The sequence below is a fragment of the Mobula hypostoma genome, chromosome 2, assembly GCF_963921235.1.
Source record: "Mobula hypostoma chromosome 2, sMobHyp1.1, whole genome shotgun sequence".
In the NCBI taxonomy this organism is placed as follows: domain Eukaryota; kingdom Metazoa; phylum Chordata; class Chondrichthyes; order Myliobatiformes; family Myliobatidae; genus Mobula; species Mobula hypostoma.
The window spans coordinates 183,366,422-183,494,752 of record NC_086098.1 but is presented as its reverse complement, the minus strand read 5'-3'; the positions used below and the strand labels follow the sequence as shown (position 1 = coordinate 183,494,752).

At 41.9% G+C, this 128,331-nt stretch overlaps 2 protein-coding genes across 4 annotated transcripts; both read left to right on the top strand.

Annotated features, from left to right (window-relative positions):
• Nucleotides 1-31,314: 31,314 nt before the first annotated feature.
• Nucleotides 31,315-69,004, top strand: cables2b (Cdk5 and Abl enzyme substrate 2b). Its single transcript, XM_063041225.1, has 9 exons — nucleotides 31,315-31,826; nucleotides 51,566-51,658; nucleotides 53,856-53,933; nucleotides 57,524-57,632; nucleotides 58,804-58,960; nucleotides 60,500-60,603; nucleotides 62,305-62,411; nucleotides 64,462-64,666; nucleotides 66,745-69,004. Exons 1-9 carry the CDS (start codon nucleotides 31,333-31,335, stop codon nucleotides 66,883-66,885), a joined length of 1,488 nt encoding a protein of 495 aa, XP_062897295.1. The 5' UTR covers nucleotides 31,315-31,332; the 3' UTR covers nucleotides 66,886-69,004.
• An 11,813-nt stretch (nucleotides 69,005-80,817) lies between these two features.
• Nucleotides 80,818-99,129, top strand: rps21 (ribosomal protein S21). Of its 3 annotated transcripts, none has more exons than XM_063041221.1 (6): nucleotides 80,819-80,878; nucleotides 86,365-86,462; nucleotides 90,461-90,524; nucleotides 92,231-92,302; nucleotides 94,940-94,995; nucleotides 99,037-99,129. In XM_063041221.1, exons 2-6 carry the CDS (start codon nucleotides 86,413-86,415, stop codon nucleotides 99,044-99,046), a joined length of 252 nt encoding a protein of 83 aa, XP_062897291.1. In that variant the 5' UTR covers nucleotides 80,819-80,878; nucleotides 86,365-86,412; the 3' UTR covers nucleotides 99,047-99,129. The 3 variants fall into 3 exon arrangements, with proteins under 3 accessions (XP_062897294.1, XP_062897291.1, XP_062897293.1); XM_063041223.1 differs by lacking the exon at nucleotides 80,819-80,878 and adding an exon at nucleotides 83,667-83,781; XM_063041224.1 differs by lacking the exon at nucleotides 99,037-99,129 and having other exon boundaries at nucleotides 80,818-80,878; nucleotides 94,940-94,999.
• The last annotated feature ends 29,202 nt before the right edge of the window (nucleotides 99,130-128,331 follow it).

Below are 128,331 nucleotides of genomic sequence, written 5' to 3'. Positions count from 1 at the left end.
CCACCATTGTGAAGTCGTGATTGGTTGAAACAACTACAACTAGACTGGAGATCTATTCCACCCTGCAATAGAGTCAACTGAATATGAATGAAGAAAGGTTCTGGATGATGCCACAGCAGTGTTCAAGGATGGCATTCAATAAAAAATAAATTACAAAAAAATTGAGAGTAAAATAGTGTTAAACGAAAATGCCACACTCAAGTTTTAGAAACCCAGTCCAGTTCCTTATACCATCCATGATAAAGTAATCAGCAAGCTAGATAGCATGGAGGCTGAAGGAATTCTATCCAAGGTTGAGGGGAACCCATAGGCAACACCAGTGATCCCAGTAGCCAAAGGAATGGATCTGTCAAGATCGGTAGTGATTATAAGGTCACTGTCAACCCAGTACTGAAAGTACTGTAGATTAAAACTCTCTAACCAGGATAGATGTGTTCTTTGCAAACTTTTCTGGAGGAAAGCACTTCAGTAAAGTGGACTCAGCTGAGGCCTAATTACAGAAGGAAGTGGAAGAAGATTCCAACTTGTTTCTCAAGTTAACCACTCACAAAGGACTTTATCACTATAATAGGCTTATTATTCTGCACATGCACTTTGGCAGGAAGCTATGGAGCGGGTGCTGCAAGGCTGCCCAAGTGCTCAGTGTTACTTGGATGACATTTTTGATGCGAGTGAGGATGACAAGGAAGATCTCCAAAACCTCAAGACAACATTAAATTGATTAGAAAGTTATGGGCTCAGAGCATGATGTAACGAATGTGAATTCTTTAAACCAAGCGTCACTTACTGTGGTCGCACTATTGACGCACAAGGTTCACACAAGTGTGCTGAGAAAATTCAAGCAATGGTGGATGCCCCAAAACCAAAGGACATAACACATCCATGCTCCTTTTTAGAATTTGTCAATTACTATGACAGGTACCTGCCAAACCTGGCCAATATTCTCCCTTGATCTCATTACTACAGATCGGGAAGAAATGATAATGGACAAAGAAGTGTGAGGTGGCTTTCTAAAAGGTAAAGGAAATGGTGATATCAGGTACTGTATTAACACCCTATGATCCAGATGATCCATTGAAGTTTGCATGTGATGCTTTACCTTATGGTATAGGAGCAGTCATGTCACATTTTATGAGTGATGGAAGTGAACGCCCCATAGCCTTTGCCTCACATTCCCTTATCGCTGTAGAGAAAAATTACACAGATTGACAGAGAGGCCTTGAGTCTGGCTTGTGGTGTAAAACTTTTCAATCAGTACTTCTACAGAAGAGAGTTTACCCTTGTTACTGATCATCAACAACTAGTGTCCATTTTCAGTCAACAGAAAGATGTTCCACTAACAGCGGCAGCCCGACTGCAGAAATGGGCTCGTTTCTTGGAGGACACAATTACAAATTGAGTTCAAGAGGACAACTAATCATGGAAATGCTGATGGATTGCCCCATTTACCTTTGGAAAAGGAAATGTCTGGAAAAATTTACAAAATAGGACACTCCTCTTGATGTATTCCTAATTCATTTCAAGGTCTCCCTATTACACCATAGATAATCCAAGTGGAAACCGGAAAGGGGCCCACACAGTCTCAGGTCTACATGGCCACCCAAAATGTCAGGAATGTGCAACAAAACCCCCAGATTCCCCATTTTTGCCTATGCCCGATGAATTTGCCCTTCACGGGGGTTGCCTTACGTGGAGATTGAGAGTTCTACCATTCAAGCTGAGAGCTAAAGTGTTAGAGGAGCTACTGTACATGCCAGTCAACTAAGCATAGTCAAAATCGAAGCTTTCTCTGGTGGTCTGGGATAGATCGGAAGATGAAGCAGCTTGCCACGATCTGAAGAAAGTTGTCCAGAGCTGTCAAAACCACTTTCCTGCCGTCCCAGAGTCAATGCCTGCAACTACCATGAAGGAGGCTACAGAAGCTGAGATTGTGTCTAAGTCACAGGTATCAAGAGGCAAGCAGAGTGACACTCTCCCTTCCGCCCCCCCACCCCCTTGTCAGGAAAGACATTCCACAAGGGTAAGAAATCCTTCGCAGCAATTAAATTGCTACATGGAGCTTAGAAACAGAGGGCTATGCACTAGGGAAATTCTAGGCAGTTTCTAGAGTAGGTTACATGATCAGCACAACATTGTGGGCCAAAGGGCCTGTTGATTTCTATGTTCTATGTAAATCTTCAGGCCTGAATGGGACAATGTAAAATTTACTATGCAGTGGATGTCCATAGAGTAGTTGTATTGTATAGTATACTGTGTTATACAGTATATACTCCATATATATATTAGACAGCATTACTCTCTAGTCAACTGCATATACATATAATTTGAGATGCATTCTATAGTTAAGCAGGGACCAGTGTTGTGTATTTGATATTTATGTAATATTTGAGTAATAAGGTAAATATGTTGTTTGATTAAGCATTCTTTTCTGTTTACATAATGCATTACAGGTTATATGTAAAAGTATGTGAATAGCACACATCATTACACCACTAAGTCATAAGTGCGCACCTCACTAAAGTAAAAAGTAAGCAGACAAAATTTTTCCTGGCTCCGTGTTTTCTCTCAAGTAGTTTTATGTTTTGGAGTGATAAAACATAACACTAAGCCCCTTATAGCTGCTGCCATACTTACTACTGTTTCCCAGCAATGGCCATTCTTACTACCTCCACAAATGAAATTTTGCAGTTTCATATCAAAGTAATATCAAATTACCTCTGTACACAAAATATTAAGAACTGGATTCATTGCCTCCATTCAGTTTACTCTGAAAGTTAAAGGGAACAGAAGAAACATCAGAATTTCAGATGAATCTCTACGTCTTATTTTATCAGTCAGTTCTTCAGTAAAAACTCGCATGCCATCCATACAGATCATTTCATCACATCAGTGTATTGAGGCAGTACAAAGGAAAGCAATTACAGAATGCAGAATAAAGTGGTATAGAGATAGTACAGTGCAAGCAGACAATAAGATGCAAGGCCATAGGACTGTATGACTCCCAAACTGGACAGGGACCGATTGTTATTCTAACCAATGTTTTACAATGTGCGACGATTTCTGAGTATCAGAAGACATTATTGATAAATTATTCAATAGTGTTGTCTTTCCCTGGGCAGAAACATGACCTGTAGATATCCCTCTACAGATTTTTTTTTTTCAGAATCGTTTGTGATGATTAGTTCTACATATCATAGTGCAGTGATTCCGGGACCGGTACATTTTGGCCCAATTAAGCAGCTGTCCCAATTAGCTCAAGCTTCATGAAAATAGTTTAAAAGACAAACTACAATTTAAATGAGTAACAAATTATGTATCTGATTGAAATATAGAACAAATTAGAACACTATCTATACTACTAGAGTACTATAAACCCATGTAATAGTTCATCCAGTGTACGTTGCTGTATTCTTTTGAATGACTGTAGATGAACAAAATCAGTGCCGACACCCATTGTACATAATGAACTGCTTTCATACAATGCCATCGACGATTACGTCCTCCAAATCTTCATTTTCATTGCAATATTCAAAATAATTGTCAATATCTTCAAATTCTTCATAGTTCCTAACATGTTGAGGTAGAGAAATCATTTCATTTTCACTCCCAATGAAATGAATCATTTAATCTTCTGGCATCTTCAAGCCTGAATGCTTGAAACCACTGTGAGCAAAACGGTTCTGATTTGCTTATTGCTTATCAACTATCAGTGACAGAAATCACTGCTTTTTGAACACAATCACAAACAACTGATGCTATTTAAAAACTGTTTGCTCTAAGCACAGTGTAGTGTCTAACAGCCATACAAGTGCACACGTAAACGTTAGTTAGAAACCGTTCAGCAAAAACCTCCTGCCCTAATTAAGTCCCAAATAAACGAAGGGAATCCTGGGTATCTTCCCAATTAGTGTTTGTCCTTTGTGGATGCCCCCATTAACCGATGGCTCATTTGACAGGAATCCACTGTGTTTGTCATTAATATGTAGTTATTGTGAATAAGCTCTCGAAGACAATGTATTTCTTTAAAATAGCAGGTGTAAAGCCTATTTTCATACTGTTCTATTATTCTAATTCTTTTTTTAAAATCTCAAAGCAGCCTCATGTGGGGAAAGAGAATTAGAAGGCACAAATCTATAGCAACTTAATCAATGTCAGTTATAAAGCATACTAAGAATGAACAGATTTTAATCCTTGGAGTAAAGAGTAATTGAAAGCTTAATTATGTGAGACAAAAATAAAGTCTAATCGTATGTGAACAGTATCAGATTGTTTTATATACTGTATTTCACTCCTCTCTGGGAAAGCTTCTTATTATACTAAATCAACAATGGCTGTCAAATGTTCAGCCTGTAACTCCTGTTATTCTCAAACTTACTCCATTAATATTTTTGGAAAGGGCATCACAATTTGTCTCCGGATAACTCGTCAGTACATAATTGCAAATATCACTGTACTGTCTCAGACAATATAAATGCTGCCATGATTACTTTCAGGAGCATTTACATTATTGAAGACCCCATTTCATGGGTGAATTTGAATGTAGTTGGGGTGGCACAGTAGTCTAGCAGTTAGCGCATTGCTTTACAACCCAGCGATCACCAATCGGAGTTCAATTCCCACCACTGCCTGTAAAAAGTCACATGTTTTCCCCGTGAGTGCGTGGATTTGCTCTGGGTGACCATAAGACATAGGAGCAGAATTAGGCCTTTCAGCCCATCAAGTCTGCTCTGCCATTCCATCATGACTGATCCCAGAATCCACTTAACCCCATACACCTATCTTCTCACCATATCCTTTGATGCCCTGACCGATCAGGAAATGATCAACTTCTGCCTTAAGTATATGCACAGACTTGGCCTCCACCACAGTCTGTGGCAGATTATTCCACAGATTTACTACTCTCCAGCTAAAAACATTCCTCCTTACCTCCGTTCTAAAGGGTCACTCCCTCAATTTTGAGGCTGTGCCCTCTAGTTCTGGATACCCCCATCATAGGAAACATCCTCTCCTCATTCACCCTATCTAGGTCTTTCAACAGTAGGTTTCAATGAGATCTCCCGCGCCCCCGCCCCCCAGCATTCCTCTAAATTCCATTGAGTACAGGCACAAAGTTGACAAACACTCCTCATATCTTAACCCCTTCATTCCCAGAATCATCCTCATGAACCTCCTCTGGACTCTCTCCAATGACAACAAATCCTTTCTGAGATATGGGGCCTCAAACTGTTGACAACATTCCAAGTGCAGCTAACTAGAGTCTTATAAAGCATTATCTCCTTGCTTTTATATTCTAATCTCCTTGAAATAAATGCCAACATTGCATTTGCCTTCTTTACCACAGACTTGACCTGTAAATTAACCTTCTGGGAGTTTTGCACGGGGACTCCTAAGTCCCTCTTCACCTCTAATGTTTGAACCTTCTCCCCATTTAGGTAATAATCCGCACTATTGTTCCTTTTACCAAAATGCATTATCATACATTTCCCAAAACTATATTCTGTCTGCCACTTTTTTGCACATTCTTCCAATTTGTCTAAGTCCTGCCGCAATCGCATTGCTTCCTCAGCACTACCTACCCCTCCACTTACCTTCGTATCAACTGCAAACTTTTCCACAAAGCCATCAATTCCATTATCTAAATTATTGGTAAACAATGTGAAAAGCAGCAATCCCAATACCAACCCCTGAGGAAAACCACCAGTCACTAGCAGCCAACCAGAAAAGGCCCCTGTTATCCCACTCGCTGCCTCCTGCATGTCAGCCATTCCACTATCTCTGCCAGTATCTTTCCTGTAACAACATAGGATTTTATCTTCTTAAGCAGCCGCATGTGAGGCACCTTATCAAACGCCTTCTGAAAATCCAAGTAATTGACATCCACTGCCTCTCCTTGTCCACTCTACTTGTTAATTCCTCAAAGTACTCTAACAGATTTGTCAGGAAAGATTTCTTTTCCCAGAAACCATGCAGACTTTGACTTATTTCATCATTAGTCTCCAAGTATCTCGAAAACCTCATCCTTAATAATAGACTCCAACACTTTCCCAACCACTGAGGTTAGGCTAAATGGTCTATAATTTCCTTTCCTTTGCCTTCCTCCCTTCTTAAAGAGTGGTGTGACATTTGCAATCTTCCAGTCCTCTGGGACCATGCCAGAATCAAGTGATTCTTGAAAATTCATGACTAATGCATCCATTACCCCTTCAGCAACCTCTCTCAGGACTCTTAGATGTAGTCCATCTGGCCCAGCTGACTTATCCACCCCAAGACCTCACAGGTACTCTGGTGTCAAAGGTTTCAAATGTCAGAGAAATGTATACAATATACATCCTGAAATGCTTTTTCTTCATGACCATCCACAAAAACAGAGGAGTGCCCCTAAAAAATGAATGACAGCTAAATGTTAGAACCCCAAAGTCCACCCCAGCTCCCCATCCCTCCTGCGTGTAAGCAGCAGCAAGCAACCATTACCCCCTCCCCCCACGAGCAAAAAAAAGCATCGGCACCCACCACCGAGCACTGAAGCATGCAGCAAAGCATCAGCAAAGACACAGACTTGCAGTACCCCAAAGACTACTCATTCACCCAGTATCTGACATAGCACAGGCTCTCTCTCTCTCTCCCTAATAAGGGAGAAAGAGGTGTCTCTGTTTCACAGCGAGAGGGGAGACATAACAAACAACTCGCTGGTTTACAATGTTAAAAGTCCATTGCGTCACTCTTTCCGAGCTCTATTCCCGGAGATCTCCGGTCTCTGAGCACACAGCCAGAGATCTTCCGACTCCCATGACATACTGATCTCCTGCCAGGACATCGACCTTTAATCGAGATCCGCCAGTCTCTAGAGCCACGAGGCCCCTAAAGGCGAGCTAAGCTCTTAGTCCACGTCCTTGTCATGTTGAGTAACGGCCAGTCGTGAAACCCTGAGAGCGGGTTCCATTCCTGCAAAGAACTGAAATCAGCGTGTAACTCCAAGTCAGGATCTTCAAAAGAACCCTGAAAGGGAAAAATAGAGATATTAGAGATGGAAATAGAACTATTTCCGAAGATGTAAGCAATGTCACCGTTTAGTTCCATCATAACTTAAGCTCCATCCTCCCTCTTTTCACGAATGGTTTGGGTTAGTGAGTTGTTGGCATGCTATGTTGGCACCAGAAGCATGGCGACTCTTGCAGCTGCCCAGCACAATCCTTGCGGATTTGATACAAAATAACATATTTTGGTGTATGCTGTGATCTTTTGATGTACGTGCAGCAAATAAAGCTAACCTTTAAACAAAAGACACAGAAAATGGTTTTCTATCACTAAAGGTTGTAAGAGACCTTCAGAGAGCCATTTCATAGTCCTAGAACACTACAGCGCAGAAACAGGCCTTTCAGCCCATCTAGTCCATGTCAAACCTTTAATCTGTCTAGTCCTGTTGACCTGCATTCAGACCATAGTCCTCCATACCTCTCCCATCCATGAACCAATCCAAATTTCCCTTCAATGTCAGAATCAAACATTTCATTTGATGTGTTACTGTAATAATTACATTTTAGTGACATTTAAAATGTGAAGGTAAGATTCTGATTTTCAGACAAAGCAGCTCTTCACTGACCATCAGAATTCAGCTGTTTGCATGTAGAAAAGCAACAACTCCCTTCTAATCTATTCAGTTCACTAAATCTGATCACAAAGCGGGGCTGTGTTTTCAGTTGGACTGAGTTTATTCTGAGAATAATGATTGGTGTATTAATTCCTGTCTTCTGGAAGATCATTTGCTTTATTCTTCCATAACCCTATTTATAATATGTGAGATAGAAGAAGTACTATTATACTAAGAAGGTTTATTTAATTGCACAATCAAAATTAATGGTGATTTGTTGTATGAAGAGTAATAAAGCCGATAAAACTCTCAGAGTAGAGGTAGTGGTAGTATAACGTTTAAAAGACATTTAGACAGAAATATGTACAGGTGTTTCCAACTTTCCTTTATGCCATGGACCAATGCCATGAAGCAAGCAGTTCATGAACCCCAGGTTGGGCACCCCAGTTTAGAGTGATACAGGCCAAATGCAGAGACATGGAACTAGCTCATGCAGACAGTTTGGTCGGCGTGGAGCTTGAGCCAAAGTATAGTTTCCATGCTGTATGACTCCATGACTCTATAAATAGATGTGCTTTCATTGAAATTTGGATAATTAATATGCGACTTGACAGGATGAATAGGGCTATTGTTTACCCTGGTCGGAGTGGCTTGTGAAATGTATCAATCACCGTCTCCAAGTTCACTGGTCATCACTCAGACCAATGAAAAGATATTTCTTCATTCAGTACTGGTGAACTTTTGGAAAACACTTCCCAAAAGAAGCTCAGTTGCTGAGTGTATTCAAAACAGAGACTTTTTATACATTTAGAGAATTAGAATATTTAGGGTTACTGCAAGGAAGTGACATTTAGGGAAAAAATCAACCATAACCTCATTGAATGGTGGAGAGTCACAAATAGCTGGATTGTTTATTCAGTTTTCTCATTTCTATTCATTTATCATTGACTCCCTGATTTATGAGAAACAAATTATCTCTGAATCAAACATACTGAATGCCTAGTTTTTTTGTTACAGATCCAAGCTAAATGGTACCATTCAAAATGGTAAAATACCTCTCATTCTTTCCAGGAATCACTTCAATGAAAAGCTGACTTCACAGAGAAAGCCAAAATGGTAATTTTGTCTTTGGCAAATTCTACAGTTCGGAAGCTACAGATTACCACCTTCATAAACAGGAGGAAAAAATTGCTTTGCAACTTTCCTGTTATAGTTCTGCAACTGACACTCTTATTTGAAGAACTTTTTCACGTCAGGCCACAACTAGATTCTGGAAGAATAGAAGTCACTGTAAACAAACATTATTTAAGCAGATCTCTTGCTTTGTTTCTCTTGCTCGTTTGGGGGAATGAAAGCTTGTTTTTGTTTTAGCAACAAAAGGGTCTGAAGTTGAAATGGGAAGTAGCAATACAAAAACTTTGTACCTAAGAGAAGTTCACTTTGTCTCAATGGGCATTGATTATGTAAGATTGCCGCCCAATGACATATCACGCCACAACACATGAGGCAAATACCTCAAATCAATTTGTTTACTAATCAGAATCAAGTATTATCAGTATTTTTATAACATTAAATTTGTTGTTTTGCAGCAGCAATATGATGCAAAGACATAAAATTACTATAAATTGCAAAATAACTAAATAGTGCAAAAAAAAGGAATAATGCGGTAGTACTGTAGTTGTGGACTGTTCAGAAATGTGATGGTTCAAGGGAAGAAGCTGTTTCTGAATCACTGAGTACAGATCTTTAAATTCCTGTACCTCCGCCCTGATGATATATTCCAGATAGTCAAGAACCTATCAACCTCCTCTTTGAATAAACCCAATGACTTTGGCCTCCACATCAATCTGTGGTGTGACTGGGTGGCTATTGTAGGCTAAGAAACAATTGGAGCAAGGTCAATGTGAGGTTCGACAACTGCCAGAGCTACATGGCGGCAGTTATTTGGTAGGCTGAATGTATTTGCCATGCCTGAGGTGTGATCTGTCTCAATTTGACTAGTACTGGCAACAAAAGGGATTGAAGTTAAAATGGGAACTAACAATAAGAAAACTTTGTACCTAAGAGAAGTTCTCTTTGTCTCAATGGCCATTGATCATGTAAAGCTGTTGCCCAATAACAATAGAAAAGCAGACCTTCTCTCTTTTGATAGAAATCTGCTTCTGGACAAGTATCCTGCACCATATAGACCCACAGAAATCAATTTTGTGCAAGAAATATCAAAATATGTTTTATGTTTTTTGTAACATCACTGAATGCCCAATAACCTTAGTGGGATACGATTTTATACAATTGGAAATGTGGCCAAGTGGTTAAGGCATCAGTTTAGTGATCTGAAGGTCGTTAGTTCGAGTCTCAGCTGAGGCAACATGTTGAGTCCTTGAGCAAGGCACCTAACCACACACTGCCCTGTGACAACACCGGTGCCAAGCTGTATGGGTCCTAGGCCAACAAGGGTGGCATGGAGTGGGGAGACTTGCAGCATGGGCAACTGCCAGTCTTCCATACAACCTTGCCCAGGTCTCAGTCAACATCGAAATCGATGGACAGCCGAAGAAGGAGGAGAAGAAGAACTGGAAACTCCACAACAAAGGGTGAGAATTTCAGATTGTATGTTGTGTACTTTCTCTGCTATTAAATGGATCCATTGAACCATTGAAGCAGAAAATAGAGAAAAGATAAATAATGGCTAATGCCCAGGATTTGCTCCCGATGTTTATCACTAATCTGAAAATCAAGATCTGTTGCCATGAATGTGAGTTGTTACACAATGAATTTTCATTTGTAGATAATAGGGTCTGCTTTGTTCACCTTCCACCTGTCACCAAACATTGGTGAGCTAGTGTATTGGCAGAAAGATAATCATGGTCATTACCCTGTGTGGTTGATGTAGTCATGGAGTCATGGAGAGATACAAGTCTATCAGTCTGTCATCCACAGTGACCATCAATCACTCATTGAAACTGATCTTCCCTTCACTCCATTTGTTAGTCTGCCCACATTCCCACCAACTCCCCCCAGGTATACCCACCTGCACATTAGATGTAATTTATGATAGCCACTTACACTATCAGCCCTCACATCTTTTGGATATAACAGGAATTGAATTGATTTGAATTGACTTTATTACTTACATCCTTCATATACATGAGTAAAAATCTTTAGGTTACATCTCTGTCTAAATGTGCAATGTGCAATTTATAGTAATTTATAATAAATATTATGTACAACAGGATAGTCAATATAACATAGAAATACAGTTGTGTCAGCATGAATTAAGCAGTCTGATGGCCTGGTGGAAGGAGCTGTCCCAGAGTCTGTTGCTCCTTGCTTTTATGCTGTGGTACTGTTTCCTGGATGGTTGCAGCTGGAACAGTTTGTGGTTGGGGTGACTCGGGTCCCCAATGGTAGGAAACATCTAGAGGGAGTTAGAGGGAGAATTTGCAAACTTCACACAGACAGGGACTGAGCTCAGGATTGAACCTGAGTCTCTATCATTGCGAGGTAGCAGCTCTACAGCTGGGCCACTCTGCCACCACTATCCAGAACTCAGTCATCGTCTTTTTGATATACTGTATATCACGGGTGTCAAACTACCGGCCCGCGGACTGCATCTGGCTCACAAAGGGGTCCAATCCGGCCCGCGGGATGATTTGGTGGGAGAAAAAGTATATTCACGACCATTTATTATGTATCTGTACAGCACTCGCTCTCTCTCCCACCGCTGTCTATCCTGCCTGCTGTGCCGGCAGCTTGTTGTGTGTACTTAGAAAACAATAGGCAGCAGTTAACCACCCGCTGTGCATAAGCACCTACCACCCTGCACTGAAGACCACTAGGGCCCCACTTACGTCGTCAGACACAGTATAAACACACAGAGTACTCCGGTAAGTATCACCTATAGCAAGGCTGAGACTGTTTGCTGCTGTGGTTCAAAATGCTTTCCAAGAAAAAAAAAGTTGACATTGAAGGTCGGATATTCAACGATAATTGGAAAGATCGTTTTTGCTTCTGTGAGGTGTGACGAGAATACACATAAAATTAAGATGTTTGCTGGTCTGGGTTAGCATCAGTGACATCAGCAAGTGGTCTGCCACCTGCCCTCAGGGGAAGGAGAGATAAGGAACAATGGAGCAGCGTCTGGAGATGTGTAATGAAGGGACGGGGGAGAGAGAGCTGTCTGGAGCGGCTCCCCCCTTTGAACCTTGAACTGTTTGAAGTGATGGACAGGCGATACCCCAGCAGGGGGATAAAAAGGGACCGGTTCGCTAAGGCAACACACGCCACCCGAGGTAACGAGACCCTGGAAGCGGTACGCCTCTCACGAGTCGGTGGGAAGTACCATTCAATGGCCAGGGTGGAAAGGTACGATCAGCGGGAACCCGGTGTGTGTCCGCCCTTGCCTGGGTGCCGGGTTCACTGCAGAGGATCGACCGCATCTGGAGGAGGGGTCACAGTCGGTGACCTCAGGTGACATCACCAAGGACCTGCCCAAAAGCTGCTTGTGAGCCATATCGTCAGTCTGTGAGAGCTGTGTCTGAATGATCAGTTGTTCCTGTTCCCTCTCTCTCTCTCCCCCGACGTTGTCCATCGCCATGGCAACGATTACTGTGAACTGAACTACTAAACTGGACTGAACTTTGAGTCACTTTGAAATTTGGTCATTTACCCCTAGACAACGATAGAGTTTGATTGATGCTGTTATCTTAATTCTGTGCACATGTGTGTTTATCATTGCTGAACTGTTGCATTTATTATCCTTTCGATTACTGTGTTGCTTATTTCTTTAATAAAACTTTCTTAGTTCTAGTACTCCAGACTCCAACTGAGTGATCCATTTCTGCTGGTTTGGCAACCCAGTTACGGGGTACGTAACATAAGTGGGAGCTTGTCCGGGATTTTGAACGCTAAATTTGGGACGGAGTAAATTGATTGGGTTAAAATTCCCGAAAGAAAGAAAAGACAAACAGCAGAAATGGAGGCTGAGGAATTTATAAAGGTGCCGACCTTGGAGGCATTAGAGGATGCCAGGAAATCGGAATTGATAGCTGTGGCCAAACGGTTGAATCTTGCTAAGGTGAAGTCGACAATGAGGAGAGAGGAGATACACAGAGCTATTGTAGAGCACTATGTATCTAAAGGTTTGTTTCCCCAAGGTGAGCTGGGGGTGGTGTCTATTGAAAAACCTGCTGGAGACGCAGTACAGGTACAGCTTGAAAAACTGAGACTCGAGCACGAGTTCCGGGTACGGCAGTAAGAACACGAAGAGAAGCAGTTAGAAAGGGAGAGAGAAGAGAAAGAGAGAGAGAGACAGTTAGAGAGAGAGGAGAAAGAGAGGCAATGGGAGCGAGAAGAGAGAGGGAAACAGAGGGAAAGGGAATTTGAGCTGGAGAAGTTAAAGATAAGGGCCGAGAAGGGGCTCGTGCCGAACCAAGGTGGAGGGTTCCAGGCGACCCAGGAGGTTAGGCTGGTTCCCCCATTTGACGATACCGACGTGGATCGGTACTTTCTCCACTTCGAAAAAGTGGCTATAAGTCAGGAATGGCCGAGGGATAAGTGGGCTGTGTTACTTCAGAGTGTACTGAAAGGGAAAGCCCAACAAGCTTACTCAGCTTTGTCCGCGGAAGATGCCCAGAGGTATGAGGTGGTGAAAAAGGCCATCCTCAGGATTTATGAGTTGGTCCCGGAGGCATACCGGCAGAGGTTCCGGAATGCGAGGAAACAGTGGGACCGCACGTATTTGGAGTTTGCCCATGAGATGCAGACATATTGTGAGCGTTGGTGCGCCTCGAAGGGGGTAGAGGGGGATTATGACAGACTGCTACAACTGATCCTGATTGAGCAGTTTAAAGGTTGTGTCCCTGAGGGTATGAGACCCTACCTCGATGAGAAAGAGGCAGCCACGTTAGCCGCAACTGCTAAGTTAGCGGATGAGTATGCGTTGACGCATAAAATGAAGTTTGCCCCGAGTAAAGGCTAACAAAAGGGTCGTCAGGACGGCGGGGAGAGTCCGCCGGAAAAGTCAGAAAGTAAGCCGGGGACTAGTGGAAAGGATAAGGTAGACCGGGAGGAGTCTGGTAGGAAGTCTCCTGGGGTCGTCTGTTATAATTGTGGGAAAGTCGGACACTTTGCGTCCAGGTGCTTTGCCCCAAAGAAGGAGACGGGAAAAGGAAAAACGGCAATGTTGAATGGCTGTATCGAGCTGTTAAGCGAACCGCTAGGGAAGGACAGGTCTGAAAAAGTCCAGGAAGGGCGCGAGAGGTTTATCTCGGCCGGATTGGTGTCAGTGAAGGAGGGGTTAAAACCGGTTCCAGTGCAGATCTGGAGAAACACGGGAGCGTGTCAGTCACTGATACTGAAGAGTGTATTAGAGTTTAGCTCAGAGACCCAGACTGGGGAGGTAGAGGTCAAAGGTGTTGGGGAAGGGACAGAGTCAGTTCCTTTGCACCAGATACACTTACAAAGCAACCTGGTCTCTGGACTAGTCACGATCGGGGTGAGGTCCGAATTACCGATGAAAGGCGTGGAAGTCTTGCTCGGTAATGACATCGCCGGTGGAATCGTGTTCCCAGTCGTGAGATTGACAGGTCAGCCTGCCAGCATTGAGGCCCCGCCCATGGACTCACAGGTTCATCATGGGGCTGCGGTGGTAAATTTAGCTGAGACGTTTCTGCCAACCTTGTACGAGAAGGGGGTAGAAAATGAAAAGAAGGAGTGTAGTGAGACAAGAGGTAGTGAGGGAGCTGGGACGGACGTAGCAGTAGCCAGGAAAGAATTTGTGCAGACGCGGGAGCGAGACGAGGGGCTGATGGTTGTGGCAGAGACAGCTCTCTCTGACACAGCTTTAACAAGGGAACTAGTAGACTATTGTGTGGAGAAGGAAGTGCTAAGGAAAAAAGGGAAATCAAGTACAGTACCCGCAGATGAGGAATGGGGGGGTGGTGCAAAAGAGTTATGGGGATGAGGTTTTTAACATGGCCCACGAGGTACCCCCCGGTGGACATTTTGCGGTGCTGGAGGAAACAGTTGGTGGAATCATGAAAGAGATTTACCGGCTGCCCAGGGGGAAGAATGTTATTGATCATGACCGACGCGAATTGAGACAGTCACCGGCTTTTGATATGCTAACAAACCTAGTCGGTGTTAGCGTGGAAATCAATGAAGCTAGGGGCCCCCTGATAAGAGGAAAAAAACATTTTGAAAAGATTAGTATGGGATCGATCAGATGGGAGAAGGCTATTGTTTTGGCCAGGTCTACTGATAAGGTCTCTCCCTTAATCCCCGAACAAAGCGAATCTTTAGAAGAAGTAATTAAACGACTCGCACCCGTGTGTTTGATTGTCCCGAGAAAATGCAAAGAACTGGGACGTTGGGTGATGTCTGTTACAATAGGGCAGCCTAGTAAAGAACACCCATATATAATGAGTAATTCAGTGACTAAAGGGCTGAGGAACACAGAGGTGTGTATTGGCAATTTAATACGGCTGTCTGAAGCCAGCTTGATAGTGAACCTTGAAAAAAATGAATTCGGCCACACGAGGGTCACTTACCTGGGAATTGTGGTGACACAGGGGCAGCTGGCAGCGATGCAAGCTACAGTGCAGGCTATTGCTGACCTCCCAACCCCGACAGACAAGAGGGCCCTCAGAAGGCTCTTGGAGATGGTGGGGTACTGCAGGAAGTTTTGCAATAACTCTGCGGTCAATACCCGTCCCCCTCCTACTAAGCCCTTGCGAGAGAAAACTGAGTCGGAATGGGACGACCCTTGTTATTGTGGTCCGGGACAAAGCCAAATGAGAGGTTACATTGATCGCAATTCATGTGTTTTTGGCCACTATGAAGTTTGCTGAGTTGGAGCCTGGTCTAAGGGATTATTAATAACACGTGTAAAAGGAACAGAAAATGTGATGACTGTCTGTCAAGGTGTTGACAGCTTCAAACTCGCTGTGTTAGCCAAATAGCTGATAAAGATGTATATTTGTGTATGTATCAAATAATGTATTCATGTTTGTAATTTTTACCTCCCGGTAAAAATCCTTAAAGGGGGGAAGTGTGACGAGAATACACATAAAATTAAGATGTTTGCTGGTCTGGGTTAGCATCAGTGACATCAGCAAGTGGTCTGCCACCTGCCCTCAGGGGAAGGAGAGATAAGAAACAATGGAGCAGCGTCTGGAGATGTGTAATGAAGGGACAGGGGAGAGAGAGCTGTCTGGAGCGGCTCCCCCCTTTGAACCTTGAACTGTTTGAAGTGATGGACAGGCGATACCCCAGCAGGGGGATAAAAAGGGACTGGTTCGCTAAGGCAACATACGCCACCCGAGGTAACGAGACCCTGGAAGCGGTACGCCTCTCACGAGTCGGTGGGAAGTACCATTCAATGGCCAGGGTGGAAAGGTACGATCAGCGGGAACCCGGTGTGTGTCCGCCCTTGCCTGGGTGCCGGGTTCACTGCAGAGGATCGACCGCATCTGGAGGAGGGGTCACAGTCGGTGACCTCAGGTGACATCACCAAGGACCTGCCCAAAAGCTGCTTGTGAGCCATATCGTCGGTCTGTGAGTGAAGCCGTGTCTGAATGATCAGTTGTTCCTGTTCCCTCTCTCTCTCTCCCCCCACGTTGTCCATCGCCATGGCAACGATTACTGCGAACTGAACTACTAAACTGGACTGAACTTTGAGTCACTTTGAAATTTGGTCATTTACCCCTAGACAACGATAGAGCTTGATTGATGCTGTTATCTTAATTCTGTGCACATGTGTGTTTATCATTGCTGAACTGTTGCATTTATTATCCTTTCGATTACTGTGTTGCTTATTTCTTTAATAAAACTTTCTTAGTTCTAGTACTCCAGACTCCAACTGAGTGATCCATTTCTGCTGGTTTGGCAACCCAGTTACGGGGTACGTAACAGAGGTCAACGGCAAACCTGTGTGTCTGATATGCTCGCAACAAGTGGCTGTGGCAAATGAGTACAATATCAAACAACACTATGAGACATCACACAGAGAAAAATATGACAAGTACGCAGGATGACGCAGAACGCAAAAGGTAAAGGAGCTTGAAGCAGTTCTGAAAAAACAGTAATCAGTGTTCACCAAAAGTCGAGAGACTCATGATGGAGCTGCCAAGGTCAGCTATATTATTGCCAACAAAATAGCTGCTGCGTGGAAGCCATACTCAGAAAGGGAATTCATCAAAGCATACATGCTGACGGCGGCTGAGCTGGTGTGCCCTGAGAAGAGACAGGCTTTTGGTAATATCAATTTGTCAAGAAATACTGTGGCAGAGAGAATCGGGGATCTTGCTGGAGATTTGAACAGTCAACTAAAAGACAAAGTGAAGTCATTTATTGCCTTCTCTATTGCAATTGATGAGAGCACCTTCGTGACTGATGTAGCTCAACTGGGAATATTTATTCGTGGTGTTGATGCATCTTTGACCGTCACCAAGGAGATTGTGGAGATGGTACCCATGACAAACACCACAACGGCGAACCACATTTTCTCCAGCCTCATTGAGGCCTTGGACAGACTGGGGGTTGACTGGAGTCACGCTGTCAGCGTGGCAACAGATGGTGCACCATCCATGGTCGGGAAAAAGGCAGGAGTTGTTGCGAAACTCAGAGAGAAAGTTCTGACAGAGAATCCAGAGCAGGAATTCTGGAATTTTCATTGTATTATACACCAAGAAGCGTTATGTAGCAGGAGCCTGAAAATGGACAATGTCATGGATGTAGTAATCAAAACGGTTAATTTTATTAGAGCCAAGGGACTCAACCATCGGCAATTTGACACTCTTTTGTCCAAAAGTAATATTGGACACGGCCTACCCTACCACACTGAAGTCCGCTGGTTGAGCAGAGGGGTTAAGCTCAAACGTTTTTCAATTACGTGAGGAAATTGGACTATTCATGAATGAGAAAGGGAAGCCAGTGGCAGAGTTGGATGACCCAGACTAGCTTCATGATCTTGCATTTTTGGTGGATATAACAGTGCACTTAAATGTGTTTAATGTTAACATGCAAGGCCGCAACAAACTTGTTACAGAATACTACGACAGCGTTCGTGCCTTTCACATTAAATTAGGCCTGTGGGAGATGCAGCTACCCCGGAGCAACCCAGCTCATTTCCCCTCTTTGCAGTCTGTGAGTACCGCTCATGGGAATAATGACAACATGGACAGGTACAAGGACAAAATATCACGGCTGAAAAGTGGGTTTCAGAATCGTTTCCAAGTCTTCACTCACTATTTTGCTTGCCGTTTGCCATCAACGCAGCATCAGATGTGCCGGAGGAACTCCAAATGGAACTAATTGAAATTCAGTGTAACTCGGCTTTGAAATATAAATTTGAGGTATCTATCAATACCTGGGACCGATGTAGCCCAAGATGACAGACTTTGCCTCAAAGATCCTTTGCATGTTCGGGACAACATATCTCTGTGAGCAGGCGTGCTCCATAATGAACATTAACAACTCCAAACTACGCTCGCAGCTGACACACAGACATCTAAATGACATTATGAAAATCACAACTGCCCATAAATTGGTCCCTGATGTTGACAGGCTGGTTAAATCCAAGTGATGTCAGGTGTCTGGAAGCAGCAAGTGAAAAATGAGTGACACTGTTCGATGCACTGCCACATGTAAGCAAAATGCATTATGAAATATTGAGTGTCATAATATTGTGATTCATTCATTTTCTGACTATTGTAAATGTGATCACTTCAATAAAAATTAGAGGCTAACTGTGTTCATTGTCTGAGTTTGATTGCTGGAAGCAGGCTAATAAAAATTAGGTGCAGTTGTGTACAGTAGCCATTTGTCTGCTAATGTTCGATTTCAAATGGTTCATTAATGGAAAGGGTGTGGCTCCCAAAACAATCTTAGCCAAAATTGCATCTTTTGTTCTCTCTCTCATCACAACTTTCTTGTAGTCTATGACTGTAAGTTAATACTAATCATAAAAATAATGTTTGCTCGGCAATCTTCTTCGTAAGAGACGAAATTCGTAAAATGAAACACTTTGTAGTTATAGCAGAGACTGAGACACATGAGAGCAGGTTGAGAAAACGAAGGCAACAAAAGCTGTGGGAGCACGCACACGTGCGTTCATGCGTGCACAACTGATCCGGCCCGCATGAAGTCGCATTTTGCCCAATCCGGCCCGTGACCTAAAATGAGTTTGACACCCCTGCTGTATATTGAGGAACCAGAGTGCTGAATTTTAAAGCATACTTATGTTAGAAATAATAGAATTAAATGATATAAACAGGGACATGACCAAGAAATTGCTGGTAGTTCATTGGTGATTTGTTGTAATATGCCTCCTTTGCCATCATCTCCTTTAGATAGTGGTTTAGCATATAGTGCATTTTCGACCCTAATCATGGAAGTGTTGGATATAGTGTGGTCAGAACCCTTGGTAAACTGCTCGGAAATATTTGAAATATACCACAGGCTTTGCAGCATTGAAAGCCCAAATGTTGTGACTGTGAACAAAGTCACCAGAGAGACACTGAAGCTGGTGAATATATAAGTCTTTATTCAGCACAACAAGCAGGCATCATTGGAGACACTCTCAGTAGAGGCTTCCTGTCCCAACATTACTTCATTATTTTATATGTCAAAGAACAAAAGTAACAGGACAACTTCTATAGCTACAATGCATTCTTAATGCTTCTTTTGAGTCAAGATGTGTATTGATTGCCGCTGTCTCTGGGCTGCATTAATGCATATGCAGACATCTCAGATCAATGGGGTGTTTATTGCATTCAAGCATAAGCAGTCATCTCAGGTCAATTAGGTGTTTCCTGATCTGCAGTTAACCCCAAAGTGCAGTTCCAGGAAGATCACTGTTCTGAGTTGCATTTTAAAGTCAATCTACAATCCATATTCAGATCTGAAGGCTGGTTGCTATTGAAATTAATATTTGCTATATTCCATATCTGCAGAATACATCTGACAGAGTGCATGATGTATATAATCAGATATTTGGTCTGGATGTCCTTATTCATTGAAGTGAAGATCAAATGACCGTGAAAGAGAGCATTTGCCTCAGTAAGTTTAAACTGCCTCCTCAGAGACCAACATATTCAATCTCATTTCTCCTTCTTTCACTGTGACTCTGAAAACTATTTTCTTAATGGTAGTACAACACCATTTGGACCTTTATCTTGCATTCACAGAGTACCTTTAGCATGGTAAAATATTGCAAGTTGCTTTGCACAAATTTAACTCGGTCAAAAATTTTAAACTGTATACTGCATCTCAAGTAATTTCATTTAAAATAATTAAGTAGACATTCCTTCAGCTAAAAGAATGGCACAGTTTCAGGTATCACAGTTCTGCATCAGGGACAGTGAACAGTGAATCTTTTGTAAGGTAGGTTGTTTTTGGCATGTGCATATAGTACTTCAGATTTATGAGGATATTGTAGTTGTCAAAAAATTCAGCTCACGAATAAAGATAATGCATCTGAAGTTTTTTTTGCATAGTAGGGGAATTAAGGGTTATGGGGAAAATGCAGGTAGTAGGAGGTGAGTCCACGGCCAGATCAGCCATGATCTTATTGAATGTCAGAGCAAGCTCGACAGTCTAGATGCCCTTATATTCTTATGTCATGTAAAAAGTTTTGCAGACAATACAATCCATATAAAAAAAGACCCAAATGCATTCATCAGTTGAGTTTCATGTCGCACATTTAAGGCCATTTTTTTTTTAAATCTGGTGTTAGATGTTAGGAGTCTGGCTGAATCTTTCTTGAATCAAAAAGGAAGGCAGGAAATACAAAGGTTTCCTGGTCTCTTTTTGAAGTCTGGCTGAGTGTGCCTTTAGATGACAATAGACCATACCCCAGGTCACCTGCCATATGGTCTGTGGCCTCAGGCAATGAACCAGAAAGACTTGAGGAAAAAACAATAGAAAGAAATATATGCATTTTATAGAGCGCCATTTACAGCCTCGAATCTCTTAAAGTTCTTTAGAATCAATAACAATTATTAAGTCAACATCTACTACAATATAGAAGCTTGACAGTCAAATGCACACGGCAGGCTTCTACAGAACCAGTGATCCAAAACACAATGCACTTTTATTGTCTAATTAATAATTTAACTTCAGGTTAAAGATCATGACATACTTAGTGTTCAGGGAAGGTTGGATAAGCAAATGAGGGAGTGTTTTGTGGGTGTGGCTTGGATTTCCAACATCTGCAGATTTTCTATTGTTTGAGAATGGAATAATGATTAAATTAATAGATTAACTGAAGGGTAAAGACCATAAAACCATACGATAAAGGAGCAGAATTCTCATTTGGTCATAGAACATAGAATAGCCCAGCACATTACAGGCCCTTCAGCCCACAATGTTGTGCTGACCCTTAAACCCTGCCTCCCATATAATCCCCCACCTTAAATTCCTCCAAATACCTGTCTAGTAGTCTCTTAAATTTCACTAGTGTAACTGCCTCCACCACTGACTCAGGCAGTGCATTCCACGCACCAACCACTCTCTGAGTAAAAATCCTTCCTCTAATATTCCTCCTTGAACTTCCCACTTCTTACCTTAAAGCCATGTCCTCTTGTACTGAGCAGTGGTGCCCTGGGGAAGAGGCACTGGCTATCCACCCTATCTATTCCTCTTAATACCTTGTATACCTCTATCATGTCTCCTCTCATCCTCCTTCTCTCCAAAGAGTAAAGCCCTAGCTCCCTTAATCTCAGATCATAATCCATACTCTCTAAACCAGGCAGCATTCTGGTAAATCTCCTCTGTACCCTCTCCAATGCTTCCACATCCTTCCTATAGTGAGGTGACCAGAACTGGCCACAGTACTCCAAGTGTGGCCTAACCAGAGTTTTATAGAGCTGCATCATTACCTCGTGACTCTTAAACTATATCCCTCGACTTATGAAGGCTAACACCCCATAAGCTTTCTTAACTGCCCTATCTACCTGTGAGGCAACTTTCAGGGATGTGTGGACATGTACCCCCAGATCCTCCTGCTCCTCCACACTACCAAGTATCCTACCATTTACTTTGTACTCTGCCTTGGAGTTTATCCTTCCAAAGTGTACCACCTCACACTTCTCCGGGTTGAACTCCATCTGCCACTTCTCAGCACACTTCTGCATCCTATCAATGTCTCTCTGCAATCTTTGACAATCCTCTACAGTATCCACAACACCACCAACCTTTGTGTCGTTTGCAAACCTGCCAACCCACTCTTCTACCCCCACATCCAGGTCGTTAATAAAAATCACGAAAAGTAGAGGTCCCAGAACAGATCCTTGTGGGACACCACTAGTCACAACCCTCCAACCCGAATGTACTCCCTCTACCATGACCTTTTGCTTTCTGCAGGCAAGCCAATTCTGAATCCACCTGGCCAAACTTCCCTGGATCCCATGCCTTCTGACTTTCTGAATAAGCCTACCGTGTGGAACCTTGTCAAATGCCTTACTAAAATCCATGTAGATCACATCCACTGCACTACCTTCATCTATATGCCTGGTCACCTCCTCAAAGAACTCTGTCAGGCTTGTTAGACACGATCTGCCCTTTACAAAGCCTTGCTGACTGTCCCTGATCAGACCATGTTTCTCTAAATGCCCATAGAACCTATCTCTAAGAACCTTTTCCAGCAGTTTTCCCACCACAAACATAAGGCTCACTGGTCTATAATTGGACTATCCCTACTACCTTTTTTGAACAAGGGGACAACATTCGACTCCCTCCAATCCTCCGGTACCATTCCCGTGGACAACGAGGACATAAAGATCCTAGCCAGAGGCTCAACAATCTTTTCCCTCGCCTCGTGGAGCAGCCTGGGAATATTCCATCATGCCCCAGTGACTTATCCATCCTAATGTATTTTAACAACTTCAATACCTCCTCTCCCTTAATATCAACATGCTCCAGAACATCAAACTCATTCATCTTGTCCTCACCATCATCAAGTTTCCTCTCATTGGTGAATACCGAAGAAAAGTATTCATTGAGGGCCTCGCTCACTTCCACAGCCTCCAGGCACATCTTCCCATCTTTATTTCTAATCAGTCCTATCTTCACTCCTGTCATCCTTTTGTTCTTCACATAATTGAAGAATGCATTGGGGTTTTCCTTTACCCTACTCGCCAAGGCTTTCTCATGCCTTCTTCTTGCTCTCCTCAGCCCCTTCTTAAGCTCCTTTCTTGCTACCCTATATTCTTCAATAGACCCATCTGATCCTTGCTTCCTAAACCTCATGTATGCTGCCTTCTTCCACCTAACTAGATTTTCCACCTCACCTGTCACCCATGGTTCCTTCACTCTACCATTCTTTATCTTCCTCGCCAGGACAAATTTATTCCTAACATCCTGCAAGAGATCTCTAAACATCCACCACATGTCCATAGTACATTTCCCTGCAAAAGCATCATCCCAATTCACACCCGCAAGTTCTAGCCTTATAGCCTCATAATTTGCCCTTCCTCAATTAAAAATTTTCTTGTCCTGTCTGATTCTATCCTTTTCCATGATAATGCTAAAGGCCAGGGAGCGGTGGTCACTGTCCCCCAGATGCTTAACCACTGAGAGATCTGTGTCCTGACCCGGTAGCGAACCGGTAATTCCCCCGGTCAGCCTGTCAACATACTGTGACAGGAATCCGTCCTGGACACACTTAACAAACTCTGCCCCGTCTAAACCCTTGGAACTAATCAGGTGCCAATCAATATTAGGGAAGTTAAAGTCACCCAAGATAACAACCCTGTTATTTTTGCACCTTTCCAAAATCTGCCTCCCAATCTGCTCCTCAGTATCTCTGCTGCTGCCAGGGGGCCTATAGAGTACTCCCAATAGAGTAACTGCTCCTTTCCTGTTCCTGACTTCCACCCATACTGACTCAAAAGAGGATCCTGCTACATTACCACCCTTTCTGTAGCTGTAATACTATCCCTGACCAGTAATGCCACCCCTCCTCCCCTTTTCCCCCCTCTCTATCCCTTTTAAACCACTGAAATTCAGGAATATTGAGAATCCATTCCTGCCCTGGTGCTAGCCAAGTCTCTGTAATGGCCACTACATCATAATTCCACGTATGTATCCAAGCTCTCAGTTCATCACCTTTGTTCCTGATGCTTCTTGCATTGAAGTACATGCACTTTAGCCTTTCTACCTCACTATCTTTACACCCTTTATTTTGCTTCTCTTTCCTCAAAGCTTCTCTATATGTTATATCTGGCTTTACTCCATGCACTTCTTCCACTGCTCAATCCGGGTCCCATCCCCCTTGCAAATTAGTTTAAACCCTCCTGATCCATGCTAGCAAACCTACCTGCAAGGATATTGCTCCCCCTCGAGTTCAGGTGCAACCCATTCAACCTGTACCGGTCCTACCTTCCCCAGAAGAGATCCCAATGATCCAAAAATCTAAAACCCTGCCCCCTGCACCAACTCCTCAGCTACGCATTCAACTGCCATCTCCTCCAATTCTTACCGTCGCTATCACGTAGCACTGGCAGCAATCCTGAGAACGCCACCCTTGAGGTCCTGTTCTTTAGCCTTCTGCCTAGTTCCCGAAACTCACACTTCAGGACCTCATCCCTCTTCCTGCCTATGTCATTGGTGCCAACATGTATCATGACTTCTGGTTGCACCCGGTCAGAGACATCCTGGACCCTGGCACCCGGGAGGCAACAAACCATGCGGGTGTCCTTCTCACATCCACAAAATATCCTGTCAGCTCCCCTGACTATAGAGTCCCCAATGACGACAGCTCTCCTCTTCACCGTCCTACCCTTCTGTACCACAGGGTCAGACTCAGTGCTGGAGGCCCTGCCACCGTGGCTCACCCCTGGTCGGTCGTCCCTGCCAACTGTATCCAGGATGGTAAAATTATTACTCAGGGGAATGGCTACAGGGGTGCTCTGCACTACCTGTCTACTCACCTTCGCTTTCCCCCCTCTGCCTGTCACCCAACGACCTGCTTCCAGCAGCCTAGGTGTGACTACCTCCCTGTAGTGAGTCTGCTCTGCCATTTCATCATGACTGATCCATTTTACCTCTCAGCCCCAAACTCTTGCCTTCTTCCCATATCCCTTCATGCCCTGACTAGTCAAAAATCTATCACCCTATTTCTTAAATGTATCCAATGACTTGGCCTCCACAGCCATCTGTGGCAACAAATTCCACAGATTCACCACTCTCTGGCTAAAGAAGTTCATCCTTATCTCTGTTCTAAAAGGAGGCACCTCTTTTGATGCTGTGCTCTCTGGTCTTAGACTCCCCCACCATCGGAAACATCCTTTCCACATCCACTCTACTGAGGCCTTTCAGCATTCAATAGGTTTCAATGAGGTCACCCTCATCCTTCTGAATTCCAGTGAGTAGAGGCCCAGAGCCATCAAACGCTCCTCATATAACACACCTTTCAATCACACAATCATTTTCATAAACCTCTTTTGAACCCCTTCTCAATGTCAGCACATCCTTCCTTAAATAAGGGGCCCAAAACTGCTCACAATACTCCAAGTGAGGCCTCACCAGTGTTTTATGAAGCCTCAACATTACATCCCTGCTGTTATAAGATATTTGATTCTGCACTTCCCGCTCCCTGGATTACAAATTGATAGTAAATATTAAAAATTTAAATTATAAATCATAAATAGAAAAATAGAAAGTAAGGTAGTACAAAAAAACCGAGATGCAGGTCCGGATATTTGGAGGGTACGGCCCAGATCTGGGTCAGGATCCATTCAGCAGTCTTATCACAGTTGGAAGGAAGTTGGTCCCAAATCTGGCCGTACGAGTCTTCAAGCTCCTGAGCCTTCTCCCGGAAGGAAGACGGATAAAAAGTATGTTGGCTGGGTGGGTCGTGTCCTTGATTATCCTGACAGCACTGCTCCGACAGCGTGTGGAGTAAAGTGAGTCCAAGGACGGAAGATTGGTTTGTGTGATATGCTGTGCCGTGTTCATGATCTTCTGCAGCTTCTTCCGGTCTTGGACAGGTCAACTTCCGTACCAGGTTGTGATGCACCCTAGAAGAATGCTTTCTATGGTGCATCTATAAAGATTAGTGAGGGTTTTAGGGGACAGGCCACATTTCTTTAGTTTTCTCAGGAAGTAAATGCGCTGGTGGGCCTTCTTGGCAGTGAACTCTGCTTGGTTGGACCAAGTCAGGTCATTTGTGATATTGACCCCAAGGAATTTAAAGCTTTTGACCTGTCTATATTTGTCTATATCTGTCTATATCTGTTTTTATTTGTCTGTAATGCTCAACTATATTGGCTCGTATATGTTTAGGGGAAATCCCGCCCAGCACCGGCCTGAACGTTTCCCGCTGGGTCGGTTGCTGTACGACTGCCGCCCGAATCTATCCCAAACATCAGTCATCAGCCAGCACACCCAGTACGTTTTACCAAGTACACTTTATAGATATTACTAAGTCTATGAATTTAATATAAGTTCCAAACAGAAAAGGAAGTATTGAAAAAAAGGCGCCAGACTTATCAAAGTCCAAGTTCTTCGTGCGCAACCGTTGGAGCTCAATCAATTCCTGACGACCACCCAGATCCTGTCGACTCATGGCTCGGGACCACCTGGAGTGATCAACCGGAACCTTTCCGCACGTCCACCATCCTCCTCGTCTCTCCTCCGACTCCCCGCCAAAAACCCCGTTCCCACTCATATGATACAGCATTATCATCCGAAAAAAAACGATACATGAACACCCATTGGCTAATAGCACCCTGCTGTCTGTATTAACCCAAACAAATGTCCAGCTAGAGACTTTCTCAGCATTTAACATAACAAAGAAGCATTCCCAAGTATAACATAACAAAGAAGCTATTTTAAATTTAACATACAAAATAAAAGACCCTGTACATGTCTATAAACCTAGCTTACATAGTATCTGTGCACCGTACAGCAGCTTCAATATCAATGTGATCCTTGAGCTTGACAGTGTTCAACAAGAGTTGAAATATCTGGTTCAAGTTGTTACAACAAAAGCCATAAATTCCCACATGTAACAATGTCCAAGTGGTTTCTGTTTTTTTTTGAGTATGTGGTCCATTGCATTGAAGCTTCTTTCAACAAGGTAGGAGGATGGAAATGCAATGAAGAGCAGAGACTTATGGAGAAGAGGAGTTCGGTGGGTAATAAAATGGACGAGGTCACGGCGCTAGCCAGGCGTCAGAGAACATTTCGGAAGTGTAGTCCTATGTGTTTCACTGGAACGGGGCTGCACAAGGACATACCCGATCAAAGCTTCTCCATGGATGGCTTCCAGACCGTTCCGGCTGACTGGAAGTGCACTGAGAGCATTAAGCGTAAAGGAGTTGGGTGCTTACTGTCTGGTTAACAACAGATGGTGCAATCTGGGTCATATTACGATCGAGGAACGTGTTTGTAGACCGGATATTGAACTTCTTAACTGTTGGCTTCGGCCACATTCCACCAAGATTCAACACTGGGCGGCACGGGAGGTCGTTCCTGCCTGTGGCCATCGAACTTGCAGCTCCTCCCGTGGAGGGTTAGACACCCTGAACCAATAGACTGGTCCTGGACTTTTTTCCATCTGGCATAGTTTTCATTTTGTTGTTTGATTGTTTGTGGTTTTTGTATTGCTATACTTATGCTCTATTCTTGGTTGGTGCAGCTGTAATGAAACCCAATTTCCCTCGGGATCAATAAAGTATATCTATCTATCTATCTATCTTTGACTCTTCTGCAAAGACCAGGAAACTTGATATGACAGTGTAGCCACATACCATAAAAACAACATTTTTGAAAAGCAGTTTGCTTCTTCATCATTCTGAGTTTTGATAATTTCTTCTTGCAAGCATTCTTCCTGTTCTTCTACCTTGCGAGAAATGGGTTAGTCACCCAGTCCAGAATTTCCAGATCATTCAAATCCTTGAATTGATTCTGAAAATCCTTTTTCAGTGATGGCAGTTGTAAGAAGTACTCTTGCAAATCACCATCTGTGAAAGTGAGTGCCATACTTTCCATGCAGGGAAACTGTGAGAACATTCTTCTCCCAATTAGATATTTCCAATTTTTTGATAAAAGTGGACACTACGCTTACTGCTTGTATTAAACTGAAATTTGAAAATTGCAGTTTCATATTTAAAATGTTCATTTTGTCATACAGATTGGCTATGTATGCCACATCTCCACATAGAAGTTCAATCTTGTTTCCCAAGTTATCAACTTTGAGCAAAAATTCAACCACGGTGTCAAAAAGGTCAAATAAATGTTTTAAGCAGCAGCCTTTTGACAGCCAAAGCACTTCAGTGTGAAGAAGCAAGTGTTAAAACTCTTTATTATTCTCTTGGGATAATTGGCAAAATATTCTGCCATTGGATGAGCTTTAATTTTGTTGATAGCGGATACTACAAAAGCCATGCTTCAAAAGAGTCACTGGCTGAGGTTTTTGGCAGTGAGGTGTTGATGATGAGTTACACAATGAATTGCAAACAGACTTGGAATTTCTTTTTTCCTAAGTGCCACTAAACTCATTTCATCAATATGATGAGCCACAGAGTTATGACTCAGATGAATTGATTTTAAAATGCTGGTATCTATTTTGAGAACAGTGGTGAGTACTTCTGATACACCAGGCATTATTAATCTTTCACCAATTGTACGAGATATTTCCGCACTTTGCTATCATTTTAGAAATGTTATACGAAGCAATGTGACTACTATCAAGGTCATTTTTAGCTTTCTTGGCAAATAACTTGAATGCGCAATGCTTTTGAAATGCTTCTTTCATCTTCTGGAACTTAGTAATACCATAAGTAGCCTTTCCAGGGTGCCTTTTACAGAAGCGCTACTGCGATATTGATGGTTTCATGGCTTCATTAGATAGTACAGTATTACAAATAAGACACATGGGGCATCGCTGATCTGACAGGAATGGAATAAAACCATTGTAACATTGTATTGATGCTCTTTCTGTAGCTTCTGTTTCTTAGCAAGATTAGAGTTCAAGGTTTCACTACCTTTAGGCTCAGAGATTAAGCCACACATATTTATCCATCATTAACAAGGCTAAATTAATATAAAAATTAACACAAACTGGGAATGCCTATCAGATGTTGATGATGGCAGTGAGTTGACACGGTTGGTCAAGTCTCTTGCTTCAAGTTAGGTTGCCACTTACCACCACACACACACCCCGCCCCAAGAATCTCTAATCCCCCCCCCCCATGACTTATATTTCCCCTAATGCTCCCTTGGGACACGTAACTGACCCTTGGGGGGGGGGGCAGAACCACCCCTGTTTGGAATCATTGAGCTAATGTATGAAACAGATTGAACAGGCTTTACTTACACTGTTTGGAGTTTAGAAGAATGAAAAATGTAATTTTATTGAAACAAGTAGAAGTTTGAGGGGAGGAGACAGACTAAATGTTGAAAGGATGTTTCCTCAAGTGTGGTTGGGTGCCTGGTATCAGTATAAAGTGTTGTCAATTTAAACACAGATCTGAGAAAGAATTTCTTCTACCAAAGGTAATGACTCATTGGAACTCTCCACCTCAGAGTGCTGGGCAGATGGCAGAGTCATTGAACATATTCAACATGAACATTGACATATGTTCGAATTGTGAGGAGGTCGGGGAGAATGCAGAGAGAGCAGGAAAGTGCTATTGGTGCCAAGTTTGGATTAGGCAGAAGATTTTATAAATCAACCTTGATTCTTGTGTTCTTTATGGGGCAAAATAACTTAAGAACAAGGAATGATATTTGTGGAATATACAGTACAGCTGCCTGCTCCTTCTCCGTGGTCATCTGGACAAAAACTAGACAGATGAAGAGTGAAACACAGCCAGAATGATGAACACCACAGGATGCTTCAACGTAGCTTTGACCAGATGAACTGTAGCTGGAATCCATGTGGTGGCATCTGTCACTCTAAGCTTCAGGTTAACTAGCTTCACTTCTTTTATGTACTTCACACTGCAGATTTCAGGAGGGAACCCTTTGGTAATTGCCACTGTTATGTTTTGTAACTCCTGGAACTAATTGAAAGAAAAACACGGGAGCCCAAGATAACATGAGTACTTCATTTTAGGCACATATGAAGTGGTGACATAATTATGTATACCATTCTCGTACTTCTTACATATAACCTGTAATGAATTACATAAACAAACTAAGAATGCTTAATCAAATAATACATTTACAATATTACTCAAATATTACTGAAATATTAAATGGACAACATTCCTCCCTGTTTGGCTATAAATTCAAACCCAATACAGAATGCATCTCAACTTATATACATATATATTCAGACCTAAATATTTAATCACTGCAGAAGATTTCTTACCTCTTCTGGGGTAATCTCTTTCCTGACTGGGGGTGAGGGGGGGGTGTCACTCTGCTTGGCAGGAGAGACTTGTGGCTGTGAAGCAATCTCAGGTTCAGGGGTCTCCTCCATGGTGGTTGTAGCAGTTGACTCCGAAACTGCAGAAAGTGGTTTTGACAGCTCTAGACACAGTTCTTCTCTAAAAATTTACTCTGCTCTCCTCAAACAATAGACACTGCTGTTCTCAACTGATCGAAAATCAGGAGAGGCTTTAGACAAGGGTGTGTTTTCTCCCCTGATTTATTTAATGTGTACAGTGAAACAATATTACAAAAAATAACTTGGGAATCAAAGTTGGCGGTGAAAACATCAATAATTTCAGATATGCAGATGACGTTGTGTTAATTGCAAGAACGGAGGAAGAACTACAAAACTTAATTGATACAATTGTTGAAGGAAGTGCAAAAATTGGTCTATCTATCAATTGCAAAAAAAAAACAGAATGTATGGTGATGTCCAAAAAGGAGAATCCTATCTGCAGGCTGAGAATAAACGGGGAAGACATAAAGCAAGTACAGAACTTTTGCTACTGAGGAAGCTGGGTGACATCAGATGGCAGGGGCGACATGGACATCAAAAAGAAGAATAAGGATGGCAAAAGACACCTTTACGAGAATGAAGAGTATACTGACCAATACTAAACCAGGCATGACAACCCGCCTCAGAGTACTGAAATGTTACGTTTATCCAGTTATGTTATATGGCTCAGAATGTTGGACAATATCTAGTAACATGAGGAAACGAATTGAAGCAGCAGAGATGTGGTTTTTGCGGAGGATGCAAAGAATAGCATGGACGAAACGAATATCTAACAAGGATGTCATGAACAGAGCAAACACAAAAGGAGAAATAATGTATGAGATCATGAAATGGCAACGTAACTTCATTGGACATATGATTAGGAAAGAGGAGTTAGAATGCACGGTAATTATGGGAAAGATTGAAGGGAAGAAAGCAAGAGGAAGACAAAGACAAAGACAAATGATGATGGAGACAGCAGCCAGAGAACTGGAAATGAATACCAATGAATTGATCCACTTGACCCGAAACAGGAGTGTGTAGGCCATGGCACCTGATGATGATGATGATGATGACATAATTATTGCCTAACTCCCTGTGTTGCTCCATTTCATTCTGGTTATTTGCCGCCCATTGTGTTGACTTGGTCACTGAAGCATTACAGTCACTGTGGTCGCCCCTTCATGACGTAATCAGCGTCCTGTTGCCGGAGAACCCATCGCGTCACCAGCAATAGACGGAGCCGAGTGAGATGGCCCGCTGTGAACGGAGGGGGCGGGGCTATCACGCTGTCACCGGTTCAAGCCCCGCCCCCTCCCTCCCCTCCCCCTCTCAGCGCTGTTGCCGCCGTTGTTCATTCCGGATAATGGCGGCCGCTGCTTGCAGTGGTTCGCTCCGTTTCTCCAGTCTGAAGCACGGTGGCCCGAAGGAACATCACCATCATTACTACCATGCGAGGAGGCGTACCGACTCCCGGCGGAGACAGGCCGCCCTCAGCTTCCTCAACAACATTTCCCTGGACGGCCGGCGGCCCACTGACCTGTCCAATGGCTTCCCGCCGTACCGACCGGTACAGGAGGCTGCCGCCGGCTGCATCGGATGTCTGCCGGGGATGTCGAGCGGCCAAGCCTCCCGATTGGGGCCTGTGGCGGGCGCTGGCTACGCCGGACCTGTGGTCGCCCCAGTCAATGACTGCGGTCTCGGAGCGGGTGTCTGCGAGGGGGCCGCCGCCGCTGCTGCTGCTGCTGCTGGTGGTGGTGGGCAGCAGCTGGCTTCAGGCCCGGGGACTCCGCTGCCCAGGAGCGGGCTGGTGACAACGCAAGCGGCCGGATCCTTCGGATTGGACCTGCAGAGGCAGAGGTAGGTTGTCTGGGAGGCACCGGCTTTAGAGGGATGTTGAACGGCTTGCTTTTGCCTCAAGATCTTCTGTTAGCAAGGTGATAGCATACAGATTGATTGATGTTACTCTGCCATGCAAAAGAGAGACACACCTGATACACCTTCGCGGATAGTTGTCAGCCACACCACATACCTGCATCAGACAAGCCCTGGAAGGTGGGAATGTGTACATTTTCCTTTCAAAATGTTCCGATATGTAACCTGGTCAAATGTTGTTTTGAAGTCGGTAAAACAACTGCAACAGGCAGCCTTGTAGAGTACTTCAAGCTTAAAAGTTTTTATTTGGGGAAGTTGGTTACTACTAGTTACTGTGACTAATGATCGCCTGTTTGCGTAACAAATGAATCACTCGCTGATATAACCGTGTAACAAAGATGTGTTTTAGTTTTTAAATGCCTTAAGTCAAGTTTCTACTGATACGTTTTCATCCGATCACTTGTTATAGTCCCTCGTTCATCTTTTTGTAATTTTTTATTGAATTTCATCATCAAACAAACATTTCCATAAGATGTATTTCAGATACAGTACATATATCATATAATCATATTTGTCACAAATCTCCACAATATTTATCTGAGGTATACACTTATATGTATCTTATTTATCTCCAATAGATTAAAAAACGCGCATATACTGTTTTACGACCTTATACTAGCTGTTTGCGTTCAGATAGATGACAATGAGGGGAGGAGAGGTATTTGAGAGTTCGAGATATGACCGGTTATTTAACTTCCGGCAGATGATGTACAAACATTTATAGCATCAATTTTGAAGTGGGCGGTGAAGGGAAAGAAAAGATCTGTGCTGTTTATGTAACATAGGTTTGAACTTGTCCAAGAATAGCTCATGATTACAACTATATTGAATTTATTACTTATCTGTAGTCTAACACCCTAGAGGGTTTCTTGGCTTTGCACGAAGTTGGATTTACTTCGAATTCCAAATTTACAGTGCATTTTGCCATGCATTAGTTATTTTGTATCAGTACTGAACTTGCAGAGAGAATGCATCCTTAATGATAAGTCGTTTTGAGTCTATTTCTGTAATTAATTTTGAACTATTAGTGAGGGTAGACATTTGGTTTATCACTCTGTGCTTCAGCACTCAAGTTGATCTTGCATCTTTCTCATTTCCATTTCTAGTCTTTAAAATCCACTGCTGTGTACTGAATTCCAATTTGTACCAAGATTAAGCATGCATCTATCTATATGAGCCTGTATTTTGACAGTCGTTAAATATCAAGATACATATACAGTACAGCATAGTACAGATCCATTGACCCATGATTTTGTGCCAACCTTTTAATCTAGTGGAAGATCCATCTAACCCTTTCCTCTTGTATAGCCCATCATTTTTCGGTCAGGTTATTTAAGAGTTTCTTAAGTGTCCCTAGTGTATCTGCCTCTAAATCATCCCTGGCAGGACATTCCACACACCCACCACTATCTCTGTCTAAAAACCACTTATCTGACATATTTCCTATACTTTCCTCAAATTGCTTTAAAATTATGCCCCGTTGTGTTAGCCACTTCCACCCTGGGAAAGTCTCTGGCTATCTACTTGATCTATGCCTCATATCAAGTCACCTGTCATCCTCCTTTACTCCAAAGAGAAAAGCCCTAGCTCTTTCAACCTATCTTAATAAGATAAGCCCTCTAAGTCCAGAGAGTCCAGAGAAGCACCCTCTCTAAAGCTTCCACATCCATCCTATAATGAGGCAAACAGAACTGAAATAGATCCATAATTACCATATCTTGGGTTTTTTAATTTATTTTTCCCATTTTTGGACAAAGGAAGCTGCTGTTTTCCATGGATTAAATTTTGATTAGGTAATTAGAGTGGAATGTTTTGTTCCTAACCCTCTGAAACCTTGCAATGTTTGCATGCAGTAGCAGAGATTCAGAACGATATTCTGCCTTGTTTGTTTCTCATATATCCTCTAAAAGAGAATGTACTTAAAGTGACATATGAGTACAGGATTTCAGAAGTAAAGTAATTCCTATTATACTTCTAAAATGTCATGCATATTTTGGAGAAATTAATAAATGTCAATTTTCAAAAAATATGAGAGTTAGAGTACAATTGAGACATCTGGTTCTGTTTTGTTGTTTGTATTGGAAGGTGGTTTCCAGATGTTTTCCTTAAGGTTATGTGATACTCCAACACCTTGTTAGTCTCCAAAGTTGCCGAGTTGATGAGAGTTCCTCTGATGTTAGTTAAATCATAAGATAAATCGCAGCACTTTAAATTCATAGGCAAAAAAATAAAACATTTCTTAGTTTGAGTGAGTTAAGTGGAATGGGAATTAATTGGTACAGCATAGAATTAGTCCACAATAATCTGAATATAACTTCTGAGTAAATCCTTTTCTAACATTCAGTGAAAAATATATTGGAGTAAAGAACACTGGAGAAATTGTAATGGGAGATTAGGAGATGGCGGAGGAACTGAACGAGTATTTTGCATCAGTCTTCACTGAGGAAGACATCAGCAGTATACCGGACACTCAGTGATGGCAGGGAAGAGAAGTGTGTGCAGTCACAATTACGACGGAGAAAGTACTCAGGAAGCTGAATAGTCTAAAGGTAGATAAATCTCCCGGACCAGATGGAATGCACCCTCGTGTTCTGAGAGAAGTAGCTGTGGAGATTGTGGAGGCATTAGCGATGATCTTTCAAAAGTCGATAGATTCTGGCATGGTTCCGGAGGACTGGAAGATTGCAAATATCACTCTGCTATTTAAGAAGGGGGCAAGGAAGCAAAAAGGAAATTATAGACCTGTTAGCTTGACATTGGTGGTTGGGAAGTTGTTGGAGTCGATTGTCAAGGATGAGGTTACAGACTACCTGGAGGCATATGACAAGATAGGCAGAACTCAGCATGGATTCCTTAAAGGAAAATCCTGCCTGACAAACCTATTACAATTTTTTGAGGAAATTACCAGTAGGCTAGACAAGGGAGATGCAGTGGATGTTGTATATTTGGATTTTCAGAAGGCCTTTGACAAGGTGCCACACATGAGGCTACTTAACAAGATAAGAGCCCATGGAATTACGGGAAAGTTACATACGTGGATAGAGCATTGGCTGATTGGCAGGAAACAAAGAGTGGGAATAAAGGGATCCTATTCTGGTTGGCTGCCGGTCACCAGTGGTGTTCCACAGGGATCAGTGTGGGGGCCGCTTCTTTTTACATTGTACATCAACGATTTGGATTATGGAATAGATGGCTTTGTGGCTAAGTTTGCTGACGATACGAAGAAAGCAGACATCCCACTCTGCAAAAACTCATTTCAGGGAGGTAACACCATCAATTTGCGGGAGACTCCCGGAACTTCTGGGAGGGGTGGGATGTCTGCAATAGAGTAGCTCCTTAGCAGCTGGCCAGCTAGTTTAAATAACATTAGCTATGCTAATGAACGAATGACACCTGTTAAACTCACCTCAACATGTCTTTTACAGTCTTAACCCGCCATGGGCAGTAGAAAAGTCACTGTTGCAAACAGTGCAGCGAGCAACACTGTCATTATTTTGACTCCTATTAGGCAGGGGTACACTTTAGTGTAGTCTGGGGTGACGTACGTTTTATATTTTTTTGGAACACTCTGCCATGGCGCGCGCTCTCTCTCTCGCTTATTCTCGTTTTCCCTCTTGCTCTCTCGCTCGCTTTCTCTCGCGCGCTCTTGCTTGCTTTCTCTCTTGCGTTCTCGCTCTCAAAAAAATTGATTTCCGTGATATTGTATATAATTTGCAGGCATCAGGGAGCCACTATTCATATGCGGGAGACTCCCGGAACTTCCGGGAGAGATGGGATGTCTGAGAAAGGTGGAGGGGCCGGTAGTGCTGAGGAAACTGAGGGTCTACAGAGAGACTTGGATAGATTGGAAGAATGGGCAAAGAAGTGGCAAATGAAATACAAATGTACAATGTTGGAATGTGTATGGTTATGCACTTTGGCAGAAGAAATAAACGGGCAGACTATTATTTAAATGGGGAGAGAATTCAAAGTTCTGAGATGCAACAGGACTTGGGAGTCCTCGTACAGGATACCCTTAAGGTTAACCTCCAGGTTGAGTCGGTGGTGAAGAAGGCGAATGCAACGTTGGCATTCATTTCTAGAGGAATAGAGTATAGGAGCAAGGATGTGATGTTGAGGCTGTATAAGGCACCGGTGAGACCTAACTTGGAGTACTGTGGGCAGTTTTGATCTCCTTATTTAAGAAAGGATGTGCTGACATTGGAGAGGGTTCAGAGAAGATTCACTAGAATGGTTCCGGGAATGAGAGGGTTAACATGAGGAACGTTTGTCCGCTCTTGGACTGTATTCCTTGGAGTTTAGAAGAATGAGGGGAGACCTCACAGAAACATTTCAAATGTTGAAAGGCATAGACAGAGTGCATATGGCAAAGTTGTTTCCCATGATGGGGGAGTCTAGTACGAGAGGGCATGACTTAAGGATTGAAGGGCGCCCATTCAAAACAGAAATGCGAAGAAATTTTTTTAGCCAGAGGGTGGTGAATCTATGGAATTTGTTGCCACGGGCAGCAGTGGAGGCCAAGTCATTGGGTGTATTTAAGGCAGAGATTGATAGGTATCTGAGTAGCCAGGGCATCAAAGGTTATGGTGAGAAGGCGGGGGAGTGGGACTAAATGGGAGAATGGATCAGTTTATGATAAAATGGCGGAACAGACTCAATGGGCCAAATGGCCAACTTCTGCTCCTTTGTCTTATGGTCTTATGATTCTTAAACATCTTTGCTTACTATTTTAGTTAAAGAACTGTAGAGAAAATAAGCATTGAACTTGATGATTTTCTCTGCATTCAATAAACATGATCGATTCTCAGCTTCGACCAGTTCTTAATCCAATCTCCATGTCTCATAATTGTGCTTTAATCCTGATCTCACTGGCTCCCAGCTTTGAATGTATGTAGTGATTGAATACCTATAGTACTCTGAGTTCGAAAATTCTGAATGTGCACAACCTTCAAGAGTAATTAATATTTTCCCTTGTTTAGGTATTAAAACAATGACTTCCTTAATTTGAGTGTCAAATTCTAAATTTTTCAGCCTAGAGAAATGATCTCTCAATATCTAGACAGCCAAGCTATATTTCCGCCACCTCCAACGGGATCCCACCACTAAGCACTTCTTTCCCCCCCCCCCCCAGCTTTGCGCAGGGATCGCTCCCTACGAGACTCCCTTGTCCATTCGTTTCCCCCCCATCCCTTCCCACCGATCTCACTCCTGGCACTTATCCTTATAAGCAGAACAAGTGCTACACATGCCCTTACACTTCCTCCCTCACAGCCATTCAGGGCCCCAGACAGTCCTTCCAGGTGAGGCGACACTTCACCTGTGAGTCAGCTGGGGTGATATACTGCATCCGGTGCTCCTGATGCAGCCTTGTATATATTGGCGAGACCCGACGCAGGCTGGGAGACCATTTTGCTGAACACCTACCCTCTGTCCGCCAGAGAAAGCAGGATCTCCCAGTGGCCACGCATTTTAATTCCACGTCCCGTTCCCATTCTGATATGTCTAACCACGGCCTCCTCTACTGTCAAGATGAAGCCACACTCAGGTTGGAGGAACAACACCTTATATTCCGACTGGGTAGCCTCCAACCGGATGGCATGAACAGTGACTTCTCTAACTTACGTTAATGGCCCACCTCCCCTTCGTACCCCATCCCTTATTTATTTTGTTTTATTATTTTTTTCTCTCTCTCTTTCTCCCTCTGTCCCTCTCACTATACTCCTCTGCCCACCCTCTGGGCTTCCCCCTCCCCCTTTCTTCTCCCTGGGCCTCCTGTCCCATGATCCTCTCATATCCCTTTTGCCAATTAACTGTCCAGCTCTTGGCTCCATCCCTCCCCCTCCTGTCTTCTCCTATCATTTCGGATCTCCCCCCCCTCCCCTCCCCCTCCCATGTTCATATCTCTTACTATCTCTTCTTTCAGTTAGTCCTGACGAAGGGTCTCAGCCCGAAACGTCGACTATACCTCTTCCTATAGATGGTGCCTGACCTGCTGCGTTCACCAGCAATTTTTATGTGTGTTGCTTGAAATTCCAGCGTCTGCAGATTTCTTCGTGTGGGCCAAGCTATATAAACATCTTGCGTACAGTGGCATTGTACAGTATGAACGCTAGTGCAGATGGGATGATCGTACTCTATTTTATCTGAGAGCAAAACTTCTCATCCCAGAAATCAGTCTGATGAATCTTCATTGCTTTGTCTCAATCATTTTGAGTGTACCAAAACAATATGCAGTATCCCAGAAACTGCCTCATCTACAATGTAGACAATTGCACTGCTCTTGAGCTTGATTCCCTTCGCAATAAGGGCCAATTTACTATTTCCCTTCCACATTATTTTCTCTGCCTGCATGTTAATTTGGTTTACATGTAGGACACAGTGTACGTTTCTCACCACAAAACAAATTCCTTTATTTATTCCCTAACAAAATAAATGCCCTTGCATTTCTTTGGTTTATATTTTAGCTGTGCATTATATAGTTGTACTACCTGTATCCACTTGTGTACTCCTTGTATATTGTTTCCATCAAGCTTTGTAAGCAAACTTGATTATCTTGCACTATGTCTCTTGGTCTAAGTAAACAGCTGAAGACCTTGGCAGCCCAGTAGGAATAGGGTACTGATCCGAAAATGAACAGTTATCTCAAATGTGTTCTCTCAGGTTGCTAATTCTCAATCCAGGCAAATATTTCTTCCCAACCCCATGAGCCCTTACAACAATGCAAAATAACATAAATTGAATATTTGGAATGAAGAATTTGCCAAGTAGAAACAGATGAAAAGGGTCTGTATAGTAAACTTGCTAGTAATGACATACAACTTTTTATAGTGCACTTACAGATGTTGTTTACATTAATTCATCCAGTAACTGCAATATAATAGGGCTACAACCCATGCTGATGGTAACCTGTAATATATAGAATATTGGATTTAGTACTGGATAGCCATGGTCAAGATCTCCACCAGCACAGGTGCACCACAGAGCTGCGTGCTTATCCCCCACTGTACTCACTTTACACTTATGACTGTGTGGCTAAGCACAGTTCCAATGCCATATTCAAGTTTGCTTGTGACACCACTGTTGTTGGCAGAATCAAAGGTTTTGACGAATATGCATGTAGGAGAGAGATTGACAATCTGGCTGTGCTTCTACAACAACCTTCTCTTGCTTAATGTCAACAAAACCAAAGAAATGATTATCGGCTTCAGGAGGAGGAAACCAGAGGTCCTCATCGGGAGATGAGAGGTGGAGGGGAGCAATTTTAGATTCCTCAGTGCTATCATTTCAGAAGACACAGTTTTAAGGTGCTTGAAAGTAGGTACAGAGGAGATGCCGGGGTAAGTTTTTTTACGCAGAGAGTGGTGAGTGTGTGGAATGGGCTGCCAGCAACAGTGGTGGAGGTGGATACCATGGGGTCTTTTAAGAGACTCCTGGATAGGAACATGGAGTTCAGAAAAATAGAGGACGACAGTTAACCCTAGGTAATTTCTAAAGTAAGTACATGTTCGGTACAGCATTGTGGGCTGAAGGGCTTGTATTGTGCTGTAGGTTTTCTTTCTGTGTTCTAAGACCCATCCTAGGCCCAGCAAGTAAATGCAATTACAAAAGAAGTACAGCTTTGCCTCTACTTGTGTAGAAATTTGCGAAGATTCGGCATGACATAGATGGAGAGTATATTGACGGGCTGCATCACAACCTGATATGGGAATGGAAAATCCTACAAAAAGTAGTAAAGGCAGCCCAGCCCATCATGAGTAAAGCCCCTCCCTCCACTGAACACATACACCGAGTAATATTGCAGAAAAGCAGCATCCATTGCCAGCAGAAAGAAGGTGTAGGAGTCTTAGAACTCTCACCACCAGGTTCAGTAACAGTTATTACCCCCCAACCATCAGGCTTTTGAACCAAAGGGGATAATTTAACTTGCCCCGTTGCTGAAATGTTTCCACAATCTGTGGGCTCACTTTTAAGGACTCTTCATCGCATGTTCTCAATATCTATTGCTTATTTAAATTATTAATATTTATTCTTTCTTTTTGTATTTGCCCAGTTTGCTGCTTCATGCACACTGGTTAAACATCCAAGTTGGTGGGGTCTTTCATTGATTCTATGTTATGGTTATTGGAGTTATTACCCGCAAATAAAATGAATCTCAGGGTTGTATATAATAACATATGTACATTAATAAATTTACTTTGAAATGTGTGAAATTTGCTGTTGTTTGTATTAAGTATGAAATGAGAATTTCCAGACTACAATAAGTGTGAAAGCATAAGTTTTCAGCAGTAGTTTGAAATACAAATTAAAAATTATTTTCACTTAACATATGCTGTTTATTTTGTTGGTTGCCAATGAAAGAATTAAGTGCAACTGTGAAAAGAGCATCACAACCTGCTGTTGAATAGTCAATAGTATTATAATAAAGCTGGCAGCTTGTAGGCAAGTCCATGTAGGTTATAGAAACATTCAGCAATTGTTTTAACTTTGAAACATTAATGTGCGCCAGTTTAAAAGTAAATCATACACAGTCTCTTCTTTTGTAGTCATTAACTCAGTGCATTTATTAAAAATCTTCACAGCTTTCACTCCGTCTAGATTATTTTTTCCTTTTCTTTTTCCGTTGAACAGTGTTTATTCTCCAGAAATGTAATGCCAAAGTACTATATAGTGTGCACTTTGAAGCATTACATGGAAGAATGTTATGAAAGCAAACATGTAATAGTTTTATTGCATTTTGATGCATTAATAAATAAGCATCAGTCTTAAATTGAAATTTCATAAATTTAGTCACAATGTTTTTTAATGGCTCTTCAACTTCGCATTAATGACCTCCATTGTGTTAGCTGGGTAATGCTAATTTAAGTTCATTTTTTTTAATGTCCAAGATACAAATTTAATGACCCAGGGATGAATGAAGAATTCTTTCCTGTGCATATTTAGCTTAGATTTTCATTTTAACTTGTTACATCCTAAAGCACAGAGAAAACAAACTGTTCAGGGAATAGACAGATTTATTTTATAAGGCCAGATCTTTGCCTTAATTGCTTTTAAAAAGGAACAGCTATTCAAGAGTTAAATTGTGTGTTTGGTTGCAAAGTGAAGGATGTTAGCAATAAGTAGAGTTGGGAATTTAAGCAAGCTCCCTCCAAGTAGGTATTAGAAAGGCTAAAGCTTTTGCCTTATTTTCTGGAATGAATGTGTTTCCAGTCATTGATTTTTGGTTAATATAGCAGAGACTTGCTTCAGTCCACCAGCTGCTGGAATGCTCTAAGCTTCTGTTGCTTTAACATCAAACAATCTCAGTATTTCCACACCAGCTACTTCAATCCTTCACTGAGTTTACTCAAAACACTATTGTCAATGATATAAGTCCTGTTTATCCATTGTCATGGCCTATTATGATTCAAGCAGTATCTATTTCTGTTTGTAAATGTGCCAAGGATAGCCATGGAATTGGATCTGGATAAGTCTTTTGGCTTTCAAGGCCAAAAATATAAAGATAAATTGCTTATATACTGTGTCCTCTATCTCTTAGTGTGTGCACTGTCTTCAGAAATGTGAAGTGCAAAGTGATTAAGAGAAGTGAACCAAAACGAGATAGAGATATAAGATACTTTTTGAATTGCAATAGTGATTTTGATTCTCATTGTGTTTGGGAAACTTGTAATGTCTGTGTTTATTTTCCAAATTATTTTTGGAATTTGGCATTGTAAAAAATATTTTTGTACTATGAATATTTATTTGGGTCACTTCCAGATGTGGTCTGATGAAGCTAGTGTTTGGAGCATGCTTGGTAATTTCTAAATTTTAATCAATGGAATGATGCAACCCTGGTATGATTATTTTTACACCCACTCAACCATTGTGATCTGTTGTGAGGACATACAGTCTAAATAAAAGACCCTTCACCTAATTCAGTCATGACCATCAACCACTCAAACCTACTTTTATCATGTTTATTTCTCTTTCTTTCTCAAATCCTATCACATTAGGGGCAATTAACCTTCTAACCTACATCTCTAAGGGGCATGGGAGGAAATTTAATTCCCATGTAGTCATAAGAAATGCGGGCACAATCCACTAGGACAATACTCAAGGTCAGATTTAACCTTGTCAATGGTGCTATGAAATAGCAACTCCAGTCATTCTGAAAATGTGTTCGCAAGATCTCTCAGAGAAATTGTAAAAGTAGTATCAGGAGTTCAGACTGTAGTTGCAGATTGTGGCAGAAAGGAAAATTGTGCCTTGTGGCTGATAGATGTGAAATGTCACTGCTCAAGGTGAAAGCAAAGAAACTGGTTGAAAAGAACCAACTCGATGGAACTGTGCCAAAACTTGCATAGTATAAGAGGATGCATAAATGACATGCACAGAAAGTTTATGAATTTTCATAAAAATTTGAAATGTTATCCAAGAGACTTGGAGCAGAGTTTTACAAATAAACTGATTGAATTAGGGACGAGAGGTGGAGAGAAAATGTCTTTCATTGTGGCTAAGGCATTTAAGTTAAAAAGGGTCACACTAGGGGCAATAAATTGCCCATTATGCTTTTGGCTAATGAAAGATTTCATGAGAGAGGGGAAATTCGAGTCAGGACCAGGGCTACAAAAAGTAAAATTGCAGTACTTGCCTTAGAAGTTGGAGGAAGAGGTAATTAACTCTAGAAACTGTTTGTCCCAGCCTCATTTACCTTGATTACCACAGTGCAAAACATGGTAACATTACCAAACATCTGTGAATCTTGGTGAGTTTGATTAATGGATTGAAGTCACAACACCAGTTACACTGATATACATATCCAAGTTTACTGTTTGTGGACTTTATTGTGAGTTTACTAACAAAAGCTTTCCCAACCCAAAATATCAATGCCTGTATTGTGATTGGTTCTTGTGGTACATGAGTGGGCTAGTGGCAGCTTCATTCATAACATTAAACACATTCAAGCAATAAGAATCAAATAAATAAGTAGAAAGCCCTATTTGTTAAAGTACTTAAGTGATCTCTTTATGCATATTGTTTGATTACATCCATTCATTTCCATTCACTGGTCTCACTGTTCCTGTAGCAGGTATAACCTAGGGCTGATTTACAATGAAACTGCCAGAGAATAACAAATTTTCATGTTCCACTGAGACCTGATGTGGGAACAGCAACCAGGAAATTCTGGATTTTGGCTTTAACACAACATTTTCAAATTAATAGAAGTAAATGCTCTAAACTCGACACAGGTTCTAGCAATCTCAAAAGCACTTTTTTCATAAACAAGAACAGGAACTAAAAATGTGCATTGAATAGATAAGTGATCAAATGAAATGCAGCTACAGGGGGCTGTGAGCAATCGTTTAATGATTCAGTGATTGAATATCATTTAATCATGTCCAGGTAAATGGACAGGCCACAAAGAAACCTGATTTAGTTACAGCTTTCCTAATTTTAGCCAAAGGCAGTCATGTAACTGCTCAAATGTATCTCAGTGAATTTTCTAAATGGTTTGAATTTTTTCCAAGGCCAGTAAGCTTTGGGAAAAGGATGTTGTAATGTAGTCAGTGTTCAGTACTGCATGTGAGCATCACTTAGCTGACTGGTACTCTTCTGTTGGGATGTACTGAGTGAGTACTGGTCAGTGAAGTAATGTTTACATGCAGCAGTTTTTGAGCTTTCCACATCGTTTCCAGCAGCGAAGTACCATTGAGCTAAGATCCACTGGCACTTAGACCGGAGAAATGCTTCTTTGGTTCTACACTGTTAAATCAGGCCTGCTGAAGGGCCTCGGCTTGAGACGTTGACTGTACTCTTTTCCATAGATGCTACCTGGCCTGCTGAGTTCCTCCATTTGGTGTGAGATGCATATATCCAAGACCCCATTGTTTTTTTGTGTGGACTGTAGTTTTTGTTTTCGGGAGGAAAAAAGCAGAATTCTATTTCTGAGCTTATTCTGTCCCTTCTGTTGCTCTTAATTATTTGTGTATTCAGTTTTTTTATGTTTAATTAGTTAAACATTTTAAACATCTCTAATTGTCGGTGTCATTAACAAACAATTAAATAACCCTGCCAAACTGGCAATATTAGGGACAAGGCGTTGCTTGTTGTCAAAGCTTTAACGTATTTTTAGAGCTGAGTTTTTCTTGGTGGTTTTTGAGACCCAGCTTCCAACTCAGGCTGTGGTAGTCTAGTCCTGACGAAGGGTCTCGGCCTGAAACGTCGACTGCGCCTCTTCCTATAGATGCTGCCTGGCCTGCTGCGTTCACCAGCAACTTTGATGTATGTTGCTTGAATTTCCAGCATCTGCAGAATTCCTGTTGTCTGTGGTAGTCTGGATTACTTTGGGTCAGCAAGGACAGTCCTCTTCATCTCAACCAAGCAAACAGAACCATTGATGAGGCCATGTGTGATGATTCCAGGTAGCCTTTTAGGTTCAATGAGATTTGGATAAATACATGTATTTCAGTTCACTCAAGCTTGCATCTGTCCATAATACACAGCTTTATCCTCAATGTTCAGAATTTGCATTGTCTCAAATAAGTTAAAAACTTTGATTTTTTTTTAATGGAGAGATAGAGCTCTAGGCTGGTAACGTAACTGAAAGTATAAAATCTGGAATATTAATAATTTTAACTTGTATTGACATGTACTGTAAATTACACTTCATTGAGAAAGTTTTCTCAAAGAGATGAAACGGTAAAAAATAAAGTATAAAGGCAGGCTCAGAGAGGAAGTATTTCAAATCACTGTTTTTGCTGTTAATGTTATGGGAGAAGGATATGCACTCAAGTACGCAGAGGAAAGTTCGTGAAACTGGAGAACACTGCAACAAAAATACAGAGATTTAAGGAGGAATGTTTATAAAAATCAACAGTGAAAAGTCTGAGACCGTAAAAGGTAAGATTATTGGGAAAGCAGATTACTGCGGGCTGGATCTGTATTGCAGATTTTGAGAGAGGTGGAAGATATGCCCATATGCTGGTTGGAAGGCCAGCAAGAAGTACATTAGCTAGTCAAGTATGACAGTAACTAAAGCATTTATTACAATTTTTACTCCTTTTTATACTGCCTTTTTTGTACTTTTTTAATGGCAGGGGTTTGAAGAAGGCAAACTTGCAATTTGTGGATCCTGATACAATCATTACTGCACCAATGTAACATTTGGATACATAAATTATTCTATCCTTGACCTTTCAAGGATGAAATTGCAGATGTGACTTGTACAGTGATGGACGAAGTCTCTAGATCTGAAAATGGGCTGTGTCCAGTCATACTGGAAGGTACTGACTCAGACCAGCTTCACAGTGCACTAAGAATGCACTGTACAGGCCAGTTTTATTTTGGTCCCATTCTGAGCATGTCGCCGGCACTTGGAGTACCTTTGTGGTCTGTTCTTTTGTAGGCAAGCTTTTTTTGAAAAATGGATCAATTTGCCTGCTTCCTTAACTGTTAGGAGAGGGACATTAAATACAATGTTTATTTTGTTGTCTTAATAAGATTTAAGTTGAAAATGTTTTCAATACTTTAATGCTGTCAATACTTCAGTAAAAAGTGGAAGAATCTATGTGCTAGAATAAACACATAGGCATAAAGAAAGGAAATATACACATTGCAACTTACATCATAAGAAAGTCTTTGACTACAAGTACCTCTGGTCAAGAATGATGAGTTCGGAGAAGGACATAAAGATACGGAAGGAGCTGGCATGGAGGGCTATGAACGACATGAAGGAAATGTGGAAGTCGAACCTGACCAGAGGGCTTAAAAAGAGGATTTTCATAGCAGTCATAGAGTCCATTCTCACATACGAATGCGAGACGTGGACACTGACCAAGACGATGCGAAAGCCTCTAGATGGTTGCTATACACGAATGCTCCGGATGGCTCTTGACGTAAGTTGGCAACAGTACATGACGAATGTCGAGCTCTATAACAACCTACCAATGCTCACCACTAAAATCGAGGTGAGAAGACTGCAACTAGCGGGGCACTGTCTACGTCACCCTGAGCTACCTGCCAGCCTAGTCATGTAGGAGCCCAAGCACGGGAGGATGAACCCTGGGCGCCCTCCCAAGACTATGGTCAACACGCACCTAGAAGACAGCGGCGCAGCTAATGTAGATGAACTGAACACACTGATGAGGGGGAGGGAGAAGTGGAGAGTCCGTCATCGTGCCCGACACCGGCCCCCTAGGCCTGAGTGGACGTAGTAGAAGTAGACTTACATCAAAAATTAAAGTATTTTGAATATAAATTCTGATTCAGCATTATTTAATAATAGGTCAGTTTTTGAGTGGTGAAGAAATGTTTGTTGAATAATTAAATATTCAAAATTGATCTGAAAGATCTAATTCTCACTTATTTGGAAAGCTTTAGTAATAACCTTCAACTTTATTACTGAATGAAGCTTCAGCTTTAACGGAAAGGTGGTGGATTCTTTCTGCTGTATTAATTTTTACTATTATTGTATTTCCTTGTATTTGGAACAGCAAAATTTCTCAGCTACTTATCTAATTGTGAAGTATATATTTTTCAAAATTAATGCCTGACATATACACTCAGTAGCCACTTTATTAGGTGGTACTTGTATTAATAAAGTGGCCACTGAGTGTATATTCATGGTCTTCTGCTGCTGCAGCCCATCCACTTCAAGATTCAATGTGTTGTGCATCCAGAGATCCGCTTTGCACACAACTGGATTTCCAGCATCTTATTGGTGTAACAGGTGGTGATTTGAGTTGCTATTGACTTCCTGTCAGCTTGAATCAGTCTGGCCATTCTACTCTGACCTCTCATTAACAAGGCATTTTACTCCATAGAACTGCTGCTCACTAGATTTTTTTTTTGTTTTTACAGCATTCTCTGTAAACTCCAGAGACTGTTGTGACTGAAAATCCCAAGAGATCAGCAGTTTCTGAGATACTCAAACCACCCCATTTGGCACCAAGAATCATTCCACGGTCAAAGTCACTTAGATCACATTTTTTCCCCCATTCTGATGTTTGGTCTGCACAACAACTGAACCTCTTGACCATGTCTACATGCTTTTATGCATTGGCTGATTAGATATTTGCATTAACAAACAGATGTATAAGTGTACCAAAAGTGGCCACTGAATGTGCACTTACCCTTCTAACAGCTGGGAATTTTTAATTACTGCGCACACCCATGCTTGAATCATTCATTGCTAGACCATCTACAAGAAAAGTACCTCATGAAGCCTGGTTTCAACTCCACCATTCTGTCACTATTCTTCCCACAGTCAACACAGCATTTCCTGTGATCAGTCCTTAATTTGCCTATTACAGAAGTCTTTTATCTCTGTGGCCTTCTCAAACAATCTAAAGTCATTTTCTGCATATACATTTGCTGTGCCTTTGACCACATCTCTTAGATGTTTCCTTTCAATCCTTGAAAGCTGATGTAAAGTCAAAGTTTAGTCAACCAGCAACAGTTGTATGATTTTTTTTCCCTCTTTGTCTGCTTTGCCTAAAGATCAGGTCTGCATGCTTTTATGCATTACATTGGTGACATGATTGGCTGATTAGATAGCCACTTAAAAAGCAGGTGTACCTAATAAAGTGGCCAGAGTAATTAGTTACTTATAAGAAGGTAGTGCATAAATTTCCCATGCTAGCTGTCACAGTTGCTGTTCAAGTAAGACTCTTAATTGATATTTAGTATTCTTCATTGTGTCACTCTTAGAAAATTTTCTGCAAAGCGTCACTTCATATAGTAATTGACCTACAGGGATATGTAGGTTATATTGGGAATATTAAACTGTCACACATTTATCATTTTATAATTTGATTTGCACATGGTGCTCAGTTAGATATTTCACTGTTATAGCTTAATAGTAATTTTGTGACCAGTTACAAACTGAAGTTCAACTTGAATCATTCCATTTAATTTTTTAAGGTTAACATCTATTTTTTAATAGCCACATCCAGCAGATTGCGCACATAAAGGTGGGGGGGGGGGGGGGAGACTTGTTGGTCCTCTTTATACAGGATTATTCACACTTTTAAAGGAATACCAACATTTGCATGATTTGTAATTTTTCCACACAAGTCAAAAGATCACATTACTAATACAGACATCGTTCATACCAGCATTGACTTTCCCAGGTAATGGTTAGTACAATGAGGGTTGTGATTGTTTCATTGAAGGAGAACTCATCAACTGCCTAGGATTTGCAGTGCCTCTCAATATGATGAAAATGCAGATGTTAGGTGGTGATTGAAGCTTCCTCTATCAAACTTAATGTATTTTAATAAAAACAAAAGTTATTACATTTTTCTAATTTTTTCTGGAAGATTTGAAGATCCTTGTGGGGTGCTTAATTGATGTGTTCAAATCTCACTGTAAGCTACAAGTACAAACTTTGGATGGCTTTATGGAAGTAATGTAAAGGTTATTCAATTTACTCAGATTTGCGTCTTTCATTTCATGGTTGAGCTATGTCTCAGTTATAAATTTCCAGTGGGGATAAATGCTTTATACTGCAGGATTGCAGTGATATCCAACTACTTGATGTTTATTCTTTTAATTGGGAAATTTTGTTGCCCTTTAAATCAAGGGTCCCCAACCTTCTTTGCACCGCGGACCAGTTTAATATTGACAATATTCTTGCGGACCGGCAGACTGGGGGTGGGGGGGGGGGGTGTTCAAGTAGAGTTAAACTCAGCTCAATATGTCTTTTACAGTTAGGGTTGCCAACTTTCTCACTCCCAAATAAGAGACAAAAGTAGCAGTCAAATCCCGGGACACTTGTGTTTACCCCAGGGAAGACTACCATGACCATGAAGCCTTGCACATACATGATGTGCGCATGCGCGTATGTGCCGATTTTTGCCCACAAATCGGTTTTGCCTTAATCTTCCCGACTATACTGTACATACATTATTTATACTTTATATAGGCTGTGTATTTATCATATCATTCCTGCTTTTACTATATGTTAGTGTTATTTTAGGTTTTATGTGTTATTTGGTATGATTTGGTAGGTTATTTTTTGGGTCTGGGAACGCTCAAAATTTTTTCCCATATAACTTAATGGTAATTGCTTTTTCGCTTTACGCCATTTCATAGAAACATAGAAAACATAGAAAATAGGTGCAGGAGTAGGCCATTCGGCCCTTTGAGCCTGCACCACCATTTATTATGATCATGGCTGATCATCCAACTCAGAACCCCGCCCCAGCCTTCCCTCCATACCCCCTGACCCCCGTAGCCACAAGGGCCATATCTAACTCCCTCTTAAATATAGCCAATGAACTGGCCTCAACTGTTTCCTGTGGCAGAGAATTCCACAGATTCACCACTCTCTCTGTGAAGAAGTTTTTCCTAATCTCGGTCCTAAAAGGCTTCCCCTCTATCCTCAAACTGTGACCCCTCGTTCTGGACTTCCCCAACATCGGGAACAATCTTCCTGCATCTAGCCTGTCCAATCCCTTTAGGATCTTATACGTTTCAATCAGATCCCCCCTCAATCTTCTAAATTCCAATGAGTACAAGCCCAGTTCATCCAGTCTTTCTTCATATGAAAGTCCTACCATCCCAGGAATCAATCTGGTGAACCTTCTTTGTACTCCCTCTATGGCAAAGATGTCTTTCCTCAGATTAGGGGACCAAAACTGCACACAGTACTCCAGGTGTGGTCTCACCAAGGCCTTGTACAACTGCAGTAGTACCTCCCTGCTCCTGTACTCGAATCCTCTCGCTATAAATGCCAGCATACCATTCGCCTTTTTCACTGTCTGCTGTACCTGCATTCCCACTTTCAATGACTGGTGTATAATGACACCCAGGTCTCGTTGCACCTCCCCTTTTCCTAATCCGCCACCATTCAGATAATAATCTGTTTTCCTATTTTTGCCACCAAAGTGGATAACTTCACATTTATCCACATTAAATTGCATCTGCCATGAATTTGCCCACTCACCCAACCTATCCAAGTCACACTGCGTCCTCTTAGCATCCTCCTCACAGCTAACACTGCCACCCAGCTTCGTGTCATCCGCAAACTTGGAGATGCTGCATTTAATTCCCTCATCCAAGTCATTAATATATATTGTAAACAACTGGGGTCCCAGCACTGAGCCTTGCGGTACCCCACTAGTCACCGCCTGCCATTCTGAAAAGGTCCTGTTTATTCCCACTCTTTGCTTCCCGTCTGCTAACCAATTCTTCACCCACACCAATACCTTACCCCCAATACCGTGTGCTTTAAGTTTGCACACTAATCTCCTGTGTGGGACCTTGTCAAAAGCCTTTTGAAAATCCAAATATACCACATCCACTGGTTCTCCCCTATCCACTCTACTAGTTACATCCTCAAAAAATTCTATGAGATTCGTCAGACATGGTTTTCCTTTCACAAATCCATGCTGACTTTGTCCGATGATTTCACCGCTTTCCAAATGTGCTGTTATCACATCCTTGATAACTGACTCCAGCAGTTTCCCTACCACCGACGTTAGGCTAACCGGTCTATAATTCCCCAGTTTCTCTCTCCCTCCTGTTTTAAAAAGTGGGGTTACATTAGCCACCCTCCAATCCTCAGGAACTAGTCCAGAATCTAACGAGTTTTGAAAAATTATCACTAATGCATCCACTATTTCTTGGGCTACTTCCTTAAGCACTCTGGGATGCAGACCATCTGGCCCTGGGGATTTACCTGCCTTCAATCCCTTCAATTTACCTAACACCACTTCCCTACTAACATGTATTTCGCTCAGTTCCTCCATCTCACTGGACCCTCTGTCCCTTACTATTTCTGGAAGATTATTTATGTCCTCCTTAGTGAAGACAGAACCAAAGTAATTATTCAATTGGTCTGCCATGTCCTTGCTCCCCATAATCAATTCACCTGTTTCTGTCTGCAGGGGACCTACATTTGTCTTTACCAGTCTTTTCCTTTTTACATATCTATAAAAGCTTTTACAGTCCGTTTTTATGTTCCCTGCCAGTTTTCTCTCATAATCTTTTTTCCCCTTCCTAATTAAGCTCTTTGTCCTCCTCTGCTGAACTCTGAATTTCTCCCAGTCCTCAGGTGAGCCATTTTCTCTGGCTAATTTGTATGCTTCTTCTTTGGAATTGATACTATCCCTAATTTCTCTTGTCAGCCACGGGTGCACTACCTTCCTTGATTTATTCTTTTGCCAAACTGGGATGAACAATTGTTGTAGTTCATCCATGCAACCTTTAAATGCTTGCCATTGCATATCCACCGTCAATCCTTTAGGTGTCATTTGCCAGTCTATCTTAGCTAATTCACGTCTCATACCTTCAAAGTTACCCCTCTTTAAGTTCAGAACCTTTGTTTCTGAATTAAATATGTCACTCTCCATCTTAATTTCGGCACAAAAGGTTTCATAGGAACACTCTACCTTAGCGGGGGAAATACGGAACAAGGGCGGTCCCGTATGGGACAAACCAATTTAGCCCAATATACGGGATGTCCCGGCAAATACGGGACAGTTGGCAACCCTATGTTCAAGTTCAACAGTGCGTGACAGGGAATGAGGAAAGGTGCAGCTGACTCATATCGTTTCCTCGCAGACCGGTAGCACATGCTTTGCGGCCCGGTATCAATCCGTGGCCCAGTGGTTGGGGACCACTGCTTTAAATTGTACAATCTTTATTGGTGCCGTTACTTAAACTTTTGTTTTACTTTCCAGAAGTAGAACTTCTTCAGGATCTCCCCATCCAAAGAACACAAAGAAAGTCCATTTCATAAAAAATATGCGTCAGTATGACACAAGAAATAGCAGGTAACTGGTAGTAGGTGCAAATACAAAAAATATGTGGAATATCAAAAGTAATTTTCATCACTGTGAAAACCAGTAAAACTAGTTAGTTGATTAAGCAGGAGTCTCTGCAGAGGAGTGCGGTGAGAGGGGAGATAATAACGAAGTCAGACAAACTCAGGACATGGGTGGATGTTAATTTTGTAATTGTATGGAACAATTTGGCTAAAGCAGTGATGAGTTCTCGAGTATAGGCTGCCTTCATTTCAGATGGGATGTGGTCTGCTGAGGTTTTTGTTAACCACATGGTATTGCAAAGTAGAGTTGACAGGCCAAATGGCCTAATTCTGCTCCTACATCTTATGGTCTTAAGGGACGTGCAAAAATGCCAGGACTATAGAAACATGTTTCTTTATGTTCTTTTGAAACATAATTCTGTCAAGATTTCGGTGAATAACATAATGCAGATGGGGGTTCAGTGGATACAAATGGTATGTTAATATTCCAAGTAAAATTTATCATCAGAGTACATGCATGTCACCACATACAACCCTGAGATTATAGCATCCATCAATATAACAATATAAGAGTCTTTAAATGAGTGGACTGTAGTTATCCCCTTTTGGTCATGAACCTGGTGGTTGAGGGGTAGTAACTGTTCTTGATATTATTAACTGTCTTGGTTTAATATCAGCATTGATTTCTAAAGTAGGGACATTGCTCTTGAAATGTTATCTTACCATATAGTTCAGTTTCTTTGGGGGAAGTATCAGTTGAGAAAATAAGACATTTTCTTCAAATGTTAAAGCTCTGAAATGCATTTTCCTTCACTTTCACATGACTTGCCTTCCCCAATGCATCTGTAACACCAAACGTGCAGTGTCTGAATTTTCCATGTGCATTCTCTGTACGAGAAAATGCATTTCAGAGCTTTAATTCTGTCACCCCTGATTTTTAGTATACTTATGAACATCAGAATTTCAAAGGATTCATTGGACTTTTGTGCATTGGTGATTTTTAATTTCTTACTTGGCTCCTGTTCTTTAACACTCTACATTGTGAAAACCAACCTTTAGCCATTTTTCCTTGGTTTTGTATCCTGTGCCTTTCTAATTATGCCATCACATCCTATGGTCAACAAAATATATTTTGAAATTCATGCTGGTTTTCCTACATGGGTGCATTTCAATATTTTCATTTTAAAAATCAAAAGCACTGTGAATTTTATGAATTTGCGGGTTGTTCTCAACTAAACCTAAGTTAGCAATAATTTTATCTTGTATCTCAGCAGTTGCAGGCACAGTTTGCCAGGTTTATCATCATCATCTCTTTGAGCAGAGGTGATAATTGGAAGCCCTCTAGTTCCAGTGCTTAATAGAATGTAGGCTAATCGTGAGAGGGTATATACAGTGGATTCCAGTTAATTGAGACACATCGTGACCAATTAAGTGGCTGTCCCAATTAGCCAAAGTTTTGTGGAAATGATTAAAAGGATATAAAAAAAAGATCAATACCTTTTAACTGAGTAACAAATTATATATTTAAATAAAGTACAGAGTAAATGAAAACACTACCAAAACCACTACAGTACTATAAAACTAGTAGTTCCTAATAATTATTGTCGAGGAATTCATTCCGCATACATTGATGTATTCTTTTGATTGTACATAAACAAAATCAGCACAGACACCTAGTGCAGATAGGTGCAAACAGTGCTTTCGATGATCGCATCCTCCAAATCTTCGGCTGTTTCTGGCATCTCTAAGGCTGGAAACCACAGTGAGCAAAACAATTTTGAATTCTCTTACTGTCTATGACAAAAATAGCAGTTTTTGAATACAAACACGCAAGTGATGCTATTTAAAAACTGTTCTCTCTTAAGCACAGTGTTGTCTAACAGCCTGATGACGAGCACTTGATTGACGCCAGTTAGAAAATGTTTGGCAACAGTCTTCTGTCCCAATAGGTGGCATAGTGTCCCAAATAAGCAAAAGGAATCCCAGCTATAATCTCGATTTGTTATTGTTCTTTGAGTTGTCCCAATGGAGTGGCTGCCCCAATTAACCAATGGCTCAATTAACTGGAATCTACTGTACTATTTCCAATAGAATATCTATATTTGTGAAATTTTCAAATTATGGTATGCAAACTTTAAACACTTAGACCTTAAATCTGTGTGCATTTGTGAACTAATATTTTTAATTTTTTTTTTCTATTTAAGGATAGTTCTCATCTGTGCTAAAAGATCACTGTGTTCAGCTTTTTCTATACTGCCTTACGGAGAATTTAATAATAATAGGTAAGAATATTTCACTTTAAATTAAATACAAGAGTTGAAGTTTTCTTTTGAACTGTTTAAAATTGCCATTTTTTCCTAAAACATTTAGTATGCACCCAATTCAATCAAAGGCTCTTCTATGGCACATGTGAAGAAAGTGACCACATTTGAAGCCCACTTGCCTTCATGGGTCAGGAATGCAAGAGTCATGTTCCAAATGTACAAAAATTTGCAGTATTGTGTGGCGTTCTGGTCACCTAACTATTGGAGGAAGCTATTAGGAGAGACTGTATAGGCTGGGACTGTTTTCCCCAGAGTGGGTACCTTTATAAAGATACATTAAATCATGAAGGGCATGATTAAGGTGTATGGTGATGGTCCTTTAAGTGTCTAAAACTAGAGAGCTTAGTTTTAAGATGAGGGTGGATGTATTTAATGGTGACATGAGGGGCAAGTTTTTCCACACACTGGGTATGGAACAAACTACCAGAAGACATGGTAGAAGTGGAAACAACTGGGATGTTTAAAAGATATGCACATGGAAGGGAAAGGTTTAGATGGATATGGACCAAAAGCAAACAAATGAGACCAGCTCAGGTAGGCAAGGTGATTGGCATTGACTGAAGGGCCTGTTTCTGTGCTGTATGGCACTATAACTATTCGTTTCAGTGTTACCTTGTCCTGATGTTGCTGTTTACATAGTATAAGCACTTTTTTGTGAAAAATGGCATTTTCAAAAGAAAGATATAGGCACAAGCGATTCTCTATACACTGGAAATCTTGAGCAACACGGATGCAATTGTTAGAAAAAGTTTCTGAACCCTTTGCAATTACCTGATCTTCTGCGTTGATAAAATGTGGTCTGATCTTCATCTGTCATAATAATAGACTAACACAATCTGCCTAAACAAATAACACACAAACAATTGTACCTTTAGTTCCTTTATTGAACACATTGTTTAATCATTCACAGTACAGGTTGGAAAAAGAATGTGAACCCTTGTACTTAATAACTGGTAGAACCTCCTTTAGCAGCAATAATATCCACCAAATGTTTCCTGTAGCTGCTGATCAGATTTGCACAGTGGCAAGGAGGAATTTTTAGACCATTCCTCCATACAAAATTTGTTTCAGTTCATCAACATTTCTGGGATACCTTGCATGAGCAGCCCTCTTCAGGTCACAGGTCTTGACTCTGACTTGGTCATTCCAAAACATTTTTAAACTATTCTGTATCTTGTATTTCGGCTCATTGACTTGTTGCATCATCCAACTTCTATTAAGCTTCAGGTGACAGACTGCTACCCGGTCAATCTCCTTTAAAATGTCTTGTTACAATTTTGAATTCAACGTTCCCTCAACGATTGTAAGCTGTCCAGACCCTGAGGCAGCAAAACAGCCCCAGACTATAATGCTCCTTCCACCGTGTTGGGATGAGGCTTTTGTGTTGGTGTGCAGTGCCCTTTTTCCTCTAAACGTAGCAGTGTGCATTTCTGCCAGAAAGTTCAACTTGTGTCTCATCTATCCACAGAACATTGTCCCAGAGCATTGTGGAGCATTCAGGTAGTCTTTTTCTAGCTTCATTGCAGCAGTGTGTGTGTTTTTTTTTGGAGACCACTGGTTTCCTCTGTTGTGTCCTTCCATGAACACCATTCTCCAGTGTTTTTCTTTACTGAACGCATGAAAAGAGACTTTAGCAAGTTCTAGAGACTTCTGCAGGTCTTCTGCTGTTACCCTTGGGTTCTTTTTCACCTCCTTCAGCATTCATTGATTTGAACAGCTGACTCCAAATAGCTTTTGAAGGAGGCATTACCTCAGAGGTTCACATACTTTTTTGAACATAGACTGATTGTTTAAATGGCATACTCAGTATTGACAAGAAGTACAATTGTTTGCATGTAATTAGTTTAAGCAGATTGTGTTTGTTTATTATTGTGACTTAGACAGAGATCAGACCACATTTTATGAGGAAGTAATGCAGAAAACCAGGTAATTGCAAAGGATTCACCAACTTTTTCTTCCAACTGGAAAATGCTAGAGGAACTCAACAGGTCAGGTAGCCTATGTTGAAGGGGGTATAAACAATTGATGTTTATACCCTTCATTAGGACTGGAAAGAAGCCAGAATATGAAGGTGTGAGGAGGAGGCACCCAACTGTCTTAGGCTTCTGCCATGTTCATTTCCAGTCCTGATGAAGAGTCTCAGGCCAAAACAGAATCTGTTTAGTCCCCACTGTAGGTGCTGCCTGACCTGAGTTTCTCCAGCATTTTGTCTTCTGTTGGAATGAAAAATGCCTTTCCAAATGTCATTAAGCCTGCAGTGAAGAATTGTATAATATTTGGGATAGATATGTCTTTTCAGATTGTAAAAGAAAAGTTGTTGCATGATGCCATTCTCTGTAAATTCAACCAGAGAAAATAAGTTTGAAATTATTCCATGTTAATTATCATAGGTTAAATGCTACTTAAACTCCAGTGAGCCCTTGGGTACATTGCTTGCTGCTTTGGAAATTATCTAAAAGTAATTTTATCCTGTATCTTTATTCTGATTTTTGGTGATAAATATGTCTAGCTGTTTATCTTAAACATTTTAAGAACTAGCTTCGTACCCTCTGCCATTAAAATTCTGAACAGCCCATGCACACTACCTTGTTATTTGTCTTTTGCACTATTTGTTTAGTAATTTATAGTAATTCTTGCCTTGCACTGTACTGCTACCACAAAACACACATCAGTGATAATAAAGCTGAAGTCTTCTCAATTTCAGTTTATCTGATTTTATCACCCATTAGTGTGTATTATCAGCAACCGAAAACAGGTGTGCACTGATGGTCATTATTTAAGTTTTTAATTTTCAGTAGCTTGAAGTGGTGATTTGGTATTGATGTATGAAAATCTAAACTGTCAGATACATTTTGCTCCTTTGTACATGCAAATTGCTGCCTTAGGGGAAAAACTTTGTTGCACGAATTGAATATAAACTGATGAAGTGCAAAGCAGCATCTGGAGCAGCTTTTGATTACATTAATATTTTTGTCAGTCTTGTTCAGGCTAGTCAATATTTTGTACTGTCTGGTTGCCTTCACGTATTGTGCGCTGTTGTCCATTTTGTAATTTATGGAGTCAGTGATGGGAACGGATGCCTTGAAAAGGAAGCTACAACAGGCATTCCATAAATTCTCCCGTAGGCATCATGGAAAACTGTAACTGGCATACCCATAGGAAAATTGTATATTGTTTTCTTTGTCATCAGCTGGAAGATTTGAAATAGTTTCAGCCTGAGTATACTGTGAGTTTCATGTGGTTATTTTGGTAAATTGTCCGAAGTTATCTGGGGTTCAAATGCAGATCAGCCAATACATTCAAAGTCATTGTGCTCTGTGATCCTTTGTCTGCCAAGTTTCTCAGAACTTTTTAAAATAGTTTTTGTGAAATCGTTTCCTGTTTGTATGCACCCTTGACCTCTGAATGAACAGTAAGGGAAACCAGTTCCTTTCATTGTAAACTCTGCGTCTATTGTATGTGTAGAACACTACTTTAAATATTTTATCCATGTCTTAAGTCTGTTCTGACTTTCCTAAGAACCTGGATTTGATCTTTTCTTTACACAGCGACGGCAAACTCGAAGGACCAAGACAACGTAACCCTTCTGGTGGTATTTCAGCCTCAACAGACATGCTACTTGGACTTGAGGGGGTTGAAATTGGCGCAGATGGGAAGGTAATGGTTGCTTTGATTGCAAACAGTAAAGAGTGATGATTTTAATTGTTTTTATTCAGTGTTAACATATGAATTTGATTCATTTGTTATCATGGCAGCTGAACGTAAGTTCAGGTTGAGCGGATGGTCTGTCAATTCATTTATTCATCACGTGTACATCAAAACATAGTGAAATGCGTCATTCTAGTTAACAACAACGCAACCTAAGGATGCGCTAGGGGTAATCGGCAAGTGTCACGGCACACTTCGGTGCCAAAATAACATCTCCACAATGTTCTGCAGAACACAACAAGAAACAAAACAACCGCAAGACAAGCCTCCTTCCTCCCTTCCTCCCTCCCCATTACAAACTGTCTCCAGCCTCCACTGGACTTGCAGATTTGCAGACTCACATCTGAATTACCAAATCCTTATAGATTTTAGAATAATTTATGTACAAATTGGCTTTTATTCTTTTTCCTTTGAAAATTATAGCATACTCAACAGCCTTTGTGTCTGTATTGCTCATTTCATCTTGTCATTGATATGTAGTTCTATGGAAGTAGCTAAATATTTGTGAAAGCAGATTTTAAAAATACTTGTAAGAATTAACCAGCGTATGGTACCTGTTATGCTGCCTAAAATTTAATGAGGATTCTCCTCTGGACTTCACAGATAGAATGTTCATGTATTTTTCAGCAACTTGCATTAATCTAATGCCATCTATGTGAGAAAGTACTTTAAGGTACTCATAGGAATGTAATCAAACAAAAATTCTCACCATTTAGGAAAATGAAACCTTGGCTGCAGGAGAGAGAGCTTAGGGACACAGTTCACAAACTTCTGGGAGCCTTCCTTGGTGAAGGCATTTTAATAGCTGAGTATTAAAATTCAACACATGCAATAACAGTGCAGAATTGCTCAGATGCTGGGAGGTTTGAGGAGGTTAAAGATAGTCAACGTCACAGTGAAATTAGAAAATTCAGTAGTTTTTAAAACCCAGAGCCGGTGTACTTTTTCAACTGCAGGAATGTTAGATATTAGAATGAGTACATCAAAGTGGAAGCAAGACCTTTGCTTTAGAGCATGGCAAAAGGAAGGCTATTTTGGCGCATTGGAATAGTGAAGCAATAAACAAATCTAAATATTAAGGATGAGTTTTATAGTAATTACTTTGTTTCTTGCTTTACAGTCAGTTTCGTACGCTCAATTTCTTTATCCAACCAATGCCTTTGTTGTGCCAAAAGCATTGCCAGAGGTTTCTACTTCACTAGCACAAGTTCGAAATAGCATGCATCGGAGTTTTACACCAGGAAGGCACGGAACAGCTGCAATAGCAATGGACATAGGTACAGTAAAAGTGGTAGCTGAAGGAAGGAAAATGTGTTCTAATTGCTATATTGAATGAAATTTCATCTGCTGCATGTGTTTAACAACTACTTGTTCCATTAAAGTTTAACACAAAATTAACTAATCCAACTGTATTAATAATGTTTCTCTCTGAGCAAGTCAGGGTTGGTTATTCCACAGTAATCAGAAGGTATTCCACTATCCACAAATGAGTATTCTGTTAAAATAAAGTATTCCGTAGTTACCTGGGTGAATGCAGTTCCAACAGCAGTCAAGGAACTTAACATCAAACAGAGAAAAACAGCCCAACTGATTGGCACTTGCACTCAATTTTTAAAAAAAGTCCATTCACAATTGCGTTGCTGTGACTTCAGTGACACAATATTGAAGATGCACTACAACAGCTCGTCAAGGCTTCTTCAACCACAGTTCCTCACCCATGATTTCTATTACTCAAACGACTAAGATTTTCAGATCATGAAAATAAAGAAATACTTCAAATGCTGGAAATCTAAAATTAAAAAAAAACAAAGCACTGGAAACATTCGTCAGATCACACAGCATCTGTAGAGGGGGCAAGAACCTGACAATTCAAATCTACAACTCTTCAGAACTGGGAAACAAAGAGAAATCAGAGTTTTAGTGGTAGAGAAGGTGGGAGAAGAATGGATAAAACAAAGTGAATATCTGTGATAGGTCAAGACCAGGTGACATAATGTAAAATGTCAGGGCTATTTTGGGACTGGTATTTAATGGTGCCCTTGCATTGACACCATAACCTGGAAGTGAATAAAATCACAACTGACTTATTTGTAGCAAAGATTTTTTTTTTTTTTAATTTAGAGATACATTATGGTTATAGGTCCACTGAGCCTGTGCTGCCCAATTATACCTGTGACCAATGAACATACTAAACTGTTCATCTTTGGAATGTGGGATGAAACCAGCCTACCAGGAGGAAACCCACTCAGTCACAGGGAGAACATGTATACTCCTTACAGGCAGTGCTAGGAAATGAACCTGGCTCACTGGCGTTGTAATAGCATTATGCTAACCATTACACTACCATGCCAACTCAATATGTGAAATCAGTTTATTTATAGTACAATGTATAATGAATAGTAATTTTCCTGATTTAAAAAAAATGGGAAAATTTATTTATTTTCTCATAGTTGCTCAAGATTTGCAATTATGTGTCAAAGTTATCTGGCTTGATTGAATGGAGAGTACATTCACCCGGCAGAACTGGCTCACTGTTAACACTAAAAAGTGGCTTTCAGCTTGAGTTTGAGCTCACTCCAAGTATGAGTGGCTAAATTCAAAAGAAAAGACAACTCTGAATGCCATTGCTGGAGAGGTGGAAATTTAGTCTGAGCTGATTGGTTGAAATTTTCTGTTGCCTAGATATCCAAGCTCCTAGTGTGTATGGTGCTACAAGCCAATTACCTTGATTAATATCAAGGTTATATACTGCATATTAAGTGTCTAAAAATAACAGTGCATGGCTCAGACATATGTTATGTTCTGTCATTCTGTAGGGAGTGATGCTGGAGATTTAATAGAGTATGATCCTAATCTTCTTGATGATCCTCAGTGGCCATGTGGAAAACACAAACGTGTTCTAATCTTTGCATCTTACATGGTAAGACCTTTATGAATAGTTCTTTAATAAAATACAATTTTCTGCTTGCAATTATGTTTTTTTTAAATCCTTTGATCCTCAATATGACACTTAAAACCTTTTTCATTCTAATCAGCTACAGAAGTCTAGTTTTTCCTTCATAATATGTCCCTTAAATTCCAGTTGATCATTGTTATTGTATTTAGTTAGAATAATATTGATTTGTGATATTGCAGACTTTAAACAGGCATCCTTTTCCTGAGTCGTGGCTCTCTCTATATAAATATAGAAAGTCATAGTTTTGTGTGAACTCTACGATAAGGAAATATGTAATGTTTACTCATTATTTCATTGTTGGGAAATTTAGATGGTTGAGATGTATGCAACACAAAATAATGATTTATTAAGAAGTGGACTGGGAAATAGAACCTTTTAAATGTTATTCTCCTTTTTGTTGCATTAGCATTAGTTATGCTCAGTATGTAAAACCATTAAGGGTTCATCGAAATGCCACAAATGAAAAAGGATTCTTTTACTGTTGATATCTTGAATTCTGTAGTAAGTTTGATGAAAATAGGACTAGATTAATTTACAAATGATAGATATAGAGATTTCCTATTCTTAAAGCTATTGTTACCCTACTATATCTGGTAGCTGCATTGCACAAAGGGTGTAGCATCAAAAGAGAGAATGCAGAGGCAATCTTGCAGGGGTTTATAAAATTTAGAGACATAGATAGTCTTTTTATTTGGTACCATGGGAATCTCGATTCAGAGAGCACAAGTTTAAGCTGAACGGGAAAATTTAAAGAGAAATATGCTGACCAGTATTCACATCTAAGCTAGCCCATTAGCCCGTGTTTTGCCCATGTTCCACCTTTCTTATTTATGTACCTATCAAAGTACCTTTTTTGAAAAATGTTGTTGATGTATTGCCTTAACTATTTCCCTTGGCAACTCATTCCATATACTGACCACTCTGAGTGGAAATAGTTGCTCCTCAAGTTCCTGTTAAATCTCTCCCCTCTCACCTTAAACCTATGCCCTCTAGTCACAAATAAGAAGATCTGCAGATGCTTGAAATCTGAGCAACACACAAAATGCTGGAGGAATTCAGCAGGCTAGGCAGCATCTATGGAAGAAAGCACAGTCGACATTTTGGGCCGAAACCCTTCAGTAGGACTGGAGAAAAAAAGCTGAGGTGTAGATTTGAAAGGTGGGTGGGGGGAGGGGAGAGAGAAACACCAGGCAATAGGTGAAACTTGGAGGGGAAGGGATGAAACAAAAAGCTAGGAAGTTGATTGGGGAAGGAGACAAAAGGCCATGGAAGAATGAAAAGGGGGTTGAGGTGAAGGAGCACCAGAGGGAGGCAATGGGCGGGCATGGAGATGACATGAGAGGGGGGAAATGGGATGGAAAATGGTGCTACCCAAACAGAATATAAGGTGTTGATCCCCCAACGTGACAGTGGAGAAGGCCATGGATGGACATATCAGAATGGGGAGTGGAATTGGGTGGTCACTGGGAGATCCCCTTTGTTCTGGCAGACAGAGAGTAGATACTCGGCAAAGCGTTCTCCCAAACTCTGTCGGGTCTCACTGATATACAGCAGGCCACACCGGGAGCATCAAACATAGTATATTCTGTGTACTTAATGTTCAACATTAGGGAGTGATTGAAGCTGATAACTTTTTCACAAATGAATTATTTTGCTTTTTGATAGACAACAGTGATCGAATATGTAAAGCCATCTGACTTGAAAAAGGATATGAATGAAACATTCAAGGAAAAATTTCCTCACATCAAGCTGACACTTAGTAAGATAAGAAGGTAACTAAGCTAATAACTGATGTTCAGTATAGAAATATTATTCTTGGTATTGTCCATGAGAAACAATGCCTTTAAATGCATTTTCACTGAAGAATTAATCTTGTTTTCTTTTTATCATTTTAAGCTTATACTTTCTAGATTTGCTTCTGTTCCTAAAAGAATTAGGATTTTAGAACCTAGAACATAGCATAGTACAGCCCCTTCTGTGAACAATTTTGTGTCAACTTTTAACCTACTCTATGATCAATCAAACCCTTCCCTCCTACATAGCCCTCAATTTCTCTATCATCCATGTGCCTATGTAAGAGTTACTTATATGTCCCTAATGTATCTGCCTCTACCACCACCTTTGGCAGTGCGTTCATTCAGTGCATTCACCACTCTCTGCAGGGGAAAAATCTTGCCTCTGACATTACCCCACATCTATACTTTCCTCTAATTACCTTGAAATTATGCCTCCCTTATGTTAACCATTGCCCTGGGAAAAAGTCTCTGGCTGTCCACTCAAACTATGCCTCTTATCTTGTACACCTCTTATCATTTTCTTGGGTATTTCCCTTGGTACTATTTTATTGTAAAACAGACAAGCTGTTAACATCTCGGCAATTTTTTTCCAATCTATAGCTACACTGAAAAAGCAAAATAGTTGGAATTTCAAAGTTGAGTTTATTGTCATATGCACAAGTGCATGTATGCACAGGTGCAATGAAAACCATGAATTATACACTACTTTTGCAAGAAAATAGAATTAGAACTTTGAAAATAATCAAGTCTATTTTAGTTCAAAGTGTAAGAGTGCTCATAGCATTGCTAAACTGTGGTGATCAGGGTTTTGCCAGTTAGTTCAAAAACAAAATGGTTGAATGGAAGTAGCTGTTCTTGAACCTGGTAGTGTGAGACTTCCCAGTTCTGTATCTCCTGCCTAATGGTAGATGCAAGAAGATGGCATGGCCCAGGGATGGTGGGGTCTTGATGGATGTTGCCTTCTTGAGGCAGCACCACGTGTTCTCTGTCTGTTAGTGGGAGCATATTTTGGTCAAATAGCTGTCACAGAATGTTTAGACTTTGTATTTTGTTGTAACATGAACAAAGTCACTGGAAAGATGTAGCTGGTAGATATGAAGTAGTCTTTTATTCAAGAAAATGAGACACAGCAGCCATCATATTGAGAACCTTTCGGTAGACGAGCCTGCTCGACCTAATATTACATGCCATTTTATGTGCTAAAGATCAAAGGACAATTCTATATTTACAATGTATCTACAATGTTTGTTTGAATTACATACAACTTTCACGTCTCACTTGCACCCACACTACAGACACCCAAGTGACTTAAATTAGCATTGTCTGCTCTTGCTATTAACTATGGTTCATGGCTCTTAGGAACCAATTGTCCACAGCTGCATTTTAATTTTAATCCACAGTCCATATTCATATCTAAAGATTAGTTGCTGAAGCTAATGTTTTGCTATATGCCTAAGTCCAGAATATGCTCTAGTACATATAAAAAAAATACTTCATTGCCGTAAAATACTTTGTGATAGTGGCCATAAAAGGTGCTATCAATATACAGTTTTTTTTAAATTTTGCTTGTTTAAGTTTGGGATAAATTTCCAAAGTTTTGTTCAATTTGTGAACAATGTTCTTCTAAATTGTACATTACTGGTTGTTCATATCAGTCTATTGCTATTTAAATATGTTGATGCACCTGATTGCCATTGATCCAGAATGTGTAATTCAGGATCTTCACTACATGTAGTTACATTTTGTGGAGGAAGATGTGTTATTACTATAAAGTTATTTTCAATAGAAGCTTGCACATACATTGTGATCTAAACATAGATTCATTGTGAAATCAGTAAATTAACAATTTCCCGTAACAGTAGCATAATCAAGCTGGAATGACAGTAAGCAAATGTAATAAAGTAATGTCCTGCAGTGCTTGGGAAGGAACAAAGGGGGAAAAAAACTGACATTGATGTATTAGTTTTAACCATTAACTTAAAATTGCTAGTGATTTCATCATGCTATTTTGGTGCTTTCTTGTTAGTCTGAAACGGGAAATGCGGAGCCTGGCAGAAGAATGTAATTTGGAACCTTGCACTGTGGCTTTAGCGTTCGTTTATTTTGAGAAGCTTGTACTTCAAGGCAAAGTCAATAAACAGAACAGAAAGCTTTGCTCAGGTGCCTGCTTACTACTAGCGGCCAAAATCAGCAGTGACCTCAAGAAACACGAGGTTAAACACCTGATTGATGTAAGTAAAATCAAGCTGACAATTTTCTTGGATTGCCGTGAAATCAATTTTTAAGACTAGTCAGAATTATATGGGAGGGAAAATACTTCAGGATATCAAAAGCTCAATTTTAACATTGGGTGCATAAGTAGTATAAAGCAATTAGTTTACAGTTTTGTATCATTAATGGTGCGATAACTTCTAAACGACAGTTGGACAGGTGCATGGTATGGAAGCAAAGGTATAGAAGCTTATGGGCAAATACCTTGGATGAAGCATCTTGGTCTGCATGGACCAGTTGGGCCAAATGATCTGTTTCCATGATGTATACTCGACTCCATAAGTAATTGTCTATCCTATGCATGAGACTGCACTGTGAGTGTTATGTGCAGTTTTGGTAAGGGTGCAGAAACGATTCACAAAGATGTTACCATGACTGGAAGGATTATGTTACAAGGAGAGGCTGAAAAGGTTTGGACTTTTTACCTTGGACCGTAGTGCCTTGGGTGACCTTTTTTTTTAGAGTTATGTAAAAATCATGAAATAAAGGTAAATTGTCTCCTTTTTCAAGAATAGGATAGTCTAAATCTAAAGGGCATAGGATTAAGGTAAGAGGGAGAAGTTTGAAACAAGACCTTGGGTGGGGTGTTGGGAGCAGCATTTTCTTTTAGCACAGAGAGTGATGTGTATATGGAATGAGCTGCCAGAAGAAGCAGTAGAAGTGTGTACACTTACAATGTTTAGAAGAGATTTGAATAGATAAATGGATAGAAAGGTTTAGAGCAGGAGTTCCCAACGGACCCCTCGTTTAATGGTAGGGGTCTGTGGCATAAAGATTGGAACCCCTGGTTTAGAAGGATATGGGCCAAACACAGACAAATGGGACTATTTGAGTGGACAACTTGGTCAGCATGACTAAAGGGCCTGTTTCTGTGCTGCATAAATCTAACTTATTGACAACTACCCCACAAAATGATCACTATCAACAGAAACTATTATGATTATCATTACCATTGATGTGATATTAATGTAAATCTCAGTTCCTGAAGGTTGTTATAGCTGGGGATGGTAGTGGGGATAAATTCCCACTACCTATTAAATGGTTCCAATGGCGTGCGTCTCAAATAGCCTCTGACAACCAAGTCCAGCTCCTGGCCTTCACGTGTAGCTTAGCTACCAAGTCAGAACTGACAGGAGGAAGGGGGAAAGCCAGGTTAATTGGTGCCTTAAAACCAATCACTTCACGCAGATGAGGCTTGTCAGCCATGGTTGGTAGCTCATCTAGGAGAAGGAGAGCTCTGATCTAAAACCTCTGCTGCCTTGCAGCATACCCACTCATGCAAAGACCTCAGAAGTAAACCCCAAGGAAAAATCTGGAGCTGATGTCCCTAACACAGTCCTACGTTGAGCTTAGCACTGACTGAAAACATCTGTGACGCTGCTGGTGCCAAACTGTATTGGTCTATGCCGTTTCTTCGGATTTATCAGCCACATGGGGGGGGGGGGCACTTGCTCTGCAGGCAACAGTTTGCTCTCCATATCATAATGCCCCAGCTTACCTATCACATAGACAGCAAGATGTGCCATCCATAGTTAACCATGACCAATGGAAGGCCTCAAAGTAAATCTCAGAAATATGGTTCACAACCATCCTCCTAGTCAATAGCTATAAGTTGTTCTGACAAATTGTACACATTGTGGTTGACATTACCATGTTCCTCATTTTTAAACAGATAAATAATCCAATTAAATTTTGTCCAAATTTAAAATTATTCAACCTTCAATAAAAGACATGAAATTTAGATCGTACTATAGTGCATCAATATAATAAATATCTATTGTCCTTGCTGAAAGCCTTGTAATGATGGAACTAATAGTTTAGTGATAGTACTTTTATCTGTACCACTCAAATATTTCTGATCAGAGTTTCCTGATTCAGTTCAAATATAATAATGCCATGTATAAATCCACTAATGCATGAGCCTCATCTCTGCAGTATCAATTGCTCAGTCTATTTTTGAGGAGAACTTGTAGTTGAGATGTATATTGCATATTCCATTTTTATAATACTTACAAATGTTATTGTTATTTGTCCACAGAAACTGGAAGAGCGATTACGATTGAACTCAAAGGAGCTAGTTGCCTTTGAGTTCACAACTCTTGTGGCTTTAGAGTTTGGCCTTTACCTTCCTGAGAAAAAAGTGTTACCTCACTACAGGCGCCTTGTCCACCAATCCTAGCTGCAATTACATTCCTACTGAAGATGGGAGAAGCAAGAAGTTCTTCCTCAAAATGCTGCACTAGTTGAATTGTCTTTATTTTCCTTTATTAGCACAAACACCATAGCAAAGAAACTACTATTTTACTAGTTGGCAACATGTGCTGGTGATTCAACCAACTTCTTGAAGTTGATTTCTGCCAGTTTTTCTGTTAAAGCACCTTTATTGATATTCGGGTGGAACTTGGTATACATGTGTGTAATGGCCAGTTGTGTCAAATTATGAAGGATAGTAATAATTACCACCAAAAAAATTCAATAATAGGCAACAGCACTTTTTTACATGGTGACTAGTTGTTGCTGTGATTGTCCGTTCCAAACTATTTGTTCTTCCAGGCATTATGCTACTGTGGTTCGAGCGACTACTGTTATTTGCACAGAAGCCACCACTCTATGTTAGAGATTCAAAAGAAGCACATTTATAGTGCTATGCAGTTAATATTTGAACCATATATTTTTGAATATTTTGTGTTTCAGACTTGTCGTAGTATAGTGTTTAGTCTTCAGTAAAAATGTGTTCCTTTTCATAATCCTGTTTATAAAATGTAAACTGTCTATGATAATCATCCCTTTTAGATCTCCTTTCATGGAATTTCTTAATCTTGCCAATAGGTGTAATTAATGGATGCACTTAGAGTCTTCTTACAGATTGTAGTCTGCTAGAAAATTATACTGGAGACCAGCTTTCAGTTTTCTCCTTTTAGCTGATTACTGGTCAAGTCAAATATTTAATATTTAAATATTAACTGTGTTGTCCTTAAAGTTTATTTAGCTTCTACATTTTGGTGACTTACCTTTGACTTGTGAGAGTATAATATTTTTGTAATTTAAAAAGTCAAATGCTGGAAAGACTGAGCAGCTCAGGCAGCATCTGTGGAGGAAGGGAGGAAAAGTTTGTTTCAAATTGATGACATTTCAAGTCGCAAGGCGGTCATTGGATTGCAAAGTTGGAAAGTTAATTCTATCTTCCTGGTCTTTCTGGATGCTGCATGACCTGGGGACTATTTCAGCAGTTTATTTTAGATTGCTAACATCTGCAATATTTTGCATTTGTTTTATATTTTATTTAATGATTTCACAGTGTGAAGCCATTTCAGGTATTAATAGAACCAACAGTGAGCAAATTAATGATCATATATGATCAATCAGTCAGCAGCTTATTTAAAAACTGTGAAAAGAGCACAATACTATACTGTTTTGTTCAGTTTTCATTGGTTGTCTATTCATTTCTTTTGTGTCTAGCATGGGAACAGAAGCAGGTTATTTGACCATTTGAGTCTGTTTGGTTGTGCAGCTGAATCAAGACTCCTTTGAATGTCTCTTCATCCTCCCACCCTTTTTTTAAAAAAAATTATTCATCTGTTTCTATCCTAAGAAGTTAAGTTAACCAGATGTCCGTAGCTTGATGTGGAATGTGTTCCAGATTTCTTTTGTCATATACATTTCACTTATAAATGGCCTTGCTCTTAAATCTGACACTGTGTATTGTCATCTCCCTTACCTGCCCTACAAAAATAGATTGTACTTTATTTAATCAGGACTCTTCAACCCAACTCAAAGTATATCCAAATGATTTTTAATGAATCTCCAAAGTACCACCTCGAAGACCAATATACCTTTCTAACTATTTCTTTAACTGAACCGCTTCTCGTTTCATTGTTTTAAGTTATACTTTCTGAAGTATAAAGTGTATGCTTTCAATCTCCACCCTCCTCGAACACCATCTCATAGTATTCTCCCTACTTTTATAACTTTGTTCTAACTTTTGATTAAGATTTGACTATTTTTTATTCATTGTTTGTTGATCTTAACTGAAAATATGGATTATTTTGCTACATGCTTCAATTAGCTGCAAATTGAATTGGTTTATAAAGTAATGTGCTCTTATTTATTGTACAATTTGAAAATGGAATTAGTTATATCTCTAATGGGTTCTCATTTCTTTAGATATTTAAGAAGAATTTGAGTATTTCTATATGAACTATAACCTCTTGTCTCAATGCACAGACTGATTTGGGACTTAAAAGTTTTTATAAAAGTTTATGTATATTTTTTATTCATTTTTATTAGTTGAACTGCAAGATTTCAAGTAAAAAAAATACAATTTTAAATATAATTAAGTCTGCAGTCTGTTTCTTTTCCCAGATGGATACATAGTTGATGCTGTTGTGTAAATTAGATTTTAGTAATCCAAAGTTTGATGTCAGTAATTCTACAAAATTACATGGATATGAACTTAAAAAAGTTCTTTGAAGAAGCAAATTCTTCATCAATATTTCATTCATACTGTACAAGGTCACTCTGGATTTTAGTTGATATCTGTGGATTTTGGGATACCAGAAGTCTGACAAAGGAAGTGAACTTGGAAAGCTAGACACTGTTAACGTGACTGCAGAAGTTCTTTTTGGGGAGGGGAGGCGTGAAATTCCATGATTTACAAAACTCCACAAGTTAAATTTTTGTAATCCTGCTATTGAAACAAATTAACATCCATTTCATAAAACAGTACAAATGTGATATCACCATCATCGAGTAACTGTGCTTTATTAAGTTCGCTGTTTTAGATATTTTAAACAAAGTTGAACCTGCTCTTAATTCAAGTTTATTGTCATTCAACCATACAACGACTAAATGAACATTGTTCCTCTGGGACAGATGTTCAAAACACAGTCAATGCAGTTACAATCCACATACGGTCACAAACTAGTATCAGCATAAGTCCCTGAATGACATGGCCTGAAGATTGACCCGTTGACGTAAAGTGCGAGACATTAGTTTATGCAAGACAGTGTAATATTATTGGCACTATTATAATAAAGAAAGCGTTCCTGTTAAATATATAGAACTGCTGCCAATAAAAAGATGGAAGGTGACCAGTGCAGGATGAGAGTGTCTGAGTGGGGAGGGAGGTGGTAGGGCATTCAGAGAGGGTGTACATATGCTGAGTGCCAGCAGGGTGTTACGAAGTCTTAACAGCCTGGGGGTAGAAGCTGTCACCCAGGCTGATGGTACTGATTATGTACAGTACCCTCCGCCTGATGGCAGGACGTCAGAAAGATTGTGGGAAGGATGCCTATGCAAATTAATCAATGTCAGCTAAATAGAACTTAATTTCTCATTAAATATACATATTTATTTGATCACATTTTCTACGGCTAAATACAAGTCATATTTGTACAGTATAGACACAGGGCCTTCAACCTCCTTTGTACAAGCTGACCTTTTTGCCTATTTGCATTGTCCCATTTGCGCATATTATGTCTGCATCCCTCTGTCTTGCCTGGTTAAGATAGATAAATACTTTATTGATCCCAAAAGAAATTAGTGTCTCAGTAGCATTACAACTCAGAAGAGTTGTAAGAAAGAATATTTAAAAAATGTTGCCTCAAGCAGTCTAACAGGAGGGGGCCATCACTTCCCCAGATACAGATTGACTTATTATAGAACCTAATGGCCATGGGTAAGAATGACATTGTATAGCACTCTTTGGAGCAGCACAGTTGCCTTAGTCTATTACTAAAAGTGCTCCTCTGTTCAGCCAAGGTGGCATGCAGAGGGTGAGAAACATTGTCCAGAATTGCCAGGATATTCCGTAGGGTCCTTTTTCTACCACAGCCTCCAGTGTGTCCAGCTTGACTCTTATAACAGAGCCAGCCTTTCTAATCAGTTTATTGAGCCTGTTGGCATCACCCTTGTTGATACCTATGGCCCCAGCACACCACCGCATAGAAAGTTGTACTGGTGACAACAGACTGGTAGAACATGTGAAGGACAGGCCTGTGTAATCCAAAGGACCTCAGTCTTCTCAGGAAGTTGAGGTGACTCTGGCCCTTGTACACAGCCTCTGTGTTAGTGCTCCACTCAAGTCTGTGAAGCAAGTACTTACAGGTCCTCACCATCAATAGTAAGAGGGAGCAGTGCAGGCTTGGTCTTCCTAAAGTCTATCATCATCTCCTTTGTCTTACTGATGTTGAGCTTAACAAAGTCCTCCACTGGGGCCCTGTGTTCATCCTCCCATCCTCCTGTCCTCCCTTTATAAACCCAACACCATCAGAATGTTTGCAGATGACATGACTCAGTGTTGTATCTAAAGACGAAGGTATACAGGGTAAACAGGAGGGAGCCAATATAAAACAGCTTATAGTCATGTCTGACAGACCGCTCTGAAGCTGCACAAGCTGGTCTGCCAGTCAGGTAGTTCATTATTCAGGATACAATGGAAGGTATAGCATTGAAGGCACTTGAGAAATCAAAAGACATGATCCTCACAGTGCTGTCCTGCTTATCCAAATGGGAGTAGGCTCTGTTCAGCAGGTAGATGACAGTATCATTGATTCTAATGTGCTCCTGGTAGGCAAACTGCAAGGGATCGAGGGCTGGTCAGACCATGCGTTAGTTGATGAGCCAGGACCAGCCTCTCTAGGGCTTCATGATGTGTGAGGTCAGGGCCGCTGGACGGTAGTCATTCAACATTTTCAGTTGGCCCTTCCTGGATTCTGGGACCACACATGATGTTTTCCATGCTGTCGGGACCCTTTCCAGAATGAAAATGCGCTGGAGAACTCCACACAGCTGCTCAGCACACTCCTTCAGGATCTCGGGGTTCACACCATCCAGTCCCAATGCCTTGCCTTGTCTGAGTTTCCCCAGGGCCCTTCTTACCTGCTCAGTAGAGAAAGTGAGTCCATGACAACTGGGGAGTTGGTGGAAGGTGGGGCTGGGGAAGGTGAAGATTGGGACGATAACAGTTGGTGTGGATGGTAGGTGCAGGGCATGGAGGGGATGTAACAAGTGGTAGTCTGTGTTGTTCATCCGTGTGTTGAAATGGAGGGGAGGTGTTGGTACTGAGGGAGCATTGGGTGCCTCAGCACCTGGACTGGTGTGCTGTGGGGGTTGTGAATTGTCAAACCTCTTAAAGAGTTGCCTGTCAAATGTTTCTGAAACAAAATGATTACTTCTGATCCACCACTTGTTTAAAAAAAAACTTCCCTCATCCCCTTTAAATTTCTTTCCTGTCACCTTAAACCTATGCCGCTTATTTTGATTTACCCAAACCATGCGGAAAATTATTCTATCTACTCTATTTCTGTCTCTTATAATTTTGTATCCTTCTATAAAAATCATCCCTTCAGTCTCTTTTGCTCCAGGAAAAACAAGGTCAGTCTATCTGATTTCTCCCTAATACTAAAATCCTGTAATCCAGCCAGCATTGTAAATCTTCTCAGCACTTCCTACAGTACAATGACATCCTTCCTAGAAAGCAATGACCAAAACTACTCCTGATACCTATCTAAACAGTGCTTTGTAAAGTTACTGTATGATGTCCCATCCTTAATATTCTATGCCTCAGTCCATAAAGGCAAGAAATCCATTGTACTGTTACCACTTTTACTTTCTATGTTGCCACTTCAGGACACTGTGGATTTCATCTTAAAGGAACATGCAAAATGCTAGAGGAACTGGGCAGGTCAGGCAGCATCTATGGAAATGAATAGTTAGTTGACAGATTAAGAAGGAGGATAGAGGTTACCCAGTAGGAATATAGGATGTTGTCCCCAGAACCTGAGTGTGGCCTCATCACAGCAGTAGAGGAAGTCGTGTCAGAATGAGAATGGGAATGTGAATTGAAATGGATAGCCCCTGGGAGATCCGGCCTTTTTTCAGTGAACAGACCACCATGTTGGTCTGGCATCCTCCCCCTTCCTTCTCAGTCCGTAGAAGAGACTCTGCCCAAAATGTTGATTGACTATTCATTTCCATAGATCTGCCTGACCTGCTGAGTTCCTCCAGCATTTTGTGTGTTTGTTGCTTTGGATTTCCAGCATCTGCAGACTTTCTCTTGTTTAGTCCTAAAGCTCTCTCTGTTAATGTGCAAAATTTAACAATTACTATACATTACGATAAGAAATATTAAAAAAGTAGTACAAAAGAGAGCAAAACAGTGATGAAGTGTTCACCGACAGAGAAGCTGTTCCTGAGATGTTGAGTGTGTGTCTTCAGGCTCCTGATGGTAGCAACGAGAAGAGGACATGTCCTGAGGTGATGGGGGTCCTGAATGATGGATGCCGCCTTTTGGAGCATCTCCTTTTGAAGGTGTCCTGGATGCTGGGAAGGCTAGAGTCCATGAGTTCACAACTTTCTGCCGTTTTCATCAACATATTTACCTCACTATGAGCTTTGCATATTTTCTGACTGGATCCCCTTTTAGTGCAGTTTTGAAATATTTTTCCTACATATTTATCCTATTATGGTACTAGACACCAAACTTGCTTACATTCCAAACTGCTGCCGCATTCTTTCCTAAGTGGGTCACTTTAATGCTTAGGAGCTGTTTCCAAATCATCAGCAACACACACAAAATACTGAAGGAACTCAGCAAGTCAGGTAGCATTGATGAAGACCAATAAACAGTTGCAAAATTAAGAAGCTGGAGGGGAGGTGGGGGAGCACAAGGTGACAGATGCCAGGTGAGACCAGGTGAGTGGGGGAGGAGATGGAGTAAAAAGCTGGGAGGAGGTGTATGGAAGAGGCAAAGGATTAAAAAAGGATCTAAAAGAGGAACACAGGGCGATCTTGTTTAAATGTAAGCATGTCGTTCCGCCTACTCACGCTCAATGGTTACGTGATGTTATGTCATGCTTAAATTTAGAGAAGATCCATTGTTCAATTTCTGAATCTAGCCAAGACTTTCAAACATTGTGGAGACCATTTCTGAACTAATTTCAAAACCTTCGACTTAATGTTAAAGTACAGATGGTGGCTAATAACGTATTTAACTTTATGATAAGGATTTTTTTCCCTTCTTTCTTTCTTTACCAAACAGCTTTGATTTTGGTAGTGGGTTTAGATTTTTTTTCTGTATAATAAAATTATATTACATTTCAATATTACGATTTACATAGAAACATAGAAACATAGAAAATAGGTGCAGGAGTAGGCCATTTGGCCCTTCGAGCCTGCACCGCCATTCAGTATGATCATGGCTGATCATCCAACTCAGAACCCTGTACCAGCCTTCCCCCCATACCCCCTGATCCCTTTAGCCACAAGGGCCATATCTAACTCCCTCTTAAATATAGCCAATGAACTGGCCTCAAATGTTTCCTGTGGCAGAGAATTCCACAAATTCACCACCCTCTGTGTGAAGAAGTTTTTCCTAATCTCGGTCCTAAAAGGCTTCCCCTTTATCCTCAAACTGTGACCCCTCGTCCTGGACTTCCCCAACATCGGGAACAATCTTCCTGCATCTAGCCTGTCCAATCCCTTTAGGATTTTTTACGTTTCAATCAGATCCCCCCTCAATCTTCTAAATTCCAACGAGTACAAGCCCAGTTCATCCAGTCTTTCTTCATATGACAGTCCTGCCATCCCAGGAATCAATCTAATTTAATTTAAATTACATGAATATAGAGTAATGTGATTGCAAGTGTGATTCTAATATAATGTATTTGGTATTATTTTATCTTTTTTATTTATAATTTATATCTTCTTGTACTCTGTATTCTTATATGTAGAAACTAATAAAAATATTGAAGGAGAAAGAGGGACAGTGGACCATGGAAGAAAGGGAAGGAGGAGGTAACAATAGGGAAGTGATGATCACGTGAGGAGAAGAGAAGGGAGGGATGGAGAGGGTAACCAGATTCGCTCTGTCTGCCAAAAAGGACAGGATCTCCCAGTGGCTATCCATTTCAATTTGAATTCCTATTCCCATTCTGATATATCTGTCCATAGCATCTTCCACTGCCAAGATGAGGCCACACTCAGGTTCGAGGATCAACACCTCATATTCCCTCTGAATAGCCTTCTATCTGAGGACAAGAACATTGATTTCTCTAACTTCTGGTAGTTTCTACCCCCCTCCCCCTTTTTCCATTCTCCATTCTGGTTGCCCTTTTCACGACTTAACTCCTCCTCACCTGCCCATCACCTCCCTCTGGTGGAGCTGGCTGAATCTATAATCCTCTGCAGTTTTTTTTTCAATCCTGTTCATTGGAGCCTCAATGCCAGGCGATGATGCATCTAATCAGAATGCTCTCCATGGTTCATCTGTAGAAATTAGCTGGAGTCTTTAGTAACATACCAAATTAACTCAAAATCCTAATGTTTTCTTCATGATTGCATCAATATGTTGGGCCCAGGATAGATCCTCTGAGCCATATGGCACAATAAAGGGCTGACAGCACCTTAAACAAAAATGATTGTTTACAACCAACGTTCTGCACTTTATAATTGTGAATATTATTGCAAAGGTAATTGTAGGAGTGTGTTCAAAAAGTGATGCAAAGTACTTGAACAAATAAAAATAATTACTTCCAAAGAAATATTGCTAAGGCGGATTAATTTTTTTACAATAAATCTGTTGATGAAATTTTACAAGATTAAAAAGAGAGATTAAAATATTTGCTTTTTTTGTCAACAATGAAACGCATCACTTGTTTCAATTCAGCAAGTACTGTGCTCGGGGCAACCCGCCAATGTTACCGTGCTTCAGACACAAACGTAGCATGTCCACAACTAGCTAACTCTCAGCCTTTGGAATGTGGAAGGAAACCAGAGCAGCCAGATAAAGCTCATGTGGTCACGGGGAGAATCTACAAATACCTTGCAAGCAGCGGCAAGAATCGAACCCCAATTGGCATTCACTAGTGCTGTAAAGTGATTGCCCCAGCCGCTACAGTAATCAAAGTGTATTTTCCTTGACTGAAACTAAATGTCATTCCAAATCAGTCATAGAATCAGAAAACAACTCAAAGGGAACAGAGAAGTAATTTCTTAAATCAGGGAAAAGATTAACTTTGATTTGCTCCTTGCAGTGAAAAGGGGGTAATTCATCATCTTAAACACAAGAGGTTCTGCAGATGCTGAAAATCCAGAGCAACACACACAAAATTCTGGAGGAACTCAGCAGGTAAAGCAGCATCTAGGGAAAAGAATAAACAGTCAGTATTTAGGGTTGAGGCTCTTCATCAGGACCGGAAAAGAAGGGGACCAAGCAGAGCTAGCTAAGTTCCCTCCGCATTTTGTGTGTGTTACTAATTAATCATATTGTGCAAGGTCATTTAAGAAAACAGGACCACAATGTGACAAAATTCTTCATTGAAGTAGTTCAATTGAAAACTAGATCCCACACCTGAACATAGGGTGCTTAGCTGGGTCTACTCACTTTACACTCATGACTGTGCGGCTGAGCACAGCTCCAATGCCACATTTAAGTTTGCTGACGACATCACTGTCGTTGGCTACACCAAAGGTGGTGATGAGTCAGCACATAGGAGGGAGAGGAATAATCTTCCGTACTGTCAGCAGCTATAGAATTTACGATGGGGAACAAAGAAACATCAGAACAATTAAAGAAATACTGCAGATTCTGGTTAATTGGGACACGTCGGGGCCAGTACATTTCGGCCCAATTAGCTGAAGTCTCATGGAAATAGTTAAAATGGTATATAAAAAAAAGCAAACTACTATTTAACTGAGTAATCAATTATGTATTCAAATTAAATACATAACAAATTAGAACTCTACTAATTCTACTAAAGTACTATGAAGCTGTGTATTGGTTCTGAACAATTATCAATGGAGGAATTTATCCAGTGTATGCTGTCGTGTTCTTATGACGGTAAATGAACAAAATTAGTGCAGAAACCTAGCGCAGATAACGACTGCCTTCATACAATGCTCTTGACAATTGCATCTTCCAAATCTTCATTTTCATTGGAACATTCCAGATGATTGCCAATACCTTCAAATTCTTTGTAGTACCTAACTTGTTGAAGTAGTGAAATCATTTCATTTTCATTTCCAGCCCTTCTGGTTTCTCCAAAGCTGACAGCTTGAAACAGAAGCAAGCAAAACAGTTCTGAATTGTTTTACTGCTTATTTTTGCTATCAGTATCAAAAAATCTCTGCTTTTTGAACACAAATGCATACAACTGACACTTTTAACAACTGTCCGCTCTATGAATGGTGTAGTGCCTAACAGCCTCACAAGTGCACGTGACAGAAGCGAGTTAGAAACTGTTCAGCCACAGGCTTCTGTCCCAATTAAGTAGCATAGTGTCCCAAAAAAACATAGGGACTCCTGACTATTTTCTCAATTAGTTTTTGTTCTTTAAGAGTCATCCCAAATAAGCAGCTGCCCTGATTAACCAATGGCCCAATTAACTGGAATCTACTGTACGCTGCCTTTGTCTTTGCCCTGAAGGATACAAATAACTTCACAGAAACCACAATAGGTTTGAACAGCAAAAAATCCCAAGGATTTGATAAGCTGCATCCCAGGATATTGAAAGAGGTGGCCTTGTTTGTCATTTCCAAAATTCCATTGATTGTGGAATGGCTCTTCCCGACTGGAGCATGGCAAATATAAAGCCATTGTTTGAAAAAGGAGGGAGAGAGAAAATGGGAAGCTGCTGGTAGTTATACTCACATCAATAGAAGGGAAATTACTAGATTTTATAATGAAATATGTGATAACAGGACACTTAGAAAATATTAACAGATTTAGACAAAGTCAACAGAGAGGTTTTGAATAAAATGGCTGAGGTGTTTTACATCTAAGGGAAATGGTAACAGCTCCTTTATCATCCTCCAAAGACAGAACATAAAACGTGGTTAAAAAAAGACCTTCACATAACAACATCACAAATAAGAGAAAATCTACAGATGCTGAAAATCCAAGCAACACACACAAAATGCTGGAGGAACTCAGAAGGCCAGGCAGCATCTATGGAAAACAGTACCGTTGATGTTCCGGGCCAAAACCCTTCGGCAGGACTGGAGAAAAAAAAGATGAGGAGTAGAGTTATAAGGTGGGGGGAGGGGAGGGACAAACACAAGGTAATATGTGAAACCGGGAGGGGGAGGGGTGAAGTAAAGAGCTGGGAAGTTAACTGGTGAAAGAGATACAGGGCTGGAGAAGGGGGAATCTGATAGGAGAGGACAGACGGCCACGGAAGAAAAAAAGAGGGTGGAGCACCAGAGGGAGATGATGAGGAGGTAAGGAGATAAGGTGAGAGAGGGGAACGGGGATGGGGAATACAGACATCCCACTCTGCAAAAACTCATTTCAGGGAGGTAGTACCCCCGCCCCCTGGAACCCCATATTCTGCGCCCCCCCCCACCCCCCGTCGACCTCCAAGGGTGTATGTAATACTTTGTTTAGTGATTTTGTCTAATCTGTAAACCAAGTTGGGTATCTGCAGAAAAATATGACATTAAAATATGTACTTGTATTATATTATCATGTTTATTCTATTACAACTTTAAGCAAGTCTACAGGGAGTTTGGCCTCATCACGTAGGACAGGGAATGAGGAAAGGTGCAGCTGACTCACATTGTTTCATATCACCAAATCATACTGTTTCCTCGCGGCCCGGTGGTTGGGGACCACTCTTAGCACGAAGAGAGACCAATCAGGAGGCTCGCTCTCCCTCTCCCTCTCCCTCTCAAAAAATTGATTTCCGTGATATTATATATAACTTCCGGGCATCAGGGAGCCACTATTGATATGCGGGAGACTCCTGGAACTTCCGGGAGAGGTGGGATGTCTGGGAATAGAGAAGTAGGGCATTACCGGAAGTTTCGAGAAATCAATGTTCATACATCAGGTTGGAGGCTACCCAGATGAAATATAAGGTGTTGCTCCTCCAACCTGAGTATGTCCTCATCGCGACAGAAGAGGAGGCCATGGATTGACATATCGGAATGGGAATGAGAAGTGGAATTAAAATGTGCAGCCACTGGGAGATCCTGCTTTTTCTGGCGGACACAGCGTAGGTGCTTGGTGAAGCAGTCTCCCAATCTACGTCAGGTCTCACTGATACACAGGAGGCCACACCGGGAGCACCGGACACAGTATATCACCCCCACAGCCTCACAGGGTGAAGTGTTGCCTCTCTGGAAGGACTGTCTGGGGCCCTGAATGGTAGTGAGGGAGGAGGTGTAACAATACGTCAGACCAGCCTCAAAGTGAGCCCTATCTCAATGTCAGTGGTTGTGAATTAATAATTTCTCAATAATTTCTCCTTCAGCTCCTCCCATTTCCTCCGAACCAATGGTGTAGTTATGGGTCCCAGGTATGCCTGGCTTTTTGTTGGCTATACGGAACAGTCCATGTTCCAAGTCTACATCGGTGTCACTCCCTCACTTTTCCTACGCTACATCGACGACTTCATCGGTGCTGCTTCCTGCACCCATGCCGAGCTCGTCGACGTCCTCAAATTTGCCTCCAACTTTCATCCTGCCCTCAAATTTACCTGGTCCATATCCAACACCTCCCTCCACTTTCTCAATCTCTCTGTCTCTGTCTCTGGAGACAGCAACCTGGACTATACCTCTTATCACCCTGTCACTTGTAAAATTGCCATCCCCTTCTCTCAGTTCCTCCATCTCCACCGCATTTGCTCTCAGGATGAGGCTCTTCATTCCAGAACTAATGTGATGTCCTGTTTCTTCAAAGAAAGGGGCTTTCCTTCTTCCACCATCAATGCTGACCTCACCCGCACCTCTTCTGTTTCGTGCACCCCATCCTCCCACTGCTCCATCAGGGATCGGGTTCCTCTTGTCCTCACCAGCCTCAGTGTCCAGCACATAATTCTCCATAACTTCCGCCATCTCCAATGTCCATTTGTCCCTCTCCACTGACCTCCCTCCTGGTACTTATCCTCGCAAGCGGAACAAGTGTCATACCTGCCCCTACACTTACTCCCTCACTCCTATTTTGGGCTCCAAACAATCCTTTCAGTTGAGGCGACACTTCACCTGTGAGTCTGTTGGGGCTATTACTGTATCCAGTGCACCTGGTGTGGGCTCCTGTATATCAGTGAGACCTGACATAGATTGGGAGACTGCTTCACCGAGCACCTACTCTCCATCCACCAGAAAAAGCAGGATCTCACATTGGCCACCCATTTCAATTCTACTTCCCATTCCTATTACAATATGTCAGTCCATGGCCTCCTCTAGTGTCGCAATGAGGCCACTTCCAGATTGGAGGAGCAACACCTTATGTTCTGTCTGGGTAGCTTCCAATCCAATGGCATGAACATCAATTTCTCGAACTTCCAGTAATTGCTCCCACACCCCCCCAAACTTCACCCTTTCCCATTTCCCTTTCTCACCTCATCTCCTTACGTGTCCATCACCTCCCTCTGGTCCTCCTCCCCCTTCTAACCCTCCTGTCAGATTTCCTCTTCTCCAGCCCTTCATCTTTTTCACCTCTCTTCCCAGCTCTTTGCTTCACCTCTCCCCGTCTCCCGGTTTCACCTATCACCTAAAATTTGTACTTCTTCCTCCTTCTTGCTCTAACTTCTTATGCTTTGTTTCAGTCCTGATGAAAAGTCTAGGCCTGAAGCATTGACTGTACTCTTTTTCCATAGTTGCTGCCTGGCCTGCTGAGTTCCTCCAGCATTGTGTGTGTGCTTTTGTGAATTATGCATGTTTCTACAGAAGGAGACTTTGCACTACAAAGTGCTCTTTCATATAATTTATGTATTTTTCTTGTGACTATGGCAATAAGCTCGACTTTAATTTGAAAATTGTTAGGTTTGTTAATAGTACAATTGGATGCCATTGGCTGATGTGATGGGCTTTAATGGGAGGCTCTCTGTATCTTTAACACAGTAGCATTATAGTCTGCTTTATGTTATTGCTTTTCCCGTGCACTACCTCAAAAGACTGATGTGGTGAAAACAGTCTGGATGAATGGCATGTTTGTTAACTATACCTCAGTACATGTGACAAGAATAAATCAATCAATCAGTCATGCTGTTGTTCTCCCATGGGTATGAGAAAGCGGGGCCGTTCATTATTTGCCCCGCAGTGCGCGCGCAACCTGACAAGCGAAGGTTCGTCAAGGAAGGGAGACGAGTCGGAAATGGAGTGCGCCGATTATTGACGTCACGTCCGCAAAGGCAGCCCCTTTCTTTTCGGTGTCGGCCATTTGCTTGGAGGTAAGTCCGGGCTGTGAGTGAGGGAAAATTCGTGGAGGGTGCTTCAGAGCCCGGTCACAGCACAGGTCTTAGCATCAGCGGCGTGGGAGACAGAAGGCGGCCGTGATTCTGGCCGCGGTCGGGCTGATGATGAACAAGGGAACCTAGTTGTTGGGATTTGGGGCACCGCGTGTACGAGGCGGGCGCGCCGGTCCCGCCGATCCCGCCGATCCCGCCGAGCTGTTGGTTCCCGGACCGTGTGTAGGCAGTACCGGGCTCCCCAGGTACTGAAGGCGGGCTACGTTCCTTCCGTGTGTTTCCGAAGGGTCTTCTGAGGAATTCATGATGTCCCAAAGTTGAGGGAAACATAGAAGGCGACGTGTGCACAGGAAGCTCCCACAAACAGCCACGTTACAGCGAAAGGGTTATCCCTTTTAGTTACCTTAATGTGAGAAATATTTACTAGAGATATTGCCTTGCCTCTTGCAATAATTACCATCAGATTTCACCCCCCCCCCAAATGAAGCTGGTTTAACCATACGGCAGAATGCTACCACCTTAGTTGTGCACCACTTAGCTACAGTAACACATTGAATACTATTCTGTATTTTTGTCATCTTTGGATTGGGATATGAACCGGGAAACTTCACACTCAGGGAACTCTTAAGTAGATTCATTAGCAGTCTTGTTCCATTGAAACTTGTAAAGTGGGTCATCATGGAGTGCAGCACATGACACAATCATCAAGGAAGATCTCGACCTGAAAGGGCGACTATACTCTTCCATAGATGCTGCCTGGCCTGCAGAGTTTTTCCAGCATCTTGTGTGTGTGTTGACACACAAATCAGCTGTTTTCCACATACTTGTGGTTGTATTAGTGTCTTTACTGAGATTTTAGAAGTATATGGAAATAAACTGATGGTTTTACCCTTAGTCTTGAGTCTGTATGGAGTCTTGACTCAGCTGGAAGTATTTGAGTCTGGAAGTGGAACTATAACAAACACTATATAAGTGGTTAAATCTCAGAACCAAGACCAGTAAAGAGCACTTTCAAAAAGTACCTCTTAGTTTTGCATATTGTATTATAACTACATTGTGCTTATACCCCACTGATCCATGATTTAAATCAACGATTTGGCTAAGGGGAGTGATTGCCACATGCCTAATGTTGTTGCCTCATAAATATTTGAGAGAGTGAGTAGGAAGGTAAATGCAAAGAGGGATATAGCATGCTGAGTGAGTGGATAATAGCATGATTCATGTCATGAAATGCATGAAAGGAAAAAGATGTCCATTTTAAGCATTGAGAGATGGGTTAATGTGAATGTTCTAAATATCCTTGTAATCAAGTCACTAAAAGCCAACTTTTAGGTGCAGCAACAATTAGAACGACAGGCAAATGGCACATCGGCTTTTTTACTACAAGATTTGATTCTAGGAGTTGATGTCTTACTGTGATTATGTAGTGCTTGGTCAAAAAACACACCTGAAATATTGTATACAGATTAATCTCTAAAACAAAGTGATGTACTTGCCACAGGGGGTACAGTGATTATTCACCAGACTAGTTCCAGCTAAGATGATACTCGTATAAGGAGACATTAGGCTGGTGTTCAACATTCAGATTTAATTTTACTGAAGAACACAACATATTGACAGGCTGTGGTGTCTGCAACCCAGGCCCATGACATTGACATCCTTCGCAGACACGAGTAAAAACCTTTATGTTGCGTCTCCGTCTAAATGTGCAATGTACAATCATAGTAATTTATAAGTAGAACAGTCAATATAATATAGAGTACACTCAAATCAGCGTGAGTTCATCAGTCTGATGGCCTGGTGGAAGAAGCTGTTCTGGAATCTGTTGGTCCTGGTTTTTATGCTGCGGTCCGTTTCCCAGAAGGTAGCAGCTGGAATAGATTGTGGTTGGGGTGACTTGGGTCCCCAGTGATCCTATGGGCCCTCTTTACACATCTGTCCTTGTAAATGTCCTGAATCATGAGAAGTTCACAACTAAAGATGTACTGGGCGGTCCGCACCACTCCGGCAGAGTCCTGTGATTAAGGGAGGTACAGTTCCCATACTAGGCAGTGATGCAGCCAGTCAGGATGCTCTCAATTGTGTTCCTGTAGAAAGTTATTAGGATTTGGGGGCCCATACCAAACTTCCTCAACCGCTTGAGGTGAAAGAGGCGCTGTTGTGCCTTTTTCACTACACAGCTGGTGTGTGCAGACCACGTGAGGTCTTCGATGATGTGGATGCCGAGGAACTTCAAGCAGTTTACCCTCTCAACCCCAGATCCATTGATGTCAATAGGGTTTAGCCCATCTCCATTCCTCCTGTAATCCACAACCAGCTCCTTTGTTTTTGTGACACTGAGAGAGAGGTTGTTTTCTTGACACCACTGTGTCAGAGAGATGACTTCTTCCCTGTAGGCCACCTGGTTATTGTTTGAGATAAGGCCAGTCAGTGTAGTGTCGTCAAATTTAATTAGCAGATTAGAGCTGTGGGTGGCGACACTGTCCTGGGTATACAGGGAGTAAAGGAGGGGACTCGGTACACAGCCGTGAGGGGCTCCTGTGTTGAGAGTCAGAGGGGAGGATGTAAGGGAGCCCACTCTTACTGTCTGCTGGCCATCTGACAGGAAGTTCAGAATCCAGCTGCACAAGGTTGAGGTCTCTGAGCTTCTTGTCGAGTCTGGATGGAACTGTGGTGTTGAATACTGAACTGTAGTCCATGAACACATTCTCATATAAGCATCCTTCTTCTCCAGATGTGTGAGGATGGTATGTAGAGCTGTGGCTATTGTGTCAGCTGTCGATCTGTTGTGTCGGTAGGCAAATTGCAGGGGATCCAGTTTGGGTGGTAGCAAGCTGCAAATATGATCCTTGACCAGCGCCTCAAAGCATTTGCTTATTATTGAGGTGAGTGGGGCAGGACAGGACGTCAGTCATTCAGGCGTGTTGGTCTTTTTTGGTACAGGGACAATGATGGATAATTTGAAGCAGGAGGGCACTCTACACTGGGAGAGGGAGAGATTAAAATATCAGTAAACACACCTGCCAGTTGTGTTGCGCACACCCTGAGTACTCACCCTAGGATGCCATCTGGTCCCGCAGCCTTGCAGCTGTCCACTCGTTGAAACATCTGTGTACTCAGCTTCAGAGAATGTAAGGGAAAACATAGTACTGAGAAGAGAAGAAATCCCTTCTCTCAAATGTTCTACCTGTCAAATTCACTACCACGGAAGTGCAGTAGACTTGCTCATTCACAACTCCATTTTTCGTGATTCGGTCCTGACCACACGCTGTCCACATAGTCTGCTTCAGTTCTGATTTCATGCTGTCTACATAAACTATGATTGTGTTATTTTACTTATGGTGCTCTGGAGTACAGCCAGACCAATCTGAATCATAGCTCAAGTACAGCTCATGCGTAACCCTATGTTTAATAGCCTAGATTAGAACTTGGGTTTTAATATTTTGCAATCAGGTTTGAATATTTTTAGCCATTTCCCTTAATTTAACTCTGTAACTGGATCCTCGACTTCCTAAACAGAAGACCACAATCTTTGCGGATTGGAAATAACATCGCTTCGCTGACAATCAACATTGATGCACCACAGTTAGCTCACTGCTCTACTCCCTCTACACCCGTGACTGTGTGGCTAAAATGCCATCTATAAATTTGCTGATGAGACAACCAATGTTGACAAAAGGACATACAGGAATGAGATATACCAGTTAGTTAAGTGCTGTCGCAGCAGCAACCTTGCACACAACATTAGTAAGACCAAAGAGCTGATTGTGGTCTTTAGAAAGGGTAACAAAGGGAAACAAACCAATCCTCATAGAGAGATCAGAAGTGGAGAGAGTGAGCAATTTCAAGTTCCTGGGTGTCATTGTCTCTGAGGACCTAACCTAGGCACAACATAAAATAGAAGGTAAGACCACAGCTATACTTCAATTAGAATCTGAGGAGATTTGGTATGTCAACTAAAGCACTCAAACTTTTACAAATATACCATGGAGAGCATTCAGATTGGCCGCATCACCATCTGGTATGGGGGGGGGGCAGGGTTGGCTACTGCATAAGATGAAAGTAAGTTGCGGAGAATTGTAAATCAGTCAGCTCTCGTGGGTACGAGCCTTCATAGTAGGAATGGTGCCTAAGTCCATCATTAAAGATGCCCACCACCCAGGATATGCCCTTTTCTCATTGTTGCTGTCAGGAAGGAGGTACAGAAGCCTGAAGGCACTCACTCAGCTATCCAGGAACAGCTCTGCCGTCCGATCTCTAAATGGACATTGGACCCATGAATACTACCTCACTACTTTTTTATTTCTGTTTTTTGCTCTACTTATTCTTAACTTCCTAAGAGACAAATATACTGAATGTAACTCCTTTTTTTCCCTCTATATTTATCACGTATTGCATTGTACTGCTGTTGTAAAGTTAACACATTTCATGACGCATGCTATTGAATGCTAAACCAGATTCTGATTAATACGGTAATGCATCATTTGTTAGACCTATCTGGCCTCTTCTGTATCCTTTTCCTCCACTAATGTTGTCTCGCTATCCTTTTTAAGGTTTATTTAACAACTTTTCGATTATCTACTTTTCTCTTTGGTTCATCTCTTGCTTTTGGATTTATACCATATTTTCCTCTTTGCAATGCAACCATCTCCATTAAGTGTTTTATATTCAAAGTGCCACATAAATGAAAATCATTAACTCAATAAAAGTATTTTTATATAAATCAACAAGAACCTGTTTTTATCCACCTATATTTCATCCTGTGCTGAAGCATGAGAACACCAGCGCCCTCAAGTCAGTTCCACTTCTGTGATGTAAATATATTTCATTGTTGCATTTAAAAGCTGCAACTCCCATTCTCATCTCGTGCAGTTAAGAACTGTAGTAAACAGGCCTGTCAGTGGCACCTGCGTTATTTTTCTTTGGTTTTTCGTTTATTCATAAATAGCTGTTCAGTTAGTTAATGGGACTTATAGAAAACTCAAGTTATTCTGCCAAGACACATCAAAGTTGCTGGTGAACACAGCAGGCCAGGCAGCATCTCTGGGGAGAGGTACAGTGGACGTTTTGGGCTGAGACCCTTCATCAGGACTAACTGAAAGAAGAGCTAGTAAGAGATTTGAAAGGGGTAGGGGGAGATCTGAAATGATAGGAGTTAGGAGAATGTTAGTCCTGATGAAGGGTCTCAGCAGGAAACGTCAACTGTACCTCTTCCTAGAGATGCTGCCTGGCCTGCTGCATTCACCAGCAACTTTGATGTGTGTTGCTGGAAATTCCAGCATCTGCAGGTTTCCTCGTTTTTGAGTTATTCTGCCATGTGTAATTCTGGACAAATGTTAGGCAGGTGTTGCTGAAAATGAAGTGATGAAATGAAAGGAGTGTTTAACAACAAGGAGGCTTAACAGTTAACTGGAACAGCCTGTAGAAAATATCTCTAGTAATGTGTTCTTACTTTTCTATCTCTGTAGATCTTTGTCACATCTAAATAAAAGTCCTCCAGCTGAACTAAATCCAACATGCAGAACGACGCAGGAGAATTTGTTGATCTTTATGTTCCACGCAAATGGTGGGTATGAAATGAGTGTCAGGGCATGTCAACATAGTAGTTAGTTTAATGCTTTCCAGTGCCAGCGATCTCAGATCAGGGTTCGATTCCTGACCTCTCCATTACTTCCTCCGGCTGTTCCGATTTCCTCTCTCATTCCACAGATGTACTGGTTAGGGTTACTGAGTTGTGGATGGGCTATGTTGGCGCCAGAAAATGATGACATTTCTAGACTGCCTCCAGCATAATCCTTGGACTGTGTTGGTCATTGATAACAAATTACCATTTCACCGCATATTTGATATTTCCATGTATATAGAAACATAGAAACATAGAAAATAGGTGCAGGAGTAGGCCATTCGGCCCTTCGAGCCTGCACCGCCATTTATTATGATCATGGCTGATCATCCAACTCAGAACCCAGCCTTCCCTCCATACCCCCTGACCCCTGTAGCCACAAGGGCCATATCTAACTTCCTTTTAAACATAGCTAATGAACTGGCCTCAACAGTTTGCTGTGGCAGAGAATTCCACAGATTCACCACTCTCTGTGTGAAGAAGTTTTTCCTAACCTCGGTCCTAAAAGGCTTCCCCTCTATCCTCAAACTGTGACCCCTCGTTCTAGACCTCCCCAACATCGGGAACAATCTTCCCGCATCTAGCCTGTCCAATCCCTTTAGGATCTTATACGTTTCAATCAGATCCCCCCTCAATCTTCTAAATTCCAACGAGTACAAGCCCAGTTCATCCAGTCTTTCTTCATATGAAAGACCTGCCATCCCAGGAATCAATCTGGTGAACCTTCTTTGTACTCCCTCTATGGCAAAGATGTCTTTCCTCAGATTAGGGGACCAAAACTGCACACAATACTCCAGGTGTGGTCTCACCAAGGCCTTGTACAACTGCAGTAGTACCTCCCTGCTCCTGTACTCGAATCCTCTCGCTATAAATGCCAGCATACCGTTCGCCTTTTTCACCGCCTGCTGTACCTGCATGCCCACTTTCAATGACTGGTGTATAATGACACCCAGGTCTCGTTGCACCTCCCCTTTTCCTAATCGGCCACCATTCAGATAATAATCTGTTTTCCTATTTTTGCCACCAAAGTGGATAACTTCACATTTATCCACATTAAATTGCATCTGCCATGAGTTTGCCCACTCACCCAACCTATCCAAGTCACCCTGCATCCTCTTAGCATCCTCCTCACTGCTAACACTGCCACCCAGCTTTGTGTCATCCGCAAACTTGGAGATGCTGCATTTAATTCCCTCATCCAAGTCATTAATATATATTGTAAACAATTGGGGTCCCAGCACTGAGCCTTGCGGTACCCCACTAGTCACCGCCTGCCATTCTGAAAAGGTCCCGTTTATTCCCACTCTTTGCTTCCTGTCTGCTAACCAATTCTCCACCCACACCAATACCTTACCCCCAATACCGTGTGCTTTAAGTTTGCACACTAATCTCCTGTGTGGGACCTTGTCAAAAGCCTTTTGAAAATCCAAATATACCACATCCACTGGTTCTCCCCTATCCACTCTACTAGTTACATCCTCAAAAAATTCTATGAGATTCGTCAGACATGATTTTCCTTTCACAAATCCATGCTGACTTTGTCCGATCATTTCACCGCTTTCCAAATGTGCTGTTATCACATCCTTGATAACTGACTCCAGCAGTTTCCCCACCACCGACGTTAGGCTAACCGGCCTATAATTCCCCGGTTTCTCTCTCCCTCCTTTTTTAAAAAGTGGGGTTACATTAGCCACCCTCCAATCCTCAGGAACTAGTCCAGAATCTAACGAGTTTTGAAAAATTATCACTAATGCATCCACTATTTCTTGGGCCACTTCCTTAAGCACTCTGGGATGCAGACCATCTGGCCCTGGGGATTTATCTGCCTTCAATCCCTTCAATTTACCTAACACCACTTCCCTACTAACATGTATTTCGCTCAGTTCCTCCATCTCACTGGACCCTCTGTCCCTTACTATTTCTGGAAGATTATTTATGTCCTCCTTAGTGAAGACAGAACCAAAGTAATTATTCAATTGGTCTGCCATGTCCTTGCTCCCCATAATCAATTCACCTGTTTCTGTTTGCAGGGGACCTACATTTGTCTTTATCAGTCTTTTCCTTTTTACATATCTATAAAAGCTTTTACAGTCCGTTTTTATGTTCTCTGCCAGTTTTCTCTCATAATCTTTTTTCCCCTTCCTAATTAAGCCCTTTGTCCTCCTCTGCTGAACTCTGAATTTCTCCCAGTCCTCAGGTGAGCCACTTTCTCTGGCTAATTTGTATGCTACTTCTTTGGAATTGATACTATCTCTAATTTCTCTTGTCAGCCACGGGTGCACTACCTTCCTTGATTTATTCTTTTGCCAAACTGGGATGAACAATTGTTGTAGTTCATCCATGCAACCTTTAAATGCCTGCCATTGCATATCCACCGTCAATCCTTGAAGTGTCATTTGCCAGTCTATCTTAGCTAATTCACGTCTCATACCTTCAAAGTTACCCCTCTTTAAGTTCAGAACCTTTGTTTCTGAATTAACTACGTCACTCTCCATGTTAATGAGGAATTCCACCATATTATGGTCACTCTTACCCAAGGGGCCTCTCACGACAAGATCGCTAATTAACCCTTCCTCATTGCTCAAAACCCAGTCCAGAATAGCCTGCTCTCTAGTCGGTTCCTCGACATGTTGGTTCAAAAAACCATCCTGCATACATTCCAAGAAATCCTCTTCCTCAGCACTTTTACCAATTTGGTTCACCCAGTCTACATGTAGATTGAAGTCACCCATTATAACTGCTGTTCCTTTATTGCACACATTTCTAATTTCCTGTTTAATACCATCTCCGACCTCACTACTACTGTTAGGTGGCCTGTACACAACTCCCACCAGCGTCTTCTGCCCCTTAGTGTTACGCAGCTCTACCCATATTGATTCCACATCTTCCCGGCTGATGTCCTTCCTTTCTATTGCGTTAATCTCTTTTTTAACCAGCAACGCCACCCCACCTCCCCTTCCTTCATGTCTATCCCTCCTGAATATTGAATATCCCTGAACGTTGAGCTCCCATCCCTGGTCACCCTGGAGCCATGTCTCTGTGATCCCAACTATATCATAATCATTAATAACAATCTGCACTTTCAATTCATCCACCTTATTACGAATGCTCCTTGCATTGACACATAAAGCCTTCAGGCGCTCTTTTACAACTCTCTTAGCCCTTTTTAATGCTTGCCCTGGATTTGTCGGCCTGCCACTTTTACTTTTCCCCTTTGTACTTTTTGCTTCTACGCTCACTTTACACCCCTCTGTCTCTCTGCACTGGTTCCCATCCCTCTGTTGTGAACTAACCTCCTCACACCTAGCCGCTTTAATTTGATTCCCACCCCCCAACCATTCTAGTTTAAAGTCACCTCAGTAGCCCCCGCTAATCTCCCTGCCAGGATATTGGTCCCCCTAGGATTTAAGTGTAACCCGTCCTTTTTGTACAGGTCACACCTGCGCCAAAAGAGGTCCCAATGATCCAAAAACTTGAATCCCTGCCCCCTGCTCCAATCCCTCAGCCACGCATTTATCCTCCACCTCATTGCATTCCTACTCTCACTGTCGCGTGGCACAGGCAGTAATCCCGAGATTACTACCTTTGCGGTCCTTTTTCTCAACTCCCTTCCTAGCTCCCTATATTCTTCTTTCAGGACCTCATCCCTTTTCCTACCTATGTCATTGGTACCTATATGTACCAGGACCTCTGGCTCTTCACCCTCCCACTTCAGGATATCTTGGACACGATCAGAAATATCCCGGACCCTGGCACCAGGGAGGCAAACTACCATCCGAGTCTCTGGACTGCGTCCACAGAATCGCCTATCTGACCCCCTTACTATCGAGTCCCCTATCACAACTGTATATGTGACAAATAGAGCTAATCTAAATATTTGCACATGGTGACGTGTATTACATGTGTTAATCTATGTTGATTTGTTAATTTTTGTCTTTTAGCTCTGCTAGCAACAGAATTATTGGTGCTAAGGACCATGCCTCTATTCAAATCAACCTTGCTGAGGTAAGTTATATATAATTAGTTCAGACTGTAAGTCTTATTACATCTTATAACTATGGTTAGAATTTGTATGGTCAGTATTGGAAATACTTAGGTTCTTGTGGTCAGGTTGCCAAGGGAAAATATGTAAAATCTAGGACAATTGTGAGACTAAATGAGGAGAAATGGTGGGCAGGTTTCACACAAGCAACCAAAGGGAATGTTTTTACACAGTCGATATGATGTAAGGTGCCCAATCAGAAAACTGTATGGCAGGAAAATGTATATTAGCAGTCAAGAGTGTTGCATTGAGGGAATGAGCTGGGTAATTTGTTGCCTCTTTGTTCAAAATAAATTATCTTGATCAAATAGAAACAGTTTCTGGTGCTCAAGCTGGTAGAAAACAGTAAGCACTGATCTAAGTTACCAGCAAAAAGCATTAGTCTACACCTTAAGAGAGAAAAACAGAAAATACTGTAGGTATTCAGCGGGTCAAACAGTATGTATGGAGAAAGAAACAAACTAATAATTCAAGTTGGTAAATTTTTGTAAGAATTTAAGTGGCAGAGATTGGATTGTTATGCAGAAAGAGGAGTAGGGAAAAAATAGATCTTTAAAAAAAGGTCTCCCATGGAGCTGACAGTGGGGAAGTTTGAATTGTACAAATGATGGTAGATGGTGCTGCATGAAAGGGTAGTCAAGGTATGTCTTATTTAAAAATAACAAAACAAATGTCTGAAATGAAATAAAATGTACCTTCCCCTTTCTCTGCAACTTAAACTTGATTGATTTAAAAGTCTTCAAACTAATATGTTACCTCTCTCCTGGCTGACTTGAGAATTTCCGGCATTTTTTAAAATTTCTACTTTGGATATCTTGCAACTATAGAGATTTGCTTTCAGAGTTGCATTGCCTATGCTGGAAGCAGATTTCGTAATAATATTCCAAAGGAAGTTAGATGTCTACTTGTATGAAAGTATTTACAGCACTGTAGGGAAGAGCAGAGATGTATCAGATGTGGATGAGGCAAGGTGGTCCCAAATGGTCATTTTCCATGTTGTATCATTCTATACTTATTGACTAAACTAGCCAAGTTCAAAAGAGATTTTTAAAACTTAAACTTCCTTTTAGATACTCACAAGACAGGACTCTTAAAATCCATTGTAACCGGAATATTAGTTGTATTGTTATTTGCCTGAATTGCATGCACTGTAGAGGTTCAAGTTTAGGAATGAGATGCATCAAAACCATTCATATTTTCAATACCTACCTAACAAATTATTTTATGGGTGTTCTTTTACTATCATTCTCACTGCTGTATTCCTGGGTTTTGTGTCACCTGTATTCTTCGTACGTAAGCATTGGCACCAAAATCCAAGTTGTTAATGTATATACAAAAAGTAATTGTCCTAACAGTAACCACTGTATAGCTCCGAGCAGTCTGGAGAAACATCCATTCACACTTGTTTTGCATCCATTGTCTTTTTATATCCATCTGTCATTGCTGACCCTACTTCCTAATTTCAGTTATTTCTTTGGCCTTCTAATTATTGATATTCATATCATCTACATTGTTCTTCTCAGCTCTCACCTTCACTTAATCAAATATACCAGCTCTGGTACAATGACCAGACTTTGTACCCGACTTGGTTATAGACTTTGCCTTTAGGTTTCCAAAACATCTCTTTGGTGTTTGAATAATTTATCTGTTGAAATCTCTTTCATCTTAGGTGGATAAAGTAACTGGGAGATTCAATGGGCAACACAAAACCTATGCCATCTGTGGAGCTATTCGTAGGATGGTATGTACAGTTTGGAATAAAGTAAATCGTTACTTGCAGTTTATTATCCTTTTATAGTATTAAACTACTGGATTACTAAAGGAGCTTAGTAGTGATGTGTGAAATTGCACGTTAATGATGATCTTGCATTTGCCATTTACTTTGGCAGCACAGTAGTGTAGTGGGTTCCCACTGCTGCTTATAACAATTTTTTTGTGTTCTCCACGTGACCGTATGGGTTTCCTCTGGGACCTCTGGTTTCATCCCAGAGTCCAAAGACATGCCGGTTGGTAGGTTAATTGGTCATTGTAAATTGTGCTGGGGTTAAATCGGGGGATTGCTGGGTAGTGTAGTTTGAAGTGCCTATCCTGCACTTTATCTCAATAAATGAATGAACATGTGTGCTGAAATCTAGCTCTTTTAAATAAGGATATACATCGATGGGAATTTTTTACTGGGGGGAGGTAGGGGTTCCTTAGAATTTCTTTATCTCAGTCATTTACATGGGATCCCTATAAATGTATGTGTACATTTCCCAGAAATCACAACTTTTCAGATGTTTAAATCAAAAATTTCACCCCATCTTTGCACCGGATTCAGTGTAAATAAAAATAATTGTCAGCAAGATCTTTTACCCCTTCTATATTAATGTGATACATGTGAAGGTTTATTCATTACGATTGGGCTCCAATTCTAGTGTGATTTCTGTTGAAGTGTCTTGGCTTGACCATGTTTTTTGGTCAAAGCCGAAGGAGAAAGTGCTTCATTATAACTTCTAAGTTCATGCATTATTCCGATTGTCTTGAGGCAAAGTGATGGTACTGGATAAGGAAGAAGAATTGACAAAGTAGCAGATCATTACTTTTATTTATTTTTAATTTTAGCAATTCAGTGTAGAGTAGGCCCTTCCAACCCTTTGAGCTGTGCCTGCCCAGCAAACCCCATTAACCCTAACCTAATCATAGGACAATGTACAACAACCAGTTAACCTACCTGATACATCTTTGGACTGTGGGAGGAAACCAGAGTACCCGGGGAGAACCCATGCATTCCACGGGGAGGATGTACAGAGACTCCTTACCAGAATTGAACTCTGAACTGCAGAACACACCGAGCTGTAATAGCGTCACACTAACTGCTACGCTACCATGGCACCGAAGTTTTCTGTTGCCTTAATTTGTTCACAATTTTATTTACTCTTGATTGAAGTTCTGGGGAAGAAACAGAGCTTAGTTATAGTCCTCATTGAGTGAGAATAACCAAAATCTGAATCGGGATTATTAATCACTGATGTGTATACTGTAAAACTTGTTGTTCTGTGAGAGTACAGAGCAAAGAGATAAAAATTACTATATAAAAATAAGTAGTGCAGTAAACAAAAGGAATATCGAGGTAGTGATCATGGGCTCACGGATCACCCAGAAATTTGATGGTGACAGGGGATAAGCCATTTCTGTCTTAGGCTCCTGTGTAATGGTAGTAATGAGAGGATCTCCCAGATGGCGAGTCCTTAGTGATGAATACATCCTTCTTGAGGGGCTGTCTCTTGAAAATATCCTCTATGTTGGGGAGGATTGTGCCCATGGTGGAGCTAGCTGAACTTACATCCCGCTTGCAATCCTGTGAAATGGAGCCTCAATACAGACTGTGATAAAACAAGTCAGAATGTTCCCCTCAGTACTGAAATGCTTGAGTCTCTGATGACAAAACAAAATTTCTCAACTACTTAATGAAGTAGCATCACTGGCACGTATACTTTGATTGCAGCAATGTCTTGAGTCCAGAATAGATCCCCCAAGATGTTGACGCCCAGGAACCTGAAACATCTCACCCTTTCTACTGCTGACCCCTCATTGAGGACTAGTGTGCTGTTTCTGATACTGGTTATAAGGTCGTTGTTGCAATACCAGTCAACCAGCCAATCTATTTCATTGCTGTGCCACCTCGAGGTCGTTATCTGAGATTCTACCAACAGCGGTGTTGTTGGCATATTTATTCATGGATTTTGAGCTATGCTTAGCCACAAAGTCATGAGTTTAGAGAGGATAGAGCAGTAGGTTAAGCATGCATCCTCAGACTTGATTGTCAGGAGAAGTTATTGCCAATCCATGCTGAGTGTGGTCTCCCAAAAAGGAAATCAAGGCTTCAATTGCAGAGGGAGGTGCAGAGGTCCAGGGTTTGAAGCCTGGTGATTAGTGTGGAGGGATGATAATTAGTATAGAGGAGACACCTGCCTGACATGTTTTGGGGTTATTGAACCATTAGGATTGCATTTGCTGCAGACCAGATGTGCTGGTAGGTAAATTCCAGAAGGTCCAGGGCTTTGCTCAGGTTCATTTTGTGGATAATGGTTATTGTCAGTAACTAATCATGTTGAAAGTGTGATTGGAATCCATGAAAATATACATAACATAGAGACAACTGTTTGAGTGTAGGTGAGTTAAAATCCAATTTGTGCTTCTGTTGAAAGTAACTTGTGTGATACCACAATATATTGTAAGTACGTATTTTTGAGCTAACTGTGTAGAATTGCAATTTTATCCATACCTGCACAGACCACATTGTTTACATTCACTCATTTGTTTTTGATGACAATGGAATGCTATTTGATCTACGTTGCATTTGAAGACTTATTTCACATTTTTACTTTTTTAACAGGGTGAATCAGATGATTGTATCCTAAGGCTAGCAAAGAACGACGGGATTGTGGCCAAGTAAGCTACATTTTGAAACTCATTTTGATTTTGGTTGTGGATGCAAACACGAGGAAATCTGCAGGTGCTGGAATTTCAAGCAACACACATAAAAATTGCTGGTGAACGCAGCAGGCCAGGCAGCATCTATAGGAAGAGGTACAGTCGACGTTTCGGGCTGAGACCCTTCGTCAGGACTAACTGAAAGATGAGATAGTAAGAGTGGAGGGGGAGGAATGGAGCTAAGAGCAGGAAAGCTGATTGGCAAAAGAGATATGAGGCTGGAGAAGGGAGAGGATCATGGGACGGGAGGTCTAGGGAGAAAGAAAGTGGGAGGGGGGGAAGCCCAGAGGATGGGCAAGGAGTATAGTGAGAGGGACAGAGGGAGAAAAAGGATAGAGAAAAGAAAATATTTGAGACTACTAGACAAGTATATGGAGGAACTTAAGGTGGGGGGTTATATGGGAGGCAGGGTTTGAGGGTCGGCACAACATTGTGGGCTGAAGGGCCTTTATTCTATGTTCTATACATAATAATAAATAACAGATGGGGTACGAAGGGGAGGTGGGGCATTAACAGAAGTTAGAGAAGTCAATGTTCATGCCATCAGGTTGGAGGCTACCCAAACGGAATATAAGGTGTTGTTCCTCCAACCTGAGTGTGGCTTCATCTTGGCGGTAGAGGAGGCCGTGGATAGACATAGCAGAATGGGAATGGGACGTAGAATTAAAATGTGTGGCCACTGGCGGCCAGAGCCGGGGAAATGGTCTCCCAGCCTGTGTCGGGTCTCGCCAATATATAGAAGGCTGCATTGGGAGCACTGAACGCAGTATATCACCCCAGCCAACTCACAGGTGAAGTGTCGCCTCACCTGGAAGGATGGTCTGGGGCCCTGAATGGTGGTAAGGGAGGAAGTCTAAGGGCATGTGTAGCACTTGTTCCGCTTACAAGGATAAGTGCCGGGAGTGAGATGGGTGGGAAGGGATGGGGGGAACGAATGGACAAGGGAATCGTGTAGGGAGCGATCCCTGCAGAAAGCGGGTGGGGGGGGTGGGGGAAAGACACATGCTGAGTTCGTTGATTTCATTAACTTCGCCTCCAACTTTCACCCTGCCCTCAAGTTTACCTGGTCCATTTCCGACACCTCCCTCTCCTTTCTGGATCTTTCTGTCTCTGTCTCTGGAGACAGCTTATCTACTGATGTCTACTATAAGCCTAGAGACTCTCACAGCTACCTGGACTATTCCTCTTCTCACCCTGTCTCTTGCAAAAATGCCATCCCCTTCTGGCAATTCCTCTGTCTCCGCAGCATCTGCTCTCAGGACGAGGGAGATGTCCTCCTTTTTTAAAGAAAGGGGCTTCCCTTCCTCCACCATCAACTCTGCTCTCAAACGCATCTCTCCCATTTCACACACATCTGCTCTCACCTCATCTTCCCGCCACCCCACTAGGAATAGGGTTCCCCTTGTCCTCACCTACCACCCCACCAGCCTCTGGCTCCAACATATAATTCTCCATAACTTCCACCACCTCCAACGGGATCCCACCACCAAGCACATCTTTCCCTCCCCCCCCCGCCCCGCTTTCCACAGGGAGCACTCGCTACGCGACTCCCTTGACCATTCGTCCCCCCCATATCTCCCCACCGATATCTCTCCCTCCCGGCACTTAGCCTTGTAAGCGGAACAAGTGCTACACATGCCCTTACACTTCCTCCCTTACCACCATTCAGGACTCCAGACAGTCCTTCCCAGTGAGGCGACACTTCACCTATGAGTCGGCTGGGGTGATATACTGCGTCCGGTGCTCCCGATGCGGCCTTCTATATACTGGCAAGACCCGGTGCAGGCTGGGAGACCGTTTCGCTGAACACCTACGCTCTGTCCGCCAGGGAAAGCAGGATCTCCCAGTGGCCACACATTTTAATTCCACATCCCATTCCCATTCTGATATGTCTATCCACGGCCTCCTCTACTGTAAAGATGAAGCCACACTCAGGTTGGAGGAACAACACCTTATGTCTGGATAGCCTCCAACCTGATGAACATTGAGAAGTCAATATGAACATTGACTTCTCTAACTTGATGGCTGAGGAGTAGATAGTAACTGTTCTTGAAGCTGGTGGTGCAAATCCTGGGGCTCTTGCACCTACTTCATGGCAGCAGCGAGAAAAGTGCATGGCCTGGGTGGTGGGGTACTTGATGGACACTGCCCTCCTATGACAGCATTTCATATAGATGGGGGCCTTTGCCCATGATGTACTGTGCCGAATCCACTTCTTTTTGTAGGATTTCACGTTTAAGGGTGTTGGTCTTTCCATGCCAGGCTGTGATGCAGCCAGTCAGTACACTTCCCACTACACATCTATAGAAGTTTGTCAGAAGTTTTAGATATCATTTGTGGGGATTTTTTTATGTTTAAGTTTTACTTTTACTTTTGTGTTATTTAAAAATGTCAAGTAAATATGAAAAGCAGAAGACACTATAAAATAATCTAGGAAATAACAATCAGGTCTGTGCAATTGCTTTGTAGTTTCCTCTTGTCAGGGTTTACAGGTCTTTTCAAATGCAAGTGAATCTGTCCGATGTTCATAGTATTCTCAATTTTACTATCAAGTAGAAATTAATTTTCCACAATTTAAATAGTTGTGTATTTTTTGCTTCATGAATGTGGAAATTCAGTTCAAGTCAGGTTCAAGTTTATTGTTATTCAACCCTATCTACTGTCAATTGAAACAACAGCTTTCCTTGGGGCCAAGGTGTACAACGCAGAATGTATAATTCATATACAACACATTTATTAGTATTATTTCTCTTGTATTTGCAGTTTGTTGCCTTTGGCTCATTGATTGTCTGCCTTATTGCTATGGTCTTTCATTGATTTTATTTTGGTTATTGGGTTTATTGATTATGCCTGCAAGAAAATGAATCTCAGGATTGTATATGGTTCAAAGGTCAAAGGTTCATTTACTATTAAAGCATGTGCCCATATACAACTCTAAAATTTGAATTTCTCAAGATAGCCACAAAAGAAAGACAGGGCACTAACAGAACACCAACCCCCAAACACCTTCTGTTCACCCAACAAAACAAAAGGAACAGGCGATTTAAAAAAAACAATGTAAAAACTATGGGTCTGAAAAAGTCCACAGTCCAAGTCCAATCCATAACTGCAGAACCACGATACCATCATGTATCACCGACACCACACGTGACAGAGAGGACTACCTGCCTGCCACACACTGACAGGCCTCACCGATTCCTTCTCCAGCAGTGGTCAAAAGGCAGGCAGTCAGCGCTGAAACTCCTGCTTGCCTTCTGTTACCTCAATGTCTCAGTCTTCCTCAGTGATTAATAGACGCTTTAAGCAGTGAAATGGAGTCGAGCATAGATAATAAATTTATTTTGAACTCTGAATATTACCACAAATCAATTAACAAATTATAAAATATATTCCAGAAGATTGATATTTAGCATAAGGTGCATTTACAACACGCATTTAAAAAGTAAGCAGTGTAGCCCTACTGGTGCTTCATACAACATGCGATGGATGGTGGCAGGGAGTTCAGTGGTCTCACACCCTGGGGGAAGAAGCTGTTCCTATCCTAACAGTCCTTGTCCTAATGCTACAGTACCTCTTGCCTAATGGTAAGGGATCAAGGAGATTGTTGAGGGACCAGATGAGATCGTCCATTACGTGCACTCCCAGAAACTTAATGCTCCTGTTTTTCTCCATAGTGGAGCCCATTTATGTACGGTGAGGATTAGCCAGTGTGCACCTTCCTGGAGTCCACAATTATCTCTTTAATCTTGTCCACGTTGAGACTGAAGTAGTTGCGCTCGTAGCATTCTGTAAGTCGCTCTACCTGCTCTCTGTATGTCGTCTTGTTGATGAGGAAAACCACTGTTGCATCATCAGCAAACTTCATTGGTTTGAGCTGGATCTTGCTGTACTTCCATGCGTCAGCAGCAATCTTAATGGAATTATCAAATTTAATTAAGCCATAAAATTTGTAAATTAACATTTTTTTTGCTTTTTAACATGTGTCCTTTTTCTTTTCAGGGCTGTCTAACAAGCAGAAGACGTATTCGGGAAGGCTGATGTTTGTATAGAAATAAAAATAAACAAAACTCTGGTCATTGTCCTTTACAATAAGTGATGAATATATCATTAGACATATGAATTGGTAGTTTAAATATTTCACATTATGACATTACATTATCCATCAGACAAATCTTTACATTTGAACTAGTCCATTCCGTTATGTTAGCCTGCGTTACTTTCAAAGCCTTGTCATCAATCAAACGTACTGCTAAAATGTTTATTAGAAAAGGCAAATTTCAGTGTTCTCCAGACTCTGCTTTCTGACAGGTCTGCTGATCTTGCAGTCCTGTATTATGGATTGCTGTTTCATATCAAAAATGGCTGTTGCAGACCATGGAACTAACATTTTTGAGTGTACTTTACCAAAGATATGCAGATATGACAATCATTAAACTTTGGTCAAATTTTACAACCAAATTTATTTATAAAGCTGAAAATCCCATCTGCTTAATACTGCCATTTTATTGTGATTACCAATATGTTTATTTTGATTTAGAAATTCTGATTAAATTAAAGGAAGATTTATTGTAATTAATGATATAAAAAATGAACAAACCTGAAAAAGGAGCACTGAAGTGCTCTTTGCACATTTTCAGGTTGTTTTCACCATTATTATTGCAGAAAAGTTGCTGTTTTTGAGATACTGAGCTATTCATACGTGGGAGAGATTCAGGTGCACTGTTATGGAAAGAAAAAGTTCAATTTCAGAGGAAACTTAACAAAGCCCTTAATAGTAACAATTGTGAAACAGATAATGAGTTTTTGTATGAAGTAATATGATACTGCTTTGATGCCAACTTTGTGTTTTGAAAAGATTTCTTTCCCTACCCAAGATGAATTATAAGTCAGCTTAAATATCCTGTAACTGAATGAATCTAATCTATAGCATTTGAAGAAATAAGGTTTACACAAATAGCTTATTACATCTGCAGACTATCAGAAAATACACGTCACTTTTGGTAGTGTGCTAAAGCAGACTTCACTCAGACGTTTGTACTTGCATGGAAGACCATAAGGTGGTGGGCGGGGGGGGGGGGCAGAATTAGGCCGTTTGGCCCATCATGGCTGCTCCTTTTTCTCTCCTCAGCCCCACTCCCCAGCCTTTTCCCCATAACCTTTCCTGTGTCCAATTAAGAGCCTGTCAAGCTCTGCCTTAAAAACACCCACCAACCTGGCCTCCACAGCTGCCTGTGATAACAAATTCACCACACTCTGACTAAAGAAATACCTCTGTTTCTGTTTTAAATAGTCAATCCTCTATCCTGAGGTTGTCCACTCTTGTCCAATACTTCCCCCATAATGGGAAACAGCCTTTCCACATCTACCCTGTCTAGGCTTTTTAACGTTCATAAGTTTTCAATATTCCTCCCTCATGCTTCTAAGATCCAGTGAGTACAGACCCAGAGCTATTAAAACATTCCTTGTGTGATAACCCTTTCACTCCTAGAATCATTGTTGTGAACCTCCTCTGAACCCTCTCCAATGCCAGCGCAGCCTTTCTTAGATGAGGAGCCCAAACTATTCACAATACTCAAGGTGACAACTCAACCGTTGTCTTATATAAGCCTTGGCATCATATCCCAGCTCTGTAGACCTCTTAAAAAGAATGCTTACATTGCATTTGCCACCCTCACCACTGACTCAGCCCTTAAGTTAACTTCATGGGTGTTTACAAAAGCACTTCCAAGCCTTTGGCATGTCGGATTTTTGGATTTTCTCCGTTTGGAAAATAGTCCGTACATTTATTTCTGCTACCAAAGTTCATGACCATGCATTTTCCAATGTATTTTATTGCCCAACTCCTCTCTCCTACCTTTGCTACCCTTTTTGGGATTTTGCATTCCTAATGCACTGATACTCACCCTGCTGGCTGCAATCCTATCATCTGCCTGCCCTTCTTGACAGTCTGACTTTGATTTTTAACTATATGTTGTATCCTGAGTCCATTCATTCTGGTTCCCAACCCCTCTGCCAAATTAGTTTAACCTCCCCTACAGCTCTAACAAACCTGGCCGTGAGAATATTGGTTCCCCCTTGGGTTCAGGTGCAACCCGTCACTTTTGTACAGGTCACACCTTTTGGGTGTCCCATTCATGTCCACAGAATCTCCTGCATGTTCCCCTGATATTCAGTTCCCTATCACTACTGTTTCCCTCTTCTCCCTTTTTTCCTTCTGCACCACAGACCCATGCTTAGTGTCAATAACCTGGTCTCTGTGGCATTCTCCTGGGAGTTCATCCCCCAGAATGGTATACTTATTGAGGGGAATGGCCGCGGGTGCTCTGCGCTAATTGCCTAATCGCATTTCCATTTCTCCTGAGAGCGCCTACTCACCTTCTGCAATTTAGGGGTGATTATTTCCCTGTAACTGATGGATTATCTCCTCTCTCCCATACAAGCCGAAGTCATCCAGCTGCTGCTCCAGATCCCTAACATTGTCATCCAATCTTAGTGGAAAAAGCATGCTAGCATTTACCTTATCTGTACCCCTCATAATTTTCTATACCTCTATCAGATCTCTCAATCTGTGTTCCAAGGAATAAAGTCCTAACCTATTCAATCTTTCCTCATAATTTGGGTCCTCCAGTCCTGGCACCAACCTTGTAAACGTCTGTGTATTCTTTCAATCTTATTTGCATCTTTCCTGTAGGTAGGTGCCCAAAACAATACTCCAAATTAAGTCTTACCAACGTCTTAAACAACTTCAACATAACATCCCATCTCCTGTACTCAGTACCTTGATTTATAACAGCCAATGTGCCAAAAGCTTTATTTATGGCCCTGTCTACTGGTGACGCTACTTTTAATGAATTGTGGACCTGAATTCCCAGATCCCTTTGTTCTGCAGCACTCCACAGTGCCCTACCTTTCACTGTTTAAGACTTCCCTGGTTGATCTACTAAAATGCAATACCTTGCACTTGTCTGCATTAAGTTCCATCTAACACACATAAAAGTTGCTGGTGAACGCAGCAGACCAGGCAGCATCTCTAGGAAGAGGTACAGTTGACGTTTCAGGCCGAGACCCTTCGTCAGGACTAACTGAAAGAAGAGACATCTGCTATTTTTCCAGCTGGTCCAGACCCTTGAAAGTCTTTGCTGTTCACTACACCCCCAACTTTGGTGTCATCTACAAATTTGCTGGTCCAATTAACCACATTATCATCCAGTTTGTTGATATAGATGACAAACTACAGTAGACCTAGCACCAATCCCTGTGGCACTTCATTAATAACAGGCTTCTAGTTAGAGAGGCAACTGTCTTCTACCACTCTGGCTTCTCCCACAAAACCAATATTTAATCCAATTTACTACCTCATCTACTGAACTTTCTCAACCTGCCTCGCAAAAGTCCATGTAGACAACATCTATTGCCTTATTTTTATCAACTTTCCAGATAACCTCGATGAAAACTATAAGATCAGTTAGACACGACCTATCATGCACTAAGCCATGTAAACTATGCAAATACTCATCCAGTCCTATAGAAAACCTTCCAATAACTTACCCACTATTGATGTCAGGCTGAAGGGTCTCGGCCTGAAACGTCGACTGCACCTCTTCTTAGAGATGCTGCCTGGCCTGCTGTGTTCACCAGCAACTTTGATGTGTGTTGACTGATGTCAGGCTTACTGGTCTATAAATTCCTGGTTTAATTTTGGATCCTTTCTTAAACAACAGAGCAACATTCGTTATTCTCCAATCCACTGGTACCTCACCTGTCGCCAAGGTCCATGGGAGGAAGACAAGTGGGTCACGGTGAGGAAGGGGGAGGGTCAGGTACTAGAGAGTACCCCAGTGGCTGTGCCCCTTGACAATAAGTACTCTTGTTTGAGTACTGTTGGGGGGGGGGACAGCTTACCTGGGGGAATCAACAGTGGCCATGCCTCTGGCACAGAGTCTGGCCCTGCAGCTTAGAATGGTAGGGAAAGGAAGAGGAGGGCAGTAGTAATAGGGGGTCAGGGGATTCTGTAGATGCAGTCAGGAGACCTGGATGGTGGTTTGCCTCCTTGGTGCCAGGGTCCAGGATGTTTCTGATTGCGTCCAAGATACCCTGAAGTGGGAGGGTGAGGAGCCAGAGGTCGTGGTGCATATAGGTACCAATGACATAGGTAGGAAAAGGGAAGAGGTCCTGAAAGGAGAATATAAGGAGTTGAGAAGAAGGACTGCAAAGGTAGTAATCTTGGGATTACTGCCTGTGCCACGTGACAGTGAGAGTAGGAATGGAATGAGGTGGAGGATAAATGTGTGGCTGAGGGATTGGAGCAGGGGGCAGGGATTCAAGTTTTTGGATCATTGGGGCTTCTTTTGGCGCAGGCGTGACCTGTACAAAAAGGACGGGCTGCACTTGAATCCTAGGGGAACCAATATCCTGGCAGGGAGATTTGTGAAAGCTACTGAGGAGACTTAAACTAGAATGGTTGGGGGGTTGGAATCAAATTGAAGAGACTAGGAGAGAAGAAGTTAGTTGACAAATAGAGAAAGCAAGTAGACAGTGTGTGAGGGAGGATAGGCAGGGGACAGAGAATGGGAGCACACAGACTGAAGATGTAGGGGAGAAGGAAGAAAGAGATAACAAAGTTGTTTGCTCCATTAGGGATAAACAGAGTGTAAGAGGTGGAGAGTTTCTTAAATGCATCCATTTTAATAGTAGGAGCATTGTAAGAAAGGTGGATGAGCTTAGAGCATGGATTGATACCTAGAAATAATATGTTGTAGCTATTAGTGAAACATGGTTGCAGGAGGGGTGTGATTGGCAACTAAATATTCCTGGATTTCATTGCTTCAGGTGTGATAGAATCGGAGGGGCAAGAGGGGGAGGTGTTGCATTGCTTGTCAGAGAAAATATTACAGCGGTGCTTTAGCAGGATAGATTAGAGGACTGGTCTAGGGAGGCTATTTGGGTGGAATTGAGGAATGGGAAAGTTATAGTGACGCTTATAGGGGTGTATTATAGACCACCTAATGGGGAGCGAGAATTGGAGGAGCAAATTTATAAGGAGATAGCAGATATCTGTAGTAAGCACAAGGTTGTGATTGTGGGAGATTTTAATTTTCCACCCATTGACTGGGAAGCCCATTCTATGAAAGGGCTGGATGGTTTGGAGTTTGTAAAATGTGTGCAAGATAGTTTTTTGCAGCAATACATAGAGGTACCAATTAGAGAAGGGGCAGTGTTGGATCTCCTGTTAGGAAATGAGATAGGGCAGGTGATGGAGGTATGTGTTGGGGAGCACTTTGGGTCCAGTGATCACAATACCATTAGTTTCAGTATAATGATGGAGAAGGATAGGACTGGACCCAGGGTTGAGATTTTTAATTGGAGAAAGGCTAACTTTGAGGAGAAGCGAAAGGACTTAGAAGGAGTGGATTGGGACAATTTGTTTTATGGGAAGGATGTAATAGAGAAATTTAAAGGTGAAATTTTGAGGGTACAAGATCTTTATGTTCCTATTAGGTTGAAAGGAAAGGTTAAAAGTTTGAGAGAGCCATGATTTTCATGGGATATTGGAAACTTGATTTGGAAAAAGAGAGGGATCTACAATAAATATAGGCAGCTTGGAGTAAATGAGGTGCTCAAGGAATACAAAGAATGTAAAAAGAATCTTAAGAAAGAAATTAGAGAAGCTAAAAGAAGATATGAGGCTGCTTTGGCGACTAAGGTGAAAATAAATCCAAAGGGTTTCTACAGTTATATTAATAGCAAAAGGATAGTGAGGGATAAAATTGGTCCCTTAGATAATCAGAGTGAATGGCTATGTGTGGAGCCAAAATAGATGGGGGAGATTTTGAACAATTTCTTTGATATTCACTAAGGAGAAGGATATTGAATTGTGTAAGGTAAGGGAAACAAGAAGGGTAGTTATGGAAAGTATGACAATTAAAGAAGAGGGAGTACTGGCGCTTTTAAGGAATATAAAAGTGGATAAGTCTCTGGGTCCGGACAGGATATTCCCTAGGACCTTGAGGGAAGTTAGTGTGGAAATAGCAGGGGCTCTGACAGAAATATTTAAAATGTCATTAGAAATGGGGATGGTGCTGGAGGATTGGCATATTGCTCATGTTGATCCATTGTTTAAAAAGGGTTCTAAGAGTAAACCTAGCAATTATTGGCCTGTGAGTTTGACGTCAGTGGTGGGTAAGTTGATGGAAAGTATTCTTGGAGATGATATATATAATTATCTGGATAGACAGGGTCTGATTAGGAACGGCCAACTGGGATTTGTGCGTGGAAGGTCATGCTTGACAAATCTTATTGAATTTTTTGATGAGGTAACTAGGAAAGTTGACGAGGGTAAAACGGTCGATGTTGTCTATATGGCCTTCAGTAAGGCCTTTGACAAGGTTCCACACGGAAGGTTAGTTAGGAAGGTTCAATTGTTAGGTATTAATATTGAAGTAGTAAAATGGATTCAGCAGTGGCTGGATGGGAGACGCCAGAGAGTAGTGGATAACTGTGTGTCAGATTGGAGGACGGTGTCTCGTGGTGTGCCTCAGGGATCTGTACTGGGTCCAATGTTGTTTGTCATATATATTAATGATCTGGATGATGGGGTGGTAGATTGGATTAGTAAGTATGCAGATAATACTAAGATAGGTGGTGTTGTGGATAATGAAGTAGGTTTTCGAAGCTTGCAGATAGATTTAGACCACTTAGAAGAGTGGGCTGAAAGATGGCAGATGGAGTTTAATGCTGATAAATGTGAGGTGCTACATTTTGGTAGGACTAATCAAAATGGGACATACATGGTAAATGGTAGGGCATTGAAGAATGCAGTAGAACAGAGGGATCTAGGAATAATGGTGCATAGTTCCTTGAAGGTGGAATCTCATGTGGATAGGGTGGTGAAGAAAGCTTTTGGTATGCTGGCCTTTATTAATCAGAGCATTGAGTATAGGAGTTGGGATGTAATGGTGAAATTGTACAAGGCATTGGTAAGGGCAAATTTGGAGTATTGTGTACATTTCTGGTCACCGAATTACAGGAAAGCTGTCAATAAAATTGAGAGAGTACCGAGGAGATTTACTAAAATGTTGCCTGGATTTCATCTCCTAAGTTACAGAGAAAGGTTGAACAAGTTGGATCTTTATTCTTTGGAGCGTAGAAGGTTGAGGGGGGACTTGATAGAGGTATTTAAAATTACATGGGTAACATGAGGGGGAACTTCTTTACTCAGAGAGTGTTAGCTGTGTGGAACGAGCTTCCAGCAGAAGTGGTTGAGGCAGGTTCGATGTTGTCACTTAAAGATAAATTGGATAGATATGTGGACAGGAAAGGAATGGAAGGTTATGGGCTGAATGCAGGTAAGTGGGAATAGGTGAGAGTAAGAGTTCGGCACGGACTAGAAGGGCCGAGATGGCCTGTTTCCGTGCTGTAATTCTTATATGGTTATATTTGAATATCTCTTCTAGCACCCCTGTGATTCTGCACATGCCTGTAACAGGGTTCAAGGGCCTTGTCAGGCCTAGGGATTTAGTTATCCTAGCAACACTCACAACGTGCTGGAGGAATTCAGCATCTGCAGAGTATTTTGTGTTTACGATTTAGTTATCCTACTTTGCCTCAAGACAGCAAATACATCCTCCTCTGTAAGTTGTATAGGGTCCATGAAGTCAATGTCACTTTGCCCTTCTTCCATAGACTCTGTGTCCTGCTGAGTAAATGCGGATGCAAAAAGATTCACTTAAGGCTTTCCCTATCTCTTTTGGCTCCACAGGTGGATTACCATTCTGATCCTCCAGAGTTCCAATTTTATCCCTTGCAAGCAATCCTTTTGCTCTTAACATATCTGTAGAATCGCTTAGGGTTCTCCTTCACCTTGTCTGCTAGGGCAACCTCATGCCTTCTGTTAGCCCTTCTGATTTTTTTCTTAGGTGCTGTTTTACTGTGAATTCCTGCAAGAAAATGAATCTTGCTGTCATACTGTATATGGTGGCGTATACGTACTTAGATAATAAATTTACTTTGAACTTTGAAAGTGTTCCTTTAGAATTGAGAATGGGAATGGAAGATGTGTTTGGTAATAGCACAATAAAACTGGAAATGGTAAAGGACAGTACGGTGAATTGGAGTTGGAGAGTATTTCCCTGTCCTAAGTGTCAGAAGCTGAGGAGGTACTGTATATAAAATCATGAGGGGTGTGGGTTGAGTGAATAGTCAGTCTTTCCCAGGTAAAAGGAGTTCAAATCTCGAATGCAGGGATTTAAGGTGAAAGGAGAAATGTTTAAAGGGAATGTGAGGGGGAACATTTTCATAGCGGATGATGGGTATGTGGAATGAGCTGCCAGAGGAAGCCATAGCAAAGGGCAGAATTACATTGTTCAAAAGGCATTCAGACACGTATATGAATAAGAAAGAATTAGAATATGAGAAAAATGTAGTGAATTTGGTTTAGCTCAGGTCGGCATGATGAGTTGGGCTGAAGGGCCTGTTACCATGGTGAATTACTCTATGATGTCCCATAGCTATTCATCTCCCGTTTTCCTCATGACAGTTTTTTGAGTCATTCTGCATCCTTCTAGTTGTACATCTCTCGACCTTATGCTCCAACCCACTTTGGTTTATCTTGCCCTTTTTAAGAATTAATGGCTTTAATATTTTGCAGTTTCGATGGAAGTTTGTAACTGAAATGCTTGTTTAATTTGCTCTCTTTTTGCACTACTTATTTTTATATTTCTTATTGTAACTTACAGTAATTTTTAATGCATTGCACCGTACTGCTGCTGCAACCCAATAGCTTTCACAACATACGTCAGTGATAACAATTCTGGTTCTGTGCTCTTCACTGATGCTAACTGCCAGCTTATGTCATTTCAGTCTTTTTCTATAGCCAACAAAATTCTTTAAGCCACTTTACTGTTTAATAAGAAAAATATCTCAAACACTGTAATTAAAGTGTTCTAGCAACACACACAAAATGCTGGAGGAACTCAGCAGGCCAGGCAGCATCTATGGAAAGAAGTACAGTCAACGTTTCGGGCCAAAATCCTTTAGCAAGGCTCTGGTAACTTTGCCACTCAAAATCGATTTGATGCCTATCAATAGTGTCAATAAATTCCTAATGTTAACACATTTTTGCATTGCAGCAACTGAAGAATCTATAAACGTCTTTATTTTCTGCAAAAGCTGGAGTCACCAGCAGGTGGTGGTAAGATATTTCATCTGATGTAAATTCTTGAGCCATAGCTCTCAAGTGCGGCTCCCATCACTTAGCTGCCAACTTGTGCTCTGCTCTCACCTTTACATGGTTCATCTTTCTTCTTCCCCTTCCAGATTTCTTTGCCTCCATATCAACTGGCAGACTCACTATAACATATTTTGCAAGCCGCTTTGACTCTGCTCATGTTGTCTCCTGTGGAGATGCTACTCCTTCTTCCTGGTTCTTCGATCAATGTTGTAGTTGTTCCAGTAATGAGGCCTTTCTCTCTTTCATGTCTTATAAAGGTTGTCTTCCTTCCTGATATGTGGCTTCCCCTCTGTAACAGTTGACAGAGCTCTAGGCCACATTTCTTCTACACAAAATAATCTGCAGATGCTGGGGTCAAAGCAACACTCACAACACACTGGAGGAACTCAGCAGGTCGGGCAGCATCCGTGGAAATGATCAGTCAACGTTTCGGGCTGGAACCTGACTGAAGGGTTCCGGCCCGAAATGTTGACTGATCGTTTCCACGGATGCTGCCCGACCTGCTGAGTTCCTCCAGCGTGTTGTGAGTGTTCCATGTTTCTTCTACAAGTTGAACACCCCTTACCCAAAATGCTTGGAGCCAAAAGAGTTTCAGATTTCAGATTTTGGAAAACTTGCATCTATGTATTGAAATAGCCTGGGGATGGGACCCAAGTCTAAACACAAAATCCACTTCCATTTACTATTTGGTGGTAATGGTTAGCACAGCAGTTTACAGTACAGGCAACCCACGTTCAATTCCTGCCGCTGACTGTAAATTTATACGTCTCCCTGTGACAGCAAGGGTTTCCTCAGGATACTCTGGTTTCCACCCGCAGTCCAACTACCTATTCTACCAGTTGGTAGGTTAATTGGTCATTGTAAATTGTCTTGTGATTAGGCTGGATTAAATTAGGGGATTGCTGGGCGGGGTGGCGTGTAAAGAAAACTGAAAAAGAATTTATTTTTAACGCAATAATGACGCTGGTCACGTTACACTCAAACATAGGACATTAGGTGGAGATGAAATTCAGATTTTATGCAAAAATAATATGTTTTGTAATTACAAAAAAAAAATCTTTGCTTACAAAAGAAGATAAATGCTCCCAGCGCCAAACACTAGAACTACATCGGATCTGAGAAACTTGAGGGGAAGGGTTCATCATTGTTGACATCATTTTGAGAAAGAACATTGGACTTTGTTCAGGTGCTAGATTTTCATCAGCAACAATCTTGGCAAATTCATCAAAGAATTTCTTAGCTGCTTCATAATTAGCAGATGCTTTATCACCACAGATCTTTAAAAAAAGTTAATGCCGTGCCTTTTCTTAAGTTTCTGCCATCAACCTGCTGAATATTCAAAATTACCTTCAATTTTCAGTTTGTAGTGATAGATCTTTGCTTGTTTCTTGATGATCAGCATAACCGTTAAGCGACCTGTGACCTGTGTGCTCATGAATCCACTCTTTCAACATAAGCTCAAGATCATTTCTTGATTTATACAGGGTTTTTCTATTTTTCATTAACTTCTGTTCTTTACTTTCAGCGTAGAACTTTAACAGTTTGTCCTTCTGTTTTCTTCAGGTCTCAGATGGTGGTCGTTTCAACACCATACTCTTCTGTCAGATGCTTCACACTTACACCGCTGTCAAGATCTTCCAACAGCTTGACCTGCTGTGTCAGAAACAAACATAAATGCTTCCCACTTCTTCTTCACTATTACTCAATGGGGTAACGGCAGGTTTTTATGATATTTTCAACAATATTTTCACAGTGCAGAACAGAGAATAAGCACAAAACACATGGAAATCGTGATAAGTAATGCAGGAAGGTCTGGCTATGATGACAGCTGAAAACTGACACCAACAGGGCTGCACTCAGGGTATGTGAGGTCACTTCTCAAAACCCTCTCTGGTGCGTAGACAGTTTTCCAGTTCCCTGTGGAATTTCCCATTTGTGGCGTCATGTCAGCACTCAAAAAATTTCAGTTTTCAGGGGTTTTCAGATTAAGAGTGCTCAACCTATATTTCCTGCACATCTGTCCATTCAGCTCTTCCCACCACCCAGGGCCTCAAACAATCATTGCAGGTGACACAGTGGTTCACTTGCACTTCTTCCAATCTCGCCTAGCACATTCAGTGTTCACTTTATGCTCTTCACTACACTGGAGAAACCAACTGGAGATTGTATGATCACTTTGTGGAGTACCTGCAATCAGTCCACAGGAGTGACCCTATTACATACCATTTCATTTTTCAATCTCACTTTCATTCTGACCTCTCTGTCTGCAGCCTCCTCCACAGCCATATTGTGGCCCAAATTGAGCTAGAAAAGCATCTTACATCTCAGCACTTTGCAACCTTCTGAAATGAACATGGAGTTCTCCAACAATTAACACCCTGGTGATACCTAACCACAGCTATGTTCATTTGCTGTTCATTTAGGCCAAGGGGTATATGAAAGGACGTAATTCTCAAATAGGTGTCAGCTACGATGACCGGTTAATGTCCTGCTCACACTTCCCTCCCACAGGAAGCTGGACAAAGGTGCTACCTCTCAGAAATGTGTCATTTCTCACTGACATGCTACTTGCACACATTTCAGACTCTCTGGCATGTTAGTCGAAATCCCAAGGCAACCACTGCAAACTCCTTTTATCTTCAACTGCAGAAAGTCTGCAGATGCTGGAAATCCAGACTAACACACACAAAATGCTGGAGGAACTCAGCAGGTCAGGCAGCATCTATGGTATGGAAATGAATAAACAGTCGACGCTTTGGGCCGAGGCGCTTCATCAGGACTGAGAAGGAAGGGGCAAGCCGTCAGAGTAAAAAGGTTGGGGGAGGGGAAGGGGGTTAGGTGGAAGGTGACAAAGTGAAGCCAGGTAGGTGAGAAAGGTAAAGGGCTGGAGAGGAAGGAATCTGATAAGAGAGGAGAGTGGACTTTAGGAGAAAAGGAAGGAGCAGGGGATCCAGGGAGAAATGCTGGGCAGGTAGAAGAGGTAAAAGGTGAGTCGGGAATAGAGGAAGAGGGAAGGAGGCAGTTTTTAAAAACTTTTTAAAATATGTTTTTCTTGATTTATTTAGAGATGAAGTATGGTAACAGGCCCTTCCAGCCCAACCAGCCTGCGCTGCCCAATTACACCCATGTGACCAATTACCTTATTAACCCATCTTTGGACTGTGGGAGGAATCCAGAGCACCCAGAGGAAGCTCGTATGGTCACAGGGAGAATGTACAAACTCCTTACAGGCAACAGTGGAACTGAACCTGGGTCACTGTTACTATGCTAACCGCTACACTACCATACTATCTTACTACACACGCCTCGTTCCTTTTAAACAAGTCCTTAGCCATCCTCGGCTTAATGACAGGGAGAGCTAGAGTGGAGAAGGCAAACCCAATCATTTGGGTGATTACTGTAGATAGTGTTCCTCTAGCCCACAACTCCCCCAACCCAGGTTCAATTCTGACCTCCAATACTAACAGAGTCGTTCACTCAATTTCCCTGTGTCCTTGTGGCCTTGCTCTGGGTGCTCCGGTTTCTTCCTACATCTGAAAGATGTGCAGGTTGGTGGGTTCATTGGCCACTGTAAACTGTCCCTTAAGTGGAATGTGAGAGAGCCAAATAGGATCTGTGAAGGATTAGGGTGGCTTATGGGTATTATGAACTGGAAATAATTCGGAAGATGTGTAGCTCAGGTAGTTGATGGTTGGGATGAGTTGTTCTCCAATCCTGGCAAATTACTTGCAAATGTTTCACTACCATACAAAGAGACATCATCAGTGCACTGTTGATTGTGGTATGTCCTCTGAATGCTTAGGCTTAATATACTTTTCAATCAGCTGATTGAAAATCTATTAAAAGGACCAAAATTTTCTTCATCTGCCAACTTTAATTCCCCAGAAAATAGAATGCTGGAAATTGCATCCAAAGAGACAGGATCAGGTAACATTCCAAGTCAATAACCTTTCATCAAAACCTAACCTACATACTGTATGTTGGAAGTTGACGGTGAGACCTTTCAGGGGATTAAACCACAAATTAAAGATTAAAAATTAACTTTATTCATCACATGTACATTGAAACATCGAAACCTACAGTGAAATGCATTGATTGTGTCAATGTTCTACACAGTCCGAGGATGTGCTGGAAGCAGCTCACAAGTGCCACTTTGCTTCTGGCACCAATGTAGCATGCCCACAACTTACCCTAACCCGTGGAAAAAAGTAAGCTGTTGGCACTTCAGGCCGAGACCCTTCTTCAGTCCTGAAAAAGGGTCTCGGCCCAAAATGTCAACTGACTACTCTTTTTCATAGATGCTGCCTGGCCTGCTATGTTCCTCCTGCATTTTGTGTGTGTGTATGTTGCTCTGGTTTTCCAGCACCTGCAGATTTTCTCATGTTTGTTACCCTAGCCTGTACTTGTTCAGACTGTGGGAGGAAACCGGAGCACTCGGAGGAAACCACGTGGTCATGGGGAGAACAGACAAACTCCTTACAGACAGCGATGGGAATTGAACCTGGATCACTGGCCACGCTAACTGCTACAAAGCAGAGCAGTCTCCTATGGTGCCCACAGTCAAACCTATGCGTGTGAAAAACTCTACAGCCATCAATCTCAGTACAGAGTGAAACAGTCAACATCAGGTCAGGAAAAGTCATAGATCTAAAGCATCAACTCTTTCTCCCTCTCTGCAGATATAAGTTTGTTTGCAGTATTTTGTGTTTAGATTTTAGATTTCCAGTTTCTCCACAGTCTTTACTTTCAAATACATTCATCAGTCTTGAGACCTATCTGCTCCTGATCACATTGGCAGATAGCAATTGTTTAAAATGTAAAGTTGTCTTCATTTGACAATAACCATCTATATTTCCTGAAATAGGTTACTGGCCAGGCAATGCTTGGCATTCTGTGAGATTTTTATATTATCTTATGAGCCTGTTGTGATGTACTTTCAGCACTTAATAATAGTCCATACTATCACCATTTGTACATGTGATTTTTTTTGAATGTAAGTGTCACAGTTGTGCAGTGATGGCCCAAGCTTTGAGGGTGGGACACTGAAGCGAGTTGCACAGTTTGCTAATTTTTAATAAGAACGCTGCAGAACAAAGGAAAATAATAAATGCTTGTCCAACGGGGCCATTAACTAAAACTCTCAAACTGAAGGCTGATGCTGACGCTGCGCTCAGAAACAGTAACTTAATACTAAATACATTCCACTCCTTCAGAGCATCAATCTGAAGGGAACTAAGGTAAGCAGGGTGCGTTGCCGTCAGCGTGCTTCAGTCAAGACTCGACAAGGCTGAAGCTAAGTGAAGGGAGTTAAATAAAACCACAATAAAACTCCCGAGTGTGACTACCGATCTTGTTCAGCTGCCCACCTGCAAGGATGCCGAGACCCTGCGGCAGAGTTGGTGGTAGTGACATTAAGTTTCAGGTTTGGTGTGTCACCCAAGGCTCAAGCAAATTTCCACAGATGCACAGTGGAGATCGTCCTGACCAGCTGCATCAGCTCCTGGTATGAAGGCTCCAATGCACAGGATTGAAAGAGGCTGCAGAGGGCTGTCGACTCATCCGGCTCCATTGTGGGTACCGGCCTCACCACCATCGAGGACATCTTCAATCAGAGGGCAGCATCCATCATTAAGGGCCCTCACCGTATGGGAATGCTCCCTTCTCATTACTCCATCAGCGAGGAGGTACAGGAGCCTGAAGACCCAGACTGCATGTTTTAGGATCAGCTTCTTTCCCTCTGTCATCAGATTTCTGAACGGTCCATGAGCGCTATCTCACTATTCATCTTTTGCATTATTTATTTATCTATCTATCTATGTATTTATTTATTTATTGTGTTTTAGTAATTCTTTATGTCTTGCACTATATTTAGTTATTTAGCGATACAGTGGATGACAGCAAGGCAGAGGATGTTGCCTAGATGGACTTTAGCAAGGCATTTGACAAGGTCCGGGAAGGGAGGCTGGTCAAGAAGGTTCAGTTAACATACATCAAAGTTGCTGGTGAACGCAGCAGGCCAGGCAGCATCTATAGGAAGAGGCGCAGTCGACGTTTCAGGCCGAGACCCTTCGTCAGGACTAACTGAAGGAAGAGTGAGTAAGGGATTTGAAAGCTGGAGGGGGAGGGGGAGATGCAAAATGATAGGAGAAGACAGGAGGGGGAGGGATAGAGCCGAGAGCTGGACAGGTGATAGGCAAAAGGGGATACGAGAGGATCATGGGACAGGAGGCCTAGGGAGAAAGACGGGGGGGGGATGACCCAGAGGATGGGCAAGAGGTATATTCAGAGGGACAGAGGGAGAAAAAGGAGAGTGAGAGAAAGAATGTGTGCATAAAAATGAGTAACAGCTAGGGTACGAGGGGGAGGTGGGGCCTAGCGGAAGTTAGAGAAGTCAATGTTCATGCCATCAGGTTGGAGGCTATCCAGACGGAATATAAGGTGTTGTTCCTCCAACCTGAGTGTGGCTTCATCTTTACAGTAGAGGAGGCCGTGGATAGACATGTCAGAATGGGAATGGGATGTGGAATTAAAATGTGTGGCCACTGGGAGATCCTGCTTTCTCTGGCGGACAGAGCGTAGATGTTCAGCAAAGCGGTCTCCCAGTCTGCGTCGGGTCTCACCAATATATAAAAGGCCACATCGGGAGCACCGGACGCAGTATATCACCCCAGTCGACTCACAGGTGAAGTGATGCCTCACCTGGAAGGACTGTTTGGGGCCCTGAATGGTGGTAAGGGAGGAAGTGTAAGGGCATGTGTAGCACTTGTTCCGCTTACACGGATAAGTGCCAGGAGGGAGATCAGTGGGGAGGGATGGGGGGGACGAATGGACAAGGGAGTTGTGTAGGGAGCGATCCCTGCGGAATGCAGAGAGAGGGGGGGAGGGAAAGATGTGCTTAGTGGTGGGATCCCGTTGGAGGTGGCGGAAGTTACGGAGAATAATATGTTGGACCCGGAGGCTGGTGGGGTGGTAGGTGAGGACCAGGGGAACCCTATTCCTAGTGGGGTGGTGGGAGGATGGAGTGAGAGCAGATGTACGTGAAATGGAGGAGATGTGTTTAAGAGCAGAGCAGAGTTGATAGTGGAGGAAGGGAAGCCCCTTTCTTTAAAAAATGAAGACATCTCCCTCGTCCTAGAATGAAAAGCCTCATCCTGAGAGCAGATGCGGCGGAGACGGAGGAATTGCGAGAAGGGGATGGCGTTTTTGCAAGAGACAGGGTGAGAAGAGGAATAGTCCAGATATCTGTGAGAGTCAGTAGGCTTATAGTAGATATCAGTGGATAAGCTGTCTCCAGAGACAGAGACAGAAAGATCTAGAAAGGGGAGGGAGGTGTCGGAAATAGACCAGGTAAACTTGAGGGCAGGGTGAAAGTTGGAGGCAAAGTTAATAAAGTCAACGAGTTCTGCATGCGTGCAGGAAGCAGCGCCAATGCAGTCGTCGATATAGCGAAGGAAAAGTGGGGAACAGATACCAGAATAGGCACGGAACATAGATTGTTCCACAAACCCAACAAAAAGGCAGGCATAGCTAGGACCCATACGGGTGCCCATAGCTACACCTTTAGTTTGGAGGAAATGGGAGGAGCAAAAGGAGAAATTATTAAGAGTAAGGACTAATTCCGCTAGACGGAGCAGAGTGCTGGTAGAGGGGAACTTCTTGGATTCCAGACCTAATCAGTTCCCCTCTACCTCACCCTGTCTCTTGCAAAAACGCCATCCCCTTCTCGCAATTCCTCCGTCTCCGCCGCATCTGCTCTCAGGATGAGGCTTTTCATTCTAGGACGAGGGAGATGTCTTCATTTTTTAAAGAAAGGGGCTTCCCTTCCTCCACTATCAACTCTGCTCTGCTCTTAAACACATCTCCTCCATTTCACGTACATCTGCTCTCACTCCATCCTCCCACCACCCCACTAGGAATAGGGTTCCCCTGGTCCTCACCTACCACCCCACCAGCCTCCGGGTCCAACATATTATTCTCCGTAACTTCCGCCACCTCCAACGGGATCCCACCACTAAGCACATCTTTCCCTCCCCCCCTCTCTCTGCATTCCGCAGGGATCGCTCCCTACACAACTCCCTTGTCCATTCGTCCCCCCCATCCCTCCCCACTGATCTCCCTCCTGGCACTTATCCGTGTAAGCGGAACAAGTGCTACACATGCCCTTACACTTCCTCCCTTACCACCATTCAGGGCCCCAAACAGTCCTTCCAGGTGAGGCATCACTTCACCTGTGAGTCGACTGGGGTGATATACTGCGTCCGGTGCTCCCGATGTGGCCTTTTATATATTGGCGAGACCCGACGCAGACTGGGAGACCGCTTTGCTGAACATCTACGCTCTGTCCGCCAGAGAAAGCAGGATCTCCCAGTGGCCACACATTTTAATTCCACATCCCATTCCCATTCTGACATGTCTATCCACGGCCTCCTCTACTGTAAAGATGAAGCCACACTCAGGTTGGAGGAACAACACCTTATATTCCGTCTGGGTAGCCTCCAACCTGATGGCATGAACATTGACTTCTCTAACTTCCGCTAGGCCCCACCTCCCCCTCGTACCCCAGCTGTTACTCATTTTTATGCACACATTCTTTCTCTCACTCTCCTTTTTCTCCCTCTGTCCCTCTGAATATACCTCTTGCCCATCCTCTGGGTCACTCCCCCCCGTCTTTCTCCCTAGGCCTCCTGTCCCATGATCCTCTCGTATCCCCTTTTGCCTATCACCTGTCCAGCTCTCGGCTCTATCCCTCCCCCTCCTGTCTTCTCCTATCATTTTGCATCTCCCCCTCCCCCTCCAGCTTTCAAATCCCTTACTCACTCTTCCTTCAGTTAGTCCTGACGAAGGGTCTCGGCCTGAAACGTCGACTGCGCCTCTTCCTATAGATGCTGCTTGGCCTGCTGCGTTCACCAGCAACTTTGATGTATGTTGCTTGAATTTCCAGCATCTGCAGAATTCCTGTTGTTTGCGTTTAAAAAGAAGGTTCAGTTACTTGGCATTCAGGGTGAGGTAGTAAATTGGAGTAGACATTAGCTTTGTGGGAGATGCCGGAAAGTGGTAGTAGAGGGCTGCCTCTCCGAGTGGAAGCCCGTGACCAGTGGAGTGCCGCAGGGATTGGTACTGTTTGTCATCTATATCAATGATCTAGATGATAATGTGGATGGCACCAAGATTGGGAGTGTAGCAGACAGTGAGGAAGGCTATCATGGTTTGCAGGGAGATCTGCATCAGCTGAAAAAAGGGGCTGAAAAATGGCAGATGGAATTTAATGCAAACAAGTGTGAGGTTTTGCACTTCGATAGAACTAACCAAGGTAGATCTTACACAGTAAATGGTAGGGCACAGAGGAGTGTGGCAGAACAAAGGGACCTGGGAAAATAGGTCCATAATTTGTTGAAAGTTGCATCACAGGTAGATAGAAACATAGAAAATAGGTGCAGGAGTAGGCCGTTCGTCCCTTCGAGCCTGCACCGCCATTTATTATGATCATGGCTGATCATCCAACTCAGAACCCCGCCCCAGCCTTCCCTCCATACCCCCTGATCCCCGTAGCCACAAGGGCCATATCTAACTCCCTCTTAAACATAGCCAATGAACTGGCCTCAACAGTTTCCTGTGGCAGAGAATTCCACAGATTCACCACTCTCTGTGTGAAGAAGTTTTTCCTAATCTCAGTCCTAAAAGGCTTCCCCTCTATCCTCAAACTGTGACCCCTCGCTCTGGACTTCCCCAACAGCGGGAACAATCTTCCTGCATCCAGCCTGTCCAATCCCTTTAGGATCTTATACATTTCAATCAGATCCCCCCTCAATCTTCTAAATTCCAACGAGTACAAGCCCAGTTCATCCAGTCTTTCTTCATATGAAAGTCCTGCCATCCCAGGAATCAATCTGGTGAACCTTCTTTGTACTCCCTCTATGGCAAAGATGTCTTTCCTCAGATTAGGGGACCAAAACTGCACACCATACTCCAGGTGTGGTCTCACCAAGGCCTAGTACAACTGCAGTAGTACCTCCCTGCTCCCGTACTCGAATCCTCTCGCTATAAATGCCAGCATACCATTTGCCTTTTTCACCGCCTGTTGTACCTGCATGCCCACTTTCAATGACTGGTGTATAATGACACCCAGATCTCGTTGCACCTCCCCTTTTCCTAATCGGCCACCATTCAGATAATAATCTGTTTTCCTATTTTTGCCACCAAAGTGGATAACTTCACATTTATTCACATTAAATTGCATCTGCCATGAGTTTGCCCACTCACCCAACCTATCCAAGTCACCCTGCATCCTCTTAGCATCCTCCTCACTGCTAACACTGCCACCCAGCTTCGTGTCATCCGCAAACTTGGAGATGCTGCATTTAATTCCCTCATCCAAGTCATTAATATATATTGTAAACAACTGGGGTCCCAGCACTGAGCCTTGCGGTACCCCACTAGTCACCGCCTGCCATTCTGAAAAGGTCCCGTTTATTCCCACTCTTTGCTTCCTGTCTGCTAACCAATTCTCTATCCACATCAATACCTTACCCCCAATACCGTGTGCTTTAAGTTTGCACATAGGGTCATAAAGAAATATTTAGGCACAGTGACTTTCAGAAATCAAATATATTAAGTATAGGAAATAGGATGTTATGTTGAAGTTGTATAAGACCTTGGTGAGATCTAATTTGGAGTGTTGTGTGCCATTTTGGTCACTTACCTACAGGAAAGATGTAAGCAAGATTGAAAGAGTACAGAGAAAATTTACGGGAATGTTGCTGGGTCTAGAGGACCTGAGTTATAAGGAAAGATTGAATAGGTTAGGACCAATGTTCCCTCTAATTTATAATGACCAATGTGCGCAAAAATCTTGTGTTGTGCAGCCTTTTGCCCAGTGACGATAACGTGTGCACCGAATTTTTAAGTGAAAGTAAACCTGAAGCTATTCTAAGGATAATAAAATACCAAGTTCAGTTTGTTATTCATTGTTTAAAAGAAATAAAATAATACACATCAATAAGACTTATTACCTTTGACAATACACGCAGGTTACACCAGTTTCTGTATTGTACATAAATATTTCTCGTAGTAGCTGCACATTCCTAACCTCGTGAGCTTTCAGTTTAGCAGTTTCTACTGTTTCATTAAGCCATTCCACTTTAAATAAAATAGCAGTTCTTCTGCACTTCACGCCCTTTGCTCCTTTGGAATTTGACATAGTGAATCAACAATTTCTTCAATAAAAACAGTATAAATAAGCCAGTTCTAAATTCTGCCGACAAATCATCGTAAACCCCTTGTTGTCAACACCTTCTGCATCAGAAACCGGAAAAGGAAATGTGATTGTGATCGTGAAATATACCTAACATGCCACCGAGGTAGATGGTGACAACCTTTTGCGTGCAGTTTAAATTCCTTTGGGCATGAGTAGCTAAAGATGCATGGGCATGCACACACCTGAGAGGGAACATTGATTAGGAATGTATTCTTTAGAACGTGAAAGATAGAGGGTTGATTTGATGGAGGTATACAAAATTCTGAGGGGTATAGAGAGGGTAAGTACAAGTAGCCTTTTGCCACTGAGGTTGGATGGGACTACAACCAGTGGTCATGGGTTAAGGGTGAAAGGTGAGAAACTTAAGGGGAACATGACGAGAAGCTTCTTCACTCAGAGGGTAGTGATAGTGTGGAATGAGCAGCCCGCACAAGTGGTTTGAGGAACCTTAGATAGGTATATGGATGGTAGGGGTATGGAGGGTTATGGTCCTGGTGTAGGTCAATGCGAGTAGACAGTTTAAATGGTTTTGGCATGGACTAGATGGGCTGAAGGGCCTGTTTCTGTGCTGTACTTCTCTATAACTCTACACTGACACAATGCAGAGTAGCCCCTGCCGGCCATTCGCGCCACGCTGCCCCAGCAACCTCACAACCTAATTTAACCCTAACCTAATCGTGGGACAATTTTACAATGACCAGTTAACCTACCCAGTACATCATTGGAGCATGGGAGGAAACAGGAGCACTGGAGGAAATCTCATGTATTCCACGTGGAGAACGTACAGAGGCTCCTTACGCAATGACACTGGAATTGAACTCTGAATGCCTTGAGCTGTTGTAGCATTGTGCTAACTAATACAAATTTCACGGTATATGCCAGTAATAATAAACCTGATTCTGATGTTGATAAAATAAAAGCCGTGATTTGACAATGACCATCTGAAATAAGTTTATATAATAAGTATTTCTTGAAATAGGTTATAGGCAATGCAATGTCTGTGAGATTTATAAATTACTTTATGTCTGTTGTGTTATAAATTTCAACACTTAATAATACAACCAGTGCTACTACCATTTGTACCAACTGAGTATGTACATTAGGAGACAAATTATATTCCTTGGAATTACTGAAAGACCATTTTCATGTTTCAGGCTTGACAAGATTTAGGATGATGTCGAGGTAGTCGCACACCTTTAAATCAATCCTGTGTGCTGTAATAATTGAGTCACAAAGACAAACTAAGCTTCATATCTACACATTCACACAACGTGGCAAAAAACAGCATTTTTTGACCATCCCGAATTGGGCCCTGTGATGGAGAGCACTCGGTAATCGCACTCGTTACTCATGTGCATTGATTCACACATAAACTTTGCTTTGTCAATCTGCTGCCATTGCAGTGTGTGTATATGCACTTCATTGTCTTCCTGGATAATTGACCCAGGGTTTCCCCCTCACATTGCTACATATATTCAGAGTCAGACACCAAGGGTGGGTTTGATTTAGTTCATTATTTGTACTTGACTGTACATGTGCAATTCGTTGAGCATTCTGCTGTCACCTGGTGTCCACTGGGACCCAAACCAAGCTAATGTGCCTGGGTTGGCCTTATGGTGCCTTTTCCACTGTATATGGCAAAATATTCCATTCCTTTAGTAATGGGGATATGTAATTCATTTTATGTTGTTTGTATACTGTATATCAGTAATATTTCAGTTTATTTTGTAATACGATTGTAACTACATTGTGGGGTGCATCATATTCTGATTCATGTGCAATCTTACGTTACCTTTGTGGGTAATTGCAGATGGTATGTCCTAGTGCTGATTAAAAAGGGGCTCTTTGCCCTCAGGGATAGGTGCTTCCAGGAGTTCACACTGGACAAGAATAAATACCGAGCTATTATTGTGTTTTCTTGTCGATATCATTTTTGTAAATATTGGCATTTCTCTTCTCACTAGTTTTTGTAAGTTTTGATTTTTGACACACCGAATAAACACCTTTGCACTAAAGTGCTCAGTGACTCCAGCCATTTTTTCTTTGGTCATAACCCATATTTCTAACAGATCCCAACAGAGAAGCATTCAATGACAGGTAAGAGCCAAAAACAGTAGTGGGTCTGGAGTCACACACATGCCAGAGCAAACAAAGAGACCATTCCTTTCCTGAAGAACATTGCTGAACCAGGTGGGTTTGGATGATGCGCCATTCATCTTATGTTCACCAATACGGATCCTAGCTTTACACATAAGGTTACTTAACTACTTGAATTTGATTTCCTCAACCCCATGATGAAAATAAAATTTGTACCCTCTGACTCTCTATTACAAGTCTCTGATGCGACTATAAATAGTTTCACACTTATTCTGGTTGCAAGAGATCAGGTAGTACAACCCTCTTTCTGAACTGGACTCACTGATAAGCTGGAGTGAAATTTCAAAGAGGGAAACTAGGTTGCTTTGTTAAATCATTCGGGTATGAACTTGAATGGAAGTATGATATCATTTTGAAATTACCTGCTGTAATGCCGTTGAAGGAAAAGCATGGCTGCTTCCAAAGAAGATATGGTACCTCAATGGAACCGTGCCAGCTGGAATAAGAACAAAGCTAGCATTTGTGCTTTGTGTCTCCTTTCAATGTGCAGTCCTTGCCAACGTTCTCATCCATTACCCTTTGACCTTGGAGATGGAGGTAGGCTTTTGGCTTTATCAGACACCATACAACTAATGGGCTAGTGGACTGCTTTTTAGGTTGGGAGGGTTGGGTTGTTTTCACTTCCATGGTAATTATATTTTAGTGGAAGGCCTTTCCGTATTTATATAAGTGAGTAAGAGGGCTTTTTTTCAGCTTTTGGCTTTCCATTAAATGTTCTCAAAAGGATCAGTTCACTTCTTTTGATATTTGATCCACCCACACTTTCTCCAATTAAGGGATGGTCTTAAGTTTCCTTCTGTAACTTATCAAACATTTTCCGTAGGATTCTCATTCTTTGCTGCTTTGTAGTGAGAGATTGAGTTGCCAGCTTGTTGGACGAGCCCAATTAATTTATTACTACAAAACCAGAACCAGTTTAAAACACTCCACCCTTGTTTGTTGGAGAATTTTCATATCTCCTGTTCAAAGAATCATGAGCGAAGAGAATGCACACACTTAAACCAAGACAAAGGCCTTGGAACCTTAAACAAACATTCCCGGAGAATGATTGATCTGCTTTGGGAGGGAACACCACAGCAAGTTACTGCTTAAACTGACATTCTGATAGAATCCACTGATTTTCCCAAAGAAAAACACTCTTCTAACTTATCTTCAAACATCTATCCTCCCTTTTTGCACTCACTACCACCTCCACCTTATGGGAATAATAATATCTATTAAACATTGTATCTTGATCAGAACTCAGAGCTGAGGTTGTAGTGTGGTCAGTTTATGGGTTTCACAGTCCATGCCAGACCAGCCATCAGGAAGGAGGTACAGAAACCTGAAGGCACACACACCCAGTGATTCAGGAACAGCTTCTTCCTCTTTGTCATCGAATTTCTAAATGGACATTGAACCCATGAACACTACCTCACTATTTTATATTTCTATTTTTGCACTATTTATTTAATTTAACTACTTAACATATACTGTACATATAGTTACTGTAATTCAGGGTATTTTTTTCTCTGTACTATCATGTAATGCATCGTACTGCTGCTGCAAAGTTAACAGATTTCAAGGCATATGCCAGTGATAGTAAACCTGATCCAGATTCTGGTTTACATTCAAGTTAATACACATAAGCGGGCATCAATTCTGTTATTCAGTCTCCCATCGATTGCAGACTTGCTCTTTTATTCTCTCCACCAGTTCTCTGCAACGTCAATAACTTATCTTAGTTCCGATGAAAATCTGTCAAACTGGAACCTTAACCATCTTTTTCTCCCCATAGATCCTACCTGACCTGTTGAGAATATGATAATATACTGTATGTGTGCTTTGATAATAATTTTACTTATACGTTCAATTTCCCATATTCTCTACTTTTATTTCAAAATCCCACACCTGCAGCTTTGGGAAGAGAGAACTACACTCAGTAGCCACTTTACTAGGTACACCCGTACATCATTAATGCAAATATCTAATCAGCTAATCATGTGGCAGCAACTCAGTGCTTAAAAGTATGCAGACATGGCCAAGAGGTTCAGTTTGTCAAAGGGAACTGGTAACAGGAAAGATGGAGAGAGCAGTTCAGAGCAGTTTTTCGGAATTCGGAGGAAGACAAAGAACAAATGATTTTGAGAAGACTGAGAACTGACTAGACAAGGAGTTTGAAGGTCGAGAGGAAGGGAGAGATGCGGTAACTGAAAGAGACTCCGTCAGCTGGTTTGAAGTGGGCTCCAAGGGGGAAGTGATGACTTGTTCAAAGTGAGCAGCAGTGAAGGAGTGAATGACATGGATTTTTGGCCACAGCTGGCTTCCAATACATCAGGGTATTCATTTGACCCTTATCCCTACATTGTTTAACCTCCCCACTTAGATTATCTTGAACATGAATGGCAGCAAATGACCAAGCCAGTAACTCGGTCTTCCCTATTTCAGTGCCAGTCATTTTGCCTTTATCGATCAATGCTGGAGTATTGTTGTCCCGACGAGTTCCCACCATTTTCTTACTGACGAAAAGAAATTGGAGTCCAGGTGCTAGCTTTCGAGAGCTACACTCGGTTGTGTACCTTGATACCGGAAGTAATCGCAGGCAACACATGGAAATACGAACCAGGAGTTCTATAGGGTGGAGAGGAGGAGAGATCACTCCAGTCATTGCTACTGTTCTCAAGCTGACAAGGAATTACACCGCATGTTCTTGGTTCAGCACTTCTTTAAAGTGGGCTAAATTCCTTGAGCATTTAATGACATTGGGTTCAGTTTTATGTTTGGAAGATGATATTAGGAAAGCATAGTCCAGTTGGTGGCAGTAATGCACCTTTAAGTTGGACTGCCAACTTCCATTAAAAGACAGAAAAGGTTCAGTTGTTCAGATCGAACATCAGAATGGGGAAGAAATGTGATTTAAGTGACTTTGACCGTGGAATGATTGTTGGTGCCAGACAGGGTGGTTTGAGTATCGCAGAAACTGCTGATCTCCTGGGATTTTCATGTACAACAATCTCTAAAGTTTACAGAGAATGGTGCAAAAAAGAGAAAAAAAATCCAGTGAGTGACAGTTCTGTGAATGAAAGTGCCTTGTTAATAAGAGAGGTCAGAGGAGAATGGCCAGACTGGTTCAAGCTAACAGGAAGGCAACAGTAACTCAAATAACCATCCGTTACAACAGTGGTGTGCAGCAGAGCAACTCTGAACGCACAACACATCGAACCTTGAAGTGGATCGGCTACAGCAGCAGAAGACCACAAACTTACACATGAAGTAGCATTGAGTGTATAAATGTGCTACTAAAAGGTAGATTTATTCAGGTTGATATACCACTTTCCCTGCCTGAAACCCTCTATGAAAGTGCCGCGCAGCTGGGGGGTGGGGGGTGGGGAGAGAAAACCTCACTAAGGACTTTGGGGCTTGTTATGTATAAAAGTGCGTGTTCTTGTATTTGTTCTGTGGCCTGTAAATTGAACTCAGTTCCTGTGGTCTTGAAACCTACATTTAACATATCACCGACCTGGCAGCAAAGTTACGAGAGCATGGCCTGTAGACTGTGTTCTCCCAAAACAAGGAATGTCTCTGCTATGGGTTTATCGACATGTTAGCAAGTGGAACACCAGTGCTGTAAAAACACGAACTCATCCCATATTAACACTGTGCTCCAAATGGTGTCAAGCACAGGCATTGTCGGCCTGCCTCCCCAAGGTGGTCCCACTCACACCTCTTTAGTGCATTCCAGAGACATATCAGGACACGACTCAGAGGTGGGTTATGCTTTACTGATGCCATACAGCTGAAATGCTGAAACAACTGTGTCATGTTCATAGAACTGGCTCTTTTTCACTTTTGCTATGTTGACCACAGTAAATTGTGTGACTCAGTAAACTTCTTACCGAGGACATTACATTACAAAAGCCGTCCCTGTTTCCATGTAATAAAGCAATCAACGTTTAACTCAGTGTTCCATTACCTATGGTAAAAAATTCCTCAACATGTATAAACTTGCATTGACGAGGTACAATGCAAATCCTACAAAAGTAGTGGATTCAGCCCAGTACAGTGCGGATAAAACCCTCCCAATTATTGAGCATATCCACATGAAAAACTGCCGTAGGAAAGCAACATCCATCATCAGAGATACTCAACACCCAGGCCATGCTCTTTTCTTGCTGCTGCCATCAGGTAGAAGGTATAGGAGATTCAGAACTCGCACCACCAGGTTCAGGAACAGTTACTACCCCTCAGCCATCAAGCTCTTGAACAAATGGGGATAACTACACTCATTTGCCCATCCCACAACCAATGATTTCGCTTTAAGGACTCTTTATCTTGTTATTTCATGTTCTTGTTATTTATTACTACCTATTTAAATTTGCATTTGCAGTTATTTTGTCTTCTGCACTCTGGTTGATCTTTCATTGATCCTGTTATAATTATTATTCTATAGATTTGCTGAGTACGACTGCAGGAAAATAAATCTCAGGGATATATGTAGTGACATATATGTGCTCTCTAATAATAAAATTTGCTTTGAACTTTTTGAACTTTATACTGCATGAGAGCCCATGTCAGCTTAAAGGGAGATCCCAAAGTCTTGATACTTAGCTCAAAGTCCATGATTTACACGGGCAACTGCACGCAAAGTCACATCTCTACAACGTTCCACCAAGCTGAGGGCAGAGTCATGGAGGAAGTATATGGGTGGCAGATTGGAGTGGAAGGGATAGCTGGTGATTGGTTTATTATTGTCACAGTGGACTTATAGATGGGACAATCAGTATGGTTTGCAAACCATCCATACAATCATTCCATACATACTGTAAGTACACGAAGGTAGTCCTAAGGGAGAAGCAATAATGGAATGAAGAACATAATGTTTCAGGGAAGTTCATTGCAAAGGGACAAAAGGTGATATGGCCATGCCAAGGTAGACTGGTAGATCAAGAGTTCATATTTATTGTGTAAGAGGTCCATTCAGGAGTGGTGGGGTGGAGATACATCTCTAACAAAGGAGATGTAAGGAGCTCCTTCCCTCCTCCAGCGTGCAGGTCACCCTTGGGCAAAGTGTAGCACCTGCTTGGCCCCCAGTCAGGATCGCATGAAACCCAGGGAGCAGGTGGTAGGTGGTCGTATGAGCAGCTGGTGCATATCACAAGTCCTGGTTAAGCGACCACTGACGCCAGACAGAAAATCTCTGAAGATTATTACTAATGGCTGAGGTCACCTGTCTTATAAAGACACTACCCAGAAGAAGGCAATGGCAAACCATTTCTGTAGAAAGATTTGCCAAGAACAAACATGGTCATGAAGACCCTGATGACCTATGTCATCGATACAGCACATAATGATGATGTGCAGGAGTCAGACGCTAGAGAGCACCCCTGTGGCTGTACCCTTTGACAATAAGTACTCCTGCTTGAGTTAGGGGAGACGGCCTACCTAGGGGAAGCAACAGGGGCCGAACCTCTGACACAGAATCTGGCCCTGTGGCTCGGAAGGGTAGGGAAAGGAAGAGGATGGCAGCAATGATAGGGGACTCTATAGTTGGGGAGTCAGAAAGGTGATTCTGTGGAAACAGGAAAGAAGCACAGATGGTAGTTTGCCTCCCAGGTGCCAGGGTCCAAGATTTTTCTGATCGCATCCATGATATCCTGAAGTGGGAAGAACAGCCAGAGGTCATGGTACATATTGGTACCAACGACATAAGCAGGAAAAGGGAGGAGGTCCTGAAAGCAGACTACAAGGAGTTAGGAAGGAAGTTGAGATGCAGGACCACAAAGGTAGTCATCTCGGGATTACTGCCTGTGCCACGTGACAATGAGTATAGGAATAGAGTGAGGTGGAAGATAAATGCGTGGCTGAGGGATTGGTTCAGGTGGCAGGGATTCAGATTTCTGGATTGTTGGGACCTCTTTTGGGGCAGGTGTGATCTGTATCTGAGACCAATATCCTGGCGAGAAGGTTTACTAAGGCTATTGGGGAGAGTTTAAACTAGGATTGCTGGGGGGTAGGAACCAAACTGAAGAGATGGAGGAAGAGGCGGTTGGCTCACAAATAGAGAAATCTTGGAGGCAGTGCAAGAGGGAGGATAGGCAGGTGATAGAGAAGGGACGCACTCAGACCGATGGTTTAAGATGTGTCTATTTTAATGCAAGGAATATTATGAACAAAGCAGATGAGCTTAGATCATGGATCAGTACTTGGAGCTATGATGTGATGGCCATTACAGAGGCTTGGATGGCTCAGGGGCAGGAATGGTTGCTTAGAGTGCCAGGCTTGAGATGTTTCAGAAAGGACAGGGGGAGAGGCAAAAGAGGTGGGGGCATGGTACTGTTGAGCAGAGAGAGGGCCACGGCTGCAGAAAAGGTGGAAGTCATGAAGGGATTGTCTACAGAGTCTCTGGGGGTGGAAGTTAGGAAAAGGAAGGGGTCAATAACTGTACTGGGTGTTTTTTATAGACCACCCAATAGTAACAGGGACATTGAGGAGCAAATAGAGAGACAGATTCTGGAAAGGTGTAATAATAGCAGGGTTGTCGTGGTGGGGGATTTTAATTTCCCAAATATCGATTGACATGTCCCTAGAGCGAGGGGTTTAGATGTGGTGGAGTTTGTTAGGTGTGTTCAGGAAGGTTTCTTGACACAATATGTAGATAAGGCTGTACTTGTTCTGG

Coding starts and splice junctions, on each gene's coding strand:
- rps21 (XM_063041221.1), top strand. CDS start 86,413: ATGCAGAACGACGCAGGAGAATTTGTTGATCTTTATGTTCCACGCAAA. Junction 90,525..92,230: donor TTCAAATCAACCTTGCTGAG/GTAAGTTATATA, acceptor CTTTCATCTTAG/GTGGATAAAGTAACTGGGAG. Junction 92,303..94,939: donor GTGGAGCTATTCGTAGGATG/GTATGTACAGTT, acceptor CTTTTTTAACAG/GGTGAATCAGATGATTGTAT.
- cables2b (XM_063041225.1), top strand. CDS start 31,333: ATGGCGGCCGCTGCTTGCAGTGGTTCGCTCCGTTTCTCCAGTCTGAAG. Junction 51,659..53,855: donor TATGACACAAGAAATAGCAG/GTAACTGGTAGT, acceptor TTTCTATTTAAG/GATAGTTCTCATCTGTGCTA. Junction 57,633..58,803: donor AAATTGGCGCAGATGGGAAG/GTAATGGTTGCT, acceptor CTTGCTTTACAG/TCAGTTTCGTACGCTCAATT.